The 124030-nt window shown below is 35.3% G+C and overlaps 2 protein-coding genes across 2 annotated transcripts in view; both read right to left on the bottom strand.

Moving 5' to 3' along the window:
- Window positions 1–2692: 2692 nt before the first annotated feature.
- LOC148945884 (cyclin-dependent kinase 10-like) lies at window positions 2693–76543 on the bottom strand. The gene is given in 11 exon segments (XM_089097723.1): window positions 2693–2789; window positions 7953–8068; window positions 19597–19718; window positions 22671–22845; window positions 26997–27146; window positions 32165–32383; window positions 44172–44288; window positions 44291–44329; window positions 54385–54457; window positions 60695–60851; window positions 76467–76543. Coding segments are annotated over 10 exon segments (1161 nt in total). The 5' UTR covers window positions 60815–60851; window positions 76467–76543; the 3' UTR covers window positions 2693–2759.
- Window positions 76544–95789: 19246 nt separating this feature from the next.
- LOC148945882 (protein hobbit-like) overlaps window positions 95790–124030 on the bottom strand; it is a 192442-nt gene continuing 164201 nt past the window's right edge. The window contains 10 exon segments of the mRNA XM_089097541.1: window positions 95790–95903; window positions 104956–105063; window positions 108563–109005; window positions 112337–112578; window positions 114733–114962; window positions 115731–116006; window positions 119807–119981; window positions 120157–120239; window positions 123851–123871; window positions 123902–123993. Coding sequence (XP_088953667.1) covers window positions 95847–95903; window positions 104956–105063; window positions 108563–109005; window positions 112337–112578; window positions 114733–114962; window positions 115731–116006; window positions 119807–119981; window positions 120157–120239; window positions 123851–123871; window positions 123902–123993 — 1727 coding nt within the window. The 3' untranslated portion in view covers window positions 95790–95846.

Genomic DNA, 124030 nt, shown 5'->3' with positions numbered 1-124030 from the left:
TGTCCAAGAATAAACCATGTCACAAACTATAGTTCACAAGTGACCAATGCTTTTCAAACATGGCGAGAAAAGTGTGGGTGACGCGAGCTCCAGATTCGACAACTGCAAACCAAAACCACCTCAAGAACCGACGGCAGCGAGTGCTGATTTCAGACAAGGTTGCAGTTGAAATTGTCATTGATAAGATGAACGTATACAACATTACCAACGAGATTTTGTCCGGGTAAAAGGTTTAAAATATACAAGTTCCGAGGGCCTTGACCAACGACCAAAGGAGAGGCGAGTTTCTGCTGACAAAGGACTTCTGAAACACATTAAGGAACCTAGGTTTTTGAATCCCAAAATCAAGGGAGCGGGGCTTAACTTACTTGGCTTGATTCTTGTGTCAACTTGGCACCAGCGTCAACAGAGCAAGTCCCATCTTTTTCCAGTAGACCTGATCTTGAGCTGCCACGGGTGTATCTTCAGTTCTTATTCTTGTCGTTTAAGAATTGGATCACCCATTCTTGAACGATCACGTAGTCGTTTCCACCCAAGAGCCAGGGGGATGGAACAATAGAAGATCCGATAGGGGTTTCTTTTGACATTAATTAATTAATTTATTTATTTATGACCCGTCATACACAAAAATTGCAAAAGACGTAGTAAAAGGAGAGAACAAAAAAAAAAAAAAAAAAAAAAAAAAATCCTACAGTCACACTGAATTTGCTACTACTTTGAATCAGCCTGTTTTGACATGAAACTTCTCACAATTTCACACTTTAAGCTTGAAGGCACGTGACCGGGTTTCCCGCAGTTTGACCATTTGATTTGCCTTGTACATGGTGAAAGTGGAGTTGAGGCATGTGACTCTCCGCACTTGAAATACTTCTCGTCATTTCCGCAGATCTTCGCTATATGCCCAAACTGTTGACATCGGTAGCACTTTTTAGGCGTAAATACATATCTCTCGAGACGGAAGTGGTCAAAGTCTATTCTGAATCATGCTTTTATTGCATAGTCTAGTTCGCTTTCGCTTTGAAAGTGCAGTTTAAATGCCGAGCTGTTTCCTATGCGGCGCACTTCGGAAGACTTTGGGTTAGCAGATTGAATATCTTCTTCGTTTACACTTTGTGGTATTCTTTTCACTATAGCCATGAAGGACCGCATTTTCACCTCAGAAGAAGGCGGGTCCTTGCTTTGAGGTTCCAAGGGAAAAGCTAGAGATTGAGCTAGCTTTTCGGCGCTCACCTTGTCTGTTAATCTTATTTTCCACCGTTTTGGTAAAGTGCTTATTTCAGTCACTTTGGACCCAACACCGACACGGAAAATTGAGTCCTTGGGGTCGCGGGGACCCATAGCTTTAGGGGGGGGGGGGTTTGACGAGGACAGAATAGTGACTTTTCACCTGATATTGAATCAGTCCTCAACTGGACTGGAGAGGCTGGCGGGGCTCCGAAATTTGAATCAAGCAATAGTCCTAGCTGACTCTTGATCTTTTAGAGCCGGTGGGAAACGTCGGCTCTCGATTTCATCGGGTTTAACGGAACGTCGGTGGGATCAGTAATCACAAACATTGGCTCCAGTAAAACTTTTCAAACCTGTCAGCAATTTCTATAAGGCCGGTCTCTTTATTTACATTGTGCTTGCAACGAACATTCACTTTAAGCGCTTCATGAAGCCTGTTACAAGCTCCCTTCAGAGCCGTTTTACTAAAAAAATCACACTTTACGTCACAGGCATGCTTCAAATTTTCCTTGCATCTCTGTAAGTACTTCAGCACTGGATCAACTATCATTTTATGCATTTCCTTGCATACGAACATTCCGATCCGATAAACTGCAATACGTCACTGACAGATTTGTATTTCACTCTCATCGAATTCATTTAATCAACTGGGTCACTGAATTCATTGAGAGGATTATACTCCGCCATGCCAATTTTTGTTACAAAATGAAATCTAATTTTAGATGTTTTCACATTCAGAACTAAACAAAGACATTGGGGGAGGTGGCTTTGTGTACGATGCACAGCTTGCAGGGAGAATGGAGTCTGCATCGTACGGGAGAGGTTGGCGTTACTGATAAAATAGTACCAGCTAAGTCCCTCTATCTTTCGGAGTCCTTTGCTTTCGCAAAGGACTCAAAGTCCTCAAGTCATGGTGGTCGTTGGTCAAGTTTCTGTCCCATATGGTAAGGACAGCCTAGAGACGCATTAAAAAGAGGAAGGCGAAGCGATATTTTTATAATAGCTTGATACAAAATTGCAAACTTGTATAAAGTCCTCAAGGCCGTACCCAAGATTTTTTTTTCGGAGGGGGTTTTACTCAGATTTTTTTCGCGGGGGGGGGGGGGGGTTACACAAAAAACCCTCAAAAACGCATAAAAAATTTGTTTATTCCCATTTTTGTTACGTTTTTACGAGTCAAACAAACATTTCTGGGAGAGGGGGGGGGTTCAAAACCCCCTAACCTCCCCTCTGGGTACGGCCTTGAAAGTCCTTTTAAATTTTAGAATCTTTTTCGATGTTGGAAGTAGTCCCATAAACCTGAAGTCTAAAAGTTATAGTGAAAACATTCGAGCGATGTTTTCAAGGTTCAACTATAAGTCTTTTTATAGTCTTCCCCATTTCGGTAGAAAAGAAGTGCTAGTTGCTAGAAATTGCTTAGTTAACGTATATCAAGATGTGTTGAATAGACCTAAAAAAACCCTGATTTTGTATACCACAACTTGTATTAACAGTAAAAAAGAATTAATGCACAAAACAGATGAATATAGATATTACTCCAGCTTCCTCTTCCGCAAGTTTGTCTAAAAAAAGAAAAATAATTTAGTATACCTGTTAAAAAAAAAAAAAAAAAAAAAAAAAAAAAAAAAAAAAAAACCGCGACAAAATAAGTGGTAAAAATTGCAACCCCTATTAAGCTATATTTTATTTATAAAACATATCTTATTTGTAGAACTATATTTCTTTTTATAAAACGAAACCAAATTCCAATTTGAAATAAAAAGGAAAAAACACCGTGACACGATAAGTGGTAAAAATGGCAACACCTATTAAGCTATATTTTATTTAAAAAATATATTTTATTTATAAATCTATAATTTATTTGTCAAATAAAATAAATTAATATACCTATTTGAAAGATAAAAAAAACAAACAACGTGACACAATAAGTGGTAAAATTGGCAATACATATTAAGCTACATTTTATCTATAAAATACATGTTATTTCGAAATCTATACCTTATTTATAAAATAAAATAAGTTAATATACATATTTGAAAAAAAAACATCGTGAGACAACAAGTCGTAAAGATGACAACACCTATTAAACTATATTTTGACAGCAGTCAACTGTCACTTGGCTTGCCAGATTTTACATTTTGCCAGATTTTGAAAAATGTTTTAGCATGGGTGAATCACTAAAAAAAAAAATAAAAATCATTGATTCATTCATGGATGAATCTTCGGCTTACTTCTATTTTGGTTCGGAGTCAAGCCAGTTCCATCATTTTTATTGGGGGGGGGGGCAAGAGGGGTCTCCACCCAGAGAGTCAAGGGGCATGGGCTACATAATAATTCTTTCTCCAAATTATTGGTGGGGGGGGGCTACCCCCCTTGCCTTCCCGAAACGACGCCACTGTTTAGATTCTCAGCAATTGGGTTTGTATTTGGTTTGATCATATTAAACATAAATATAACAGACACTAATGTAGATGAATAAACAAATCTTAAAACGATCAAAAATTAAATGGAGTATTTAAGTCAAACCTAAAGCGAAAAAAATTACTATGAACAAGAGTTCGGCTACTGTCCAATCCCACTTCCACAACTGTGAGAGTTCTAAAGCCTGTTGCTTCATTTGCACTTTAATGAAAACAAAATATACCTTATTTTTTTTTATTTACAACAGAAAAAAAATACATTGAAATAAAATTTTGAATCGCTGAGATTTTAAAGAGTTAACATCATTATATGTTAAACATTCAGTTTATTTTCATTAAAACAAATAAAATGCAATCTAATTTAATAACACCGGACAAATACTTGACACTTACATCGGATTACATTTCGGTAGATCCTACAATCATTCTAACAGCGACTACTCCATATAGCCTTATTATTTACCAAGGCCGTATCCAGGGGGGGGGGGGCGGTTACTCGGTTTGACCCCCCCCCCCCGAAATTTTTGACCGAGTCGGAAATTAGTCTGAAAAAACATGTAAAGACAAAACCTTACCAGAAAAAAAATATTCTCCCACACTAAATCCTATTGCATTTTGTGGGTAAACGGTGCTTATCAGCTTACGCAATTAGGTAACCGTAGGTGACCCCATGTTCACCTGACCTTGCATAGTAAATTAGGGTTAGTATGCGCTATTATCCTATTGCATTTTGTGGCATACAAAAATCTTATTGCAATTTTGTGGGTAAAAGGTTGTGATCAGCTTACACAATTAGGTAACCCCATGTTCGCCTTATTATGCAAGGTCAGACCTAGCAAAGTAAATTAGGATTAATGGGGGCTCGGGGTAAATGTTATAAGAGTGTAAGATTGTGAGTTCAGTTCAATTTAGGATTTGGATATGAGAAGAGCGATTTTTAACATGACGAGCAAGTGTTACATTCCTTCATTTTTCCTGCCCAAGCAGGCCTAGGATGTTTCTGATATTGGTGTTAGCGGGGTGCTTGCGGAGCATTCATCTACACTTCCGGATATGAAAGGTACTGGAGCCATCGTTGAAGCTTCTGAATCACGGACCCTGGAACCAACCACGACGCAACACGCACCAACCCAGTCTCTGTCGTTGTTTGCAAATGACATCGGTCGTTTAGTCAACAAATCATCCAGTCTCGATACAAATTCTAAACTTCGTTTGCTGAAAAGCCCTTGGACTCCAGATATCTTCTACATTTTTTAAGTATCCGAAAAACGGAAGCTGAAGTTTCAGTTAACTTGGCTCGCTCGTTTCAATTGGTTGTCCTACTCTCCGTCTGAGGACGCTGCTTTTTGCAGATTTTGCGTTCTGTTCTCGTCAGAGACAGCTGGCAAAGGCTGCCACCAGCGCTTGGGGAATCTAGTCACCAAACCATTCAGGAACTGGAAGGATGCGATAGAGTGCTTCACAGCTCACCAACAAGCAGAGTTTCATAGAAACTGCCTCGTATCGGCTGAAAACTTCATTTCTGTCTCGGAGAAAAAGCAGGACAATATCGCGCACCAACTAGACGCGGCAAGGAAAACGCAGGTTCAAGAAAATCGCCAGAAGTTGCAACCAATTGTTGAGACGATGATATTTTGTTGGCGGCAACAGCTTGCCCTTCGTGGTACTAACGATTCCGGCCCCATTTTGGTCTCGGATCCAGAACCTTCCCACAATGAAGGCAACTTCCGAGCACTACTGCGGCTGAGGGCGAGACACGGTGACGATGTTCTGAAGAACCTTCTTCTTTCTGCGGCTTGAAATGCCACATATCTTTCTTCCATCATCCAGAATGGTATTATGCTCCATGCTTGTCGATCCATGCTTTTCGGTGCTTGCCGATGAAACAGCGGACGTTTCAAATCTGCCTGTTTGCGTCTGCTACACATTCAAAGGGAACCTACATGAGGACTTCCTTGGTTTTGCCCCAGTTTCTGATTTGACTGGGCAGAGTCTGGCTTCATCAATCCTGCGATTTCTCGAAAGCCTTCTTAATCTGAACAAGATGGTTGGTCAGGGATATGACGGTGCGGCAGCGATGAGTGGGCATCTTAGGGGTGTCCAGGGTGTTATACGTCAAAAGTATCCGAAGACACTTTACATCTATTGTAGTGCGCACAGTCTCAACATGGTCATCTCTTCTGTATGCTCTATTCTGGCGTTTAAGCATTTCTTCGGTGTCTTGTCACAAGTCTGCATTTTTTACCATACTTCCCCACTCAGGACACATAATTTAAAAGAGACGATCAATGAAATACTACCGGATTCGAGGAAACATACTTTAACCGGACTCTGCGAAACAAGATGGGTGGAGCGCCACGATTCAGTCGTGCGTTTTCTTGAGCTGTACCGACCAATCCTGCGATCCCTGGAAGCTCTTGAAGAGAAAGGAAATGCACAAAATTCTACAAAAGCGGCGCAATCGCTGGACATGATGAACCAGTCGTAATTTGGGGCTTGTCTCCATGTGGTCAAAGAGCTTATCTACATTACGCTTTTTTTGTTCAAGACTTTTAAGTCAGTTTACTATGATTTGGCATCTGTATCCAGTCACGTTAAATCTATTTCATCAAAAACAAAGGAAATGCAGGGAAATGCTGTTACTGCTTTCACGTCTATTTCCGACGAAACTAAGCGTTTTGCCAGCAACTTAGGACTGGAGATGACACGTCCAAGGACGAGAGGTGGCCGGATTATGCAAGCAGACGATCCAGACCTTCTCAACTACTATAAACCTCGCTCTTTATTCCTTTCCTGGACCACTTCACTTCCGAGCTGAAACAACGATTTGTGCTTCACCAGAAACTGCTGTCAAATCTCAGGGTCCTTTCTCCTACCAAAACTGTCTCTGTCAATCTGAAGGCATTCAATTTGGAGTCATTGGTTGAGTTATATGGCGATATACTTCCAGAGTCAGGCTGTCTGAAGCAAGAAATTGAGCTATGGCGCATCAAGTTGGAGAATGTTCCGGTATCAAAGAGGCCTACTTGTGCTGTGTCTTCGCTTCAGGCATGCGACGCCACCTTTTTTCCAAATGTTTTTCGTCTTCTGGCTGTTCTTGCGACGTTACCTGTTAGCACTGCTACTCCGGAAAGAAGTTTCTCAACGCTCAGAAGGCTCAAAACCTGGTTGAGAAATTCAACAGGAGAAGAACGATTGAGTGGCCTAGCCCTCCTTGCAGTCCATAGGGACGTTGACATCTGCCCAGACACGGTCATCGAAATTTTTGCAGAGAAGATATTCGCCCTTACTTTTAGCTAAAAAAATAAAATAAAAAATATATAGACTACTTCTACTATTTGGCTTCTTTTTGCGTTCTGTTTTTGTGTTTTTGCTGTCTCAAAAAAAAAGAAGCTTGTAGTATTTAACTGTATGTAAATACTTGTCTTGTTTTTACGTTTCTAAAAAAAAAAAAAAAAAAAAAAAAAAAAAAAAAAAAAAAAAACCTTAAAGATACGAAAGTATGCCTAGTGGACGCGTCCTCGTTCGCAAGGGGCGGACTAACGGTCTCGAGCTAACGTAATGTTGGTCGAGGATGTTAGACAAAGTCCACGGAAAAAAATCGGGTACCCCCCCCCCCCCCAAACAAAAATCCTGGATACGGCCCTGTTATTTACCCCAGGCTTTTGACATGGATACGACTTTTTCACTAACTAACAGCTTGCTGAAAGAGCTCCTAAACATCATGAACATCTCCCCTTTCACCGAATTAATACTAAAAGGCACAATACTTGTCGAGTTTAGTAGAAATTTATTAGAATAGTGAAAAATAAGCTTCACCAAAAAGAAGCATGCCTTTCTTTAAAAATCCAGGGCTCAAATAAATACATGTCTAAACCTTAAAGTACACAAGATATTTAAATCGAAACAGTTTTTGCCACCTGAATCTATCTTAGGATTGTTCGTACCAGAGAACAACGATTTTCAAACAGGTTTTTCTTGGGTATTTCCAAATTATCGACTCTTTAAAGCAGTGTTATATTTTAGTCAGTGTTGTCACGTTGGACGGGGAGAATAACTGAACAAACCTATTTAGTTAAATTTTATACCCTGATTAGGCCAAAATATTCAAACATTAACGATAAACACACCTTCAGAGTAAAGCTATACCTTCAGGGTAAAGCTAATCCTCTAAGCCAAAAGATAAAATCGGATTTAATATTTACTGTCCTTGATTCCTATGGAGTAGGGCGTATCAAGTAGGTCCAAAAGATTAAAGATATTCCATATAAACAGAAAATGGTTTGCTTATATGCTGGGACTTACTAGCTCTCTAAGGTCAGAAAATGCCTCCAAAAGATCTGTTACAGTGGATGATTCGCCATTTCCATTTTTCAAATTTCGATGCTGAGGAAAAGTTGGCATCAAATGAGGATCAACAGCTGAAATAGATAAAAATTAATCAAAAATAAGAAAATGAATGCTTATCAAAGGCTCAGAGAGATAGAAAATCATAAAAAGGAACAGTATGAAAGGTCAGGTAGAAAGAGTAAAATTGGTTGACCTAGAGTGTAGAAACAGAGAGTGAGAGACAAAGAGGGAGGGAGTTGGAGAATAAGTGAGGCAGATCATTTTTATTTTTCAAAAAAAGACTGCAGCTTCATGAATATTTTTCGCAAAATGTGGAACTAAGAATCTGAGCAAACGGAGAAAATAATTTTTGAAGGGGGCGCCGGATTTCCCAGCATTAGTTAAAAAAGAATCAGTAATTAAATAAGAAAAACAAGTTTTTCAACTAAAAGTAAAGAGCAACATTAAAACATACAAAATAACGAAAATTATTACGAATATGAGGGGGTTCGCCCCCTCGTCAATACCTCACTCTAATTCTAATTCATGGGCGCCGGCAAAGGGGAGCAGGGGGGCCATGCCCCCCCCCCTGGAAATTTGGCATTATAAAGTAATTATAAGGAAACCAAAGGAAAAGGAGCAGAATAGGGAAGAAACATGAAAAAATGTGTGTTGCCCCGTCGTTGGCTGCCTGCCAATAGATTTTGACCCTTGATAAGAAATAAATAAGTTCTAATTTGTGACTGAGTGACCCGTTTCCAGTTTTCCACAAACATTTTTTCTATATGATTTGGTTGGAGTAACATTCTACATAGCAATGAATGGTAAGTAGATAACGATCCTTGTCAATAACGAAAGTGTAAGAACCTAACTATTGATAACATTCAATCAAAGATTCAGCTTTTTATGATGATCCTTAATATTAATTTGCTTATTAGTAGATAGTGCAGAAATTAGTAAGCAAGAGATTTTATTTAATAAATAGACACGCATGAGAAAAAACTTAAAAAGGGGCGATTTCGGCAGGCTCGTTCTCCCAAAATTTACTTATATTGCAAGAGCACTATTTAGCTAATTTATGAAGCTATTACAATCAGAAATGCTTTTCCTGTATCGAATACTCTAAAATTCTTTATTTCCCCCCTGAACCAATACGTTTTTTGTGTTTTATTATCATTTTTTTCCAGGAGTGATTGTATTCATCTAGTTGTCACTTTGAAAAAGATTTAATTTTTTAAACTTTTGAAGCAGAAAGATGTCAAATATATTGGTGTTTGGTATTCTAACAATATTGAATTATTTTTTTTTTTATTTTCTCAATTTTCGTTTTAATGTTTTACCTTACTAATTACTTTGATAATGGGTAATTTTCATAAACAATTGAGTCTAAAGGCATTAGATATTTTGATGTTTGATAACCAAGTTCAAAACTGTCGATATCAGAGGCAACGCCATACGGCTCCAATGTTTTATTATTATTTACTTTTTTCCCAGAGGCACTTCATATGAAAGGGGTCGTCGTAAAAGCTTCAAAGGGGGCTCATTCGATTGGAAATCGAGAGTTCTAGTGCCCTTTTTAATAGTCGAAAATGATTGGAGGACGACTAGCTCCCCCCACGCCCCTTATTTCCCCACACACATCCAATAAAAATGGTGAGATGGCCATTTCGTTCAGCGTAGTTGATTTCCAGATAGAAAATATATTTTTGAGGAGGATACTCCCCCACAACCCTCAGTGCAAGGGTTTTAAGTTATGCCCTGAGGGCATATAAGGTTTTTATAGAAGGCGTTGTCGTAGAAACTTCAAAACAGGCTCATTCGATTGGAAATTAAAGAGCTAGTGCCCTTTCTAATAGTCGAAAGTGATTGGAGTGTAACTAGCCCCTCCCCCCCCACGCCAATCATTCCCCCAAACATATCCAATCAAAATTTTCAGATAGCCATTTTGTTCAGCTTTTTTGATTTCCGTATAGAAAATATGTTTTTCAGGAGGACACTCCCCCAAAATCTTCAGTCAAAGGGTTTTAATTTATGCCTTGGGGACATATAATGTTTTTATAGAAGGCGTTGTCGTAGAAACTTCAAAAAAGGCTCATTCGATTGGAAATTAAAGGGCTAGTGTCCTTTTTAATAGTCGAAACTGATTGGAGGGCAACTATCCCCCCCACGCCCATCATTCCCCCAAACACATCCAATCAAAATTTTGAGATAGCCATTTTGTTCAGCGTAGTTCATTTCCAGATAGAAAATATATTTTTGAGGAGAATACTTCCCCACAACCCTCAGGGCAAGGGTTTTAAGTTATGCCCTGGGGGCATATAGGGTTGTTATAGAAGGTGTTGTCGTAGAAACTTCAAAACATGTTCATTCGATTGGAAATTAAAGGGCTAGTGCCCTTTTTAATAGTATAAAGTGATAGGAGGGCAACGATCCCCCCCACACCCACAAGTTCCCCAAACAAAGCTACTCAACCTTTTTTGATCGGTCGTTTTTTATGCTAATCTTATTTCCAAATAGAAAATATATTTTTGAGGATGATAATCCCCAAAAACCAAAGGGAAATCGTTTAGATGCTATGCCCTGGGGGAATATAAGGTTTTTATAGAAGGCGTCGTCGTAGAAACTTCAAAACAGGCTCATTCGATTTGAAATTAAAGAGCGAATACTCTTTTTAATAGTCGAAACTGATTGGTGTGTAAATAGCCCCCTCCCTCCCCTCAGCCCATACGTTCCCCCGCCACATTCCAAAAAAATTTTCAGATCTCCAGTTTGTTCCTCGATGTTTATTTACAGATAGAAAATATATTTTTGAGGAAGACACTCCCCTACAATCCTCAGGGCAAGGGTTTTAAGTTATGCCCTGGGGGCATATAAGGTTTTTATAGAAGGCGTTGTCATAGAAACTTAAAAACAGGCTCATTCGATTCGAAATTAAAGGCCTAGTGCCCTTTTTAATAGTCGAAAATGATTGGAGGGCAACTGGCCCCCTCCCCACGCCAATCATTCCCCCCAACACATCCAATCAAAATTTTGAGATAGCCATTTTGTTCAGCGTAGTTGATTTCCAGATGGAAAATATATTTTTGAGGAGAATACTTCCCCACAACCCTCAGGGCAAGGGTTTTAAGTTATGCCCTGGGGGCATATAAGGTTTTTATAGAAGGCGTTGTCGTTGAAACTTCAAAATATGCTCATTTGACTGGAAATTAAAGGGCTAGTGCACTTTTTAATAGTCGAAAATGATTGGAGTGTAACTAGCCCCCTTCCCCCCCACGCCCATCATTTCCCCAAACACATCCAATCAAAATTTTCAGATAGCCATTTTGTTCAGCGTAGTTATATACCCTGGGGGCATATAAGGTTTTTATAGAAGTCGTTGTCGTAGAAACTTCAAAACAGGCTCAATTTATTGGAAATTAAAGGGCTAGTGCCCTTTTTAATAGTCGAAAGTGATTAGAGTCCAACTAACCCCCCCCCCACGCCCATCATTTTCCCAAACACATCCAATAAAAATTTTGAGATATCCATTTTGTTCAGCGTAGTTGATTTCCAGATAGAAATTATGTTTTTGAGGAGGCCACTTCCCCAGAACCCTAAGGGCAAGGGATGTAAGGTAAGCCCTGGGGGCATATAAGGTTTTTATAAAAAGCGTTGTCGTAGAAACTTCAAAAAGGCTCATTCGATTGGAAATTCAAAGGGACACTGCCCTTTTTAATAGTCGAAAGTGATTAGAGGGCAACTGCCCCCCCCCACGCCTATCATTCCCCCAAACACATCCAATCAAAATTTTGAGATAGCCATTTTGTTCAGCGTAGTTGATTTTCAGATAGAAAACATATATTTGAGGAGGACAATCCCCCACAGCCCTCAGGGCAAGGGTTTTAACTTATGCCCTGGGGGCATATAAGGTTTTTATAGAAAGCATTGTCATAGAAACTTCAAAAAAGGCTCATTCGATTGGAAATTCAAAGGGATAGTGCCCTTTTCAATAGTCAAAAGTGATTGGAGTGCAACTAGCCCCCCCCCCTGCGCCCATCATTCCCCCAAACACATCCAATCACAACTTTTAGATAGCTATTTTTGTTCAACGCAGTTGATTTTCGGATTTCAAATGATTTTTAGAGGGGGACAATGACCCAAAACCATCAGGGCACGTGTTTTAAGATAACCCCTTGGGGCAATTAAGGTTTTTATAGAATGCGTTGTCGTAGAAACTTCAAAACAGGCACATTCAATTGGAAATTCAAAGGGCTAGTGAATTTTTTAATAGTGGAAAGTGATTGTAGGGCAATTAGCCCCCCCCCACGCCCATGAGTCCCCCCAAAAAATCCAATCCAAATTTTGTGTTAGCTATTTTGTTGGGCGTCGTAGATTTCCAGATAGAAAATATGTTTTGAAGAGGACAATCCCCCACAACCCTTAAGGAAAGGGTTTTAAGTTATGCCCTGGGGGCATATAAGGTTTTTATGGAAGTCGTTGTCGTAGAAACTTCAAAAAAGGCTCATTCGATTGGAAATTCAGAAGGCTTGTGCCCTTTTTAATAGTCAAAAGTGATTTGAGGACAGCTAACCCCCCTCTCACGCCCAACATTTCTCCAAACGTATCCAATAAAAATTTTAAGACAGCAATTTTATTAAACGTTGTTTTAATTTCTGGAAATTACGTCTTTGAGGATTTCAACTCCCCCAAAGCCCTCAGGGCAAAGGTTGTAATTTAAGGATTCTCCGAATCCTTCATATTATTTCTTATGGAAGGGATGCTCGTATAAACTTTAGAGAAGGCTCATTTGATTGAAAATTGAAAGTTCTAGATCCGTTTTTAAAGTCAAGAATAATCGGACAGTAAGCACCCCTCCCCCCATGCCATAAAAACTTGAATCACATGCCATAAAAACTTGCAATCAAAACGAAAAAAAATTAATTACAAAAAACTTTCTGTAAAAGAAGTTTTTAAAATAAAAGTAAAGTCCATTATAAACTTAAGCTCAGTAGATACAAATGAGTGCTAAAATTCAAACTCAAAACGACCAAAAATTACTATTAATGAATAAATGAAAACCCAAAACGAACAGAAATTAAATAAACAATCATAGCAAAAAACATACAAAAAGTAATAATATAAATGAATAAATAGATCTTAAAGCGAGTAATGCTTAGATTGAATATGAAAATCAAGCTTAAAACAAAAAAATATTTTGCTATTGAAGCATAAATGAAACTTAAAACGAACAGAAATTAAATAAACAATCAATGCGAACAAACATTCAATATATATTAATGTAAATGAATAGATAAATCTTAAAACGAGTGAAACTTAAATTGAATATGCAAATCAAGTTCGAATCGAATAAAAATAACTACAAGCAAGAGTTTGGGTATCGTCTCACTGCAGAAGCCTAAAACCTACTGCGTCATTGGCACTTTACTGATAACGAATTATATTACAAATGTTTTCGTTTGTACTTAATATTGAAAATAAATATTAAAATTACAGTAAAATTTTGAACTGATGACCTTTTAACAATTAATATCATTATGCATCTAATATTCAGTTTAATTTATTAGTTCTTTTCAAGACTGGTTAAGACAAATATAGTTTCACTACAAGCAAAATTTGGATACAGCCCCCTTCTTTAACTGTAAAAACCTAAAGCCTTCTGCGTCATTGGTGCTTCACCGAAAACGAATTACTCGTATATTGCAAATTTATTGTTTTCCAGTTCTTACAGCATTGAAAATGAAAATAAAAATTACAGTGAAAAAAAATCTTGAACTGATCGATCTTTGAATAATTAATATCATTGTAGATCTAATTCTCAACTTTATTTTGTTTATACTTCCCAAGACCGTTTAATATTCATATAGTTTTGCCTTTTTTTTAACTATTCCCTTTTTTCTAACTAATCGTGTTATTTTGTTATGAAAACATTCTATGGCTTCTAGGCATTTTAATTTGAGCAGAAAACTGCACCTCAAACTTTGTGGAACATGCATTTTCTTGCATATAACACCAAAATATATTAAAATGTCAAGTTTCGGAGTGTTCCACAACTCGCAAGCAAGTGCCATTGGTATTTTTGAATCCACATGGTCAATTTAGCGGGTGGAGGGTAGGCTAATTCTCGTAGCAGCCCCATTCAGTCGTGGTATGGTTCACATTTTCAACACCTGGCGTCTAGACTATCATACAATCTACCAAGAATACAACTACCCCAAATCAGTATCAATAAATAAATGAAACCTAAAACGAACAAAAATTAAAATAAATATTAGAGTTAAACTCAAAACGAGCATAAATTAATATGAGTAGGGTTCAAAACCCCTATGCTTTCTAAAAGCCAGAATATAATTTGTACTTTACTGAAAAAAAATTCAAATGAGTTTACTGAAAAAAAATGTCACTTTGTCAATTTAATATACATATGCCGATATTTATTCCCTAAAATCTTAATTAATTCTTGATTTCTTAAAGTTACAAAAGTGAAAATATTTCAAAGAATTGTTTTCAGTAAAGCCCAAATGACGCAGTAGGTTTTAGGCTTCTGCAGTGAGACGATACCCAAACTCTTGTTTGTAGTTATTTTATTCGATTCAAACTTGATTTGTATATTCAATTTAAGTTTCACTCGTTCTAAGATTTATTTATTCATTTACATTAATATCTATTGTGTGTTTATTCACAATTATTGTTTATTTAATTTCTGTTCGTTTTAAGTTTCATTTAAACTTTAATAGCAAAATATTTTTTTTCGTTTTAAGCTTGCTTTTAATATTCAATCCAAGCATTACTCGCTTTAAGGTTTATTTATTATTTTATATTATTAATTGTTGTATGTTTTTTGCGATGAATTTATATTTAATATCTGTTCGCTTTGGTTTTCATTTATTCTTTATTAGTAATTTCTGGTCGTTTTGATTTTTAATTTGAACATGTATTTTTATATACTTAGCTTAAGTTTAAAATGGCCTTTACTTTTCTTTGAAAAACTTATTTTTATGAAAGTTTTTTTTAATTAATTGTTAAAAAATATCCGTTCAACGCTTTGGCATTGCTCAGCAGAACGGATTGCTGGGAGTTTATATCTTCGTTTTTGTAAGTAATCTATTGTTTTTCGTATTTTCTTGTAACTAATTACTTTTTTTCATTTTTATATACTTTTACTTTAATTGACATGTTTTTTCCATTACCTTTAGAACAATGTTTGTCTGTAAGCTTCATTAAATAAAAAAAAAACAATATTTTTCAAATGAAAGTAAGGACTAAGGAGCAACAATGAAACTTAAAAAGAGCAGAAATTATTACGTATATTGGGGGATTGCCCCCCTCCTCAACACCTCGCTCTTCACGGTACAGTTTACCGGCCCTTTAAAAAAAGTTACTTATCGTTCTAATCAAACGACCCTTGTACTTGATGAGTTGTATTTAAATAATCAGAAAAAAATTTAAACTTTAGGGTAAAGAACGAGGTGCTGAGGAGGAGGCAACTCCCCTATATACGTTATAATTTCTGTTCGTTTGAAGTTTTAATATTGCTCCTTACTTTCAGTTGAAAAAACTTTTTTTCATTTAATCTCTGATAGTTTTTAAATAAAGTCAGGATACCCGGCTCCTCCTCCACCGAAAAATTCCCCTTCCCATAGAAATATCCTCTGGGCAATTCAATTCTGGGGAAAATTTACCCCGCACAATTACCCTTCACATCTCACGACTGAAATTGAAGCGGTAAAGAAAAAGCAAGACATATAAAGAAATTTCGTACAGGAATTCTGGCAAATTCACCCAGTGTAAAATTTCTCCTGAAAATTTCATCCTCTAAATATGACGTAGATAATTTCGGAGACCACACTGCCTTTCCATGACGATAAATAAAAGTTCAAATAGGGATAAAATCCTTTTAATAGACAGTGATGATGATAACAGTGATAGATATTCGCAAAAATACCAGATATTTCGGTCACATATACAGTGACCGTCATCAGTAGTAAAACTCCTGATGACGGTCACTGCTGATGACGGTCACTGCACATGTGACCGAAATATCCGGTATTTTTGTGAATTTCTATCACTGTTATCATCATCACTGTCTATTAAAAGGATTTTGTTCCTATTTGAACTTTTATTTAATTTCACCTCTGGAAACTTCCTCTCCATGGAAAATTCTCCCCGTGCAAAATCATTCCAGCAGAAAAATCGTCCTCCCTTCCCCACTATGCTGAAGAAAATAGCTATCTAAAAATTTTAATCGGGCAATTTTGTGAAAAAAGTGGCGTGGGAGGGGGCCTAGTTGCCCTCCAATTTTTTTGGTCACTTAAAAAGGGTGCTATAACTTTTCATTTCCTTTATAATCAGCCCTCTATTGATGTTTTAGGCCAACTGGATCGATACGATCACCCATGAAAAAAAAACAACAAAAAGAAACAAATAAACACGCAACCGTGATCTTTCTTCTGGCAAAAATTACAAAATTCCACATTTTTGCTGATATGAGCTTGAAACCTCTACAGTAGGGTTCTTTAATACGCTGAATCCGATGATTTGATTTACAGTAAAATTTTATGACATCAAGGGGGTCTTTCTCCCTTTTTCGAAAATCAGACAAATTTTCTCAAGCTCGTAGCTTTGGATGGGTAAAAATAAATTTAATGAAACTTAAATATTTGGAATCAGCATAATATTCCAATTCTTTTGACATATCTATTGGTATAAAAATTCGTTTTGAGAGTTTCGGTTACTATTGACCCGGGTCGCTCCTTACTTACAGTTCGCTACCACGAACTGTTTGATTAGCACTCAAAATCCAAACAGAGGTCATTGAAATATTGGTCGTTTTTTCTGCGTTACCAAAAGTATTTTATTCATAAAACTTTACAGTTTCATGAAATGTAAGTAAACAAATAACAGAAGGCTTTTCAACTAAAGTAAGGAGCAAGTTTAAAACTTAAAACAAATATAAACAGCTCTGTATATAAGGGGGACTGCCCCCTTCTCAACACCTTGCTGCCCCCTTCTTAGATATTTTAGGGGAACTGCCTAAGAAGGGGACTGCCCCCTTCTTAGGTTTTTTAGTGCTTTGAAAAATCTTATTTTTACAATTGCAAAATTTCTTTAAAATTTGAAAAAGCCAAACTTCACAGTAAAGAGTAACGAGGAGACAGCCCCCTTCGTATAAAGAGTAATCTGTTCAAACAGGTTTCAAATTTGTTTCTGGCTTTCATTTGAAACGCTCTTTTTTTTTATTTAATTTCTGATTATTTTCCAAATCATACCCAGGCCTAACCAGGATATAATTTGAGGTACCGGTCCCTTAAATCCCTAGTTAATTGCTTTTTAAATATGCAATTCAATAATTGTACGTTCATTAGTACCGTCCTACGTTTAAATTTTCAATATCAATTTTGGATAAAATTTGAATAAAAAATTGGCGATGAATAGTAATTCTGGTAAAAAGTCCCTGTTAATATTATTACTAAGGAATTTCTGTTGGATGAAAAGGAGTATTATTGTTTGTATTATTGATGGAAATTCTGTGAGACGTTTGATCTTCTACATAACTGAAGCCATCACAACTTCTACGATAGGATTTCTTATCGATAAATACATTACATACATTTGTTAGAATACATTAAAGTACTTCATATAAATAGAACAAGAAAATAACACCATTTAAAATATCAGCAGTATTTGCCACCCCAAAGAAATTTCCTGGCGGAGCTGATGATAACCTGCCTTTCATTTTCCATCTCTGTGCTGGTAGATATGGGAATGTAACGTTTTAGCTGAATAGAGAAATATTTTAATTAATTCCTATTCCCCCTACCTCTTTCAACATTTATCTGAAGCCTCATGATGAGTAAGCAGTTTTTTCATTAAAATGTACTTATTTAGGAATCTACTCTCCCTCCACCTAAACAATGACTCCCCCCCCTCATTATAGCTGATACGCAATTACAAATCCCCAAACGTATTACAAATAAAGTGAGTCAACTTGGTTGAATCCTGTACTGCCACCATGGCATTACTTCTTTTGCAACTGGGAAGTCTAAAATATAGTTATTGATACTTTTAAATCAATTAGCTTCTCAGAATTCTAAATTGATTAAAAATTCATCCTCTTCGGGGTAAAGTCGTAATTTGGTGCCCTAAAAGAGCAAGGAAACAAGACTTTCCCCTGACCCAGTTTATATGATCACTTAAAAAAGAGCTTTAAATTCATGTTTGAATGAGCAATTATTTTGGACCTTCGGTTTGATAGAATCACCCCTGTGAAAAACAAAACAAATAAGCATGCATCGATGATGTTTCTCCTGAAAAAAAGCGAAATTCCACATTTTGAAAATCAGAGCTTGAAACCTCTATGGTAAGGTTCTCTGATATGATGCATCTAATAAAGGGATTTTCAATAAGATCGCTTGCTTTTTGGGGGGTGTCCCCCCTTTTTTTTTTAAATCAGGTAAATTTTGGCAGAATTTTGGTTTTGGGCGGGTAACAATAAACTGAAAGAATTTTATATATTTAGAGGCAGCATAAAAAGCCAGTTCTGTGGGTGTAGCAATTGTCCTGAGAATTCCATTTTTGTTTTGGTGAATATTCCTCCAAGTCACTTTTTACTTCCAGTTTTTTTTATCACAAACTATTTGATAAGATTCTCTTGTGACGAAATTTTTCTATACCTGTTCATTTTATTTAGTTGAATAGAACACTAAAAAGAAAGAGGCTTAATTTAGTAGCTGGACACTAAGATTAAATTTTGTTTTTATTTCGTTATTCTATTTTTTTAATGTCTGAATATATAAGGGATTTAAGTTCGAGGGAGGGAGAATTGTATTGTTATGAAAGAGGTACATTTTACATGGCCGTTATAAAATCAAAACGTGGTATCTATGCAGGCAGGATGATTTTTGAGCATCTCTACTCCTTCTTTAAACTATTCTAAGGTATAGAAATTGCATAAATACAAGTCTACATCTGTTATAACCTACGTAAGCAATAAATCTTTCCGTAATTTTGGTTTGAGTTTGATTTTCTTTTAAGATTAAATGCATAATAATTACATATACTCTTGATTAAATAAATTAATCCCTTTGCCGGGAATCCTTGTCGTTTAAAATTTGCTGTATTTTGTTTCATTTTTCATGCAATTTAATTTCTCTTCTTATTTGAGTTTTTTATTAAACGCATTTAAAAATAAAAATATTCCTACAAAAAAAAATAAATCCTGAAATATATTCCTTGTCACCTAACCACCACTGATATTTTGGCGTTTGCCCCCCCCCCCCCGTAAAATTTTCTGCCGGCGCGCTTGTTCTAAATAAACGACCTTCGTGATTCAGGGGTCATTCTTAAAGAATTGGAACAAAATTTGAGCTTTAGCGTAAAGAGCGAGGTATTGACGAGGGGGCGAACCCCCTCATATACGTAATAACTTGTTTATTATTTATCATTTCTCAGAGTCAAGTCTTACAGATGTTCTGGCCTCATTTTAAAGAGGGCTAAACCCATGTTTATTTGATATACAACAAATTTCAAGGCCTCCCACGCTCATTCTAACTCTTAAATGTTAGCCCTTTATACTGTGGAGGTTTAAGATTAAATCCAATTAATGCTAATTAAAGTAACTTACGCAATGGCTCTTCTTTGAAGTAAGTGCTTTGCAGACATTCACTGGCGGTGGCTCTCTTCTTTGGGTCGTACATGAACAAAAAATTTAGAAGACGCAAACCAGCGTTCGATAAAGACGAAAATCTATAAATATGGAACACCTTTGAATCATGGCCCCTCATTCAAACGTCAGAGGCTGAGGTAAAATAAAGGACATTGTATCGTGAGGGATGGGCAGAAATTTAAAAATTTGGCAGCCTGATATACTTTTTTTAGACGCGCTGGACAATTGATCTTTGCGAAATATGAGCTAAATTATCACAATTCTGACAGTATCGTAAGAAACATTGAAGTGAAGGATCTGGTTTTCTTCAGAATATGTTTATTGTGAAAAAATTAAACAAATTTCATAGAATCTAATGGTAGAAGTAGCAAAAAAATACATGAAAAGGAGGGAAGTAACCTTTCCATCTCTATTTTTGATTTTAGAACATTTTTTACTCGATCATTATGTTAGTAGGTTCTCTGATCCTGATACTGGGTGTGGGGTTTTGATTTCTCGAGGTTTTCTTTTTCCTAAGAAAACAAAAGATATTTCCATTTTTGCTGAAAGTTCCCTGGAGTATTAGTTTTAATTAAATAAGAGAATATACTATCACAAACACTTGATTTTGGGATACTTACTGTGGCCAAAATTCCGTTTATACTCTAACTTTTAAATAATTTAAATTCTCACGAGTAATTAATAACATTAATGTGGTACTGTTTGGTTATAGCGTGATATCAAAGTAACATATGATAATATGAAAATCGTTTAAAATTTAAAATCAAAACATTACCAAGCAACTCCATGTGTAGAGAAATCACGTTTTGCAGTTTTATCTGTTAAATAAATCTTCGTTACTTGGTTCGACGGACATAGCAAATAATCAAAGAAAAACAAAGCTATTATTTTTAATGAAAGTAAAGAGCAGCATTAAAACATAAAATGGTACTTGTATGATATAGCCCCGACCACTCAAGGTGTTCATCCATTGACACATTGTAAAACCGGTCTTTTTCGTTAGTTTCTTTCAGTTTAGCGTGAGACAAGACAAGGAGAAGTGACGGAGTAAATGGGAAATATATATTTTGGACTATATATTTGCACATTAGGGGGTGGGGGTAAAGTATTCGGAGAGTGTGAAGTTAGAAAACAATTCTTACTTTATAATATGCGGAATAACTGTACCTAACACACTAGACCTCTAACACACAAGACAAAGAGAAGTGACGGAGTAAATGGGAAATATATAATTAGGACTATATATTTGCACATTAGGGGGTGGGGGTAAAGTATTCGGAGAGTGTGAAGTTAGAAAACAATTCTTACTTTATAATATGCGGAATAACTGTACCTAACACACTAGAAATGCGGACCCTCTATAATTACCCCCCCCCCACTAATGTGCAAATATATAGCCCAAATTTGTTTCTAAAGTATTATATTTTTATCCTACTGAGGTATATTTCATTAGGATTGAGCGTCAGAAAAACATATTACCCGTAAAATGAAAAGGAATTTGCCCATCTATGAGGGAAACTACTCTCCCCCTCATCAGAGTTGATTCATCTAAGAGTTCCTTGATTTGTGGAGAGTAATGCATAGTTCTGCACCAACTATTACAGGAAATTAAAGTCAGGAAAGGTCAGTGGACTATTCTGTAAGTGTATGTGTGTGTGTAGAACGGTGTGTGTGGGGGGGGGGGGGGTAACTTTCGTCCCTAGCCTCTCTTTATTTTGAGGAATACAGCTAGACTTGGCTTGTCATACTATTTACTTTCTAAGACCACACTGGCTATACATGACGTATGAAGCTAAGAGAGGAAAGGAAATAATAAATGACAAATAAAACCACCAAAAAAGGGTGAGAAAACGAGGATTTTGTCAGCCAGTGGTAAAATATGAAACCCGCAAATATTTCGACAAGGACCTCCGCCAAGTCGTCCTCAGTGCTAAAAAAAAAAAAAAAAAAAAAAAAAAAAAAAAAAAAAAAAAAAATCCACCAAGAATCTAACCTTTTAGAGTTCACTACACAAGATCGAAACAAACACTCAACAAACAGGGGTGTTTGTTTCTATCTTGTGTAGTGAACTCTAAAAGGTTAGACTTTTTTTTTGCACTGAGGACGACTTGGCGGAGGTCCTTGTCGAAATATTTGCTAGTTTTTCGTCTTCATATTTTACAACTGGCTGACAAAATCCTCGTTTTCTCACCCTTTTTTGGTTTTATTTATCATTTATAATTTCCTTTTCTCTCTTAGCTTCATATGTCATACTATTTACTGTGTAAATGGAGCTCCTCTCTTGTTACGAAAATATTTTAGGTGTAATAAAGACGTTTTATATTCATATTCTTACAGCCACATAAATGGAGGGGGACACGGAGAGGGGCCTTATATTTACAAAATTTTCAAATTTTTACGGCAGGTATATCTGACAATTATAAAGGAGGGTAATCCCTGACCCTTTTTCGCTTGCAGGAGAATATTTGGGCTAATTTAGTTAGATGGATGCTTAGGAAGGGATAGTTCTCCCTTTTATTGCCTATGAATATTGTTTTTAAACGAAAAATGTTTTTTTTTGCAGCATTTGAAAAGAATGGTGGGTTTGAAGGTCGCAAATTGTATCCCATTTTGATAAAAAAATATAAACCTGAATGGGCTCTTTTATCAAAGTATCGAATGTAAATAAATAAAACTTAAGTTTGAAAATCAGGCTTTTAAGGGGGAGAGTAGCAACCCACCTATTTAGAAGGACCCTGAATATGATATACAAAATGAAAACAAACTGAATAAAAAAAGTTATATTCAATTGAACCAAAAAAAATTGAACAAGTATTATTTTATAGATAAGAGCTTCTCCGCCACTCCATCTATGCTTCCCAGAGAACGATTCTTGCTAGCGTGTTGTCATGCCAAAGCACTTCTAAATATTTTCAAAATAACCAATGCCATGGCATTCCCTGCCCACATTTATTTGATATTCTTGGATTTTCCGTGTCTTACACAGAAGCAGCTGAATAAAATTGTTTATAAAGGAAAGAAATAAATCATACTTAGGCTTGAGATTATTATATGGTTGAGACTTCAAGGTAATATTCTCCAACATCGGCAGGTTATCAAATTCTGGCCAGATAGCGGCATTTGGTGTTCCTAATAAGTCTATTATAAGCTCTATTTGGTTAAGTTCAGATCGACCAGGTAGCAAAGGCTTGTGAAGCAGCAGTTCCCCTGAAAGACGGTAGAAACTAAAAAAAGGGCAATGTTTATATTCCGATTCTTCAAACTTCCATCACGACACATTCACTCTACTTTACATTACATATCTTCGTGCTTCATACTTTTAACAATAGAGGCTGTCAGAAAGGGCCGCCTCACCACGGTTTAATTATTGTTCTTTGGGTGAATTGTTTCTTGTTTATGATTTTTTCCACTTTTTCTTCATACATTATTTATTTTTTTATGTATGCGGGTACTAAAAGATTAATATTATTATGATGCCACAATTATTTAGTAATATGAGTTAATATAATAAGATTCTTATTACCAAATAAAGAAAAAATAAAGTCCTGCTTGGGATTATTAGCGTTCCATAACGAGGGAAAACAGACAACTTTTCACTCCATTTTAACGTCAGATTATTACAGGGCTGTGAAGTTGAAATCGTGGAGTCGGAGTTTTAGTAAATTGTTGCTGAATGGAGTCGGAGTAACAAAAATAATGAAAGACTCTTTGGAGTCTTTGATTCAGAGTTATGGAAACACGTAAAGGCTGGGGTCAATCCAAATACTCTTAAATACTTCTAAAAATTGGCAATAAGAAACAAAATTAATAATTTAGGGTAATTAAAATGAATATAATTTTTTTAAACTAAAAAATGCATTTAAGGAGAAACTTGTAGGTTGGGATGGAGGGGGAGCGTGCGTAGCTGTGTCGATCTTAGGCAGCTTGGTGCTGCGGTGAGTTGTTAGTAGTAGTAGTAGTATAAATTGAATTTCATCAGCAAATTAGCCGGGATTTTGGAGTCAGAGTTGTTTCATCTTGAAAGAAGACGTTAGTAGTCGGAGCAATTATGTTTAAAATTTCAGTCGGAGTCATTGGAGTTGGTGGTAAAGTGGACCAACTCCACAGCCCTGGATTATTATAGCTAATATATTTACACTCTAGGAGCTTGTAATAAGGCAAATAGCCAAATCTCGGACGCAGCCAAATTTCAGACACGAATATAATCCCTTTGGAATCTAAATAAAATTGGTTAAACGGTGGTGTCAATAAAAATCAAGTAAAAATCAGATAATTTAGCGCATGATTGGCTGCTAAATTATGTGTTAAGAATATTAAATTAAAGACTGGTTTCATTCACTAAATCTTTAGAGTAAAAATAATGCCTTTACAGTGAATAGTAGAGGGTATAGCAATGAGGAGTCTGGAAATCATTTCTCCTATATTGAAAGTAATTTTGAATGCTTACCAGAGCCAAGCCTGATTTCAAATCAATGATTAAACTCAAAGATTAGTAGACAGGCTGCTATTATTTCAAATAGGTGCCGTTGCGAGACAGCAAATTTCCAGAACACTAATATAAACTAATATAAAAAGGAGAAAGCAATTCTCCTTCCTGGCAGGTTAGAATGGCAAGGTGTGCATGACGAAATTCTTGTTGGAGGATTTTTTTTTTTATCAGCACTACAGAGTAACGAAAATCCCGGAAGGGGGAGGTTTGACCGGAAACAAATTGCAAGAGAAACGTTTCTTTGACTACCCGGCACTCGGCAAGCTCCTATATATATAGATTCTCACTGTCGCTTGTCTTCTAAACACGGACAATTTGAGCCTTTTCTTGATGCCATGACACCCAAATGGATCTTAAATTAGAAGTGGTGCCTTTGTGAAATTAAATTTTTTTTTTATTGGACCTTTAACTTTTGCATCAGCTTGTCTTTTGTCATTATGAAAGACAAAAACTTCTTTTTCTTCCAACGATTTATCTTGTCCAGGTTTTTGATTTTCAAAGGTATGGAAGGCATTGACGACCACCTTTATGTCTCTTAATTGTTCGAGTGGTGTGACAAAAACTTCTTCTTTTACATTGGCTTGTCTTTTGTCATTATGAAAGACGTATCGCATAACCTTTTGTTTCTTTTAATTGTTCAGGTGGTGGGACAAAAACTTCTTTTTCTTCCAACGATTTATCCTGATCTTTGTCTTGATCTTTCTTGATGATCATTCTTGATGATCTTTCTTGATCTTTCTTGATCTTTGTCTTGATGATTATCTCTTACTAGGTTGCTAGCTACCGCTGCAACCCTAATTGCTACCTAACGCTGCAACCCTAATTCAGATTAGTCTTGTCAAGTTTGATGGTCCAGGTTTTTCATTTTTAGTAATCTTTACAAGATAATTACACACAGAAAAAGCGTATAGCTTTTTCTTAGTTGGAATAGTAAAGACGACCCACCGACGAATCAGGCAGTGAAATTAGTGGAATATGGCACCATAGCCCAGAGAAGCAGCTTTTCAAAATACGCTTGCGTTGTATTATCTTATCAAATCCTTGTTGTTCAAGCCAAGGGACTTTAAGTTTTCATTATGAGGGATCGGCCAAGGCGGTTCCTATGGTGTACTTTGGGTTTTGATCCGACACCACTTTAAGGCATTTGGACCATTTTGTGCTATTCTCGGAAGCATTTGTCTTTTATTAGGTTTTAGCTATTGCTGGAACCACGAATTGACCAACTCCATCGGCTGTGAAATGCCATTCTTATAGAATCTTCTATCAGGTAATGAAGTGGATTAAAACTGCGTCGGAACTCGACCCCAAAGATTGGGGTTGGCGATTACGTGGTGGACGCCTCACTCCGATCATGACAGACATCGGACCTGCTCCGCCTCATCTGCTAAATGTGATTCGTTGCAGCTGCACGCGTTCCAACTGTGACAGTTCACGCTGTAGTTGCCGAAAAATGGATTGTCTTGTACACTTGCTTGCAAAGAATGCCAATAAAGATGTTGTTGTTGATAACAATGAAGAAGACGATGTTTAGTACAAATCAATGATCTTCTCATTTTTAGTTCAATCAAAACCGTAATTATCTTTTGCTTTGATTACCGAAGTTACCTGATTTTTTTCATTGTTTTCATTTAGTTTTGTCTTATGTTTCTACTATATAGTCGAAGTAAATCTGCCCATGTACTCCGAAGGCCCGATGCATTGTATTCCCTGCGGTGAAAACACTGCAGAAAAGCAAGATACGAATCTAATACCAGGTTTTTTGAAACCATCGAATCAAAAAACCTTGGGTGCAACATTTTGACCAGCCATATCGCAAAACTCCAGGATACTGTTTCCCCCTCTCCCGCCCCCCCTAAAGGGAAAATAGAACCAAATCCCGCGATAAAACAGCATAACTTTCTTTTTTCGTTTCCCCACGCAGAAAAAGAGCAGACGTGAAGTTCAAGCGCACAATAAATCTGCCCCTAAATTTTTACAATTCCCCCCCCCCCCCCTTTCCCCTGTTTTTTACCCTCTTCAGCCCAGGGGATTTTTGAGGACTTTGATATGTTGTACATAATTTTTTCTCTACAAGACAGTGTAAAACTCTTTTACACTGCAATTTTGTCCCAGAGTTTCGTAGATTTACTGGACTAAGAATATTTGTCGTATAGTTGAATTCAAGACTTGTTTAACTTTTTAGCGTAGGCCTACGTGCATCTTTTTTACGTTTTCAAAAGCTTCCACGTATATTGCTCTTATACATAAATCAAAGTCTTTAGCAGCTAAATTATATAAAAGTTAATATGTAAAAGTTCAATTTAACTATATTCGTATCCTCTCAATCTTTGGAATAAATTTTAATTCAATGAAAATTTTCCCGTTAAACGTCATTTGAGGACTTATAAAATTCTTCGCGCTTTTCAACTTTACTAGAACTGACAGCATTATTAGAAAATCATAATATCTATGGGAACGAATTTAGCACGCCTATAGGACACAACACGAAATCAAACAGTTCGTGGTAACGAACTGTAAGTAAGGAGCAACCCGGCTCAATGGTAACCGAAACTCTAGAAAGCGGGTTTTTGATAGCAATAGATACACCAAAAGCATCAGATTTGAATGCCGAATTCAAATATATTTGCATTCCTCACCTCACTCCTCAACGCCTCGCTCTTTACGCTTATGTTTGACTTTCCCACAATTCTTATTCTATTAAAAAATAAAAAAATTTAGCGGAAATCGCGATGTGTTGCGGCGGGTGAAACCCCTTTCATGTACGAACTATTTTCTGTTTGTTTTATGTTTTAACGTCGTTCCTTACTTTCAGTTAAAAAAAAACTTGTTTTTTTATTTAATTTTTAAGAGGAAAGGAATGGGTCCTTACCCAATATGCATCCTGCAGCCCACATGTCAATACCTGTAGTATGAGTTTTAGATTGAAAAAGCAACTCGGGAGCTCTGTACCACAATGTCACAACATTTGGAGTCATTGGGCACTCTGGTGCGTTAATTTTTCGTGCCAAACCAAAGTCAGCTAAAAAATAAAAAAAATATTTGGTTAGTTATAAATTACAGAAAACAAACAACTGTAAATTTGGAGGTTGTACTAGAAAGCAAAAAACGGACTACTTGAACAAAAAAAAAAAGAAAAAGTCTCTTTTTACTGCCTTAATATCACACTGGAGAACCAATTAAGTTAAAAAAAAAGCTGGTGTTGCGTGGCTTTCATTCCAAACATCCACTTAAGGATAATGTAATAATACTTACAAAAATACAAAAATACGCGTACTTACAGGCGTACTTACAAAAATACGCCACAAACGTAAACCAGTAAAATTAAAGCGTACTTTGCACCATGGAAAAATAAAAAAATAATTTCCCTTTTCCTCCTTTCATTTCTAAACTTAAGAATTTATATTTAAAATCGAAATCCTCTGATAAAAAGTACGTTCAAATGAATAATTAGATAGGAAAATTTTCAAATAAATAAAAAAAGACAAAAAAAGAAAAAAAATTAATAACAGGGAGCAGACACCAAACCCCAGATTTAACTATGACAAATTAATACGCAAGTCATAGGTTAAAGACAGCAAACTCAATTGTAAATATAGAGAACTTAGTATTAGTGCAAAGCAAACCATTTTCCTTATTCCCAAAGGGCTAATGCCCCACATTAGTCAATTCCCCGCCCCCTTCGACCTTGCCTCCCTCGTTCTGCTTCAGTAAAATCACCCTTCTTCCCCCAATAAAACAGTATATCGAAATATACATAAGGACTTTCGTCCTCTATACAGTAAGCATGTTAAATACATGAGATCCCCCCCCCCCTTCCTCGTTATTCACCTTAGGACTGTTTAATGTTTAACTTGCAAATGTAGTTTTTTTTTCATTAAATTGTGTTTTGTAGGTTTATACATGCAAGGATTACTTACATATATTCCATTAAGAGTGCAACGACAGAGAATGTGGACAGAGTGGTTTCAGATGGGTGGCATTCAGACAGAGCGGCTTCAGATGAATTAACATAAGATGAAACGAGTTTTTGCTCACTATTTTGACCTTAGGTGGGTTGGTACTGCGACGATTTTCTAGTAACATCAAATGAAACCTTTTCTTAAGGGTTCATTACGAGAAGTTATTTTCAATAGGAATCAAAACTAATAACATATCAGTTCCTTCACAATGTTTTAAATTTGGTCTTCTGACTGGAACAACCAAGCTTCTATTTATTAAGCGAACATTAAAAGCTTAACTTTGTCTATCTAATTCAAAAAACATATAAAAAAAGAGCAAGATGACGCTTCCTACAAAACTGGAGGTCTTTATTCCATATGCAGTAACCACATACCCAAGAAGTAACCTTACAATATTGACTAACCTTATAACAAAACAAAAAATTGCAAGAAGAGAGAAACGAGGACAATAATAGCCAGTGAAAAACAGAAGAAAAATTATGCAAATAAAAGTTCAAAGGACAATACAAAAACCAAGCCCCAAAATAAACATTATTTTGAAACTATTTATGAAACTACTTATGATCAACCATCCTCGGTGCAGAATGATAAAAAAAAAATGCAGATAAAGTCCAAAGGACAATATAGAAATTAAACCTGAAAATAAATACTATTTTGAAACTATTCAAACTTATTGAAAATATTATAGAAACTTGGTAATGTCCGAGATTTTTTTTGGAAAAAAAAACATTTCTAGGAATCCAATTCAGGTTGTCACCTGAACCGGGTGACAACTACAATAGGCTGAGGCTTAACAATTTCTGAGAAATTTTCCAAGAAGAAAAAAACGAAACTTTTAAGTAAAAAAAAAAAAAAGAAAAAAAAAAAAAAAAAAAAGAAAAACGCTGTTTGTCGTTTAAGCCTGGAACCTGATAATTTCTTTTGTTATACCATAGTATTATTAAATTGTATGGTACTGATTTGGACCAACAAGAAATACTGTTCTTGGGCTATATAAGGCTTAAGTTGCGCTAATGCAAGGTTAAATACTGTTCTTGGGCTATATCAATATTTGACCTGCCGTGCATGTGGTTGAGCGGATAGTTCTAAGGAACAGGATTTGTCTTTAAAAAAAAAAAACTTGTAAAAGAAGGTAAATACCTAAATATTTCCGTCGTCCTATCCCTTTTTTCAAAGAAAAGGTCCCGTGGAAAGTCTAAAAATGTCAAAAAGAAGGGCTAAATCTCGGCAAGTGGAAACACTAGCTTTGTTAAAATACACTTCCAAACGTTTTGATGTTGCTTTTATGTAGCGATAGACCAAGCGAAAGTAAAGTGGGCAGTTTTAAGGACTGGAATTTGTCTCAATCGTATATAGTCATAAGGTATATAGTATATAGGCTCTGTATATAGTCATAAGGTTATAAGGGCTATAAAGAGTTTATAAGGATCTATAAAGGGTCTATAAGGATAACACCCATTGAAAAATAGAAGAAAAAACTATGCAATTATTTCGGTTGAGACCTATAGAAACCAAGTTAATGCTTCTATAATTGTCACACTTACTCTTATCAGCTTCATAAATAGGGGTTTAATTGATTTTTCCAAAAATCGCGAGGTACTTTCCCTTTTTCAAAAATAAATTTTCATATTCTTCAGTAATTTATTCACAAATTTGCAACCTCTGTATTTAAAAGACTCATTTACCACACTATCAGCATCTGAGGCCTTATTATTAAACCTCAGCCTTTTGTATTTCTCACCCGGTTCAGGTGAGAAAATTGAATTTGATTCCTGTAAAAAAAATTATAAATTTATTTGGGAAAAACCCAAATCGAGTTCCTAAAACTTTTGGTTTGCTTCCTAAAAATCCTAGGAAATTGCTGAATATTTGCTTATTCTGGTTTAAACCTGCTTTCGCTAAGCAGCCGAATCGGGTTCCAATAACGTTTTTTAGCTTCCTAAGAAAAACCTTGGAAGTTGCTAAGTATTATATTATTTTTTTTTGCTTCCTACAAAAATCTCAGATATTACTAAAAGTTAGCTTATTATGATTACAACCAAATTGGGTGAGCACCGTTCCAAGAAATAGTTTTAGACGTCCTACAAAAAATTTTGGAAATTGTTAAATATCAGATTTTGTTGTATGAAAACCCGAATAAGTAGGAATTACAAATAAAAGCTTCTCAAAACACAAAACTTCAATCTGTAAACCCTGATTTGGTTTGCTATAAAATCCCTTTATTTTGGTTTATCAGAATGATTCAAGAAACATGGAATGATTCGAAGGAAAACACATGAACAGTATTAGAGTATGCATGCATTAGATTAACGACACTTCTTGACTACAAAGGTCCTTGCTTCAGCCCTAGAGTTTGTTGATGCAGCTGGGGTTCAGTATTACCAGGACGAGGTCAAAACCATGGTGCCACCAAAGGACGAACAGTTATAATTCCAAGTCTCTGTAAAGATTTGAATATGAATATTTTACTTCTAATTGTGACATCAAAATGATGGCCGAGCGCCGTCATTCATGGGGCCAGGCAGTAAAAATGATATCCTTCTTATCATTCACCACACAATAATTTGAACTACTACCATGTACATTAATATTAGGGCCCCTTAAACACTGTGCCGTGGTAACAATTTTTAAATTATGAATGATTATTTTTATACTCTAACTGTCGTATTCAGTTCTCATTCATTTGATATATCAAAGAATCATTGCAATAAACAATATAACCAACATATAAACGTTGCCAGGAAATTGGGGAGAGGGAGATTTGGCAAGTTATACCACAACTTTGTTCTTACCAAGATTTGACTGTGAATATTTATCATTTTTATATTCTTATTACATTTCAATTTAGTGCACAACTAGCGGCAAAAAAAAAAAAAAAAAACAATAAGAGAAAAAAGTATATAGATCACCCGGGCTGTAGCCAGGATTTTTTTTTAAGGGGGAGGGGGGGGGGGGGGTGCAAAATAAAAATTAAATACACACCAAAATTTGTACATGTGCATTTTTGTTATGCTTTTACGAGTGAGACAAAAAATTACGGGGGGAGGGGACCACTCCCCCTACCTCCCTCCCTTAGATACGCTCCTGCACATCACTGCTTCCAAATCGAAAAGTGATTTTCCTTGTTGCTCCAAATGGCGGACTGTATTACTTCTATGTAGGGTTTTCAGCTATGGTAATTAAGATTCGAAGGTGGGCGAGAACGGGATTGTTAAGTGTAAAATTTAATAAGTATAAATTTTACTAATGAGGGTTTATATGGGTACCAATCACAGCACCAGCCTAGATGGGTCTACAGCAAAAATATATTATTTTAGCAGCAAAGCCTGTCGGATGGCAGGCATAAAAAGAAATGGTTCATACTTGTGCGAGGGTCGGAGGAAACTGATTGATTGGAGGAATCTGAGTTTTTGTTTTGATCCTACACTGTTTCCGAGGGGTTTCAGGCTATTTTTCAAAGTTATATATATATATTAATTTTCGTATCCAGTTACTTTTGTGGTTTGATGAAGATAGCTACAAATTGTAAATGTTAAGTAATTGTATATTATGTATTTTAGGTTAGTCTATTTTATTTTTATATATATTTTTTAGTTTTAGTTTTTCTTTTTTTTTTCTACGCTGAAGATGCATGGCAAAATATTTGTTCGATTTTTTTTTTCGTTTTCATTTACTGGCCATAGACCCGTTTGTCGCCTTTATATTCATTTCTTTGTGTAATTTTCGTAATAAACTTTTACCATTACGACAAATAAAAATAATAATTACCATTCCCGAATTAGCTTTAAATGCCGATTCTTCCTCACTTGACAGGATTTTTTTTAAAACGTCTTTTAAATTTTCAGTTAGAATGGACTAGAGTTCGTTCTGTAATAGGTTGCTTTTGACGCCGCAACCATGATAACACCTTATAACGTCTTCTTCTTTCCAAGTGGGCAATTACCCCTTGTCAGTATCCACGATACAATATACAGTCAAACAACGACATTACTAACTTCCTCAAACACACGGTTAGCAAACAAAAGGGATTATTATGGATTGTTATGGATTATTATGTACACATAAAAGAGGATAATACCTATTTTTAGGATTCCAGTATCCGTCAGAAGTAAATTCGAAACCTTCAAATCGCGATGAACAATATATCGCTTGTGCATATAGTCTAAACCCATAAAAAGTTGTTGCATAATACATTTGATTTCCGACTCTGAAAACGCTGAATTCACGTTATCTAAAAGAGATGCCAAATCCTGCTCGCAGTATTCCATGCACAGGAATATGCTAGTAAGAGACGAGCCTATAAAAAGAACACTTCTGAAAATAGGATAATAAAATAAATAAGAAATAAGCAATCTTATATAATGGTAAACATAGTTATATTTAACATTATTTATATGTTTAATTATAATCATATATAACTAGTACCGGGAGACCGGCGGCTTCACCGCCGATCCCCGGCACGCTTCTATATATGGATTCTCATTGTCGCTTGTCTTCTAACCTCAGAGAATTTGCTGTCTTTTCATACTGCGGTCTTTTCAAAGATATTTGTTTATTAAATTAAGCCTATTTTTTACAACGATATTCTACTAAGCATCAAACTTTGGATTTTATTTTTTAAGGTTTATGAATTGTTGTAATCCCCTGTTAAAATATATACAAATATTTTGGCAATTAGCAGTTATTTGCTCTTTACGCAATTTAACTTCTTTTCGTACTGTGACTGTTCAAAGATATTTCGTCGCCTGAAAGCGGTTTTGCCGAGAATAACAATTTTTAGCCAAACCGAATTACAAACACCATCTTGTGTAAAAAAAAATCTCCTTTCGAAGGGTCTAATTGATATTACTGTAAGAGGTCTCTAACTACCTGTATTTTGCAGTTCTCCTTTGCCAAATCGTATTTTTTTTGATTTCTTTAAAGCGGTTTTACCGAATAAGATTCGGGATTATAGCATGGTCCGTTTTGTCGAAAGTTGCTGATTTGCTGAACGCGACCTTGGAGAAGAAGAAGACGATCTTTCTTATCTTGATGAACAAGATATAATTATGAGGCCCAAGAGATTGAAAATGTCGATTTCCCCAGATATTTTTGAAACAGACAGGTAAGAATTAGATATTTTGAGACAGAAGTATGTATAGCAGCATTAATTGGAGTTTGCTTCCACAGTTCTAAAGGAGGTGCTAATGAAGGTTCATGGGCAGAAAACAGTCTAGAAAACTAATCTGTTTCCTACTTGGGGAGCTAGTCCTGATTCAGCTGGCAAACCTCTTCCTGAATGGATGTCAATATTGCATTCATGTGTCTTCCTAACTCTGATGAACACCCCAGATAGGCACTGTGATCCTAAATGTATTAAACCTTGGCAGGGGTTAATGACTTCTTTTTTATGCTGGTTTACCACAGGAAACTGTTATTGCAAGTGGCTCCCTAAAAATAAGATTGAATATAAAATAGAACTTATTGTTTTTTCATGCTTTCAGTTAAAGAAAACTTTGGGGAGCCACTTGCAATAACAATTTCCTGTGGTAAACCAGTATAAAAAGAAGTCACAAACCCCTATCATGGTTTAATGCATTTTGGATCACAGTGCCTATCTGGGGTGTTCATCAGAGTTAGGAAGACACATGAATCCAATATTGACATGAACATCCCATTTAGGAAGATGTTTGCCAGCTGAATCAGGACTAGCTCCCCAAGTAGGAAACACATTAGTGTTCTAGGCTGGCAGAAAAAGCTGGGTCAAAGATTTCAGTCAAGGAAACAGATGAGGTGGTTGCTCTTTGACCTGTCTGTGTGTAGGCTAATGAAAGGGTGCGGAACTAGTTTGTGTCATTAAAATCATTCTTAGAAAATGTTCCAGTAACATGGGTGAACATAAAGCTTTCTTTTTTAGGCCCGAAGATTTGTCTTCAGATGAAGATTCTGACCCGACCTATTTCCCGCAAGTGGAAAGTGATCCAGAATCTCCACCCAGTAAGGGATCTTCATCAGAAGTCGAAAGTACTGCACTCTGCGAAGATGCTGGCCAATTCAGCTCTCCTACTACTCGGACAAGTAATAGAACAGAAAGTGAACCAGAGGCTACCAGAGAAATTAGTGAAACAGCTTCTGCTAGCATGTCTCCAACCACAGAAGGAAATGATGGTACAGAAACGAGAAATAATGCATCCAAAAAAGTCAGAAAGAGGTTAGATAACAAGGAAAAGTGGGTAAAAAATCAGATAAAGAATGCAGTAAACTCTGGAAATGTTTATCTGAACCCTGTTACCAAAAAAGTACATGGAAAGGAGAAGGAAGTGAAACCCTTTAATTGCCGTCATTCGTGTCCTTTCAGATGTTTTGAACATTTTGAACATTTTGTTTTGAGACTGATCGTCAAATTGTGTTTAAAAACTTTTGGGCATTGTCAAAAGATTCCAAAAGGATGTACTATGTGAAAACAACAAAACCTTTACCTAAAAAAAGGAACAAAAAAAGAGAGACTCGGCGGAAGCATACATTCCACTATTACCTGTCAGTTCGTAAGAAAACTGTGGAGGTCTGCAAATGATTTTTTTTGCTACCCTAGACATCGATGATAAGCGGATACATTATGCCCATAAGTTATTAAGTGGTCAAGTACCTCCTGTTAGTGTACCACAGAATCCTTCGAATAAAAGTAAAGAAGAGGATCTCGCATACATAAGAAAGCACATTGAAAGCTTCCCAACCATTGAATCTCATTACTGTCATGCCAAAACCAACAGAAAGTTCCTCGACCCTTCACTCAATATAAGCAAAATGCATTCATTGTATGAAAGTAAGTGTGCGGAAGATGGTAAGTTGCCTCTCAAGGAACACATGTACAGAAAAGTTTTCAATTGTGAATTTAATCTTGCATTTCATGTGCCTAAAACTGACCGATGCGATAATTGTGAAGAAAAAAAGGTGGCTGAACAAAATGGTACTGAATTATCTGAGGAGGTCAAAACCTCTCAAGCAAAACATTTGAAAGGAAAACTAGAAAGCAAAAAAGAAAGAGATAAGGACAGGGCATTGGATGACCCTGTATAGTGTTTTGATATTGACAACGTTTTTTCTTTGCCAAAGGGGGATGTCTATCCTTTTTTTACAAAAGGAAGATCACTTGCTTTAACTTAACTGCTATTCTTACCTTTCGCAGACAGACAGGATAGCTAATCAAGAAAGTTTATTGTTGTTTGTGGTCAGAATGCCTTGCTGGTAGAAGTGAAAATGATATTACCAGTGGTCTTCGTGCTATCCTTGATAAGGTTTTTACTACCTATCCTGACATCATAAAGTTGGTTACATGGTCAGATTCATGTGTGCCTCCAAATCGTAATCAAATAATGGGCTACATGATGCAAGACATTCTGAAGAAGCGTTCACACGTCCAGAGTATAACGATGAAGTATTCTGAGCCTGGTCGCTCCACGATTCGGGAGGTCAATGCTGTTCACAGCTTCATTGAGAGGTCTTTGAAGCACAAGGAAGTCTTTTCGCTTCTAGACTTGACAAATAAAAACATTTGATTGTTCGGCCCCGAGGCCCGTTTGTCATTATTCAAATGACCAAGCAGCAGTTTTTTCATTACGCCAAAACGTCCAAATGCTATAAGTATAGCTTAGTGTCATTTTCAAAGGTGAAGTTACTACAGTTTAAGCAAGGACTATGCAAAAGGGTGTTCTACAAAACTTCGTTTGCGGATACTACTCCTTCTGTAGCGCTGATTGCACCAGAGGCTAGAACAAGGAGGCCATTGCCCAATGTGTCAGCAGGGAATGTTGTGGAAAGGTTGCTGCCTCCTTTACTTTCTAGCACAGTAGCTGAGTTGCCAACAGCAAAAATAAAAGACGTAGAATCGCTTTACCGTTTCATGCCAGCACTAGATGTGATATTCGTGAAAAGTCTTATTAGAAGTTGTAACAGAGCTGAGGTACCTAGTACTTCAGCTGAAATCACAGCGTGTCCCGAAGCAGCCTCTGCCGTTAATGCTCCGAAGGTTAAAACCAGAAATTCCAAGAAGCTTGTTGCTAAGTGAGACCTCCCATTGATCTTTTGTTACATTTTATTGTAAAACACCCAGTCAATTGTCGAAATTAAAATTTGTCTATCAGATGAAATATGTTTTGCCGAAAGTCGCATTTCCAATTCATGCTGAGCCGATTCTGTTTTGCCATATCTTACCTATGTTCCGAAATTTTCAGGCGGTTTTGCCGAAACTGATGTTCATTCCGTTTTATTTCAGGAAAGGCTCACCTTAAACCAATAAAAATAAGCACAACGATATAAGCGATTTTTCTTCTTAATTTTGAAACAAAAATCAACGCTCTAGCTATTGCCGATTCTGAGATACAAATGCCAAAATTTTCAAACTCGTTTTTCTCCCGTTTTCGGAAAAACAGATTTGGCAAAACCGCTTTCAGGCAACGATTTGATTGTTAAAGGAAGTCTAATTTCTAACAACGATTTTTACTAAGCTTCAACCGTTGGTTTTCTTTTTTAAGGTTTTTGAATTGTTATAATCTCTTGTTAAAATATATACAAATATTTTTGAAATTACATGTTTTTGCTCTTAACGCAATTTAATGTCTTTTCATAGTGCAGTCTGTTCAAAGATATTTGATTATTAAAGCAAGTCCGATTTCTAATAACGATACGTACTAAGCTTCAAACTTTTGGTTTTCTTTTTTAACGTTTCTGAATTGTTGTAATCACTTTTCAAAATAGAGAATCAACATTTGTAATAATTGCAAATTTTCTTTTTTTGGGCCTTCCTACTGACATTATATAACTGGTTGCGTTCAAATAGGTGTTTATTCGTCAGCTGTGTCTTTTCAAAGATATTTGACTATTAAAGGAAGTCCAATTTATAAAAACGATTTCTACTAAGCTTCAAACTTTTGCTTTTTTTTTTAAGGTTTTTAAATTGTCGTAATCCCTTCTTAAAATACATACAAATAATTTTGCAATTACCAATTTTTTTGTTCTTTACGCAATTTAATGTCTTTTAACAAATATTTGATTATTGGAGCTAGCCCGATTTCTAACACCGATATGTACTTAGCTTGAAACTTTTTGTTTTCTTTTTTAAGATTTTTGAATTTTTGTAATCTCTTATTAAAATATCGATTCATTATTTGTAATAATTGCACATTTTCATTTTTTGGCCTTCCTACTGGCATTATATGACTAGTTGCGTAGCGAATGGATATGACTAGTTGCGATCACGTAGCGAGTGGATTTTCAAACAGTTCGTGATGACGAACTGTAAGTAAAGAGCGACCCGGCTCAATGGTAACCGAAACTGTAAAAAACGGAATTTTTATACAAATAGATACATCAAAGGAATCAGATTTTAATGATGATTTCAAATATACAAGTTTCATCAAGTTTAGTCCTACCCATCAAAAGTAACGCACCTGAGAAAATTTGGCTGATTTTCGAAAAAAGGAGGAAAGACCCCCTAAATGCTATAGAACCTGAATGAAAATCACACCATCATATTCAGCTTATCAGAGAACCCTACTGTAGAGGTTTCAAGCTCCCATCTACAAAAATGTGGAATTTTGCATTTTTTGCCAGAAGAAAGATCACGGGTGCGTGTTTATTTGTTTTTTTGTTTGTGTTTTTTTTTTCCCCAGGGATGATCGTATCGACCCAGTTGTCCTAGAATATCGTGGGAGGGCTCATTGGAATGAAATCTAAAATTTCTAGTGCCCTTTTTAAGTGAACAAAAAAAATGGAGGGCAACTAGGCCCCCTCCCACGCTCATTTTTTTCCCAAAGTCACCTGATCAAAATTTTGAGATAGCCATTTTGTTCAGCATGTTCGAAAATATAATAAGTATGTCTTTTAGGATGACTTAATCCCCCGAAGTTCCCGTGGGGAGGGCTGAAAGTTATGAACTTTACCTAATGTTAACATATAGTATTGGTTATCGGGAAGTATACAGACGTTTTCAGGGGAGATTTTTCCTGGTAGTGGGAGGGGGGGTCGGGGGTTATGTGGGAGGATCTTTCCATGCAGGAAGTTTTCATGGGAGAAGGTAAATTTCTATGAACGAGACGCCGGACTTCCCAGCATTATTTAAAAAAAGATCAGAAATTTAATATAAAAAAACGAGCACAACTGCAACAGCAGCAATATCGAAACTTTAAACGAACAGAAAATATTACATATATGATTGGGTTCACCCCGTAGTCAATACCTCGCTCTTTAAGCCAAAGATTTTTTAGTACTTTCATAAGAGCTATATATATATATATATATATATATATATATATTTATTTATGCCCGCTTACAATGGAGAAATGGAAAAAAAAAGCGGAGTACAAAATGAAAAGAAAGAAGAAAAACATGTTCAACACTAAAAATTAAATACAGGTATTTCATTCACAGAAACAGTTGAGTCAGCGGTGAGTCGTAGAGTTTACTGAGGGATCGTCTTGAGGCTCTCCGTTCTAGATCAATCACCTTGGTTGATGGATCAATGATTCCATATATGGATGAGATCTCCGTGTTATAAAATCTTAGTGGAAGTCCCAGCAAAAATTTTGCAAATCTGAAGTACGTGGTTTGTATTTTTCGACGCTTGGTGAGGGACAACATTTCCCACAAGGGTGATATATACCAGATGGCAGGAGAGACGACGGCGTTGAATAGTTTTGACTTAATAAATCGATTAAATTACCACTTGCATTTGACAGCTTTTCCATATGCTGAGCGGATAGATTTACAGACTGATTCAGCCAACAAGCCTCTAGTTGACCTAGGCGTCTGGCCATACGTGATACCAAGGTAATTTAGGGACTGGGACTGCTGGATTCTGATACCGTCAAGGACAAGATTGGAATTGGTCGAGTTGGTGCCGCTAAAAACGATAAATTCGGTTTTCTCTGTGTTGAATCGTAGTCCTATTCTTCTGTATAGGGTCACTAAAAGACGAAGATTCTCTTGTAGACCCCTCAGCGTGCTGCTTAGGAGCAACAAGTCATCTGCATAAGAAATGAAACTTAGATCCAAGCCCTCCATAAAGAAGGTCCCACGAACGAATCTAGTTACAGAGTAAATCGCAGAATTAAAGATGATAGGGCTTAGAGCAGACCCTTGCCGAACTCCTTTGAAGAGCCGAATGGGTTCAGAAAGCTTTTGCTTGCGGTGACCGGCAATTGTTTCCCATCCCAAAGCTAGACGAATATGCGTGTGGGAGTACCAGTCATGGAGAACAAGGACAATGCGGGGGTCGACTCCTGAATCTAAGGGGTACCACAGTGCCTGCGATTGGACGACAGAATCGAACGCAGCGGAAATGTCGACACTGCAGGCAAAGAGTGGCTTTTTAACTAAAGATGTAGACCTCATTATTCTTCTTAGTAGCCGATGGGCGTGTCCACAGCCCAACCCATTTCTGAATCCAAGTTGTTTGTCTCCCATTAGAGCATGTGACGTGATATGGGGCAACAGTACCTTCTCAAATACTTTGCTGGTAACCGATGAAACTGTGATTGGTCTGTAGCTTTTACAAAGCAAGGGATCTTGATTCTTTTTCAGAATATTGGATGTGCGGCAACCATGAAAGTTGGCAGGTGTGAGTCCCTGCTCGATACTCATTTGGAATAGTAAGGCTAAGTACTCATGTAGACGTTCTGTGCCGTGCTGTAAGTGCCTCGGAGTGATCCCATCGAGCCCTGGAGCCTTGTTCTTTTTCAATTTTCTCATAATTATCTCAATATGCCATTTGGAAACAATGACATCAGTGTGGCGGAGTTTTGCGCTCATTAATTGCCTATCTAACTCAGATTTATATACGGAGTCCAGCTCGTTGGGTGGTGGCGCAAACACGTCCTTGTAATGGTTTAACCAACTTTCATCGGGAATGGGACTTTGCACATCAGCGTCGGCCCTTTTAGATTGGAATCGCTTCCATAAGATGTTTGGGTCACTCCTGCAATCACAAGACAACTTCTCCACTTGCTCAACTTGCATATTCTCGACAGTGCGTTTGAATTCTTTTTTGGCATGTCGAAAGCACTGAAAAACTACTCCAGAGCGGGGTTTGTCGCAGTCCTTTCACAATTCGTACCAGAACTTGGATCTCTTCTTGGCAAACTTGACATTTGGGTTATCCCATCCCTTTTTACGAGTGTTGGGGTACACTTTTGCCACTGGAACAGCGGCAGATTTCGCAAGCTTCATCGAATGAACAATTTCGGAGCAAAAGATGTTCAGGGCTAGTCTGTCTCCATTTTGGCCATGAGTAAGCAGGTGGAACGGTACTTTGATTTTAGCAAGAGTTGAGTCAAGAATATCTTTGTACAAGGACTGATCTATCCTTTGCCATTCACTCTTGATAAACCATGATCGCCCGGGGCACCGCTTGTAGGTGGAAAATGGTACCATTAAGCTAATCCCAAGGTGATCGCTACAATTGTGGTCCGAGTCAACAATGGCTTTTTATTCTAATTAACGGCCTTTGTGATTAAGCGGTCATTTTTAAAGAATTGGAACAAAATTCGAACTTTCTCTTAAAGAGCAAGGTATTGACTAGGGGGCGAACCCCCTAATAAACGTATTAAAAATATATGAATATAGAAGTTCGTTACGTAAGTTAATTCGTAAGTTACGTATATTTATTACTAATAAAAACTGGAACAGCGGCAGATTCCGCAAGCTTCATCGAATGAACAATTTCGGAGCAAAAGATGTTCAGGGCTAGTCTGTCTTCATTTTGGCCATGAGTAAGCAGGTGGAACGGTACTTTGATTTTAGCAAGAGTTGAGTCAAGAATATCTTCGTACAAGGACTGATCTATCCTTTGCCATTCACTCTTGATAAAACATTATCGCCCGGGGCACCGCTTGTAGGTGGAAAATGGTACCATTAAGCTAATCCCAAGGTGATCGCTACAATTGTGTTCCGAGTCAACAATGGCTTTTTATTCTAATTAACGGCCTTTGTGATTAAGTGGTCATTTTTAAAGAATTGGAACAAAATTCGAACTTTCTCTTAAAGAGCAAGGTATTGACTAGGGGGCGAACCCCCTAATAAACGTATTAAAAATATATGAATATAGAAGTTCGTTACGTAAGTTAATTCGTAAGTTACGTATATTTATTACTAATAAAAACTGGAACAGCGGCAGATTCCGCAAGCTTCATCGAATGAACAATTTCGGAGCAAAAGATGTTCAGGGCTAGTCTGTCTTCATTTTGGCCATGAGTAAGCAGGTGGAACGGTACTTTGATTTTAGCAAGAGTTGAGTCAAGAATATCTTTGTACAAGGACTGATCTATCCTTTGCCATTCACTCTTGATAAACCATGATCGCCCGGGGCACCGCTTGTAGGTGGAAAATGGTACCATTAAGCTAATCCCAAGGTGATCGCTACAATTGTGTTCCGAGTCAACAATGGCTTTTTATTCTAATTAACGGCCTTTGTGATTAAGTGGTCATTTTTAAAGAATTGGAACAAAATTCGAACTTTCGCTTAAAGAGCAAGGTATTGACTAGGGGGCGAACCCCCTAATAAACGTATTAAAAATATATGAATATAGAAGGTCGTTACGTAAGTTAATTCGTAAGTTACGTATATTTATTACTAATAAAAACTGGAACAGCGGCAGATTCCGCAAGCTTCATCGAATGAACAATTTCGGAGCAAAAGATGTTCAGGGCTAGTCTGTCTTCATTTTGGCCATGAGTAAGCATGTGGAACGGTACTTTGATTTTAGCAAGAGTTGAGTCAAGAATATCTTCGTACTGATCTATCCTTTGCCATTCACTCTTGATAAACCATGATCGCCCGGGGCACCGCTTGTAGGTGGAAAATGGTACCATTAAGCTAATCCCAAGGTGATCGCTACAATTGTGTTCCGAGTCAACAATGGCTTTTTATTCTAATTAACGGCCTTTGTGATTAAGTGGTCATTTTTAAAGAATTGGAACAAAATTCGAACTTTCTCTTAAAGAGCAAGGTATTGACTAGGGGCGAACCCCCTAATAAACGTATTAAAAATATATGAATATAGAAGTTCGTTACGTAAGTTAATTCGTAAGTTACGTATATTTATTACTAATAAAAACGTTCGTAAATAAAATTAAACAAGTTTCGAGAAAGCCATTTAACTAAATAAAAGTAAATTAATATTAAAATTTTGTTTTATTTATTAATGTACGGTGAGCCAAGATCAAAACCTGCATTTATTCAAAAACGTTCAAAAATTAAATAAAAAAAAACAAGTTTTTTAAACTGAAAGTAAGGAGCGACATTAAAAGTTAAAACGAACAGAATTTATTCCGTATATGAAAGGGACTGTCCCCTCCTCAACGCCTCGCTCTTTACGCTAAAGTTTGACTATTTCTCACAACTTTATTTTTTTAAACAATAAAAAACTTTAGCGTATAGAGCGATGCGTTGAGGAGGGGACAGCCCCTTTTATATACGGAATAATTTCTGTTCGTTTTAAGTTTTAATGTCGCTCCTTACTTTCAGTTTAAAAAACTTGTTTTTTTTATTTAATATCTAACAAAAAACAAACTAATTTCAAAATTTTCAGGTACCGTATTTTTCTATTTTGAATTAAAACATTAAAATTATTGCTCAGGCACCGTAAATATTTTTGCAGTTTATATAATAACCTTAGCGATCCTGAACTGAACTTAAAATTTTTTTCAACTTTTTTCATGTCTTAAAAAGACATTGGTAATACTTATAAGAAAAGAAATTCGGTAATGATGTTTTTCTAACAGCGATTTCTACTAAGCTTCCAAGATTCGGTTTTCATTTTAAGGTTTTTGAATTGTTGTAATCCCTTGTTAAAATATAAACAAATATTTTTGCAATTACCAGTTTTATGCTCTTTGCGAAATTTAATGTCTTTTCATACTACGGTCTATTCAAAGATATTTGACTATTACCGCAAGTCCGATTTCTAACAACGATTTCTACTAAGATTCAAACTTTTGTTATCTTTTTTAAGGTTTTTTAATTGTTGTAATCCCTTGTCAAAGTATGTGCATATATTTTTGCAATTACCAGTTTTTCGCTGTTTAAGCAATTTAATTTAAATTTCTCCATGCATGAAAATCTTCAACTTTTCTTCTTAAGTGTGACAACTTTGACAACGGCATTGCCATACTGATGTATATAAAAATGATGTCACTCACATAATTTTTTCTTCTTCTAAAATTAAGGCTCTTTTCTTAATTTTTTTTCTTCTAAAACTAAGAAATTTCACAAACTTCTGACCTATCTAGATCGTTTTTTTTAGGCCAAAACATCCCAGGATGCCAATGTTTCCGAAAAAATATAAAGCCGTTCAGCAAGAATTTTTTTTTGAAATAGTTGAGTGTCTATTTATTTTTAAATATAGCGTAATTATTATATATAAATGTAATATTTTTAATATATATTTAGTGTGATAAAATTATTTTTCAAAAATGGAAAAAAAAGTTTCATTTAAATTTTTCTGGCAAATTTTTGCGTTTTCAGCAAACATCAGAGAAATAAACTTTTGTCATAGCTCCTCTTCTTCATTTTTGTTACAAGTGAGTGTGTTCTTCATTATTTCTGAGTTTTCTAATTGTCTTTCGTCCTAGAAAGTATAGTGCCCTTCTGTTGTGCTCCGTCATTTTTATTGTTAAAACATGCTTGGAACCAACTCCATCTACACTAGTTACAATGTAATAGTTGCACAGTGATCTTTTTTTTATGGTGCTCTGTTATTTCCTTTTTGTAATAAGACAGGTGTTCAATAAATAATAATAATTATATAGAGATAAAAGTTTTATAAAGATAAACAATTTATCTTTTAAATGTAATTAACTTTCAAAAGATAATTTATCTTTTAACAAAAAAATAAAGATAATATATACATGGTATGTAGATGCAGATGAGTTAGACACTTATAGGGGAGGGGAGGAGGAGAAAATTTTTCCGAAGGGAAGAGTGAGCTCAGGCTTTGAAAAGTGGGTTTTTGAGAACTTTTCACCGATTTTTTTTCCTGGAGAGTTCTTTGCTTTCTCTGGTGACTATTAGCAGTCCATAGAACAAAATAAAATAGTATAAAAATGACACTTACCGACAGCGACTTCATGAAGCCTAACTATATACTGGTGTCGACATGACAGCAAAATATTGATTTCTCTAATGCCACTCACAGGCATGCCATCTCTTCCTCTATCCATCCTCATTTTCTCAGTGCAACTATTTGACCATTTTGTGTGTCCTTTGCTCGATCTACGCGTAAATAATCAAATACGTAATCACCTGGGCAACTAAGGGGGGGGGAGACAGAGAGTTCCTTATATACTGTCACATATTCCTAAACGTTATGTGGTGTACAATTTGAGTCAGAACTTAAATTTAAACAAAAGTGAAAGACAAAAGTAAAGGATGTAAGAAAGTTTATGACAAAAGGAATTACTAAAAAAGAAATAAAGACATTAAAAAAAAGACTTTTGGGCGGGTTCATTTAAGAAAAGTGCGTCTTATTTCAAATATTTCTTTTCTACAGTCATTTTCCCGCCTGGGGATCATAGACCAGGGACCAAAGTCAAGCATGTACTCAGGAATTTCCATAGAAAGGGGAAAATGGTACAATATGCCTTCGGAGGGCCAATAATGAAAACGTCACTGATAATTTCAACAAGATATGAGGAGAAATTCAAGAAAATTTAGGATTTCAGAAAGCTCGGCCTCGAATCTCTTCCCCCGTGTACGTCCCTGGTCAGAGTCACTATAAAAAATTAGACAATTATGTACCAAAATTGGATCTTTTATTTATTTATAGAACTATTATTGAAAAAGTAAAAGAAACAAAAGTAAAAGTAGGCTTAAAATGCTAATCATTATCACTTTGGAAAATAGATTTTAGAACACATCAGCCACTACCCGGGGCGTCGTGGGGGGGGGGCACGAGAGGGGGGGCAGTTGCCCCCCCCCATAATTTGAAGAAAAAAAAATATTATACCACCCTGGTCTTTTGACTATCTGGATATGGACCCCCCTTCCCCCCCCCCATAAAATGCTGGAGATTCGCCCCTGGACACTACTAACTTCCTCCTAAAAGCATTATAATACATGATATTTTTCCATTTTGCATTTTGGTTTCTTGCTAGACTCTTAAAAACATCTGGTGAGCCTACCCCCCCCCCCCCCGACCCTTAAACTTTTGTTTTATGTAGTATTCCTATTTTTTCTTCGGTAAAAAAAGCTATGGTTTCAAGCAGATAATTCTTATTTCTAGTTTTAGATATTAATGAATGCCTATCACTTTGCAGTCCTGCTATACTCAGATGACACTTGCTGAGTGACGATTATTAGTATACCTGCCTATCACTCTCTGAACTACAGAAAAGGGCTAAATTATATTTTTCCAACTTTTTGGGAAGATTATAAATCTAATGATTAATGTACTTTCTAATATTATAGAAAAATGGTGTTTTTCCAATTTTGTGATTGTGATTGATAATCTGTTTTTGAATGTTAGCTGCGACTTGTCGCGAGTGTTAGTGAACGACGTTTCCGATCACTGTGCTATTGTGATCCGTGCAGCTATTAGTTGTTGTCGTCAAGGAGATGGTATGACTGAAGTTAAACAGGCTATAATTGATAAGAAAGCTATATATGAATATAGGACTAAGCTTACGAATGAGTCATTTGAATGCCTTGAGGGTACTGATTGTGTTAATGATAAATTTGGTAAATGGTATGATAAACTGATTCAGATGTTATATGAAAGTCTAGAGTTCAAACAAAAGCGTACACGTTATGATGTTACAAAGAAACCATGGATATTGAAAGCGCTACTTAAATCGATGGATAAAAGGCAAGAGCTCTATGAAAGGTCTACTAAAACTGGATCTCAATCAGATAAAGATATTTACAAAAGTTATAATAGAAATCTTAACACCCTTCTAAGACAGGCTAAAAAGCTCTACTTTGAAAATAGATTTAAAGAAGAAGAGGGCAACCCTGCAAAAACGTGGCGAATCATCAAGTCGGTAGTGAACCCTCGTGCTGCCGCGACTATCCCTGACATTCCTGATGCTCAATCGGATAATCAAGCTGCTAATAAAATGTGTGCACATTTTACAGATATTGGTGAGAGCGTATCTGATAGTATTGTACAGTCACCAAGTGATGGCTCATATAATGATTTTCTCGATGAGGCAGCTGAAGTCTCTATATTCTTAAGACCAGTAACTCTTGCAGAGCTTGAGACGACGGCGAAGTCAATGAAGAATTCAGCAGCTGGGTCCGATTATTTCAGTGTTAGAATTCTTCGTTCAGTTTTCTCTATTATTTCAGGTCATTTGTTGTATTTGATTAACTCATGTTTTAAGAGTGGAGTTTACCCGGATTGTTTGAAAAGTGCTCATGTGATACCCCTGTTTAAGAGTGGTGATAAGAATGATATGAATAATTACAGACCAATATCAATGCTCCCAATAATATCGCGTCTGTTTGAAAAACTGATTTATGTAAGAATGGTGGATTTTTTAAATAAAAATTCTTAATTTCACCCTACTCAATTCGGATTTCGTCATGGGATGTCAACAGAGCAAGCTTTGCTTTTTTTAACAACATTTGTCAATGATTCGTTGGATGTGGGGTTGAAAGTTGCGTCTATATTTCTGGACATTATGAAGGCATTCGACTCTGTTGACCATAGTGTATTATTATCAAAATTAGAGCATGCCGGTATTCGTGGTAATTTTCATAGTTTGATTTTGTCTTTTTTGAGTGGAAGGAAACAATGTGTTGGAGTTGGAAGTGTTCATTCTGATTATATGAATGTGAGATGTGGAGTACCACAGAGTTCTATGTTTGGACCCTTGTTGTTTTTCATCGACATCAATGATTTGAATGCATGTCTTAAAAGAATATTTAGTCATGTGGGACCTGCAGCTAGAAGGTCAAAGATGATATTGCCTAGCTTCGCTGATGACACACAGTATTCTGTGGCAGCTGTGACTGAGGCAGATTTATTTCTGCTTTTAAATACAGGAATGAGTTGTATTGAAAGATGGATGCGTGTAAATAAATTATGTTTGAATCATAGTAAAAGTAAATTTATTCTATATGGAAGAAGTGCTAATTATTATCCTTGGATCCATGGTATTCAACTAGAACGTGGATATCTCCAGAGACATAGTTATGTCCAATATCTTGGTGTCCAAGTTGACGAGTGTCTTATGTTTAAACCTCATATTGAATCTGTGTACAGGAATTCCCAGGAATGTTGGAATGCTGCGGAAACTGAAACATTTTTTCCCTCCTAAAATTTTAAGAATATTGTATTTCTCGCAGGTTCATCCGTATTTGTTATATTGTGTAAGCGTTTGGTCAGCAACATTTATTACTTATCTACTGCCGCTGAGGGTTCTACAAAATAAAGCTGCTCATGTTTTATCTGGAATGCGAGGTTCTGATTTGTTTTGAACGCAATGCGGCGGTATTAAGATTCTGCCAATGTTCGGCCTAGTTTAGTTTTATACGGCATTATTCATGTTTAAAAGTTTCAACAGCCCGATACCTGCATGTTTCTCGACTGGATTTACTGAAGCTCAACACAAGTATGAGACAAGAAATGCCCATTCAATACGAACCCCGTTCTCTGTAACAACAAGGTCTACATTTCCTATCCGTTTTTCTGGCCCGGCTGTCTGGAACAAACTTCCCGAGGAGGTAAAAAACAAGACAGATCTGGATGAATTTCGAAATTCCCTCGGAATAAGCTGCTTTTCTCAATATGTAAGATTTTAGTGGTTGTGTGTAGAGAATGATTGGTCGAATGTTGTTGGTGAGATGATTGTTTGGGTTTTGAATGGATGAGTGATTTTTTTCCTTTTTTTATTTATTTATTCTCCTTTCGTTTTGTGAATGTTGTGAGTTGTGTTGGGTTGTTTGCGTGGATGATTCTCAAGTTCCCACTTTTTGTTGGAGGGGTGGGAGAGGGAGGCAAGAGAAGATATTTATTTGTTTATGGGTTGGACCCTTTTTGGGTTATATTAGGGTCCGAGGAAATAAAAGATAATAAAAGAAAATATTATATATATTTTTTTAAGTGTTTTTCTTTTTTTCGGGTTTTTGTCCGGCATGTAGTAATGCATTGGATTGTGTTTTTAAATGAGATGTTTGTTTATTTATTTATTGTAACCCGTTTGTAAATAAAAAAAAAATAAATAAAAAAAATAGAGCCATACACGCTCCTTCTTCAGCCCACTATGTTCAGAATTTTACTTTTTATCTCCCTTCTAAGAAGTTCCTTGAATATTTATAGGAATATTTTTATAAACTCTTCTCACAGAATTTGAAGACCTACAGCTTTTCATTTGACCCCAAGTGGACTACCAAAATATGACGATTTTTGGTCTGTAGTGTAATAATATTTTCAGGTATGAGTGAGGTTATAGAGGGAGCAAGTCAAGAGGCGATAGAACTGAGATTGGTTGTACAAGATGTCATCTCTTGGTGATAGGAGTACATCACTAAGTGTGTGTCGTACTTATATATCATCAAGTACTTTTAGTACTTGTGCATCACCAAGTACTTTTGCATAACCAAACACGTTTAGTACTTGTGCATCACCAAGTACTTTCGCATAACCAAACACGTGCAGTACTTGTGCATCACCAAGTGCTTGCGCATAACCAAATACGTGCAGTATTTGTGCATCAATAAGTACTTGTGCATCATTAAGTACTTTTAGTACTTGTGCATAACCAAATACGTGCAGTATTTGTGCATCACCAAGTACACTTAGTGCTTGCGCATAACCAAATACGTGCAGTACTTGTACATCACCAAGTGCTTGTAGTACTTGTGCATCACCCACTAGTTGTAGTACTTGTGTGCCACTAAGTGCTTGTGCATAACCAAATACGTGCAGTTCTTGTGCATCACCAAGTACTTGTAGTACATGTTCATCATCAAGTACTTTTAGTACTTGTGTATAACCAAATACGTGCAGTACTTGTGCTTCACCAAGTACTTTTAGTACTTCTTCATAAAAAAATACGTGCAGTACTTGTGCATCACCATTTACTTGTAGTACTTGTGCGTCACCCAGTACTTGTAGTACTTTTGCATAACCAAATACGTGCAGTACTTGTGCATCACAAAGTACTTGTAGTACTTGTGCTTCACCAAGTACATGTGCATAGCCAAATACGTGTAGTACTTGTGCATCACCCAGTACTTGTGCACCACCAAGTACTTGTATTACTTGTACATCACCAAATGTTATTAGGAGTGAATCACAAGTAACTTGTAAACCAAATTGGCCAGCCATCACAAAAAAAAAAACAAAAAGAAAGAGAAGAAAAGCGAAAATGGGGTTAGAGAGACTCTTGAAATCAATAATTTTGATATTCAGGTTTGGCTTTTAACAGAGATACGGGTGAATTTAATTTAAGCGACTTTTATTTTGGTTCCCTTAGATGAAAAGCTGATAGTTTATTCATACCTAAGATAAATCCTGTGTCACTTTCACAATCACAGGGGTGACAACTTGCCCCAACACCTCAGATTAAAAGGGTCTAGCGCAAAAGAAGTTCTAATTAAAATTAAAAAAAATCCTAAACACAAATTTGGAAAATAAAACACAAAAAGAAGGCAACAATTTATGGAATAAAAATTTTATGAACATGTCATAGATGCAAGTTAAATAGAAACGGTTATTTTAGCCGCATATGCAAACATTTATTCAAACCCGCCAAATGCCAACACGAGGATTGGCTGGTATGAAAGGTTTGGAGATGTCCCGGTGTTGTGAGATGGTTTGGGGTCTCCGTTGCCTGAGGCCAAAATAGTTTCTATGATTTAAATAAAATGAAAATTGGAAATTTAAATGTAACATCGTTAAAAAACAACTATCACATTGAAGTTTTAACTGAAGAATTCAGACATGTTGAAGTGGACTTGTTAGGTCTTTCTTAAAGTCAAATCCTAGGGATAGGTAACATGAAAATAGATTATGTAGAATGTATTTACTCATGCAAGAAGGATGGGGTACATAGGCACGGAGAAGGTCTCATGAGGAATAAGGGAGCTTCTAAGTCTTGTTTAGATTGGGAAGGTATTAATAGTAGAATCCTAGTTGCTCATTTAAAAAAAAAAAACAAGGTATCAGTCATAGGTAAAAACCAAGGTATCAGCCATAGTAGTCATCAGTCCAAGGTAAAAACCAAGGTATCATTCATAGTAGTCATCAGTCCAAGGTAAAAATCAAGGTATCAGTCATAGTAGTCATCAGTCCAAGGTAAAAACCAAGGTATCAGTCATAGTAGTGTGTTCTCGTAGAACCGACTCACGGAGATATGAGTAGCGAGTCAAATGAATTTTCTTACAGCTACAGGATCTCAGGTAGAAATATGGTATTTTTATTTGGGATTTTTAATATCCAGGTTGGTAAAAATAGGGACAGATGGTATCCTAGCTAAGGTAAATTTGGTGTAGCAAAAGAAAAAAAGTATCGGTTATAGACTGCTGCAACTTTGTAGGTACAACAATATAGTTGTAACCAATACAGTAGGCCTATTTGATCACAAAATAACCCACAAGTTAACATGGTACTCAGTTTACGGTACAACAACTTGCAAACAGAATAATTACAGGGTCGATATAAGATACCAGAGCATAAAGGAGTGCTGATAGTGATTTCAAAAGTAAAGATTACCATTTAGTACTGTCTAGGGTTAATTTGAAGCCGAAATTTAGGAAGGGTAATTACCTTCCGAGAAGTTATAACGTTGAGAGACTCCAAAATAAGAACTTGAGAGAGACTTTCCAGGAATAGTAAAGACTAAACTAAAGAGTATAAAATTGGACAATGTAGAAGATTAAACTATTATAGAAGAAATAAACTATTTAGAAGAAATTAAATTGTTTAGAAGAAATTAAACTATTCGAACTTTTTAATGTAAGCAAAATTCATGGCTGGAGGGTCGGTTTGTAACTTCCGGGGCAGTTCTTTTGAGGGGAACGCATGGCAGAGGCGTGGATTCACGCCTCTGAGTATCCCATATCTCTGAAACTCCCCGTAATAAGATTATTGTTTCAAACTGAGCATTTCCTATTGTTTCTATGTTATTTTCCGACAGTTTTTCGCAAATCCAGCACATTTTAATGTCCAATTCATCTCTGTCTGCCTCTTGACCAATTAAGAATTAAAATATTATCAAGGTTAGACAGGCATTGTATAAAAACATCTGCGTGTCAGACTTTGAAATCTTTCCAGAATATAGCTTTTTAGCTTTGTTAGGAAAATAGTTCGTGAAGTAGCAGATGGTGTCTTAGGGAGAAGAGTTAGAAATTCAGCTAGGAATATTAATTAAAATGCTTTAAGTTTAGTAGAGAAGAGGAGGGGCTAGTACAAGAAGTATTTGAGTACATCATATGGAAATAAGAGCAATGTAAGGAAGGTAGAGAAAGCATTAAAATATGAATTAAGGAGGTATAAAGTGGAGGCCATTTACAAAATTGCTGAAGATTAGTAAAATATCGTATCGCCATGTAACAAAACTGAGAGGAATAGCCAATCTCAACTTCTCACAATTAAAGATAGGTGCGGCGCCACAATTAGTGATAAGAAAAAAATTAAACAACGATGGGGAGAACATTTTGAGAATATGCTAAGCCGTGACAAAGTTACAAGAAATGATGTAGAAAAGAATAAAAGATCGTAACGCTTTAGAAGTGAAGAAAGATTGATTTTACGAGGATGAATTAGAGACAGTACTAAAAGGATTAAAAAATAATATAGCACCAGATGATGATAGTGGGGTAAATAGTTCTTTAAATGTGTTTGTTGTGAAATAAGAGATAATTACTGAAGAGTACGATTATTAATTTTGAAAATGCGAAAGCAATTAGCGATTTTAAGAAAACTTTAATTAAACATCGCGATAAGAAAGGTGATAAGAGTGATAATGATAGTTACAGAGGCATTAACCCCGTTTTTGTAGGAAGAAAATTATTTAGTATGATGATACATTTTTCAATTTAGAGATGCTTTAGATACAGTTTTAAGAGAAGAAAGATGTGATTATAAGAAGGGGAGAAGTTGGGTCGACCAAATTTTTTCTCTTATATTAATCGTCGAATCCCTTTAGTCTTCAGTTTTATAGATTATGAGCAAGGTTTTCATTCAGCCGATAGAAGAGGTGTAGTAAATGTTCTACCCTTGTACGGTATACCAGATAGAAACAGTAAAGCCACTAGTACTATGTACGAGAATACCATTGCTGCGGTTAAGGCAGAAAAAGATATTAGTAGCTGGTTTCGTACTGAATCAATAGTTAAGCAGGGTTAAATTCTACCCCCATTTATATAGATCATGATGATGGATTTTGTCTTAAGAAACACAGAAAAGACCATGGGAGAGTATGGAATCAAATGGGAAAGTAAAACTTCCCAAAATTTCGATCATGCCGATGATTTGAGCATCCTAGATGAAAATATTAGCAGAATGAATGATTTTTGGAGGCTTTGACGGCTCAGGGCGCAAGAATACGCTTGGAAATTAATGTTAAAAAGATTAAGTTGCTCAGACTGGGAATAAGTGAGGGTAAAGAGGTGATTTCGGGTAACGAGAAGATCGACCAAGTGGAAAGCTTCACTTATCTCGGTAGTATTTTTAGTGTGGATGCAACGAAAATATTAAAATTAGAATAGCCAAGGCCCAGGGTGTTTTTCACAGTTGAAATAAGTTTGAAAGAATAGGATGATAAATCCGCGAAACAAGACTAGAATACTGGAAGCTACAGTGATATCCGTGGTCAAGTATGGGTCTGAAACGTTGGCGCTCCGAAAGACGGAAGAGGATGTTTCTCAGAGGAACTGACTACGGATTGTTTGGGGTACCCGTCTGACTATCTGTTTTCCAAAAAATAACCTGTACAAAAAATGCGGTTCTATCCCGCTTTCTAAGGCTATAATGAGAGAATGATGGAGATGGTTAGGACACACTCTGCGGATGAACGATGACACATTACCAAAGATCATCATTTTCGGCGAACCATGTAGGGGCAACTGAAAAGCAGGTCTTCCTTAAATTGGGTGTACGGAACAAATATACGTTCAAATAGGGATATGTCCATTTATTTAGACAGTGAAAACAGGTACAAAAGTCTAGATATTTTGATCACATATACAGCGATCGTCATCAGTAGAAATACTAAAGTATTCAAATAATTTATTTGTTCATCATAGAAAGGCAGTGTGGTCTGGGAAAAGGATACCTGTACCTGGTTTAAGGTATTACGTCGAAAATACGTCGTATATATGTGGATATATATATATATATATATATATATATATATATATATATATATATATATATATATATATATATATATGAGACCAATCAAGTATACAACTATAAATTCAACATTTCTTTTGCAATTAAAAGACAGAAAAGGCTTTGCCACCTTCATTGGAAATTCATTTTACCTTTAGGCAAGATTAAAGCAGAAAATTTATATCTTAAGACTTTGAATGAACCCTGTTTATTGAACTCTCTCAGAAAAAAAATATTTAGTGAATGAACCAGAAGTTACTATTCTGTTTTGTATTAATATATTAGTTTGAATTTTAATATTTTAGTATTTTTACTGATGACGATGGCTGTATATGTGATCGAAAAATCTAGACTTTATACCTGTTTTCACTGTCTAAATAAATGAAATTGTCCTCATTTGAACGTTTATTTGTTCGTTATGGAAAGGCAGTATCGTTTGGGGGAAAAAAATACCTAGTTTAAGGTATTACGTCAAAAATAGGTGAAAGGAGATCGTAAGAAAGGATTTAAAGGAAATTGGAACTTCTTGAGAGGGTGTAAAGAGGGAGTCTATGAGTATACTGGGGTGGAGGAAGAGCGTGCGTAGTTGTGTTGGCCTTAAGCGGCTTGGTACTGCAGCGAGTTGTTAGGGAGTAGTAGTATGTTCATGCACTGGACATTATCATCAGAATACACTGTAAAAAGAAAAAAAAACTGAAGTCTGATACTGTCGAAAAAAGGTACAATCCTCTTCAGAATATATCCAAGAATTATATGATAATCATATCAGAAGGATAAAAAAAAATATGATATTTCATCAAAAATTCTACCTAATTCTTGTTTATTTTGTGTTAAGATGCCTTAAGACTTGATACAGCTGAAAAGCCCGATTTCCAACTCGGTTTAATTTTATTTTGTCACTGTTGTCACTACTGTTTCAGGGCATTTACTTTTCTCATTTACGTGTCTGGACGGAAAAAAAAGATTCAAACACAACTAAGAGACTCACAAACAATGCCATAGGTTCCTTCTCCGATTCGGTTCAATTTTTCAAACTCTGATACGCGTCGACATTTCCCATACTGGAAAGAACAAACAATTCATGAAACAATTTCAAAAATCAAGCATGAGGAAACAATTGATAAAAGAAAATATTTTTTTTTTAACAAACGCCTTTTACAAACACAAAAAATCTTCCAGTCTCCCATGATCCCAACCTAGCACGCAAATAACCAGGCAGGGTCATCTACAAGTGAATCTAAAATGGCGTCCCCGTTCCTTTCTAGCACAATTTTGAGTTATAAGGCCTAAAACTCTTCCAAATTTCAACCAGTCACAAAATTTTTTTCGTTTAAATTGATTTAGACTCGTAATTTGTAAGTAGATATTTATGCTTCTGTTTACATCTCAAATAAACAATTGAAAGACTGAATTCACAGAACTTCCAAATTATTTGGTTTCAGTGAAATTTTTCCGCATCTAGTTTTTTCTATATCTGTAATCACCTTTTTAAGCTTTAAATTATTGATTCAGTTAAGCTTTTTTTAACTGAAAAGAAAAAATTACCGATTGTCAGTTTAATATACATATGGTTCTAATGATATTTATTCCTTAAAGTTTTGATGAAAAGAAAAAAACAAATTACCGATTGTCAGTTTAATATACATATGGTTCTACTGATATTTATTCCTTAAAGTTTTGATGATTTTTCGTTTATTAAAGAAAAAAGTGAAAACATTTAAAATGTATTTGGTTTCCAGTAAAGTGCAAGTTATGTTCTGGCATTGAGAAAGCAAGGAGGCTATCAGCCCCACTCTTGTTAATTTTTGCTCGTTCTAAGTTTGAATCGGTTATTTATTGTAGTTTCTTTTCGTTTTTGGTTTCCTTTATTTGTTGATGGTATTTGTGGTAGTTTTACGATTGGAAGATTATTTGAATTTATTTATGCTCCTTTTTGGCTTATTGGAGCTCTTTACTTTTTTTTGAAAAACTTATTTTAAGGAAAATGTTTTAAAATTAATTCCTGTCCGTTTTTTATTGACGTAAACTTTTTCGTGGAAAAAAAATAATATTTTATATTTTTTCAGTTTTTCTATAAGTTTTCATAGTTTGCCTTCCTATTTGTATGTTGGAGAAATTTTTTCAATAGCTTTTAATATGGACACCAATAGTAAAGTTTAACTTAATTTTATACCTCCTCCATGCTGACCTGAAAAGTAAAACTAAATATTATTCCCAAAACATTCTATCTATGCTCTTTGACAACCTGGGTACATATACACTTTTTTTTATTCATTTAAGTTATAAGAGTAGAAGTAGTAATAGTAGTAGCCCCGAAAGTTTCAATTTAATAACCCCAGTAATTCAAGAGATATTGCTGAGGTGTCTTATTGGCAACCATATACACAGTGCCTTTTGATTTAGTTTTAAAGCATAGTGGGTCCATTGCACAATTGTAGGGGATCGACATACTCAATATCCCTAGAGATATAGTTGCTGGACTGTTTTACTATGCTTAACAAAATGGTTGTGTGAAAATTTTGACTGGATGTCTTTGGAAAGTGAATGGGCTTAGGAGAAGGGCTGCTTTCCCTCCAATCTCTTTTTACTCTTAAAAGGAGCATTAGAACTTTTAACTGTAAATCGAATTAGCTCCTTTAAAAGTTTCAATAAAACTTTTAGCTATTATAGAACACAGCTGCCTATGATATTGCTTAAATGCACTTTTGAAATCCTGCATGCATATAGTTTTTTCATTTAATTGGAATTCCCCCTAAACGTCCCCCAAAAAGTTTTACCTCAATACCCTGAGACTCATGAGTTACAGTAAACGTAGTGGTAATATTAACAGCATACACATAGTGCCTTAAAGTTAGTTAAAAATCTGTCAAACTTACCCTTAAAGGTCTAACTTAATAATGTAAGCCGTTCTTGAGATACTGCTTTGTCACCTTTTAGAAAATCCACACGCTCAGAGTTTGCTTTGATTAATTTCAACATCCACCTAAATATTCCTTAAAAGCCTCAACTTAATACCCTTAGCTTGCATTGTAGCAGCAGTAGCAGTATGCGCATAGCCCCTTTGGTTTCTCAACATCCCCTTCAACACATGCTGAAAGTTTCAACTTAATACAATCAACGGTTCCTGAAGCATTTCTCATGATCTCTTGACAACCTCTGTAGGCAGAGTGTGTTTCGATTTAGTTCCATACAGTCTCAATACATTCCGAAACTTTCGCCTTAATACCCTTAGATTTAATAGCAGCAAGTAGTAGTAGTTAGGGCCCGACCGATATATCGGCCGATCGATACTATTAGGCCGACATGAGGGTCAGTGTCATTATCGGATATCAGGAAAGAAATATCAGTTATCGGCCGACATATATTTTTTTATGTGTAACTTGGCCAGAAGATGGCACCAGATTTCCTCAGGTAATTTTGATTGTCCAGTCATTGGGGGCGGAGCCACCAGCAAATTATGACCAAGGTGGAGAGAGCAACAGAGATGAGTCAAAGTATATGTGCTGTCGACACTTGTCAATACATACCTGGTGCAGTAATGTTCCAAAAAAAAAGGTGGCTTCAAGGAAGTAGATCTTCTACCAAAACCACTAAAAAGAATAGAATAAACCATATCGGACCCAATATCGATGTCGGACCCAAATAATCCATATTGGTCGGGCCCTAGCACTATTAGAAGTAGAATTAATAGTAGTAGCCTTAGCTTTAGTGGTAGCAGTAGAAGCAGTAATAATAGTAGCAGTAGTAGTAATATGAGTAGAAACAGTGGCATTACGATGTAAATATTTCCTTTTGGTTAGTTCAACATCCCCCACAACAAGCCCTGCTAGTTTCAACTTCTCACAATAAACTGTTCCTACGATAGTGCTGTTATGCCCTTTTGACAACCTGTATACAGACGGCGTGTTGTAATTCAGTTCGCTTTCCCCGATCAAAATTCCTTGAAAATTTCATCTTCAGACCAATAGGCATAGTTGTAATAGTAGCCACAGTAGCCGTATTAGTATTACTACTAGTAGTATTGATTGTAATAGCAATAGTTCTAATAGCAGCAGTAGTACTAACGTATTGCCTTTTGGTAAGTTGAACATCCCTCTCATCAAGTACTGAAAGTTTCAACTTAGTGCAACTAGTTATTGCTAAGACATTGCTAATATGAACTTTTGATAACCTGTTTGTTCATATACTTCTCGAAATTTTCATCCCAATGTTCTTAGCCTTACAAGTAGTTTCAATAGAAGTAGTGTGCACAAATTGCCTTTTGGTCAGATGATCTTCCCCTTTAAGCATTCTCTGAAGTACTCCTCTGACAATGTACAGTACATGTAAATAGTGTGTTTCGATTTACTTCAAATTTCCCCTCAATATTATAAATGGAGTAGTGTGGTAGCTTCAGTAAAGGTGGTAGTTGTAGTAGTAGTGGTAGCATGCAAACATTGCCTTTTTGATCTTCTCTTTTGTCATTTCCTGAAAGTTCCAAATTAATATACTATTATTCCTGAGTTATACCCTTTTGACAATCTACATACACATAAAATGTTTTGATTTAGTTCAACACTCTACTTACCATTCTCTGAAAGGCCCACGTGAATGCCCTTTGTCTTTGTGGAAAGTAAAGTTCAAAATACATACCTTTCTCAATAACACATACTATATGTAAACAATGAACAGATTGCCCTGAGGACAAAAGGGAGGTTGACATCCTCAATGACATAATTTCGGTATCTTTCAACTATGCTGAACAAAATGGCTATCTCAAAATTTTTATCTAATACATTTAGGGAAATGATGGGCGTAGGGAGAGGGCTGGTTGCCCTCAAATCACTTTTTAATTTTAAAAAGGGCACTAGCCCTTTCAATCTGCAATCGAATGAGCTCCTTTCAAAGTTTCTACGAAAACTCCTTCCAAATGAAGTGCCCTGGTCTAAAAAAAATATAAGCCATTATACCTATACTTAGGCAGCTTTACTTTCTTGCTCTTTACTTAGGCAGCGCTATTGCACTGCATATGATTCAACGTCTCATTATAAACTACCTTCTTAGAGAGTTATTAAACAAAAAAACAAGTTTTTTTAACTGAAAGTAAGGAGCGACATTAAAACTTAAAACGAACAGAAATTATTCCGTATATGAAAGGGGCTGTCCTCTCCTCAACGTCTCGCACTTTACTCTAAAGTTTTTTATTGTTTAAAAAAAATAGAGTTGTGAGAAAGTCAAACATTAGCGTAGAGAGCGAAGCGTTGAGGAAGGGGCATCCCCTTTCATATACGGAATAATTTCTGTTCGTTTTAATTTTTAACGTTGCTCCTTACTTTCAGTTAATAAAATTTTTTTTAAATTTAATTTTTGAACGTTTTTGAATTAATGCAGGTTTTGATTTTGGCTCACCGTACATGAATAATTAAAACAAAATTTGCATATTAGTTTTAATTTTATTTGGGTAAATGGCTTTCTCGAAACTTGTTGAATTTTATTTACGAACGTTTTTATTAGTAATAAATATACGTAACTTACGAATTAACTTACATATCGAACTTCTATATTCATGTATTTTTAATACGTATATTAGGGGGTTCGCCCCCTAGTCAATACCTCGCTCTTTAAGCTAAATTTCGAATTTTGTTCCAATTCTTTAAAAATGACCCCTTAATCACAAAGGCCGTTAATTAGAATAAATTGCTCTTATGAAAGTACTAAAAAATCTTTGGCTTAAAGAGCGAGGTATTGACTAGGGGGTGAGCCCAATCATATAGCTAATATTTTCTGTTCTTTTTAGGTTTTGATGTTGCTCCTCACTTTCAGTTTAAAAATTTGTTTTTCTATTTTTAATTCCGGATTTTTTTTAAATAATGCTCAGGAGTCTGGTGCCCCCTTCATAGCAATGTCCCTTTCCCCATGATATCTTTCGCCATGAAAGTATCCTCCCATGTGATCCCTGACCCATGCCCACCCCCCACTACCAGAAAAAATTCCCCCTGAAAACGTCTGTATGCTTCCCAATAACCAATGCTATATGCTAACATTGGGTAAAGTTCATAACTTCCAGCCATTCCCCCGGGGGATTCGGGGGATTAAGTCATCCTAAAAGACATAGTTATCACATTTTCGACCATACTAAACAAAATGGCTATCTCAAAATTTTGATCGGGTGACTTCGGGAAAAAATGAGCGTGAGAGGGGGCCTAGTTGCCCTCCATTTTTTTTGGTCACTTAAAAAGGGCACTAGAACTTTTAATTTCCGTTCCAATGAGCCCTCCCACGATATTCTAGGACCACTGGGTCGATACGATCACCCCTGGGAAAAAAACAAAACAAAAAACAAATAAACACGCATCCATGATCTTTCTTCTGGCAAAAAATGGAAAATTCCACATTTTTGTAGATAGGAGCATGAAACCACTACAGTACGGTTCTCTGATACGCTGAATATGATGGTGTGATTTTCTTTAAGGTTCTATAAATTTTAGGGGGTCTTTTCCCCTTTTTTCAAAAATAAGCCAAATTTTCTCAGGCGCATAACTTTTGATGGGTAAAATTAAACTTGATAAAACTTATATATTTGAAATCAAAATTAAAATCTGATTATTTTGATGTATCTATTGGTATCAAAATTCTGTTTTTTGGACTTTCGGTTACCATTGAGCCGGGTCGCTCCTTACTTACAGTTCGTTACCAGGAACTGTTTGTTTGGGCAAACGTAAACAAAATTTTAATCATCTGTATAGTCCTCTTATGACTCAGATTTGGTAAACCCAGGTCACCTTTAAGAACCAAACTACTGGAATTATTAAGTAAGCCTACTACTTTTTTAAAATGCATAAACAGCAGATACTCCAATTATTTCATCATAACAGTCCCCCACAATTCAAAAACCATAATGGGCAACTGCAACTGGTAGGACTTAAGTCATCAAAAGAAACTTTCATGACTAAAGTCCTATATAAATACATAAAAGTGCCACACTTTTACACTTTTTTTTAACACATTATCACAGTTTCTAGAAGAACCGTCTCATATAAAAATAATCAACAAAATGCTTCCACTTTTGTCTTCGTTTTGGTTGTATGTTTATTTTCCTGCTATTTTGTGCATATTTGAATTTGAAGATCCTTCAAAAAGAATCCCACCCAGTGTCTTTTTTTCACAAACTCCAACTGTTTAATTGTTTCAACATTCAGATATTAATAGAATCTCAATTTTTTGGAGTATTTATTATAATGAAACACTATAGTCATAGAGTTATTTATTATGCAATAATTAATTGAAAATATAAATTGCTACAGAATTAAAAAACTTACCAGATGCTTCTCCGGAATTTCCATTGCTTCGCCGGTCAAGAATGATGTAAGTAAACCCTTCTTTGGTTCCGGTATGAAATTAGAGGCAGCATTTTCCAAGTCTTTTTTTGTCTCTGTCATCTGGATTGTTTGTATTTCTTCTAAAAACGATTTAATGCTACGGAAAAAGTAATATAATGCATAAGATCTTACATAGAAGCACTTTATCTAAGATTGTGCATAAGGTCTTCACCTAAGTTGTCTTAGAAGAATAAGAGCAAAATACATTCAAACCATGGTAGGTTCAGGGATAAGGAATTATACATAGGCAGACCAAAACAAGGTAAGAATATATATTTTCAGAAGGGATATTTTATTTCCACCAAAGTGAAAATTACTATGAACACTGCCAAGGGCAATTTCTCCTAGTTGAAAAAAAAAATTCTGCAAAACGGAAAAACTTATCTATAACTTAAGCAAGAAGACATTAGCTTATATAAATCAAACCTAAAACGAGCATAAGTTAGTAAACATGAATAAATGAAACCTAAGACAAACAAATTTCAATCAACAAAGGCACACTTTAACAAACTAACATTGTCACAGTTAAAAGTGAAGTGGCTGCCCAGCCCCACCATTCCAAAAAAGAATTCACTTTGTGCTTTACTGTAAACAAAGTCAATTTTTTAAGTATTTGATTGTTTATTATAACATCATAAAATTTAAAACTACTCAGACTTCTCACAATTAATAAATCCAATTTGGTTTTTGTAAATATTTCCTGCTTTTAAAACCAAACCTTTCAGATGTACAGAGAATCAACTAGCTTAATAAAATTACAATCTAAGCTAGGTATTTGCTTTTCAGTAAAAGTGAAAATGATATGTTCCTTTTTATTTATTTGTTGGTTTTTGGGGGGGGGGGGGGGGGGGGGTGGTGGAGGGACACTACTGGAAACAACATTATTAAGTGTGATAAGATATTCCAATGTAAAATATCTATGACAATTAGTTTTCTTTTACACACCTTTAATTACTTCAATTTAAAATGACTGTTACAATTATCACAGTTTTGCTCACAGTTTTCAGTTCAGAAATATATTTATTTTAAATAGACAAAATATCAATTTTAGAGGGAGCTGTTCAGTGGCATTGTTAGGGAGCAAGGGGGCACACTTGTCCCTGTGTCGATGATCTGTTGGGACAGTATTTAGCTAAATGGGCTTTCCTTTTCCTAACCATGAGGCATTTGAAACATGCCAAGAGGATCTCTCAGTGCAGGAATCCACCCAGTCATGCATTAGCAGTTTTAGTGCTCTCCTATTATTTTAAAACATACATTACTCATAGCAAAGTTGCCAAAGTGGCAATTCTGGCATCATTTCAACACTTTTCCACATACAAAAGTTAATTTTGAATTCAAATTTTATTAGAATTTTGTTAAATACTCTTGAAATGTATAATTTTTAAAAGCAAAGGCAAAATATTACAATAAATTTTCTATACGGTATTTTAAAAGTTGTTGAGCGACTTGAATGAAATAAACATGAAGCCTAAAATTGGGCATGAGGAGGTTTGTTGTTTTTAAACAACCATCTCCATCAATTTTCCAAACTGACAGATAGTGAATTTTCAAGAGTTTAATTTTTTTTTTTTTTGCTGGTTGACAACAGTTTCAGAATCACATTTACAGCCAAATGAGGGTTTGAGAAAATGTTTATATGAAGTCTTAAAAACGGGCAATAGTTTTAAAAATACCATACACTCAGGTCTGGCTAAAAATCTCAGAACTGTCTTTGCAATTGCCTAGAGACCAATTTCAATGCTTAACAATACTTAATACTTAACCCAAACTGAGAAATAAAACTTATTTTCTATGTTAAATAATACCCCTCTTCATATAATCTTTAGTAGAGCCTATTAAACTAGAATCAGGCAGAGAATGGGATACAAATGCACCTTCCAAGGACCTGATTTGGATTAAATTTGATGTGTAGATGAAATTAATTTTGCCAGAAATTAAGTTACAATTAGTTGAGAAAGTAAAATTTTTAGTCAGTATTTTTTCCCTATCTTGGAATGTTGATGACAAAGGTGAATTGGATTTTCAGGTATATCATAAAGATACTTTTATGTTTTATCTCCTTCCCTATCTGCAGCAACAGCTTTACATGGTAATACGTAAAAATAATTGTTCTAAGAGAATAAAACCATTAGAAATCGGCCCACCACCTAAATATAAGTCTGGAAATATTTTTCCATTTCGTAAATCTACTATTTTCACCTGAAGATATCTTTTGAGCTCAGGCCTCACCTACTTTCCTCTTTGTCAATTAACATTGTATAAAAAGGGTTCTGATTCAAATTAGGCTTACAAATTTAATTTAGGCTAATGATTCAACTCAAACCATGGAAACTATTTAGCAAAGGTCTAAATTACAAAAGAAATAAACTGAAAATCTATGTCAAACTTAAAATTGTGATCAATCTACACAAAGGTTATGTTTCACTGAATCTTTAAGGCTTTACAAGTAAGAAAAGGTTGAGATTGCTGCTTAGTGACACTATGTTGGCTGAAAATCCGTTCCTGGAAGTGTTATTCAAGTGTTAAGCAAGTGTTAAGTGTTATGGAAGTGTTAAGCAAGAGTTCTTTGAGTATGCATAATGCATTTGTTCTAGTATTTTACTGATTGAAAAAGAAAACGCATGTTAGGGGTGCAAGTGAGGGGGGCCCTTTTTGTCTTTCCTTTTAAGTGCAGATGTTCATTTCTTAAGTTGGATATGTTTTAGATTTTCTCTAATGATATACTGTTTGTAGTGCTTCAATTATGTTAAAGCATTGAAGGTAAAAATTGTACCATTTTAATAGGTATTAGAGGTATTGGGTGTCACCAAGAAATTTTCTCGTGGATGAATGGGGGTCAGTTGCTATAGTGAGTTTTGTTTGTACCAAAATATTAATAACAATGGCATCTATGATTGGAGGGTATAGAACACAGGGTTTATCCAAATAATTACATTGAACAAAATGGCTATCTCAAAATGTTGGTTGGATGTGTTTGGGGTAAAATGGGTGTGAGAGGGGGATTAGTTGCCCTTCAATCACTATTGACTATTAAATAGGGCACTAGCCCTTTGAATTTCCAATCGAATGAGCCTTTTTTGAAGTTTTTATGACAATGGCTTTTATTTATATGCCCCCAGGGCATAACTTACAACCCTTATCCTGGGGGCTGTGGTGGAGTTTCCTCCTCAAAAACATAATTTCTATATGGAAATCAACTATGCTGAACAAAATGGTTATCTCAAAATTTGTATTGGATGTGTTTGGGTAAATGGTGGGCTTGGAAGGGGTGTTAGGTGCCTTTAAATTACTTTTGACTATTAAAAAGGGCACTAGCTGTTCTAATTTCCAATCGAATGAGCCCTTTTCGAAGTTTCTACAACAACTCCTTCAATACGAAGTGCCCTGGTATGGAAAAAAATAAATAAATAAGTAATACATTGTGGCAACACTGTTCTTTACTTCGGCAGCGCTATTGCGCTGCCTATGATTTATTATTTTTTTTTCCCAGAGGCACTTCATTTCTAAGGGGTCGTTGTAAAAACTTCAAAAAGAGCTAATTCAACTGGAAATTTAAATAGCTAGTGCCCTTTTTAATAGTCGAAAGTGATTGGAAGGCAACTAACACGCCTTCCACGCCCACCAATTCCCCAACCACATCCAATCAAAATTTTGAGATAGCCATTTTGTTCAATGTAGTTGAAAGTACTGGAAAAACATCTTTGAGTATGACACCCCGCCCCTTAAGGTCTTCAGGGCAAGGGTTAAAAATTATGCCCTGGGGGCATATATGGTTCTTATGGAGGGAATGCTTGAATAAACTTCAGAGAGGGCTCATTTGATTGAAAATTGAAAGTTTTAGTTCACTTTGTAAGCGTCAAAAGATATTGGAGGGTAACCATCCCCCCCACACCCTTTTTTCCCAAATGCATCTAAAAAAAATTTTGAGATAGCTATTTTGTTAAAATAGTTCGAATATTTAAATATTAAAGTCAAATATTTATAACATACTACAAGAAAAGACAAATATTTTAGAGTTGATGAATTTTTAAAGACTGAAGGTCTAGAAGGGAAAAATTGCTGTGGAATATTCACAGATGGTGCAAGAGCAATGACTGGCAAAAACATTGGTTATAAATCTTTTTTCAAGCTATTCATTATAACCATATGACTTTTACTCACTGCCTTGTTCACCAAGAGGCCCTTGCGGAAAAAAAAATGGCACCATAATCGAACAATGTGCTTCAGAATGCTGTTAAGATCATAAATTGTACTAAGAGCCATGCCCTTAACAGTCACTTATTTTCAAATCATTGTGAGGATATGGATTCTGTCTATACAACTTTATTATTACGTGCACAAGTAAGATGGTTGTCAAGAGGTTAAAGTTTAAGAAGATTATCAAACAGTTTGTGATAATGAACTGTAAGTAGGGAGCGATTGTTACCAATAGATAGATCAAAAGAATCAGATTTTTATGCTGATTTCAAATATATAGATTTCATAAAGTTTAGCCTTACCCATCAAAAGTTACGCGCCTGAGAAAATTTGCCTTATTTTCGAAAAAAGGGGAAAAAACCCCCTAAAAGTCATAAAACCTTAATGTAAATCACAAAATCAGTTTCAGCGTTTCAGAGAACCATACTGAAGAAGTTTCAAGCTCCTATCTTTAAAAATGTGGAATTTTGTAATTTTTTCAAGAAGAAAGATCATGGATGTGTGTCTATTAGTTATTTTTTTTCAGGGGTGATTTTATTGACTCAGTGGCTCTAGAATATCACGGGAGACCTCATTTGGACGGAAATTAAAAGTTCTTGTGCCCTTTTCAAGTGATAAAAAATGGAGGGCAACTAGGCCCCCTTCACGCTCATTTTTTCCCCTAAGTCATCGATCAAAATTTTGAGATAGCCATTTTATTCAGCATGGTCGAAAAATATAATAACTAGGTCTTAGAGGATGACTTAATCCACCACAGTCCCCAGGGGAAGGGCTGCAAGTTATGAGCTTTGCCCATTGTTTACCAATTTTGCTACAACTGTTACAGCCCAATGTTAAAACTGAAAACCAATTTTATTACAAATATTTTTTTTGTACTTAATATTGAAAATAAACATCAAATGATACTAAAATTTTGAGCAGAAGAGCTTTCAGGAATTAATATCATTATACATCAAATATTCAGTTTAATTTATTAGTTCTTTCGAAAGTTGTTGAAGACGAATATAGTTTCACTACAAACAAGAGTTTGGATACTGCCTCCTTCCTTAACTGTAAATAAAAGCCTACTGCGTCATTGGCACTTCACTGAAATTGAATTATATTACAAATATTTTATTTTCCAGTTCTTACAGCATTGAAAATAAAAATACAATTACAGTAAAATAAATTCTTGAACTGATGGATCTTTCAACAATTAATATCATTTAAAACAACAATTCATACACCTTTCAAACAACAATTTGATGCTGTTTATACTTTCCAAGACTGTTCAAGACGTATATAGTTTCAGTAAAGCGCCAATGACCCAGTAGGTTTTACACTTTTACAATGAGAGAAGGAGGCGATACCCAAACTCTTGTTTGTAGTGATTTTTGTTCATTTCAAGCTTTATTTGCATATTCAATTCAAGTTTCACTCGTTTTAAGATTTATTTATTTATTTACATTAATATCTATTGTATGTTGGTTTGCATTGATTGTTTATTTAATTTCTGTTTGTTTTAAGTTTCATTTATACTTTAATAGCAAAAACATTTTTTTCGTTTTAAGCTTGATTTTCATATTTAATCTAAAGATTACTTGCTTTAAGACCTATTTATTCATTTAGCCTATATTATTACTTGTTGTATGTTTTTTCCTATGATTGTTTATTTAATTTCTGTTCGTTTTGGGTTTCATTTATTCTTTAATAGTAATTTCTGGTCGTTTTGAGTTTAAATTTTAACAGGTATTTGTATCTGCTGAGCTTAAGTTGTGACTTGCCTTTATTTATCTTTAAATAGCTTATTTTCCGGAAAGTTTTTTTTTAACTTAATTTTTGTTTGTTTTTTATTGCAAAAAGTTTCAAGTTTTTAAAAATTCCTTATTTCAAAATCAAACTTAAAAAAAAAATCAAATCTTCATCAAAGTGTCAAAACTGGTATCAAAGTGAGAATATTAAAGTGAAAATAGTTTGCCCCCTTTGAAGTTTATACGAAGACCCCAGCACGTCTGTGGGGAAAAAAATAAATGGAGGGGGGGGGGGGGGCTAGCTGCCTTTCGATCACTTTTTACTCTGAAAAAGTGAATTACAACTTTAAATTTCCAATCAAATGAGCCCTCTATAAAGTTTATACAAGCGTCCCTTCCATAACAACCATATATGCCCCCAGGGCATAACTTACAACGCCTACCCTCGACCCCTGGGGGGGGGGGGGGCTGCGTCGACACCGAAGTTTTTGTTCTCTGAACTTTGAACTATTTTCAACAAAATGTCCTTATCAAAATTTTTATCTGATGCATTTAGGGCGTGTAGGGGGGGGGGGGGCAAGTTCCCCTCCAATCACTTTTGACTCTTATAAAGTGAACAAGAACTTTCAATTTTCAATCAAATGAACTCTCTCCGAAGTTTATACAAGAATTCCTTCGATAAAGACGATATATGCCCCCAGAGCATTACTTACAACTCCTGCCTTTGGTCCAAGGGGGGTTAGGTTGACACAGAAGTTTTTTTTATCTGACCTTTGATTTATTTTTAATGAAATGGCTATTTCAAAATTTTTATCAGATAGGATTGGGGGAAAAGGGTGGGGGAGGGGGTGGGGGGAACAGGGCAAGTTGCCCTCGGATATCTTTTGATTCTAAAGAGTGAACTAGAACTTTCAATTTCCAATCAAATGAGCCCTCTCTGAAGTTTATACAAGCAACTCTTTCATAAGAACCATACATGCCCCCAGGACAACACTGACAATGCCTAGCTCCTGGGTCCTGGGGGGTTGTGTTGACACCGGAGTTTTCATTATCTAATTTTCGAACAATAAAAAAAAAACACTGGCTTTGCAGCAGATGGGTTTGGGGGAAAAGGGCATGGGAGGGGGGGGGGCTCGTTGCCCTTAAATCTCTTGACTTTTAAAAAGTGAACCCAAACTTTCCATTTTCAATCAAATGAGCCCTCTATGAAGTTTATACGAGCATCCATTTCATAAGAACCACACATGCCCTTAGGGCATAACTTTGAACGCCTTCTCCCGAGCCCTAGGGGGTTATGGGTTGTAAGTTATGCCCTGGGGGCATATAAGTGTTTTCTTTATAGAAAGCGTTGTCATAGAAAATTCGAAAAGGAATCATTCAACTGGAAATTGAAACTGGATTTTTTAATAGTTGAAAGTGATTGGAGGGCAAGTAAACCCCCTCTAACGCCCACCATTTCCCCAAACACATCCAATCAAAATTTGAGATAACTATTTTGTTCAACGTAGTTGAAAGTTCTGGAAATTATGTCTATGAGGATGACAACCCCCTCACGCCCTCAGGGCAAGGGTTGTAAGTTATACCCTGGATCACATAAGGTTTTTATAGAAAGCTTTGTCTTAGAAACTTCAAAAGTGGTCATTCGATTGGAAATTAAAAGGGCTAGTGCCATTTTTAATAGTCAGAAGTGATTGGAGGGCAACAAACCCTCTGTTATGCCCACCTTTTCCCCAAACAGACCCTGATCAATTGTTGATCTATTAGGTTAGAGGCCGGCTTGGACTTCCAAAATGACCAGTAAAAAAATGGGTCGTATGCACCTGAGTACGACTCCAATGAGCATTTATGCTGCGTGGCTGGTATGACTTACTGGGTGGTAGTTGTTACAGACAGCTTTAGAGACTTTCTTATGCAGGGGAATTATCGTGGCTTTGCACCAGGGTGAGAGGATGTGAAATTTTTCCAAAGTAGCTGTGGAAATTTGGTGGTAAAGGTCAAGGAGTGGTTTGCAGTTTACTTTCATCAGTTCGGGCTGGATTCCATTGGGGCCGGCAGCTTTGTTTGTTCTCAAGTCTCTGATAGCTGCTTCTATTTCAGAGTGAACTTATATGCCCTGGGGGCAAATAAGTTTTTTCTTTATAGAAAGCGTTGTCATAGAAAATTAGAAAAGGAATCATTCAACTGGAAATTGAAACTGGATTTTTTAATAGTTGAAAGAATCGGAGGGCAAGTAAACCCTCTCTAACGCCCACCATTTCCCCAAACACATCCAATCAAAATTTGAGATAACTATTTTGTTCAACGTAGTTGAAAGTTCTGGAAATTATGTCTTTAAGGATGACAACCCCCTCACGCCCTCAGGGCAAGGGTTGTAAGTTATACCCTGGGTCATATAAGGTTTTTATAGAAAGCTTTGTCATAGAAACTTCAAAATTGGTCATTCCATTGGAAATAAAAAGGTGCCCTTTATGATAGTGAGAAGTGATTGGAGGGAAACAAACCCCCCTCTTATGCCCACCTTTCCCCCACACAGACCCAATCAAAATTTTGAGTTAGTTATTTATTCAAAGTAGTTGAAAGGTCTGGAAATTATATCTTTGAGGATGACACTCCTCCCAAAGCCCTCAGGATAAGGGTTGTAAGTTACCCCCTGGGGGCATATAAGGTTTTTATAGATAGTGATGTTGTAGAAACTTCAAAAAAGGCTCATTCGAATGGAAATTACAAGGGCTTGTGCCCTTTTTCATAATCAAAAGTGATTGAAGGACAACTAACTCCCTTCTAACACCCACCATTTCTCCAATGACTTCCAATCAAAATTTTCAGATATCCATTTTGTTTGACGTAGTTTTAAAGTCCAGAAATCGTATTTTTGACGATGACACTCCCCCCACAGCCCTCAGGGCAAGGGTTGTAAGTTATGGCCTGGGGCATATAAGTTTTTTCTTTATAGAAAGCGTTGTCATAGAAAATTCGAAAAGGAATCATTCAACTGGAAATTGAAACTAGATTTTTTAAAAGTTGAAAGTGATTGGAGGGCAATTAAACCCTATCTAAAAGCCCCACCATTTCCCCAAACACATCCAATCAAAATTTTGAGATAGCCATTTTGTTGAACATAGTTGAGAGGTCTGGAAATTATGCCTTTGAGGATAACAACCCCCTCACAGCCCTCAGGGCAAGGGTTGTAAGTTATGCCCTGGGGCATATAAGGTTTTTATTGAAAGTGCTATCGTAGAAACTTCAAAAAGGCTAATTCGATTGGAAATTCCAAGGGCTAGTGCCATTTTTAATAGTTGAAAGGGATTGGAAGGCAACTAACTCCCCTCTCATGCCCACATTTTCCCCAAACACATCCAATCAAAATTTTTAGAAAGCCATTCTGTTCAACATAGTTAAGTTTTAGAAATTAGGTCCTTGAGGATCATAAACCCCTCAGAGCCCCCAGGATAAGGGTTGTAAGTTACCCCCTGGGGACATATAAGGTTTTTATAGATAGTGATGTTGTAGAAACTTCAAAAAAGGCTCATTTGAATGGAAATTAGAAGGGCTTGTGCCCTTTTTCATAGTCAAAAGTGATTGAAGGATAACTAACTCCCCTCTAACACCCACCATTTCCCCAAAGACTTCCAATCACAATTTTCAGATATCCATTTTGTTCAACATAGTTTTAAAGTCCAGAAATTGTATTTTTGAGGATGACAATCCCCCCACAGCCCTCAGGGCATGGATTGTAAGTTATGCCCTGGGGGCATATAAGTTTTTTCTTTATAGAAAGCATTGTCATAGAAAATTCAAAAAGGAATCATTTAACTGGAAATTGAAACTGGATTTTTTAATAGTTGAAAGTGATTGGAGAGCAAGTAAACCCCTTCTAACGCCCACCATTTCCCCAAACACATCCAATCAAAATTTGAGATAACTATTTTGTTCAACATAGTTGAAAGTTCTGGAAATTATGTCTTTGAGGATGACAACCCCCTCACAGCCCTCAGGGCAAGGGTTGTAAGTTATACCCTGGGGCATATAAGGTTTTTATAGAAGGCATTGTCAAAGAAACTTCAAAAGGGCTCATTTGATTGGAAATTGAAAGTGTTAGTGCCCTTTTTAATTGTCAGAAGTGACTGGAGGGCAGCTAACCCCTCTCTTATGCCCATCATTTTGCCAAACAGACCCAATCAAAATTTTGAGATAGAAATTTTCTTCAGCGTAGTTGGAAGTTCTGGAAATTATGGGTTTGAGGATGACAACCCCCTCACAGCCCTCAGGGCAAGAGTTGTAAATTATGCCCTCGGGGCATATAAAGTTTTTATTGAAAGTGTTGTCATAGAAACTTCAAAAGGGCTGATTCAATTGGAAACTGAAAAGGCTAGTGCCTTTTTTAATAGATGAAAGTGATTGAAGAGCAACTAACACCCTTCTCACACCCACCATTTCCCCAAACACATCCAATCAAAATTTTGAGATAGTTGTTTTGTTTAACGTAGTTGAAAGTTCTGGAAATTATGTCAACAAGGATGACAACCCCCTCACAGCCCCCAGGGCAAGGGTTGTAATTTATGCCCCGGGGGCATATAAAATGTTTATAGAAAGTGTTGTTGTAGAAACTCAAAAAGGGATTTTCAATTGGAAATTGAAAGGGCTAATGCCCTTTTTAATTGTTGAAAGCAATTGGAAGGCTTGATATATTTATAGTAAAGATTGATGTGGGTAAAATATATTATTATTTTTTTTTTTTAGACCAGGGCACTTTGTATTGAAGGAGCTGTTAAAGGAACTTCAAAAAGGGCTCATTCAATAGAAAATAAATATGACTAATGCCCTTTTTAATAGTCAGAAGTGATTGGAGGGTAACTAGTCCCCCTGCCACACCCATAGTCCCCCTGCCAGTCCCCCACCCTCCCATTTACCATTATGTTTAAAAACTAAATGTTGCCTTAAGATTAAATCAAAATTCACTGTGTTAATGCTAATTCCCAATAAAGCATCTCAGCAGTATCCCAAGAACAACTGAGGGTATTATGTTCAAACTTCCGGGGCTACTTCTGCTCTTAAAAAATAACTAAATCAAAATAGCGTAAGTGTATCCAAGCTATCAATTAAAGTAAACAGATTTTTTTTGCAAATGGTATCAAGTTTTCTATTTCAGGTCAACTAGAGGAGGTATGAAACTAAATTAAACACTACTTTTGTGTCCAGGTTTTTAAAAGGGTGTATGTTGATAAAAATTGCTGAAAATTTTTCCCTGAAACGACTATGTCAATATAAAACAAACAGAAATTAATAAAAAAAAACTTTTCCCCAAAATAAGTTTTTCAAAGAAAAATAAAGAACTCCATTTAACCAAAAATAAAATCAAATAATCTACCAAGCCTGAAACTACCACAAATCAGCATCAATAAATAAATAAATCCCAAAACAAACAGAAATTACAATAAATAACCAAGTCAAACTCACAAGAGGAGAAATTAACATGAGTAGGGCTCAAAACTCATATGCCTTCCCAAGGCCAGAACATAATTTGCACTTTAATAAAAAAAATACAAATGAATGTAATTTGTCAGTTTAATATACATATACTGATATTTAGTAATCAAAATGTTAATATTATTTGATTTATTAAAGTTATGAAAGTAAAAACATTAATATTTTTTCAGTAAAGTGCAAATTATGTTCTGGCCTTGGGAAGGCATAGGGCTTTTCAGACCTACTGATGTTAATTTCTGCTCGCTTTAAGTTTGACTTGGTTGTTTATTTCTGTTCATTTTGGGCTTCATTTATTTATTGGTGCTGATTTGTGGTAGTTTCACGCTTGGTAGATTATTGGGTTTGATTTTTGCTCATTTTTGGTTAAATGGAGTTCTTTATTTTTCTTTGAAAAACTTATTTTGTGGAAAAAGTTTTTTAATTAATAAATAATAAAACATTGGAGCCACACGCCCTTTATTATAGGCAATGGTCTAGTGTTGCCTTTGATACCAGACAAATACATTAAAGTGATTAGTGCTATGTACAAGAATAACACTGCTGTGGTTAAGGTAGGAAATGAGGTTAGCAGCTGGTCTTGTATTAAATCAAGAGTTTAGCAGGGTTGTGTTCTATCCCCTCTTATATGGATTATTTTCATGGACTTTGTCTTGAGGAGCAGAGGAAAGGAAATGAAAGACCATGGAATCAAATGGGGAGGAAAAAGTCTCCTAGACTTACAATATGCTGATGATTTAAGCATCCTAGATTAAAGTGTGAGCAAAATGAATGAACTTTTAGAGGTTTTGTAAGTTCAGGGTGCTAGAATAGGTTTAAAAATTAATGTTAAGAATACTAAGTCACTAGGGCTAGGGATAAGTGAAGATGAAAAGGTGATATTGGGTAATGAAAAGATTGATCAGGTGGGCAGCTTCACTTACCTTGGTAGTATTATTAGTAGAGATGGTGGGAGCAGTGAAGATGTTAAAAGTAGAATAGCCAAGGCTCTGGGTGTTTTTTTTTAACAGTAAAAAAAAAGTTTGGAAAAATAGGAAGATAAATCTACAAACCAAGATTAGAATATTAGAAGCTACAGTGGTGACAGTGGTCAAATATGGCTCTGAAGCATGGGTGCTTTGAAAATCCAATGAAGATTTGCTAGATGTTTTCCAGAGAAATTAATTAAGGATTGTTCTGGGTACCCGGCTGACTGACTGTATTTCAAACAATAGGCTGCATGAGAAATGTTGTTCAATACCACTCTCTAGGGCTATAATGAAAGAAAGGTTGAGGTGGCTAGGGCCCATTGTGCAGATGAAGAATGATGGATTGCCAAAGATTGTTCTTTTTGGCCAACTTTCTAGGGCTAAAGGGAAAGCAGGTTGTCCTTGTCTGGGGTGGGAGGACATCATAAAGAAAGATTTAAAGGAAACGGGAACTTTGTGGGAGGGTGTAAAAAGGGAAGCTTTGAATAGATTAGGATAGAGGAGGAGGTTGTGTAGCTGTGTTAGCCTCAGGCGGCTTGGTGCTGTGGTGAGTTGTTAGTAGTAGTAGTAGTGTTAGAAATTAAATTAGAAAAAAAAGTTTTCAACTGAAAACCTTTCAACATCAAAACTGAAAACAAACAGAAACTATTACATATATGATTAGTTTTTCTCCTTAGTCAATACCTCACTCTTTATGCTAAAGTTTTTTTTGTACTTTCATAAGAGCTATTTATTCTAATTAATAGCCTTTGTGATTAAGGGGCCATTCTTAAAGAATTGGAAAAAAAATTGAACTTTAGCATAAAGGGTGATGTATTGACTAGAGGGCAAACCTCCTAATATACATAATAAAAATATACAAATATAAAAGTTTGTTACATAAGTTAATTTGTAAGTTATGTATATTTATAACTAATAAAAATGTTTGTAAATAAAATTAAAATGCAAATATTTTTTTAATTATTTATGTACAGTGAGCCAAAATCAAAACCTGCATTAATTCAAAAACATTCAGAAATTAAATAAAAAACAAGTTTTTCTTAACTGAAAGTAAGGAGCAATATTAAAAACTTAAAACAAACAGAAATTTATCTGTATATGAAAGGGGCTGTCCCTCCTCAATGGCTTGCTCTTTATGCTAAAGTTTAACTCTTTCTCACAAACTCTATTTTTTAAAACAATAAAACAACTTTAGTGTAAAGAGCAAGGCCTTTAGGAGGGGACAGCCCCTTTCATATGCAGAGTAATTCCTGTTTGTTTTAAGTTTTAATATCACTCCTTACTTTCAGTTAAAAAACTTTTTTTTTATTTAATGTTATTAAAAGAGGGAATTCAAATATTCTTAATCAAACAAAAATGTGAACTTGCTGCTTTTCTTCAACACAACTTATGGCTATTGAATCTGTGTTGTTTGTGAGATATCTTTGCAAAATTAAACAATCTCAACTTGTCTTTTCAAGGAAAAAATTGCAATATATTTTGCTTATAATGATAAAATTGAATGTTTTATTAAAAAGATTAAAATTTGGAAAGAGAGCATAGAAGAAAAAAATCATTCAAAATATTTTCCAGTGTTGAGAATTTTATAATCAAGAGAAAACATTGTAAAACTTTTACTGCAAAAATTACTGTAGATCACTTAAAAGTGGTAGACCTAGTTCTGTACACATTTTATATCAAATATTAACTTCAAAAGGGTAGTTTGGATTCAAAATCTGTTTTGTATGGACTTAATTGAGATTGATCACATGCCACTTAAAGCTCAATGTGAATTTGCTGACCTTTTGAGTGATTCAACCTTAACACTACAATTTCCAAGAAAGCCCTTGACTGAATTCTGGATCAGAACTAGAACTGAATTTCCCACAATCCCAGATGTTCTTCTGTGAATTCAACAGTTTTTTTGTTATTCATATTATTGACTTATGAATAAAGTAAACATACCACTCAATGCCTTTTTTATGCTCTTTCCAAATATATTAATAATTTTTGTTGGAAATGAATCTTACCCCCACCCCTATATATACCAATTCACAGTATATATTTGTACATTAGGGGGTGGGGAAAAGTTTAAACTTACCTCTCATTTACATTAGAACCAAAATTTACCCCCCCCCCCATTTTCTGACAAAAATGATTATTATATTTGGAAAGAAGGTAGGCCTATGTTTACTTTATTCATAATTCAATAATATGCATAAAAAAAAAAAAAAATAAGTGTATATATTTGTAAATTAGGGGGGGGGGAGGATTTTAAATTTACCTCTCATTTACATCAGAAATAAAATTTATCCCTACCCCCCTAATGTGCAAATAAATAACCTGAATTGGTATATAGAGCATGGGGGCAAAAATCATTTCTGACTAAAATGATTATTATATTTGGAAGGAGCATAAAAAAAGGCATTGAGTGGTATGTTTACTTTATTTATAAGTCAATAATATGAACAATGAAAAATTTACCATTTCATTTTCCTAACCTAACCCTTTTCCATGATAGTAGCTAAAGTAGAATTTTACCCACTTTACTTCTGCCTTATTTGAGCAGAAATCTATTTTGCAAGATTTCACTTTTAGACTATAACAAATAAAATGTTAAAGGTTATTTTGGTAAATATATACCAAATCATATTATTGAGTTAGGAATAAAGTGAATACACAATTTGTTGCCTTTTTTTATGCTGATTACAAATATAATAATCATTTCTATCATAAATGAATTTTAGCCCCCCCCCCCCCCTATATATGCCCATTCAGGGTTGGCCTATATATTTCTACATTAGGGGGGTGGGGGTAAAGTTTAAACTAACCTCCCATTTACATCAGAAAAATTTGCCCCCCCCCCAATGTAGAAATATATCCCCTGAATTGGCATATATAGGGGGGGGGGCTGAAATTCATATCTGATAGAAATGATTAGGCTATTGTATTTGTAATCAGCATAAAAAAGGCATCAAATGGTATATTCACTTTATTCCTAACTCAATAATATGATTTGGTATATATATACTGTTATTTCCTCATGGAAGAAGAAAGGGAGGAAATAGGTGCTTCAAATATCTTCCAAGGCAATCATTAAGGGCTTGGGTACAATCCTGAGAGATTTATTCACCTGACTCAACTGCTTTCTGCAATAGCAAGTAACCGCTAAACTAGGGTTCTACCCTGATTTATATATTACATCACAGAATTAGCCTACAAAGAAGAATAATAATTAGCCTATGCTGATAAGAAAATAGAAGTAGGCCTTGAATCTGATTGTTTCCTAGATAAAACCCTTTGTGGAGCATGTTAGAATCTTGGAAAACCTGCAAATCAATTTTCACATACCCAGTTACCGATTAGCTAGCCTAGAACAAGACTTCGAAGTAATTATGAGATAATTAAAGGCAAAATTTGAGGCAACAAAAGTGTGATTACTTTTTAAATAAATTGCTTTAGGCCAACTATCAAGTTTGTAGCTCCAAAAGCGGACTTTTTGACCGATAAAATGTGTGATTTTGCAACAAAATCTACCGAATGAAATCGTTTCTTTTTTAAAAAAATCAGTTTCTTGGATGTACTTAGATACTTGCACTTACCCTGGGTTCCCACTTTTGTGATTATTCCCATGCAAACACGAAAATTCAGCTAGATATGCGAATACCGCAGCTGTGCTTGAATTTTTGTTAGGCTAATACCATTGTGATTTTCCAAAATATCGTACAAGCTCATGAATCTCAACTTCTCAGGTAATTCTGATGGATAAATCGCATCAAATCAATAGGTTGTGCAATATAAAAATGGATATTGAAAAAAAAATCCAGTTAGGAATTATAGAAAATTATGCTCTAAATCAGATAAAAACCATAAGAATAGGTTGCTTGTAATGAAAGTAATGGAATAAAGTCTCAGAAGAAGTGTCGGAATTAAAGGTAAGATTTTTTAGGCCAATTTAAATGGCGGAGCCTAACTCTCGGCTGCTACATAGACGATTATTCGCATGCAAACACGATTATTCTGCCAGATATGCGAATATCTTAGCTATGTGCGAATTTTGGTTAAAATCCATCTAATTTTCCAAAATATTGTACAAGTTTATGAATCTTATGAACCTGAAAAAATTCATAAAACCCTCTCTGAAAAATTTTGATGAACAGGTTTCATCAGATCAGTAGACTGGACAAAATCAAAATGGATATTGAAAAATTCATTTGTCAGAATAGAAAACTACACTTTAAAACTAATAAAGGCCATAAGAATAGTCTCAGAAAGGCCATAAGTCTCAGAAGAATTCGGAGTTGAAGATAATATTAATAGGTTAATTTAGATGGCTAGGTCTAATTTCAAAATTGAAGGCTAGTTTTTTTCGTTTTGTGCAGTATAAACTGGGTTCTGCCCAAAACGACCTTCATTGAGCTTGCGCTATGGGCTCGCATCAACACGGGGCAAGTTGATTCTAACGGTGCTACTTTTGAGCAGTCAATTTGTTTCTAAGTTAAAACAGAAGTCAGCAAGAAAAAGAAAATAGAATATACCATTCGATTTCTCACTTACAGCTATCTTTAAATGTCATCGTTACTGACATTTTAATGCATCCCAGTCTCTTACCGTAACATGACAAGATACAGGCCTTGTTGTAAGCTATTTTAAAAGATGAATTAATATAATGTTATGTAAAATCCGACGCAAATAAATTGTCTAACGTAATCCTTTATAATAATTATAAAATTTTCCACAAAATGAGTTTTTCAAAAAAGTAAAGAGCTCCATTAAACCAAAAATGAGGAAATATAGAATCAAATAATCTACCAAGCATAAAACTACCTCAAATCAGCTTCAATAAATAAATGAAACACAAAACGAATAGAAATTACAATAAACAACCGGGTCAAACTTAAAACGAACAGGAATTAACATTGGTAGGGCTCAAAACCCCTATACTGTCTAAAAGCCAGAACTTAATTTGCACTTTACTGAAAAAATACGAAAGCCAGAGCATATCTGGATTTCTTTCCTTTTCTTTTCTCATATATATTCTGGATTTTTTTCTAAAAGCCAGACCATAATTTGCACTCTACTAAAAAAAAATACAAACGAATGGGCATTGTCAGTTTAATGGGCATACATATACATATGCTGATATTTATTCCTTAAAATCTGAATTAATTTTTGATTCATCAAAGTTACAAAAGTGAAAACACGAAAAAAATCAGTTAAGTGCAAATTGTGTTCTAGCTTTCGGAAAGCATAAGGGTTTTGAACCCTATTGAAAAAAACTTTTTTTTAGTGTTTTCACTTTTATAACCTTAATAAATCAAAAATTAATTAAGATTTTATAGAATAAATAATACCATATCTATTTTAAACTGACAGTGTACATTCATATGTATTTTTCAGTAAAGTGCAAATTAGTTGCTGGCAAATTAGTTGTCCAGGTCCAAGATATCGGTAATCAGAGTAGTTTGTATTCTCAGTTCCCCCTCAGATCACTCTTAGCTACGAGTAGACTTCAGTTTTACCATTATTTGATTCCAATCAGCAGAAGATTAATAGCCAGTTAGCTTTGTTTAGCAGCTGTATCTACAGCTGTTACTTTGCTACAATTTTCCAGGTGGGGGTCTGTTCAATTTTCTAAAAGATATTTAACCACAACAATTGCATTTGAATTCACAGCGCAATGTAGAGATGTATTATTGTCAGAATTTTTTTTCTGGTGTGGTTATTTTCTCTTCGTCCAGAAGAGGCTCCCAGTTGTCCGATATTTTTTCCCTTGTTGCTGGCTCTGGAATAAAGTCATTGACTTTTACTTCTTCCGTCGCTTCTTCTGGTTTCGTAACGGCAAAATGAGTTGACACTTTTTAGGGCTGATTCTTGTTCCAGGTCGAGCTATCTTTTCAGTTATTCTTTCCTGTTCAGGAAGAAGAAAAGAGGTTGAATCGGCCCATACTTCTAAAGTTGCTGCCATTCTTTACTTTTTGTGTTTTTGCTTTGCTGTAAGAATTAATCTTTTTGGTTCGCTTTTTTGATCCATTTGATTCCTTGGTCACTTGATGCCTTGCTCCTTCCTTGGTTCTTGATTCATCCATCTTCTCTTCTATAAAACCATTCAGAGTTTCTGCTGAACTACCTGATGAATTGGATAACCTTTTTTCTTCTTTACAGGGGTTTTCTTCTGTTTCGGTCTGAGCAGCCTTTTATTGAAGCTGTTCTTTTTCTTGTGTGGTTATTTTCTCTTCGTCCAGGAGCTCCTCCCAGTTGTCTGGTATTTTTTCCTTTGTTGCAGGCTCTTGAGTAAAGTCATTGACTTTTACTTCTTCCGTCACCTCTTCTGGTTCTGTAACGACAAAAGGGGTTGACTCTTTTTCTTTTTTAGGACTCTTGTGCCAGGTCGAGCCGTCTTTTCAGTTATTCTTTTCTGTTCAGGAAGAAGAAAATATGTTGAATCGGCCCATGCTTCTAAAGTTGCTGCCATTCTTTGCTTTTTGTGTTTTTGCTTTGCTGTAAGAACTAATCTGTTGGGTTTACGCTCTTTTGATCCATTTGATTCCTTGGTCACTTGGTCCCTTGCTCCTTCCTTGGTTCTTGATTCATCCACCTTCTCTTCTATAAAATCATTCTGAGTTTCTGCTGAACTCCCTGATGAATTGGATGACCTTTTTTCTTCTTTACAGGGGTTTTCCTCTGTTTCGGTCTGAGCCGTATTGTCTTGACGCTGTTCTTTTTCTTGTGTGGTTATTTTCTCTTTGTCCAGAAGCTCCTTGTCCCCAGTCTAACCTCATAGGAAATGAGGTTAGCAGCTGTTTTTGTATTAAATCAGGAATTAAGCAGGGTTGTGTTCTATCCCCCTTTATATGTATTATTTTGATGGAGTTTGTTTTAAGGAGCACAGGAAAGGCAATGGGAGACCATAGAATCAAATGGGGAGGAAAAAGTCTCCTGGACTTGGATTATGGTGATGATTTAAGCATCCTAGATGAAAGTGTGAGCAAAATGAATGAAGTTTTAGAGGTTTTGCGAGTTCAGGGCTCTAGAATTGGTTTTAAAAATTAATGTTAGGAAGACTAAGTCACTAAGGCTAGGAATAAGTGAAGATGAAAAGGTGACGTTGGGTAATGAAAAGATTGATCCGGTTGGCAGCTTTACTTACCTTGGTAGTATTATTAGTAAAGATGGTGGGAGCAGTGAAAATGTTAAAAATAGAATAGCCAAGGCTCAAGGTGCTTTTTCACAGTTAAAAAAAGTATGGAAGAATAGGAAGATAAGTGTGCAAACCAAGATTAGAATATTAGAAGCTACAGTGATGACAGAGGTCAAATATGGGTCTGAAGCATGGACGCTCCCAAAAGCGGATGAAGATTTGCTAGATGTTTTCCAGAGAAATTGCTTAAGGATTGTTCTGGGTACCCGGCTGACTGACCGTATTTCAAACAATAGGCTATACGAAAAATGTGGTTCAATACCGCTCTCTAGGGCTATAATGAAAGAAAGGTTGATGTGGCTAGGGCACGTTGTGCGGATGAAGAATGACAGATTGCCGAAGATTGTTCTTTTCGGCCAACCATCTAGGGCTAACGGAAAGCAGGTCGTCCCCATCTGGGGTGGGAGGACGTCATAAAGTAAGATTTAAAGGAAATGGGAACTTCGTGGGCGGGTTTAAAAAAGGAGGCTTTGAATAGATTGGGGTGGAGGAGCGTGCGTAGCTGTGTTGGCCTCAGGCGGCTTGGTGCTGCGGTGAGTTGTTAGTAGTAGTAGTAGTAGTAGTTTTCCTCTGTTGCTGGCTTTGGAGTAAAGTAATTGACTCTTATTTCTTCCGTCACCTCTTCTGGTTTTATAACGGCGAAAGGGGTTGACTCTTTTTCTTTTTTAGGCCTGATAACAGCACCATTTGACACTAGAAACTGACAAATATCGAATGCGCCTTGTCGGGCGGCATAATGTAAAGGGAAGAAAATCTAAAACATTTACAGTTGCCCTGTTTGAAACTAGTAGCTGGCAAATATCTAGTCTACTTCCTTCAGCAGCATAATGTAAAGCTGTTTTCTGGAAATTATCCTTCAAATTAGGGTGTACTATATTTTCACCGCATCTTTTTGATTCCACCTTATCTATTTGATTAGTAAATACAGCCATGCATAAATTGCATAGCATGTTTTCATTTGCATCCGTTTGATCTTGGCCTACTTTGTTTCGATCCAAGGGCTCAACTTTATTTTGCCTTTAACCTGAACCTTCTTCTTTATCTTTATTTTGTTGCATCTTTCCCACTTCTTTTTCCAAGTCATCTATGGTTGAACTCAATTCGGCTATTTGAAAACAAAAGCTGGATAAAATTTAGTCTATATCACGTATTCCAATTTAGCTTTGGCATCTTTTCAATTTGTCTGCAAGTGGGTTTGTCTGTCGTATAAAATCCATTAATTGAGACCACTAGACAAAGTCCATGGAGGGTAAACCTGTTCTTTTTAATTATTTTGGTATTATCCCTCTCCCTCACCCCCCCCCCCCCCCCCCATAAACAATAATTCTAGATACGGCCTTGATTGGAGAACACATCTCAATCGGGTCCTATCCTCTTGAACAATAGTACTGATCGGACACCTTTGCTATTTCTAAATGACAGCATTGATTGGACATCAATTGCGGTGTTCTACAAGGCCATCCAACACCCTCCCCTCCGACGAGCTAGTTTTTTCTTGTACTTTTTGCCAAGCCAGTGCGAAAAAAAAAACAAAAAAAAAAACGATATGGTAGGATCACCAACAAGAGTAGACACCCCACGGTTTACGAAAAGCTTTATATGACGGTGTACGTCCATTTAAAATACTTTTCTGAGGAATTTTACAACTGAAAACCAATCTGCTGATTCCTTTAAAAGTAAGCTCAACAGACACGATTATAGAGATAAAACCTTGGTAAATGATCGACTAGTTGAATAACAGTCCCTGAGTTTTTAACAGTCAGGTGTCAAAAAGTTATACATAGTTAACTCCACAGTTATAAATAGTTGGTTGAACATTCCTAAAACTGTTATCAGAGGCAACGCTGTAGCGGTGCCTATAGTAAAGGCCATACGGCTCCAATGTTTTATTATTTATTATTTATTTATTTTTTTCCCAGAGGCACTTCATATGGAAGGGGTCGTCGTATAAACTTCAAAGGGGGCTCATTCGATTGGAAATTGAGAGTTCTAGTGCCCTTTTTAAAAGTCGAAAAGGATTGGAGGGCACCTAGCCCCCCCCCCCCCACGCCCATCAATCCCCCAAACACATCCAATCAAAATTTTGAGATAGCCATTTTGTTCAGCATAGTTGATTTCCAGATAGAAAATATATTTTTGAGGAGGATACTCAGGGAACAACCTCAGGGAAAGGGTTTTAAGTTATGCCCTGGGGGCATATAAGGTTTTTATAGAAGGCGTTGTCGTAGAAACTTCAAAACAGGATCATTCGATTGGATACGAAAGAGCTAGTGCCCTTTTTAGTAGTCGAAAGAGATTGGAGTGTAAATAGACCCCATCCCCCCCACGCCCATTATTTCCCCAAACACATCTAATCAAAATTTTCAGATAGCCATTCTGTTCAGCGTAGTTGAATTCCAGATAGAAAATATATTTTTGAGGAGGAAACTCCCCCACAAGCCTCAGGGTTTTAAGTTATGCCCTGGGGGCATATAAGGTTTTTATAGAAGGCGTTGTCATAGAAACTTCAAAACAGGCTCATTCGATTGGAAATTAAAGGGCTAGTGCCGTTTTTAACAGTAGAAAATGATTGGAGGGCAACTAGCCCCCCCCACGTCCATCATTCCCCCAAACACATCCAATCAAAATTTTGAGATAGCCCGTTTGTTCAGCGTAGTTGATTTCCAGATAGAAAATATATTTTTGGTGAGGATACTCCCCTACAACCCTCAGGGCAAGGTTTTTAAGTTATGCCCTGGGGGCATATAAGGTTTTATAGAAGGAGTTATCGTAGAAACTTCAAAACATGCTCATTCGATTGGACATGCCCACGCCCATCATTTCCCCAAACACATCCAATCAAAATTTTGAGATAGCCATTTTGTTCAGCGTAGTTGATTTCCAGATAGAAAATATATTTTTGAGGAGGACACTCCCCCACAACCCTCAGGGCAAGGTTTTTAAGTTATGCCCTGGGGACATATAAGGTTTTTATAGAAGGCGTTGTCATAGAAACTTCAAAACAGGCTCATTCGATTGGAAATTAAAGGGCTAGTGCCCTTTTAAATAGTCAAAAGTGATTGGAATGCAACTAGCCCCCCCCCCAAATCCATCATTTCCCCAAACACATCCAATCAAAATTTTGAGATAGCTATTTTGTTCCGCGTAGTTGATTTCCAGATAGAAAATATGTTTTTGAGGAGGACACTCCCCCAGAACCGTCAGGGCAAGGGTTTTAAGATATGCCCTGGGGGCATATAAGGTTTTTATAGAAGGCGTTGTCGTAGAAACTTCAAAAAAGGCTCATTTGATTGGAAATTCAAAGGGATAGTGCCCTTTTTAATAGTCGAAAGTGTTTGGAGGGCAAAAGGCCCCCCCCCCACGCCCATCATTCCCCAAAACACATCCAATCAAAATTTTGAGCTAGCCATTTTGTTCAGCGTAGTTCATTTTCACATAGAAAACATATTTTCGAGGAGGACAATCCCCCACAACCCTCAGGGCAAGGGTTTTAAGTTATGCCCTGGGGCATATAAGGTTTTTATATAAGACGGTGTCGTAGAAACTTCAAAAATGGCTCATTAGATTGGAAATTCCGAGGGCTAGTGCTCTTTGTAATAGTCGAAAGTGATTTGAGGGCAACTAACCCCCCTCTCACGCCCACCTTTTCCCCAAACACATCCAATCAAAATCTTAAGACAGCCATTTTATTAAACGTAGTTCTAAGTTCTGGAAATTCGGTCTTTGAGGATTACAACTCCCCCAAAGCCCTCAGGGCAAGGGTTATAATTTAAGGATTCTCCAAATCCTTCATATTATTTCTTATGGAAGGGATGCTCGTATAAACTTTAGAGAGGGCTCATTTGATTGAAAATTGAAAGTTCTTGTTCATTTTTTGAGAGTCAAAGGAGATTGAAGGGCAACTAGCCCCTCTCCCTCCTCCACGCCCTAAATGCATCAGATAAAAATTTTGAGATAGACATTTTGTTAAATAGTTCAAAGTTCTGATAACAAAAAACTCTGGTGTCAAAACAGCCCACCAGGGCCCAGCGGTAGGTTTTGTAAGTTATGCCCTGAGGCATAACCTATTAAAGGGGGTTTATAACTTATGGGAAGGGGTTTTGTGTGGGAAGAACACATAGGAAATCTATTATAATTATCCAATTATAAGGTTAAAATACATACTCTGTGATAGATGCAAAATTGTTTTGGCACACAAATTCCTATTAAGGTCAATTCCAAACAGTCGTGATCCCTTTGTGTCAGTAAGTGAAATGGTCTAAACCCCCTTATTGGAGCTGTTTTTTCAATCCATTCATTGTTGTCAATCGCTGTCTACAGGTTATGCAAGCTGTCTATTGTTAATATATAAGGTTTTTATCAAAGAGGTAATCGTATAGACTTTGAAAAAAGCCTCATTCCATTTAAATTGAAAGTTCTAGATCCGTTTTTTAAAGTAAAGCATAATCTGACAGTAAGAACCCCCCCCATGCCCAAAAAACTTGAAACTTTTTGCAATAAAAAACGAACAAAAATTAATTAAAAAAAAACTTTCCGAAAAATAAGTTTTTCAAAGAAAAGTAAAGGCTATTTTAATCTAGAGCTCAGGAGATACAAATACCTGTTAAAATTCAAACTCAAAACCACCAGAAATTACTATTAAAGAATAAATGAAACCCAAAATGAACAGAAATTAAATAAACAATCATAGCAAAAAACATACAACAAGTAATAATATAAATGAATAGATATATCTTAACGCGAGTAATGCTTCGATTTAATAAGAAAATCAAGCTTAAAAAAAAAACAAATATTTTGCTACTAAAGCATAAATGAAAGTTAAACCAAACATAAATTAAGTAAAAAACCAATACTAACAAACAAGGAATATAGATTAATTTAAATGAATAAATAAATCCTAAAACGAGTAAAACATAAATTGAACGCACAAGTCAAGTTCGAATATAATAAAAATAACTACAAACAAGAGTTTTAGTATCGCCTCACTGCAGAAGCCTAAAACCTACTGCGTCATTGTCGCTTTACTGAAAACGAATTATGTTACAAATGTTTTCTTTTGTACTTAATATTGAAAATAAATATTAAAATTACAGTAAAATTTCTAACTGATGAGCTTTTAGCAATTTATATCATTATGCATCAAATATTCAGTTTAATTTATCAGTTCTTTTCAAGATTGGTCAAGACACATATAGTTTCACTACAAGCAAAATTTGGATACTGCCCACTTCTTTAACTGTAAAAACCTAAAGCCTTCTGCGTCATTGGTGCTTCACTGAAAACGAATTACTCGTATATTAAAAATTTATTATTTTCCAGTTCTTACAGCATTAAAAATGAAAATAAAAATTACAGTGAAAAAAAAATCTTGAACTAATGGATCTTTCAACAATTAATATCATTATATATCTAATATTCAATTTGATTTTGTTTATACTTTCCAAAACTGTTCAAGACTCATATACTTTTGCCATTTTTTTTAACTTTTTGTAACTAATCGTGTTAGTTTGTTATGAAAACATTCTATGGCTTCTAGGTATTTCTATTTGAGCGGAAAACTGCACCTCAAACTTTGTGGAACATGCATTTTCTTGCCTGAAACACCAAAATATAATAAAATGTCAAGTTTCGGAGTGTTCCACCACTCTCAAGCAAGTGCCATTGGTTTTTTTTTCAATCCGCATGGTCAATTTAGGGGGTGAAGGGTAGGCAAATTTTCGTAGCAGCCCCATTCCGTCGTGGTATGGTTCAAATTTTCAACACCTGGCGTCCGGACTATCATATAATCTACCAAGCATACAACTACCCCAAATCAGTATCAATAAACAAATGAAACCCAAAACGAACAAAAATTAAAATAAATATTAGATTCAAACTCAAAACGAGCATAAATTAATGTGAGTTGGGTTCAAAACCCCTATGCTTTCTAAAAGCCAGAATATAATTTGTACTTTACTGAAAAAAAAATTCAAATGAGTTTACTGAAAAAAAATGTGCATTGTCAATTTAATATACATATGCTGATATTTATTCCCTAAAATCTTAATTAATTTTTGATTTCTTAAAGTTACAAAAGTGAAAATATTTCAAAAGAATTGTTTTTAGTAAAGCGCCAATGACGCAGTAGGTTTTAGGCTTCTGTAATGAGTCGATACCCAAACTCTTGTTTGTAGTTATTTTTATTCGATTCAAACTTGATTTGTATATTCAATTTAAGTTTCACTCGTTTTAAGATTTATTTATTCATTTACATTAATATATATTGTATGTTTGTTCGCATTGATTGTTAATTTAATTTCGGTTCGTTTTAAGTTTCATTTATACTTCAATAGCTAAATATTTGTTTTCGTCTTAAGCTTGATTTTCATATTCAATCTAAGCATTACTCGCTTTAAGATATATTTGTTCATTTATACTATTACTTGTTGTATGTTTTTTGCTATTACTGTTTATTTAATTTCCGTTTGCTTTGGGTTTCATTCGTTCTTTAATTTTAATTTCTGATAGTTTAGAGTTGGAATTTTAACATGGATTACTATCTGCCGAGTCCAAGTTTAAAATTGCCTTTACTTTTCTTTGAAAAACTTATTTTTCGGAAAGTTTTTTGAATTAATACTAGGAAAGGGGGAAAATAAAAGAGGTAATGGGGCATTGTAAACCTCAGGAATAAGGTTTTCAACCATGGATATTATGATAGTACCCATTCATTCCATTCCATAAATGTCACCCAAAGTACACATTTCCGGTGCCATATGTTACTTTATGATGATGCTATCAAGTCAAATTTAAAAAGAAATTAGATATAAACACTAGCTTATAAATCAGCCCTTAAAAAGTTCTCTGTGATGTTCAAGTCTAGCCAGCAAATGCCGCAAAAATTTGTTTCAGACAGTGGCGTCATTTCATTCTGAACTAAGGGGGGGATAAGTATCCTCTATAGGGCCCCTTAATTGGTCGGCTCACAGCTGTTGAAGAGCAATAATTCTTTATAGTGGTTAACATAGGTCTCTCCCAAAATCGACTAATAATAGTAAGAAACATCTTAAAAGTGTTTAATGAACACAGAGAGAGCTTAAGTTGGAAAGTAATTCACGGTTTTGTTGTAACACTGAGAATCGACAAGATATCATTTTTCTAAAAATAATTTTCTAGCCATAAGTTTTATATACTTTAATTTTACACAACAATTTTACATATTTAAATGTATTTTTTAACCATAGCATTTAAGTTAAACAATTTCATAAGAGCCTTTTCACTAAATATTAACGTCAGATCACCAAGTCTTTCATCGCCTACTGTTGATCTTAAATAGGTTTTAATCAGGCTTAGTGTAGTATACACTATTGATATAGCTTTCAAGACAATCGTGAAGTTCAAAGAAATCTTTTGGTGCATTAGCTAATGAGTGTACATCTTCTCACAGGGTCCATTTGAGAGGCCAATAGAGTTGTATCAATGTAAGTTTCTTTGTAATGCAATGCTGCACTAGCTAGTATTGAAAAGTACGGGGAGCATTCACGAAGCGCCTTTCAAACTTGGAGCACAAAATCACATAAACAGGAATTCCCTGCTGTGCCCGCTTTGGTCTTTTACATGAAGAATCAGAATTCTGAGAATTTTGCAAAAGGTCCTCAATGAGACTGCACTCACAATAAAATTATTTTGCTTTACGAAAGATTTCATCAAAACCATCGTCAGTTGGCTTGTCTATAATTCTATCTCGCGTGCCTAAATAAAACTAGGTCTAACTCTGCAGCTGCTCAGAAAGAATTCGTGGCGCAAATTTTTTTTTTTTCGGCTAGATGGAGCATAAAAATTAATTCAAATGCTTTACGTATGGCTACGAGGCCGTGGGCCCGAGCTGCATATTCCCTGTCGCTAGATGTTTTGGTAATTGATAAAACAGCCAAAATACAGTTGTATCTATTCAGTACTTTGTTCACTGATTTATTGCAGTATGCCCATCTTGTAGTAGATGATTTCTCCAACAGAACAACAGTTACGCCAGTGGCTTTCCGAACATTAACAAATAGCTGGTAAGTTGTACTGCTATTCTTGATTAAACAGTACTGCTCTTGAAGAGAAGGTAACAAAGAAGCCATTCATCTCAAGTTCTGAATGGAATCATCCAACACAAGGTTGAATCTATGAGGATGGCAGTTAATGTGAATCGCATGCGGTGCAATTGATATAATACGGGCTTGCCCACCTGAAAATTGGTCGCTCATGACGCTTCACTGGTATTTTTAAAGAATAATGTAAAAAACAACAAATTTTAAACTCCCTCTAGATGTTCAACAGTAAATTCCCCTCCCCCATCGCAAATTTTCTTCGAGCTGACACCAATTGATAGGTTTGTGTTTTTCTTTTAATGCTCTTGTGTAGCTCTTTCTTGTGTAGCTGTTGTTCTTGTGTAGCTCTTATTTGTTAATGCTCTTATTTGTTAATGCTCTTGTGTAGCTCTTTCTTGTGTAGCTGTTGTTCTTGAGTAGCTCTTATTTGTTAATGCTCTTATTTGTTAATGCTCTTGTGTAGCTCTTTCTTGTGTAGCTGTTGTTCTTGTGTAGCTCTTATTTGTTAATGTTCTTATTTGTTAATGCTCTTGTGTAGCTCTTTCTTGTGTAGCTGTTGTTCTTGTGTAGCTCTTATTTGTTAAATTTGTCATGTTGTCTCAATCTTTTTAAAGTTGGTTCAAGCTAAGCCCCCATCCCCGCTGAAAAAGCCTTTCGGTTGTGGAGTCGCAATATTTTGTGTTTGATTGTTGTTAAAATTTTTTTTAACTGTCTTATTAACAAATCTTTTTCTTTTTGATATTCTCGCTTTGTTATGTTCTTTGGTGTGTGAGATTAAGAATCGTTCTTCAAGATCTTTATAAATTCTTTGAATTGTCCTTTTATATAATATATTTTTCTTGTCTTTCTTATCTTTCCTGAAATCTAAAAAAATCACTGGTCGGAAATTCCAACTTTGATTTTTTTTTTAAATTCAAGAAGCTAAATTTCAAGACAATTTGAGAAACAAAATTCATGAAATAATTATTTTCAATGAAATCAAAGTTCAAATTCAACATGTTGACTGGAGGCAAAGAAGAAAAAGCACAAGGAACTTTCAAAATCCCATACAGTCTGGCTTCTATTAATAATAATACGTCCATGGCTACTAGGAACGCAAAAAGTCCGCAATTGTACAGAATAGTGTTTTATTTACCAAGTACAGAAACAGGGAAGATCTGAGTCCCACACGACTGGGGAAAGAGTCAGAACAGATTCACAACAATCCCAAAGAAATATAGAGTACATAATGCGTCTATATGTAGGGGGTCACTGCTCCATCCTAATTATAATTTATAATTTTATTACAGATCCTGGATCAATTACTTTACTGTAATGAAAGTTTGTCACCGTGGCTGTAACAACAATGCAATAAAAATATGTCGCGATATATGAAAAGGGTAATTAAATAAATATGTATGGGAATGGAGCCCAAAATTTATTGTTGTGAAGTACAGCTATATTAGAAACGGATTTGTTTTAATTGAAAACACTTTTTTACATAATTAATTTTCCCGCTTCAAATAAAATTGACAGAGATTGTGACGATCGTTTAGGCCCCCCCCCTAAACGACGCCTCTGGTTTCAGACGTCATTTTCCGATATTCTTTGTGTTGTTTTGATTGCTGTTGTGTTAGTATCCAGACCGAATCAAGAGAACAGACTGAATTGAATGGTATGTTTATTTCAGAGCTATCTCATCAGGTCCTATATTCCAAATTAACCAAATTACGAGCAGACAAATATAATTGTGGGTAATTTGGTGGTAGTGGCCAATGTTACAAATGTTTTTTATCTGTTTTTTATCTTTGATAATTGATAGTTTTTAAGATATAGTAGGTGAAATATAGCTACACAGGTAGTAACTATTCAGAGCTATACAAAGGATAGTATTGTTGTTTAGTCTAGATATAGCTAGATGGCTTCCAAGATTTTTTGTTTTCATGGAGCTTAGAGTTTCCTGTCTTACTAGTTTCCCATTCTCATGGCCAACATCTATCTGCCAACTAAACTACTATACGTGATGATATTCCACATATTCAGCATGTAATCCTGCAAGGGCTTTCCTGTGCCCTAATGAAATTCCATTCCCACAGTGACAGCTCTGGGAAGCTTGAATGGACAGTCTTTAGGAACAATGAACTCCTACTGCCAACTAATGGGTGGTGATAGGAGCAGCAGAATCCCAAGGGTGGGGAGGGGTGTGTTACCTTAAAGTTTTTGACCAATTAGTAAATTTTTCGTCGAATTGTTATTTATTTTCGTCCATTTCCAATTTTAGAGATTTAGCGTGTTGATCTGGTTCTTGTTAATAGCCAAATTCGGTAGATCTTGTAGTTCCATCAAGTTGTGATTTTAACAGTATGCATTCGTCATACACACCCCTTCCCTCCATAGAATAAGCAGTAATGACGCCAATGCTTCTTAGGAAGTATAGGGAGTTGTTGTTGATTTTATGCCCTTTATAAGAGATCAACCTCTAGGAGGGATGAAATTTTAGTAGGCTTTGCTAAAAGGACTTTTACTACGAATCTCATAGGAAAACTTCCTAAACAAACAACTCAGCTGCATGTTGTAGCAGACCATTATGATGGACTATTTGAAGACATTGAGGGTTGTGAAGTTGTTTCTTTGAAAGACAGTAGTGATTGCCACGAACAGCGTGGAAACAGGCCGGGAAAATCCTTTTCAATTCGACCGAATATGGTTCTCGACAGCTGGAATAGAACTCTATCATGCTTGATATCCAAAGTAAAGCAAAGCTTATAGAATGCACATTTGACCATTGGACCAGTACTGACTGCAAAGTCCCTGCTTTTCCAGCGTACCTTTCAGGAGGATTTGTAGATAGAACCGAAGTAGTTCAGCTGCTTCCGGGTAACTAGACTGTAAACTGCGAGAGATTGGCCAATGAACTGAGCAGCATACATGAAGAAGCGGATATCCGTGTCGACCTTCACGTGGGTTTCTGTGCCAGGACGGGGTGCACGGATACAATCGTGGAAGCAAATGACACAGACATTGTGATCACCCCTAATGTTTTGGTTCGTTTGCAGGACAAAGTCATTTCGATCACTGAAATTGTAAATTTATCATCTCTAGTGAATTCAACTGCGTTTTTGCACTGTTTCACCGGGTGTGATACTGTGAGGTTCATTTTCTCCAAAGGAAGGAAGACGATCCTTAGAGCAGCTGTGCCGTGGTTACCTAGAAAAACTGCTCTTACTGAACAGATTTTGGAACAAATCGACTAAGTAGTTGAGCTTGAGGAAGATATTATGAACCTGAATTCCGAGATATTGATCGCCTCATAAAGAAAATCAGAGGAATTTTCGTGTTTGAATGACTTCTGCGTTCACTTGTTCCCTCACCGGAAAACGCTGAAGAGCCTGCCTCCAGCCAACGACTCCTTTGGTTTACATGTGAAAAGGTGCATTATGCTGCAGGCCCTTATGCCCCGTCCCTCGTACATTTCTCCACTTGATTTTGAATGGGAGATGAAGGACAGAGGCATAGTTTCCAGTAAATCAATCCTTCTTGCTCGGCCATCCACTATTCAAAAAACTTCAACATATTGCAAGTGTAAATCTTGTGGACAAAAAAGTCCATTTGCAGATAGAGGTTGCGATATTTTGTGCTCTTGTTATGGGAAGTGCTGCGAGACTGAGGCTGATTCAGGCGGGGACTAATTATGCGTGACTTAAAATGGAGGGATACTAGGAAAAAAGCAACTATTATGAATTTGGGAATGTGAGCATTAAATAAATAGTGTTAATTTTGACTTTGTTTAGTTTCTTTAACTGCGTCATTGCTGCCATTTTTTCTAACTAATCATGTTAGTTTGTTATGAGACAAAAAGGGCTCATTCAATTGGAAATTGAGAGGACTAGTGCCTTTTTTATTAGTCGAAAGTAATCAGAGGGCCAAAGCCCCCCCCCCCCTCCCCGCCCATCATTTCTCCAAACACTTCCAATCAAAATTTTGAGATAGCCATTTTGTTCTACGGATATGAAAGGTCTGGAAATTATGTCTTTGGGGATAACAAATTCCCCCAGCCCTGTTATGTCCAAGTTATGTCCTGGGAGCATATAAGGTTTTTATAGAAAGCCTGGTCATATAAACTTCGGAGGGAGCTCATTGGATTGGTAATCAGACGCTCTAATGCTATTTTTAATAGTCAAAGTGACCGGAGGGCAGCTATCCATACACACACACGTCGTATTGCTCCGACATGCATCTAATAGAAATTTTGAGATAGCCATTCGATTCAAAATTGTATAAATATCATATAACAAGGCTTTTGGGGTTGAAACAAACTCCAGAGATTAGGGGCAAGGATTGTAAGTTATGCCCGGGAAGTATTTAAGGTCTTTATGGAAGGGATGGTTGTTTAACTTTATGAGAGATTCATTTGATTGAAAATTGTAAGTTCGAGGTCCGTTTTAAGCGTCAAAAGTGAGGACAGTATTTGATCCCCCCCCCCCTCTTATACAACCCCTCCTTTCACCCAACGCATCTGATTGAAATTTTGAGATAGCGATTTTTTTCAAAATAATCCTAAGAACATATAATAATGTCTCTAGGGATGACACCCCCCCCCAGCACCCGGGAGATAGGGTTGTAAGTTATTTTATGAGGGCATATAAAGGTTTTCATTAAATGGGCGGTCGTATAAACATCAGATGGGAATTGTTTGATTTGAAATTGGAAGTTATAGTGACCTTTTTAAGAGTCAAAGTGATTTGAGAGCAAACAACCACTCCTCCACGCTCAGCATTTGCCTTAACACCCCCAATCAAAATTTGGAAGTAACAATTTTATCATCGCAGTTGAAGGTTTCGGAAATTATGTCTGTGAGGAAGACACCCCCCCCCCCTACAGCTCTCAGGGAAAAGGTTGTAAGTTATTCCCTTGGGGCATGAAGGTTCTTATCAAAAGGGTGGTCGTATATGCTTTGGAGGGGACTCATTGGTAATTACAAGTTCTAGTGCCCTTTTTAAGAATCAACGTGATCAGAGCACAGCTATCCTCCCCCCACACACAAGTACGTCATGTTTTTCTGAGATGTATCCAATAGATATTTTGAGACAATTCTTTTATTCAAAATAGTTTAAATATCATACAACAAGGCTCTTGAGGTTGATACAAACTACCAGAGCCATAGGGCGAGGGTTGTCAAGTACCCCTCTTTTTGCTAAATGCATTCGACTGAAAATATGCGACGGCAATTTTGTTTAAAATAGTCCAAAGAACATATAACAATGCTTCCAGGGTTGACCCCCCCCCCCAGTGCGCTGAGGCAAGGGCTTTAAGATATGCCCGGGGGGAATATAAGGTATTTATGGAATGGGTGGTCGTATTAAATTCAGATGGGTCTCATTTGATTTTCAATTGGAAGTTATAGTGTCATTTTTAAGAGTCAAAAGTGCTTTGAGAGAACCCCCCCCCCCCCCACGCACATCATTTCCAATAGCAAATATCCAAATAAAGTTTTGAGACATCAATTTTGTCAGCATTGTTGAAAGGTTCAGTAATTATGCGTAGCAATAGCTGTAGTAGCAGTATGCAAATAACACCCTTTTTTCAACATCCCCTTCAACACACGATGAATTTTTTAACTTAATACCTTGATAACATATATGGGCATAGTGTGTTTCGATTTATTTCGGTACAGTTGCAATATACCCCAAAGTTGTCACCTTGATTCCCCTGGATTTATTAGTAGTATTAGTGGCAGCAATAATAATAACATTAGCAATGGAAGTACAGTTAATGGTAGTAGTCTTAGCTTTAGTAGCAGGAGTAGTAGCAGCAGCAATAGTAGCAGTAGAAGCATTAGTATTATGATGCAAATATTGTATTTTGGTTAGTTCAAAATCCCCCTCAACAATCGTTGTAAGTTTTAATTTCACACATAAAATTGTTCCTAAGATATTGCTGATATGCCCTTTTGACAACCTACATACGGATGACAGGTTGTCATCCGGACAACAGAAATATTCTCTGAAAATTTCAACTTCATACCTTCATAGGTTGTGGATTAGCTAGCCAGGAGACACTGTGTGCATTCATTTAATGGTGCTTCTACGGTTACTGTAACTAACGACACGACATTAAGTTGAAACGTTTGGGGAACGTTAGGAGGAGTTTCAATTAAAAAAAAAAACCTATATGCAAGCAGGTATTAAAAGGGCATATAAGGACATAGGTAGCGATACTCTATCATAGCTAGTAATATCATTGACATTTTAAAGGAGCTAATTTGATTAAAAATTAAAAGTTATAGTGCCCTAATAAGAGTAAAAAATAATTGGAGGGCAATCAGCCCTCCTCTTTAGCTCATAATTTTCTAGACACTTCCAATCAAAATTTTAAGACAGCTATTTTGTTCAGCATAGCTGAATGGTCTAGTAACTATGTCTCTAGGGTTTTTGGGTAGGTCAACCCCCCATAGTTATGTAATTTGCCCATTATGCTTAAAAACAAAATTTTGCTTTAAAATTAAATCAAAACATACTGTTTGTACGCTGGTTGTCAATAAGACATCTCATCAATATACCAAGAACGACTGAGAGTATCAAGTTCAAATTTTCGGGGCTTCTTCTATTACTGCTTCTGCTCTTAAAATTTTATTGAATCAAAAGAATGTAATTGTATCCAGGCTGTGAAAGAGCATAGATATAATTTTTTGGGAATGGTATTAACTTTTATTTATCAGATCAACTAGAATATGTATATGACTAAGAACTCCATTAAACCAAAAATGAACAAAAATAAAATCAAATAATCTACCAAGCATACAACTACCACAAATCAGTATCAATAAATAAATGAAACCCAAAAAGAACAGAAATTAAAATAAATAACAGAATCAAATTCAAAACGAGCAGAAATTAATATGAATCTGGTTCAAAACACCTATACTTTCTAAAAGCAGAATATAATTTGTATTTTACTGAAAAAAACTCTTTTAACTGTTTTCACTTTTATAACTTTAAGAAATAAAAAAAATAATTAAGATTTTAAGGAATAAATATCAGGTTATGTATATTCATTGACAATGCATAATCATTTGAATATGACACCTAGAAACGTGAAGTGTTTGCAGCATAATTATACCACCAAAGTCATTACTAATGATGATAAAAGTAAAAAAAAGTATTAGTGAAAAAGAAGAAAAAGAAACACTGCTGTCATACTATGAAGATAAGAAAGAGCTGCCAACCAGAAAGAGTTGGCAAAAAACCGCCGACAGCTCTTTGCCTAGTGAAAATCCGTTTTCTAGGACGTGGCTCCCTTCAACCGGATGAAACCCGATGAATCCTCTCATTAATGAAAAAAGTACAATATTTCTTCGCGTAGAAAGGAAAATCATAACTACCTTCTCGCTATCTTATCATCATCCTGACAACAAACAATAGATTCAACGAACAGCAATTTTATTAACAGATAAATAAATTAGTAAAAAAAGAAGAAACTTTACTTTGGCTTAGATGACTTGAATATGCCTCTTTTTCCAGATTTGCTATCACCAGGCTGAAAAAAGAGTAGGGATTAAAACCATTTTTTGTGATATTTTATTTTCTTTGTTCCAAAAACAACGATTATGTTCTTAAAGAAAGAATTAAGTCATCTGAAATTACTGAATATCCAGCTTTTGTCTTTTTGCTTTTGAATCCTTTGGTTTTTTACCTCTCACATATAATGGTGTGTACACTACTATTACTACTACTAACAACTCACTACAGCATCAGACTGCCTGATGTCAACACCAGTACGCACGCTCCTCCTCCATCCTAATTGATCATCCAAAGCCCCCTATTTACATCCTCCCAAGAATCCTCTATCTCCCTAAATGGGATGGGACATCCTCCCACCCCATTTGGGGATTTCTTTGAGCCATTGTAGCCAAAAATTAAAAAAAGCATTTTTAAATACGAATTCAAATGTAAAAGAATTCCAGTTTGGCACTGATTTAGGAATGATAACTACAATCCATGTGAAGCTTAAAGGTAAAAGTAATGACGAAAATAAATTTATTAGGATTCTAGAACAACCCTATAATATGATTAAAAATGTCAAAATTAAAAGCCCGCCCTAGAAATTTCCAAGTTGGAAATCCTGTCTAGAAATGTCCAACGGCTAGAACAGTCAAGTCCCTTGATTGAAGTTTGTCAGCCATCCATCATAGAAACTGGAGAAAATCACATTTAAGCACTGAACAACACTGAACAGTATTGATCTTATCAAGTATTTTGCAGTAGGTTGCATCAAGACATGGCTAATTGTAGAAAGAGACAAGTCAAAACAGATAGATACTGTATATATACTTGCTTATAATTGACTTATTCTTCCACTCTTACAACTTTGTAGAACTTTAAGAAAAAGAGCAGCAATAAATGAAAGTCCTGTCGAGAACAAAGGACAATAATAGGAATTATGTCCAATCTTCCCTTGTTTTACAAGTTGCACACTGTAATCAGTAGACAAAAGAACTAGAAGGGAAAAAGTCCCAAGAATTCTCCTGAAAGAGGAAATGAGAAATAGACAGAAGATTTCCTTTCGGAACCTCTAATAAATTTTGAAGCCCCTCGATGCGACGTCCGTAGATCCTTATTTTTTTTCGCGTTTCAACAATAGAAGGGAACATGAGCATATAAAGGACTTGGTTTCTAGGTGACATTTATGCTGATGAAACAGTTGATAAGGGGCGTTTGTTAAAGACAAGCATTTGGATAGCACAGAAACTCGATGATAAGCCATTTATACTGTATTTTTTGTTCTTTTTCAGCAGGCAGGCTGGCGAGGGAAAAATCGCAGATATGATTAGAGGCTCACTTGAAAGTCATTGTTTTCATCTCCCCAATTTTTACGGAAAAGTTTTCCGAAAGAGGTTTTTAATAAGGAAGGACCTACTTATAAGGTGATTCAGAAATATTAATAATTATCCAGTTTACAACTGGCAGTAGAGGTAAAAATACAAAAAAAAAATCTACTACAAAATGCGGAACAAAGGTTTTTAGTACATGAAGGCTGTCGACAAGAAAAGATGGGACAAAATCAAATAGCGTTGTCATAACGAAAAAGAGTACTTTAAAAGCATAGCAAACAGAATTATAGTTGAGTATGGAAAAGATTAAAAGGCACCAGAAAAAAAGTTACCAACAGAAAAACACCTTCAACACCTTTACTATACCTTCAAATAAAATGATAAAAGTTTCTGCTCTATATGATATATACAAACGACACTTTCTAACGTTTGCTTTCTTACGAATCACAGTTCAAAAATCACCACATATAGAAAGTAAAAGCAAAATAAAAGTCCCTAAACCTGAAAGAAAACATGTTAGGGATGATCAAGCTTCAGACTCGCATAGAGCATAAACTTATTTCTTGGAAATCTGAAATCAAAAGTTCTGTATCTCTTCCAGATTTCTAGGAAATAATGCTAGAGGATCTCAATGACAACCTAATGCCATCAAATATCTGTTAAAGGTGCAATGATAGATTTGGTCAAACAAGCAGTTAGGAAAGTTGCTTGAAAGAAGACTACAAATCAATCCATTGCAGAAGTGAAACGTTAAATCTCAGATTAGATTTAATGGCCCTGTTTTCAACTGTTTGCAAGTTTTGATTCATTTTCTATGGCAGCTTTTTAGCAGGAGTGCCACATGTACTTTGTACATTGCCACAAAGCTTGAGCCCCAAATAAAATGATCTTGTGATTCTTATTTATAAGGAATGACGAAGTCGTTCGTTCTTGCTTGTACATCAGATTTTTTTAGTCACAGAAATGGGTCTATAGCAGCTTTTTAGCAGGAGTGCCACATGTACTTTGTACATTGCCACAACGCTTGAACCCCAAATAAAATGTTCTTGTGATTCTTTATGTTTAAAGTCACAGAAATGGGTCTATAGCAGCTTTTTAGCAGGAGTGCCACATGTACTTTGTACATTGCCACAACGCTTGAACCCCAAATACTATGTTCTTGTGATTCTTTATGTTTCTAGTCACAGATATGGGTCTATAGCAGCTTTTTAGCAGGAGTGCCACATGTACTTTGTACATTGCCACAATGCTTGAGCCCCAAATAAAATGCTCTTGTGATTCTTATTTATAAGGAATGACGAAGTCGTTCGTTCTTACTTGTACAACAGATTTTTTTAGTCACAGAAATGGGTCTATAGCAGCTTTTTAGCAGGAGTGCCACATGTACTTTGTACATTGCCACAACGCTTGAACCCCAAATAAAATGTTCTTGTGAGTATTATTTATCAGGAATGACGAAGTCGTTCGTTCTGCCTTGTAAAACAGATTTTTTTAGTCACAGAAATGGGTCTATAGCAGCTTTTCAGCAGGAGTGCCACATGCACTTTTTACACTGCCACAACGCTTGAAACCCAAATAAAACGTTCTTGGGATTCTTATTTATGAGTAATGACGAACTCGTTCGTTCTTTCTTGTACATCAGATGTTTTTAGTCACAGAAATGGGTCTATAGCAGCTTTTTAGCAAGAGTGCCACATGTACTTTGTACATTTCCACAAAGCTCGAGACCCAAATAAAATGCTCTTGTGATTCTATTTATAAGTAATGACGAAGTCGTTCGTTCTTGCTTGTACAACAGATTTTTTTAGTCACAGAAATGGGTCTATAGCAGCTTTTTAGCAGGAGTGCCACATGTACTTTTTACATTGCCACAACGCTTGAATCCCAAATAAAATGCTCTTGTGATTCTTATTTATAAGGAATGACGAACTCGTTCTTTATGGCTTGTAAAACAGATGTTTTTAGTAACATAAATGGGTCTAGTGAAGATTTATAGAAGGAGTGACACATGCACTATTTACATTGACACGACTCTAGAGCACCAAACAAACTGATGAATGGAGTCTTATTTATGATGAATGACGAACGCGTGCGTTCTGGCTTGTAAAACAGATTTTTTAGTCACATAAATGGGTCTATAGCAGCTTTTTAGCAGGAGTGCCACATGTACTTTGTACATTGCCACAAAGCTTGAGCCCCAAATAAAATGTTCTTGTGATTCTTATTTATAAGGAATGACGAAGTCGTTCGTTATTGATTGTACATCAGATGTTTATAGTCACAGACATGGGTCTATAGCAGCTGTTTAGCAGGAGTGCCACATGTACTTTTTACATTGCCACAACGCTCGAGTCCCAAATACAACGATCTTTTGATTCTTATTTATGAGGAATGACGAACTCGTTTGTTCTGTCTTGTACATCAGATTTTTTTAGTCACATAAATGGGTCTATAGCAGCTTTTTAGCAGGAGTGCCACATGCACTATGTACACTGCCACAATGCTAGAAACCCAAATAAAATGCTATTTGGATTCTTATTTATGAGGAATGACGAAGTCGTTCTTTCTTGCGTGTACATCAGATATTTCTAGTCACAGAAATGGGTCTGTTAATATCAATATCAACACTCAGGTAATTCCTTGTCAATGTGGCAATTGAGAGTCAATGTTGGGTCGAATGTCACAATTGCTATTTGACCACACGAGAAGAATCGGCTTTGTTACATTTTCAAACAAGGTACAGATAACGAGAAAAAGAAATATGACGCTGAGTACGGAGGATTTGCTATAGCTCAGTAAAGTTTATAGAACTAAAGTTGAAGATTTACAAAGAACTTTGAATCAAAATACTAGGATGATGTCGGCCATGGGTATGCACTCAAATTTGCTTGAAGATAGTACACAATAAATATGACAATTGTAGAGCAAGAACAAAAAAAATCTTCAAATGTCACTTCGTAATTTATAGCTAGTAATCAGTTTTCATTCTAGCCCTGATTTTTATTGTTTCTACTTTCTTCTGCATAGCATGTTAATGTTTAAGGCAGGAAAATGGAAACTGAAGGAAAAAAAATCAATGATTACTAGTTCATGCTTAAGCTAGAAATGATACACATAAGCGAGAGCATAGCTCTCAATGAAACAGCTATCTCTTAATAAAAAAGTAAAAACGTCAATTATCTTGGAAGCTGAATTTCTTTTTAAATTGTCAGGTATCTAGTTGTTTTTCACAGAATAGTAGGAGGAATAGTAAAGCACAGGAATGCTTGCAAGGGAAATAATTATATTTGCCCATAAGAAAAATTTTGCCCGATTGCCTATAAGGAGAAATTAAAACACATTTAAATAAAAAAAAAATTCATATTCCAACGATTTTTATGATGTGAAAATAAAGCTCTTCAAATCCATGTCCCTTGAAAAATTTCTATACCCCTTTCCGGAAGATGGCTTTGGCACCCTTGAACTCTGTCATCAAGATATTATAGGACGAATGCCATCTATCATATAATTTCAACTCTATATGTTTTGAACGATCTAGGATAGTTGGCGCATCGGTTTCGCTAATTGAAAATATTTTTTATCCTTTTAATTCTGTCACTACTTCTGTAATTCCTGATGCCTTGTCTAATCATTTGATAATTATGTCTGATTTTTAGATTAGTTTCCAGAATTAGTAAAATCCAAACAAGGGGTAAAAAATTTTTGATAAAAAAATACAAAATTTAAAACAAGATCCAAAACGAAACGATAAATAAATTCTGTTATATTGTTAATGAAAAGATTAATTGTTTTTGTCCGTACATTTATTAGGAAAGTAAGAAGCTGGATCCTAAGATGAACCATGAACCATGAACCATAAACCATGTATGAACCAATGAACCATGATTGAGATTTATTAATGGGAAAAATCATTTATATAAAGTTAGAATTATACACCCTGCTGAAATATAATATATGACACCGTTAAAAAGTACAATATTTTCAGGTGATGATCATGAACGGCTTTATGAATTTTTACGTAAGCCAAGTGTGAAAGGTTATACTTTATTTAACGCAACTTAACCAATTAGGTTAGAAAATTCCATGCGCACTAGGAAATACCCGCTTCAACCCTGTGCGTTCATTAGAAAAATCTCGAAAGCAACGGAGAAATTCACTTTCCCGTCACAATTAAAAAAAAAGAAGAAAAAAGATAGAAGAAAAGAGAACAGAAGAAAAGAACAAAGAAGGAAAAAATATAACGAGACAAATAACTAAAAACAGAAGGAAAAAAGATAGAGACAAATAACTAAAGAACATGAATAATCAACTTAACAATATTTTACATTATACAAGCAGATCCTAGGAACGCAATAGCAAGTGAGATTCAAATTGATTTAACACAATTTTAACAGGGAAAATTTAAGCCATCGTATAAGGTATTCAGTTCAATTCAATTTATTTATAACCTGTCAAAACAAAAAAAGGGCGCAGATCCACTAAATGACGGAGTACATAAGGGGGAAAAGAGAAAAGAGAAGAAAATTTAAACACTGACCAAAAATAATTTGTTAAGAATCATAAAAAAAAAAATTGTAATTCTCAAAGCCTTGGTGTAGATTCTTTTCTTACTTTGTTTTATAGTTCTTATATGCTTTTGTCTCTTACAGAAAATAGATAAACGAGACAAAAGTAAAATATATAAATAACCAACTTAACACTATATTCTATTTAAAAAATAGAGCCTTACAGGAATGGCTACTGGCTTAAACTCTAATACAGTGTTTTAAAACAAAATCTTCCACAGCAACAAACAGATCAGACAATGAATTTTTTTTTTCATTAGATATGAATTACTTGTAGGTACTGGACAAAACTAAAATTCCAGGTACATTAAAAATAAAATCCTTATATAGAGCTATTTTATTTTCAGTACTTAATAATTTCTAAAAGGGCAAAATATACAGTATTTGAGGCAATGCAACGACCACAAAATTCTTTGATCGCGAGGATTTATTCGAATTCCTTTTTGAAGAAAATAAAGCTCCATATGCAGAAAGCATTCTCTTTTCTATTCGTTTTACAATAAGTGATGGTGCAAATTGCATAGTATTGCCAATTGGCAAACCCAAATAAACAACCAACTGACTCGGGATGTATGACCACTTGTGACTAGATGAAATCTTGGGTTGGACGGAGCTAATCCAACTACATAAAAGAAATTCACATATTGACTAGCTAAAATTAAAACCAATTCCATAATATTCTTTTCCTAATATTCTTAAATATGAAACTACAGAAAGTAAAGCACTCCAACTAGTGACACGACTATAGCCTTGAGTATACAACTAGAAGTCACTCCGGATAGTAAAGAGGAAATGCCACCCTTTAATGGATCTGATACAAGGAAAACTCTCTATTCTATTCCTACTTTTACTGAAACACACCCCCGACTTAATTTACCAGTCAAATACAAACTTAGACTGTATTGTAAATTTCATTCAAAGATCAATAAATCAATTTTCTCTCCCTTTATCAAGAATCCCTAAATAAACATTTCATTAGGTTTACACTCTCCTTCTGTTAAAAATTGTTTTTGGGTCAACATGCAGTCGCATTTTGTAGAGAGGTCACTTAAAAGGAAAATCCTGCTTAATTTACCGTTAGTGTTCCAGTAAAATATCCAACTTTCCATTCATCTTTTTCTCTGGAACTTATTGGAAAGACAAGCAGCGGGGAAGCACGAGTATTGATTTTAATTTTTTTTAAGAAGGAGTTTATTCATAAACAATAAATATATCAAAACCTAAAGCGGAGCTTGTTTAGTTAAATAATCAGATCACTAGCCCTAAATATTAATAAACTTATGAAAGGTGACGATTTTCGACAACCAAAAACAAAATAAAACGACATAAAAAACCCTTCGGGACCTCCCATCATCAATCCATCAAACCAAAAAAAAATCTTATAAATAAAGAAACCAGATAAATTTTCACTTTACCTTTTCATAAACGCGAAATCAATGGTCTTTCACCAACCTTCGGAACTAACTGGGGTTTCATGCAATGTTCCATTGCAAAGTGCCAACTATTGGAGCCACAATTTAGACATTTCTGTCTGATAGCAGTGACTATGTTCCGATGACATGGAGTCATCCGTATCACACCGAGCAAGTTGCGAGATGTTGGCTGATAGGTAGCCAACAACGTAAATCCTTAGCGGGCTGTTGATCATCTTTTCCAGTCCCTGTCAATTTGAGCAGAAAAGCTTGAAAGCTTTGGTAGATCCACATTTGTGACTTAACTAAGCTAAATATTTGACAAAGCTCGCTCTACTAATCGCTTGTGGTACTCTTTTTACAAAAAAACTGGGCATTTTCCATCTTAGTGGTAATGTTATTTTGGTTCATTGCTTCTGCAAGCTTAAATGCAGTGTATTTTGGCTGGACTAAAATCTTCCTATCTAACTATCTTCCATTCATTGTTATTGCGTTTCAGAAGAAAAGAGACATCGAGTTAATGTTACCAGGGTATACCTTTGATATGAACCCTTTCCAAGACAGTGGGGACGTTAGCTCAGGTAGCATATCCTCGACAATCACCAAATAAAGCAGTTGAGATGGCTGATTCATATGTGGACAGACGGTGAGAGGATCTTTGGAAATAGTACCGGATAAGACACTAAACTAACGCGAAATTTCTGTTATTTGCTTGACACACTGTTGGGAAGCCTTTTTGTTTTGTGTGCTAAAGCGACTAGCGCGAAATTAAATTAACGTCCAATTTAACATCACACATCACAAAAAAGAAAACGAGTTGTTCTCTTTGGCACAAATGCCGAAAATTTTAGTTATTTCCCTCACGTTGTCTGAGTCAGGTGTCGTTATTTTGATAAACAAATTCATAAACAAAAATTTGCAAGAGAAATCAGCTTCTCGCAGTAAGAATATCAGTATGATCAAACAATTTAACCCCTCGCTTAATAAAGCTGTCAATTTTATTCCCCGTGTGCATTGAGCGCATCATGAATCAACACAGCCTTGTGTACGAGTGACCGTTTCCGATGTCACCCCAGTTCGACATTCTAATTAAACCCAGTAAGAGAAAACGAAAGAGGCGCTGAGAGTTTTGCACTTAATTTTGATAAATATGGACAACGCTTGTAATTTTGAATAGCAAGAGGGGAAAGTTCCAACTAGCAATGAAAGTGCGAGTCTCCGCTTAGCTAATTCCGATTGCTTAAGAGAATTTCTCCCGACAGGTACACCGGTGCTTCTGACTGTCCCTCTTCTGTTTGACTGATCAAAACTTCCGGTAACATCAGAAAAAAGAACAGAATTGGTAGCTCTGTAAAAACTGGCTGGACAACATAGAGCCGCAAAAATGCAGCTTGCTGCACGTGCTATATTGACAGATGGTACAAGTCTCACCTGATGCTAATGATCCTTGGGAATAACCTTTACAAAAGATCAAGATTTTTAACTTCCTGGAGGTAATGGTAACTAGCTTATGCTACTAAATTAAAATTCAAAGGTAAAATTTCCATATGAGGTATAAATCACCATCAATTATATGTTTAGTCACATCAAAAAATAAGACAGAATAAACCTCCTGAATCAATTGTCTAATCAAGATGGCTCAATGTTTTTAATCAATTTTGGGAAGTAGGCTGCTCAAATTTCCGATACAAAAATTGAAATAGAGCATAAAAAGGAAAAAAAATGAGGTTATGAATAAAAAGAGGATTGATGAGAAGCCAAAAAGTAAGAAAAGACCTTACAACAAGTTGTGATCCAAATAGAAGTCTCGCTTTGTCTTCCTCTTGCTGTAATTTTTGTTCTTCCTCAGCAGTTGTTCGTCGACGAACCCTCAACTTCTGCTTCAATACCTAAAGAAATGACCTTAAAGTAATAAATGCAAACAAAAACTCTATTGAACAACAGCAATCAGAAGTTATAAAGTAATTACAGCTGATAGCTTAATTTTCCAAAACAAAAAACTATATCCACCAAAATCGTCAAAAATTCGGCAACATCGGTTGACGCAACAACATTTTGTTTTGTTTTATTTCTCAGTTGTTCGCTAGTATCCGTCGATGGTAGTTCTAGTTTTTTGGATGTTGTGCAAATCGCGGATATTGGCGAATGATTCGTTTTATGGTTGTTAGGTATTTGGTTTTAATTCTTATAATTTTTGGCTTTTATTGAATTTTATTGATCTTTATATGTTTTTGTTTTTTCATTGGTTTTTGTTTTTTTCATATTGACTTTCCGCGTTAGTTTTGTTGTTTCTTTCTTCGGCATTTTCATTGAATACACTATTTTGTTCACACTGAAGAATAGAGGCCGTTGTCCTCTCGAAATATTCGCTTTGTGTGTTTTGTCAGTATTTTCGTTTGCCTTAGAAAACCCCATTTTTGATCGTTTTCTTTCTTTATAACATCGGTTCCAGAGGTTGAATTCTTGAAGTCCAAAAAAACGCTATTTTAAATATAGCCTAGCATCCTAGAGCGTGTTTCAGTGTTAATTTTTCAACTAATCGTGGGTTCCATAGTGTATGCTAACACAATTTGAATAGACAAGAATAAGAACCACCTACACACTAACGTATACGTTAAAACAGAACATAAGTCAGTTAAAAATAATATGACCTCAGGAGTTTATTCCTTTCCTAGACCACTTCATATCGGAGCTGAAACAACGCTTTGAACTCCACAATAATCTGTTGTATAATCAAAGAATTATTTAACAAAAAAAAAAGATCAAAAAAAAAATTAAAGGGTGTTACAAAAAAAAAAACGAAGCAAAAAAAAGAGCAGAAAAATAAAAAAGTTTATTTTGTCTGTAGTTCAGGTTGCACAGGTTTCTTTCAAATATAGAGGTAAAGCAGCGAACCGGGAAAAAGGCAGGGGAAGGCCTGAGGAGAGCGAAATATGGGTGGGGAGTGTTTTTTCGGACAAATGTGTTCCGTGCGAGGGTATGAAACACCATATTGCTCCTGAAACACCGAGGACAAGGAATCGTAATTATTGGTATGTAACCACAGTACTTTATAGCACGCCGCTAGTAACTTTAACTATCTCATAGCTTATTTTTTTTGGCGTCTTCAATTCTAGACGGCTGACCTACGAAATATTTGTTTGGAGAGGGATGGATCAAAATGAAATATGTATATCTTTAGGCCACTATATTTAAGGTTTTTTTGGGTGGTTGAATAAATTCTTTCCAGCTATTTAAAAGGTACAGTAAAACTTATCAATACCAAAATTATCAAATTTAAATTTTCATGGATAAAATAACATGATTATTAGCTGTGCCAATTTTTTAAAAACACTTCTGGAGTTTCTTTTTAAATGGTAACTGCAGTAGCTGCAACAAAATAAAGAACGAACAATAGCTTATGGTAACCGAAAGTTAAAAAAACAACATATTTTGAAGAATCTAATACAAAGATTATATACAAGAGACATTGGTTGGGGGGAGGGGATTGGCTATAAATTTGCACCATAGGAAAATTATGCACGAATTCTCGCTTTTGATTTAAGAGTGGGGAGCGAGGCTCCAACTTGAAAAATCCATTTTTAAAAATTCTTAACAAAAAAAATAATGCTATTATTATGCAATTTACCCCATTTCATAGAGGGGTAGCTCACACTTCGGAACCCCCCCCCCCCCCAAAGATACACATAATTCAAAATCCTAGGTATTGAATGATCATTTCGTTCGAACCTCATTTTACATTTAAGATGCTGATGAAAAAAAGCTCCTTTATCTCGAAAAACACTAAAAAGTAAAAAAAAATTTTATTTTCCCCCAGCCAGGAGAAATTACAGATTTCAAAACTGAAAATAAACATACGAGGCATTCATTGAATATTTAAAATTATATCATGATTTCCTTACACTTTTGTTTTTAGTCTTTAAATTTCAATTGTTCAGAATAGAGGGGAAAGAACAAGGTGTTTTTTACTTTTAATTACAATTGAAGATAAAAGTCTTTTCAGTTTTTTTTCCTCCCAACGTCAATATGATGAATACAATATCTGTAAACCAGTTTTCATGTTCTTTGAGTAGTTTGAGAAATTCGAGAATTTTGAGATTGGTTTTAGGAGATTGTTTGAATGAAAATCCATCGCGCATTGCTGCAATCTAAAACAAAAGAAAATTCAAAGATCCCCCTCCCCCAAAAAAAAACAACAAATTTCTAGCATAAAATTCACGCTTTTGGAAAACTACCTCTCGCCTATAACGGCGAGAATCCTACCCTCGAAAAATCCTCCCTCCCCCCGTATTAATAAACCTCATGTTTTGAAAGTTAAAAGCACTTGTAAAAGTATTCCCCCCAAAATAACCAACTCCCTCACGCGAAAAATTGTCCCTGACAATTTCCCCAATTGGGCAATCAAGTCTATAAATAGAAAAACACGATAATGCATCGATTTTTCTCAAACGTCATGCTTTTCACAATAGAGTTAATCTCAGACTGAATAAAGTTGTCCTTTACCCTACATTTATTTTGATTTCATATACAAAGTGTGTGGAAATATGTTATGCCTAATACCTTTGCAAGAGTGTTCTCATCAACTTCGTAAAGTTTCTTCAATTAAATTGAAAGTTTCTTCGTTTCTTCGATTCGATTTAAAGTTCGATTGAACAGTGTAGTAATACATAGAGGACAGAAAGAACGACAGACGAACAGACATATATTCAATTTTACATATATATATATATATATATATATATATATATATATATATATATATATATATATATATATATATATATATATATATATACTAGTAGACAAGAGACTGTACAGAATTGTGGGTCGATCTAACTGTCTACATCTATATTAAACAATATTTAAACAGTCAGGACACTTTTAAAATGCAAAATTATAGCTTTTGGCCAGCCAGGTGGGGCAAAACGAAAAGGGGCCATCCCATCCTCAAATGGGATGGGAACATGGTCTAACAAAATTTTCAAAAGATGCGGAAATTTCACGGGAAGGAGCACAGAGAAAATTTCTAAGTACAGTAGGGTGTAGAAGTACATGCGGTTCTGCTGGCGTTATGATGTGAAGAGTAATTAGTATTAAACTGTAATGATATACGAGCTTCGCATTAAATTATTATTATAACTAAATTATCCTTATAATTATAATGAACTGCCGTATTAAGCTGTAATGATATAATGAGCTTAGCATTAAATTATTATTATAATTATTTATTTGTAATAAAATTATAATGAACTTAGTATTAAGCTGTAATGAGAATTATATTATCGAATACGGCATTAACATCAATTATTGGAATAATATGGGATGTCACTATGAAACTCACAATGTCACGATTATATGATGTCAAATTGAAAAATGTCATGAAATTACCTGGTGAACTAGTTCAGACTTGGTGGTATTTCTAACTGAAATGAGAAAGTCAAGCCAAGTCCATGTAACATTATGGTACTCAATAGTTGGTATAAGCAGAGAGAATTCATGAATATCAATGATATTCTTCTCTTTCAATCCTTTATAAGAAACTTTGACAGGAACTTGTGGGATTTTTATATAAGTGAACACCATGTTTTGCTCAGCTCTCTGCTTCATTTTTTCGACATCAGACTCCATGGGGACATAAAAACTGGACCCTTTTTTCCCAGGTGTGGCATGGCTTTTAGAGCTTGACGAACCACTTTTTCCAGCAAGGTGAGAGGATGACCCAGATTTGCTTGTTTTCTGGCTAGAGCCTACTTCCTCGTCATCAGCAGACCGACTCTTTTCCGGGAAGCAGAATAACATCATTTTCATTAAAAACTGACGGGTAAGCGATAAAAAAAGCGGCCAAATTAGTTTTTAAACCAACTTTTGACTGGAGTTTACTATTGAGTAAACGTTCGGTTTTGGAACATTATTATGGAATGCATACAATAAAAAGAAACTTTAATTTTTCTTGTTAGGAATTTATTTCTTATTTTTAATTTGTCTTAGCACTTGTTTTTTCAATTTACCGTTCTTTGTACGTTACTATTATTTTTTATTAAGTTAATGATTTAATTAAAGCTTAAATTAATAATTATTTATTATTTCTTGTGATTTTTGCCAATTTCTGGGTTTTGAATCTAACAAAGTCAGAATTTTATTATAGTCGTTTTGTTTCTTTTTTTCAGGTGGGTGATTAAATTTCGGTAAACGAACTACACGTTTGAATATTATAAATTTATAATAGATTAATTAAATTAATTAGGAGGAATCTCTCTTTTTCAAGGCACATATTCTTCTATTTGTTTTTCTTCTTTTACGTATGTTTTCTTCCTATTCTTATTCCCTACTGCGCATTAGCAAAAATTGGACTAAGTTTTATTACTCTATTACTTTAACTTTTATTAATATTAGTTACTTTATTATTTTATTTATAAACGATAGTGCAAGTTCTTTTCTTCAATTTATAAAATGAACAAGTGCTCAACTAATGTCAATTATTTTTTATAAAACTGATAAAAATATATAGAAAATATCTAAGACAGGATGATGAAAAAAAAAAGAAAAAAAAATTTCCTGTAATTTAAGCATAAGTCTGCGGCTTGAATTGGCTAAGACGAACATCAGCCTTATAAGTGAAACTAAAAAAAAAAAAAACAGATAGGAAGAAAGGAAGGAGAAGGAAAAAAGAATTAAAGGGATGAGGCTTACCCGAGTTTTGTTATGCGGGAGAATTATTTGCTGGCATTCAAGAATGGCGTGTTTTTTTCTTCTTAAAAAAAATCTTCATTATCTAAGTATTACTGTAAGAGTGAAAAGGAAAGGTGCCGTTGTTGTAAAAATGTATATCTCTGCCATACCTTGACAGCCATAAAATTAAAATCCTGAGGAGAAGGGGTTGGCGCAGCAGGGCAGCGGATTTCCCCATGAGGAGGGGTGTGAAGCACAAAAAAGGTGCGTTTCAATACCATAGTTTTTTTCTAGACGAGAGTCCAGTTGCGCAGGGGGGGAGGCGGGGGATACTATTCCTCTGTGCGCTATTATGCAGAAAACTAAATGAAATACTGAAAAATGCACCAGTCTGGGGCGCAATTCTTGATAAAACAAATGTCAAATAGCGTATTTTGAATTGCCATAGTCAACATTTTGCAGGACACATGTTTTATATAAAGGAGGGAATACTGAGGACCTAAGACATACTAAGGAGTTGAGGGTCATCAAATACTTTTAATTTTTTTTATATCTTGGGAAATCTCACATTCACAGAAAATAAGTGGTACAACGTAAATCTAAGAACCAAAATAGGATAAAAAGAAAAGAGAAAATTTAGAACTAAAAATAAAATCAAAATGAAGCAATTAAGAAAAATAATAAAGCAAAACACAAAGGTTTTATTACAAGCACGTATTTAGGATTTTTTTTTTGGGGGGGGGGGGAGCAAATAAAACAAACAAACATTATATGTTATGGAAGTTATCTACCTATTACATTAATAAAGCTAACATTAAGGTTACGAACATAAAAACAAAATAAGCAACGAAAGTTGTCTAAAAATTCCCCATTTTAAGGTTGAAACGAATTAAAGAGATCGGCCATGCACAGAGTTCTAAAGCTTCAAAGAAAATTCTAAACTCCACACCTTTCTTTATTCATTTTGTAATTAATCATTAAACATTTGGGGATTGGCATAAACTTTCAAAAGATGTTGAAACTGTTAAGCCTTTGGATTAATTGAAGTTGGCAGGGCAAAGGCCGATGGAATCCTACTAGGGGGTAGTTTCAAGGGAAAGTGCCCCTCACCCCAGAATATTGGAAGTTGCACTAATCAGAGGGGCGAAAAATAACAACGAAACTTTCAAAAGATGTTGACACTGCTAAGCCTTTGGATTAATTTAAGTTGGTAGGGCACTGGCCGATGGAATTCTTCTAGGGGGTAGTTTCAGGGGAAATTGCCCCTATCCCCAGAATATTGGAAGTTGCACTAATCAGAGGGGCGAAAAATAACAACGAAACCTTCAAAAGATGTTGAAACTGTTAAGCCTTTGGATTAATTGAAGTTGGCAGGGCAAAGGCCGATGGAATTCTACTAGGGGATAGTTTCAGGGGAACGTGCTTGTCACCTCCCAGAATATATGAAGTTGCACTAATCAGAGGGGCGAAAAATAACAAAGAAACTTTCAAAAGATGTTGAAACTGTTAAGCCTTTGGATTAATTGAAGTTGGCAGGGCAAAGGCCGATGGAATCCTACTAGGGGGTAGTTTCAGAGGAACGTGCCCCTATCCCCAGAATATTAGAAGTTGCACTAATCAGAGGGGCAAAAAATAACAACGGAGAAACCCAATTTTCGCAGGTACCCCATCCAAACATTAACTCTGTGTCAGCCATTGGATTGGATATTTTCTACACATTTTGACATGCCAAGAGCTGTATTGCAGTTTACATTTACTGAGCAGAAGAAGTTTAATGAATAAGATGAAGTTATAAATTTTCTTAGGGCTAAAAACAGGCACAAGTGTGAGAATTTAGATGCATTCCCAATGTAAAGGTAAAAATACAACCTATTTAATAGAGCTGCCAGCTTTTTAATTATTTAATCAATGCAGTGACATTCAAATGAACTGTGTTTTTCCTTCATATCAATTTAAGCGTTAGAGAACGGTTTATAGTTTATTAATGATCATATACACACCATTCATGCATATGTCTGGAAATTAAGAAGTAAATAAGATTTTTTTTTCTAATCTGTGCTGAAGCTTAGATTATTTGCGTACTTTTTCAAGATCCATTAGCTATCATCTACTTTATTTATTTCTTAATTTTTCTCTTTCGCTTTTTATTTACATAACGAGCGAAAGCGAAATTACAATATATATTGTGAGTCACAACACCGCTTGTAACATAGTTTTAAACGAGTGAATCGATTTACCTAAGTATTATAAACGAAAAAAAACAAGGATAAAGATCCTCCTGAGCCATTGCTGGCACATACTATGTCAAAATAACATTTCAGATGCCGGGTCTACTTTTTAAATCGAGAAGTAGCAAGCCTGTTGCCCAAATAGAACTGTTGTTGCTGTTTCCCAAACAGAGGTTACTGTTGCTTGTTGCCAAATAGAGCATCAATCCTCTACTACCACAGTGTAACATTATGACTAAGAGTGCGCTAAAAAACTCGAACTCACCGATTGTCATTGGTTCAATATTGATTTCAAAATGTTCCTTAATATGAATCCCTCCAACTGGGGCCCGATCACGAGAAAACACTCGGAGGGCTTTCTGTCGGTCGAAGGGCATTTTGCGATTCAAATCTGTTGGAAAAAGTACCTCCCTGTAGACTTGGTTTGGTAGGAGGTTGGTAACAGATATATATCCCAATTCAATTGTGTGCTCTACGGAATCGTCACTTTTTGAATTATTTGTGTACCTAAAATAAGAGAATCATATGAGTCTATGCTACAATTTGGGTCAGTTAGCATGGCAGAGAGCGCCAATAAAGATGAAAATAGACACACAATTTTCAAATATGCTATCCCTTTATTTTAATTGGAAAATATAAGTGAAAGAAAAGATAATGAAAAGAAAAAAATTGAAACTGGAAAAAAAATGTTTGTCGCACTTCAAATAGAGTAGGCAATCACACATTCGATGGTATCGCATTCTGGAAACGACAGTGACCACTTCAGACCAAAACAATAATATTGCAGTATAGGTAAGAGTGACTCGACAATGTCTCGTACTATGGTACTATTCATGACGATTTAGTCCGAAGTTCGGTTTTGTCAATTACACTATTTATGGCGATTTAGCCAGATGTTGGTTGTATCAATTACACCATCTATGACGATTTGTTAACAAGTTGGTTGTTTAAATTTTACCATGTATGGCAATTTATTCCGAAGTTGGTTACGTCACTTACGCTATTTATAGTGATTTCTTCCAAAGCTTGTTGTGTCACTTAAACCATTTATGGAAATTTTGTCCGATGTTGGTTGTGTCAATTACACCATTTATGTCAATTTAGTCCCAAGTTGGTTGTGTAAATTACACCATTTATGGCAATTTAGTCCGAAGTTGGTTGTGTCAATTACACTATTTATGGTGATTTATTCCGAAGTTGGTTGTGTCACTTACACTATTTATGGCGATTTAGTTCGAAGTTGGTTGTGTCAATTACACCATTTATGGCAATTTAGTCCAAAGTTGGTTGTGTGAATTGCACTATTTATAGCGATTTATTCCGAAGTTGGTTATGTCAATTACATTATTTATGGCGATTTAGTCCGAAGTTGGCTGTGTCAATTACACTATTTATAGCGATTCATTCCGAAGTTGGTTGTGTAAATTATACCATTTATGGCAATTTAGTCCAAAGTTGGTAGCGTCAATTACACCATTTATGGCAATTTAGTTCGAAGTTGGTTGTGGCAATTAAACCATTTATAGCAATTTAGTCCAAAGTTGCTTGTGTGAATTACACTATTTACGCCGATTTAGTCTAAAGTTGGTAGTGTCAATTACACTATTTATGGCGATTTAGTCCCAAGTTGGTTGTGTCAAGAACACTATTTATGGCGATTTAGTTCGAAGTTGGTTGCGTCAATTACACTATTTATGGCGATTTAGTCCGAAGTTGGTCGCGTCAATTACACTATTTATGGCAATTTAGTCCCCTGTAGTAGGAATTTATTGCGGGATGGGGGGGGGGGGACTGAGAATCCAAATTCGGGAGGAATTATTTGATAGAAAACACCAATCTAAAATGTAAAAAAAATGTTCAGTTTCCTGGTTTTTGTCGTATTTTACGCGTAGAAATGCAAATATTGACGCAGATAATGATTGATGACCGAATTTTGCAGAAATGTGTGTTGTTGTTTTTGCATTCTGTTCAAAATAAACCTGGGTCATTTCAGATCTCTGTCAGAGGCTCCAATTTACGAATTTATTTTTTAGGTGTTGTACTTTTCAATACATATTGGGGGCTATTTTTAAAATTATAAAACCCCGCCCCCCCCCAAAAAAAAACATTAAAAATACAAAGGCGTTTTTCAAAATACAGGCGGGGGGTGGGGGGGGGGGGGGAGTATGGATTTAGGAGTCAACTATTCACAGCCATTAAACATGGTTAAACTTGAATGACACTTTACGCCAAGCAAATTTGACAATTCGGTTGGGGCTAAGGAAGAACAGGACGCCCTTGAATATAGTAAGAAGAGGTTATAAGAAAAGGTTGAAAGGAAAAACAAATTTTACAAGAAGATGCAGGATTAAGTTCTAAATAGAGTTGGGTGGAGGAAGACCTTTTTCAGCTTTGCTGCAATGAGTTGGGGGCACTAATAGTTGCAGCATTAAATTATTTTGGACAGTTTTAGCAATTAGTTTGGACATGTTTGCAGCCACCCTAGATCCATACAGTAAATGGTTCATGGATAAGAATCTGCTTTCTAAAAAGTAATTAAAACAATGAAAGCACGCATAAACTAAACATCAATCCAAAATTACGTACTACTAGATATGGACCATTATGGACTGTATCCAAAATTACAGACTACTAGGAAAAGTTAAAACAAAATCCACTTACAGGAAGTTGCTAAGAACCAAATCGGCAATTCCCAGTTGCCCATCAGTTTCAGTAAGTCTCCATTGAGCATGCTTAAAACAAATTTCTTGAGTTCGAACAAGGCTTACGAAACCTCCAGATTGGCGGCTAACTCTTTTTTGATTGGCTGAGAGTTGTGCCTCCTGTACGCAAGATATTAACATGGCTAGTTCCTCATTGACGTTATTAACAATTTCTTTGCATTCTGATTCCTAGAAGCAAAGAAAAACAATTAGTAAAACAAGAATGATCCCAAGCTTAGCTGGGGCAAGAGCGTAGAAAATAACAATCCCAATTACACCGACTATCCTAAGTAGTAAGTTTATTTGTTTTATAGTAATATTAGGCTAAAACCCCCTTCCAATAACAGTACGAGGAATCCCCATGCAACAGAGGTACAGAGTAATATCAAGCAACCTTTTTAAAACTAAAAGAATTATACCTTTCCTTCGAAAATATTCAATTGCATATACTAGTTGTTTTTTTGTCATCTGTTAGGGTTGCTCTGTTGCCCAATTCTTCATTCACCCTACGATTAAATCCATTAAAATTTATTTTCTTACCCCGTATTTGATCGTTATATTAAAAATTTTTTTAAAAAAAAAGCATGAAAAATACAAAAAAAAAAAAAACACAGAGAAACTACAAAAGGTGCTGGAATAAAGACTTACAAAAGAAAATTTAAAAAAAACGCATCAAAAATATATTTATATGTATTTTTTTAAGTTTTTACGGATCAGACAAAATAATGGGATGGGGGGAGGGGGGGGTTCAAAACTGGGAGTCCCCCCTGGACAAAGCTTTGCTGAGAAGAAAAAACTATCCGAGGGTGTGGCAAAATACACCATCTTGATAAAGAACAAAATAAAAAATCCGGATGCAGCTTCTGCATCACAAAACCGTACATCTAAAAAACTTCACCAAATCTATTCATACGACCAGTTCCATTTGACTAAAATTTTTATTTGAATAGTTCTAACCTTTTTCTCAAGAGCTTCAATTTCCTTGACCAGCTTCTCATCAGCCTGATTTTCTAACAGGGCCTTATTGACAAAAAAGGACTCTTTTTCGAGGCGTCTTAACTGGGACAGAAGGAGACTAATTTGATTTTGTAACTGCTGAATTGGCTTTTTTTGATCTTCAATATTAGAAAGCTGCAACTGGAAACGAATCTTTTGTCGCTTCTCCATTAAGGCCTTTCTATGTGGCTCCACGTATAGAATCAAATTATTAATGACGTCCAGAACCATTGCATACTATAAAATATTGAAAATAAAAAAATCATGAAGACAGTACAAAAAAGGGTGACATTTATTTACTTAAGGCAAGTCATAGAGGATATTTCCAGCTGGTGAAAATGAAAATATAATGTAAATATTTCGAAAGAAACCTCCGCTCAACCGTCCTCAGTACCAAAATAGAAAACAAACACACCGTAAAAACAATCACTAAAATAAACAAAAAAGAAACCGTAAAAAAGGAACGCTATCAATGCAACGGTGAAAGGGTAACTGAATAAAATATCTGATATTTCAGACAATGGTAAAGACATGTTTCAGAAAAGGGTAATCTTTGTGACATGGGAAATATCGACACTTTTCAATAGCATCATTCAATCGACATTGTACCGATGAGTTTATATATTTATGGTATCGTATCAGATATCAGTAGCATTTTGTATTCGTATTGTAGTTGTATTTGTATAAAGTATCAGTAGAGAGTAGTATTTGTAGTCAGGAGTATTAGCTAAACTTAAAATCAAAGATAGAAAAAAGCAAAAAAAAATCATAAAGACAGTACAAACAAGTGCGGTATGAATTTAATTAAAGCAAATCATAGCATCTCGGACGTGATCATGTCCCAGGAAAGTGCAACCACTTTGTTTCTATAATAGTTTGTGCATCAGAAGTATCGTTAATATTTGCATCGGTAATATTTGTGCATCGAATATCGATACTTTTCAAGAGTATAACTCAAACGACATAGTTGCGGTAATGGATCAAGTTTCATTAGTATTTGTAGTTGAGGGTATTTGCTAAACTTATTTGGCAAGCTTTGTTAATTTGAAAAGTGATTGAATAAATAGTCATGACGGTCGCGTCCAATTAGGCTTTGACAATTACTTTGTCACTGTTCGATAGTGACATTGTGACGATGGTTCGAGAGTGACATTGCATATTGGCCGCGACCGACTTCTGGACGCGAGTGTGACCACTTTGGAACGAGGCTAAAATCGGTTTTGCTGCATTATTAGTAAAGATAAACGACCACGTTTTGGACAATGGTACAATTTACGGCAATTTAGTTCAAAGTCGATACTAAGTTGTCTGTCATAAGCAGTATTTTAATTCACGAGAAGTGTTAAATATTTTAATTAAATTTTTAATATATAGAATTGGTTAGGTATTTAATAGGATGCGTTCCAGGCGGCGTGCTTTCCATAATTCTCAGCTGTAGTTTCCATAATTTTGTTAATAAAATATTGAATTTTCATCATATTTTGGTATGATTCATTAGGATTAACCTAACTTTACTTCTTGGGTGTGGTCGATGTAATAGGCAAGTACCGAGTAAATAGTCGTGACGGGAGTTTTTAGGCTTTGGCGATGATTTTGTCATTGATCGATAGTGACATTGTGACGATGGTTCGAGAGTGAAATTGCATATTAGACGCGACCGACTTCTGGACGCGAGGGTGACCACTTTGGAACGAGGCTAAAATCGGATTTGCTGCAGTATTAGTAAAGAAAAACGACCACGTTTTGGACAATGGTACAATTTACAGAATTTAGTCCAAATCAGTACTAAATTGTATGTCAGCAGTCGTTCAATTCGTTCAAAATATTGGAGGTGAAAATATTATCAAAACCATTGAAATATATAAATTAGATTAAAAATTTAATACTAAATTGAATGGATAAGATTAAATTAAGTAGATATTAAATGCTAAATTAAAAACCGTAAAGTAACCAAAAATATTAAATGTACAGCTATTATAATAAGCATTGGATGCTATAGTAGTGAGAAGTATATAAATCATTCTTCCATTATTTTTCTTTGTTTGACTAAATATTGGAGAAAGCTTTGTCCAGAAAACAATTGATCCTCAGAGTTCGAGCTGATCATATTTGTACTACAAATAAGACATAAAAATTAAACATACGATACGTTACCGCTTTTTAACAGTCAGATGAATGCGAACCAACTGATTTGAACACATTTTTAACAAACATGAAGAAAATTAGCAGCACAATAACTTTTGGTCTAGGCCTAACATAAAATCGATATTTGTGATACAGAAGACAAAAAACAAAGAAAGGCTAAAATACAAGAAAAGGCGGATGAATTGCTCAAATCAAATTTGTCAAATAAAGGTCTCAACATTTTTTTTTGAAAATTAAAACAAATACGTTATATTCGACGTGTGTCATCCGTGCAGTCGACAGTCGGCGTACAGTCGACGCCTATCATCCGTCGTGTCTATTTATTAAAACCAACAAAATTGGGCGATATAGGCAGGTAAGAAGGAGTTCAATTTGTGGGACCGGAAGGGGTATACATACAAAGAAATAACAAAAAATAGGCAAGTTATATGAAACAATACAAGCATTTTGGAAGAAATAAATTTATTCAGAGGTGGGCATGGAACCGAAAGCCCCACTGCATACTCGACAGTAGCAAGGTCATTTCATTGTTCTTAACTCTGTCATTTTCTTTTCCTGACAGTTTTCATCACACTTTCCTATGTTCCTGTTTTGTCACTTAGGATAGACAATAAGCATCGATCCAAAATAGCTTCTTTTTCCTATGCTATTATTAGAGTGTAACTGGTTATTTTTTTTATTTTTTTTTATTTGAAAACTCTATATGTTTCTTAGTCTTCTTCGCTACAAACTTATGCCTCTGCCGCAGCTTGCATTAGAAAATAACATTGCAATGAGTGGGTTTAAAGGATAATAATTATTCTAAGCTTCATTCGCGAAAGATTTCACTAATACATTTATAACAAAAATAACATTTAGAACTAGATAGATAAAATTTTTACTTCAAACTTACGATTGCAAATACTAAGCAGCATTTTCCGGGTCAAGGACAAGCAGAAGTTTTATGACAATTTATTTGAAGTAAAGAAGAATAAATGCCCAAAACAGGAAATTTGATATGTAATAACATTAAATACAGAACATTATACGATAATAGTATGGGAAAGGAGTGCAAGGGAGTGCATGAGTGTGGCAATACACATCAGATTTTTTGGAGAATGGGAGATCGGGGGGATAAGGGAGGTTTAAAGTGAAAAGATAAGCATAGGGGCATTGGGACAGAGTGGTTATTTTTTTTTTATTGATCCCGCTTTGTTGTATTTTTTATAATACAAATGCCACGTGACAAAAATTTTGGAATTTATAAAAAAATAAAGTACTGTATAACCTCAAAAATGAGCAGCTGCAAAGACTATCGTTAAAACAATTATAAACAATAAAATTGAAAACGAGTGATAAGCTAGACACAACTCAATGTCAAAAACCGGCCTGTATTTGTCAAATTTGTAAAAATATTAAACTTCGCATGACGAATACGACTACCACCTGAAAAATACAGCCGTTTTCATTTTGAAACACACAATTTTTTTTTCAGGGCCTTAAAATATGAATTTGAAAGAAAATGACCCAAAAAATCTGATTTATAAAAAGGTCGGGTAAATTTCAGATTTAGAAGAGAATTTGGAAAAATAATGAAGGAAGGAGGTAAAATAGGAGGTAAAATGTTTTAACAGATAGAAAACCGACAAATTAAAAGCAAGAAATGGTAACCTAAAAATTTTGATCTTTTGAATAAATCCAAATTCAAAATAGTTTAAAAAAGAGGGCTTTGTCCCCCCCCCCCTCGCTAGAAGACCACACAAAAAATGTATGGTATTTTTCGATAGATAAAAGAACTTTGTTAGAAAAAAACATTTTCTTCCGAACTTGACCTTTCCCGGGAAAATTTTCCTAAGATCCCCCCTCCTATACAAAATTTTTTGTGGACATTTTTCTGAGAAAGCCAATTTTACCTGTAGGGAATTTGTGCAAATATTTAAATCATGATGAGTGAGCGTCAGTGAATCGACAGCCCTTTCTCTCTTGGTCCAAATATCGCTAAGGTCATCTAATGGAGGGACAGCCCTTTCTCTCTTGGTCCAAATATCGCTAAGGTCATCTAATGGAGGAGGGGGGATGTAACAATCCCCCTCCTATACAAAATGTTTTGTGGATATTTTTCTGAGAAAGCCGACGTTACCTGAAGGGAATTTGTGCAAATATTCAAATCATGATCAGGGAGAGTGAGTGAATCGACAGCCCTATCTCTTTTGGTCCAAATATTGCTATGGTCATCTAATGTAGGAGGGGGATGTAACAATCCTCTATCATCGACGGATCAAGATTATCATCACCATAACAAACATAGAAGATATCACATTTGCACCTGGAGACGATTCTTTGGAGCTAGAAAAAAACAACTATCAAAACAAATAGAGGTATATCACCAAAAACAAAGACAGTAAATATAACATTAAATTTAAAATAATAGTTTACAGCATTTACAATGTTAAAAATTATGTATAATAACTCATGTTTATAATATTCATTTCAAATGACATTGAAGGACAGGTCCCGGGAGAGTGTTGTTAGTTATCATCTTTCTTTAACCAATTGTATTGCTGTTTCTAAATTTTTTTCATGATTCTGTCCTGTTTTTTTTTTTACTCCAAAATATGAATTTTCTGGGCTTGTGATAGTGATTTTTGAAATATCCATCTTATTTTATATTTCTTGGTTATTAACCTTTTCTTTATGTGATGTAGAGGGAATATTAATCAAATCCTGAAAATAACTATTAATATCCGTTCCTTATCATTACAAATTTTCAAAATATCTATTAACTTGTATCTTTTTACGTAATGCATTAGTGAAATTAACTTATAAGATTTAATTGAACACAGTCTAAACACATGTTATGTTTTTTTTTTTTTTATTTTTTTGTAAAGTTCCATAGTAAAAACAAAGGCGATAAAACTGCACGTATACATCACTTGTTTATTCAGGTCTAGCTTTCTTATTTCTTACTTATTTATCTTTTAAAATTATTTTATCTTTTATTTAATATTTTATTTCATCTTTTTACAATTATTTTACCTACTTATTTTATCTCCTTCATTATGAACCATTTTGATTCTACTTTTTACGTGCAGCTGGTGGTCAAAAACTACAAATAAGGTAGATTAGTCTGAAAGTTGTATAAATAGAGGAATACATAATTCCAGTTGTGTTTAACTTTATGACTAAAAAATTAGCAAATTTTTTTATAGGAGTGAAAGAGACTCAAAAAAAGTAAGCAAATGGTGGACGGCGGAGTAACTACTCATACTTTGTGTTTGATGAGATTTCACTCAAATTCAATCAATGTCTCTGTATATTCAATCGTATACACAGTTGTAGTGTATATATCTTATATAGATATACTTGTGTATATATGTGTGCAAACATGTGTATATCTATGTGTGTTTACATGTGTATATCTTGTATATCTTATAGTTAAACACAATTCTTATAGATTACACACTATGTTATAGTTTGAGTGCTCATAGTCACTGCTCACATTATTGTAAATACATAGTAAATATAAGTATATATAGTAAATACGTAGTTAGTAAATATTAAATGCTAAAATGAATAGTAAATTGCTCAAATTATTAAGGACAGTGAAAATCAAAGTTAAAATGTACACTGGATAAATATTGTTACTTATTTTCACCCAGATTGTCCTTTCCGAGGGGATTCTGCATCGGCCTATCAATGGAACTAATCAAATGGAGCTAGATATAGTAAATATTAAATACTAAAATGAATAGTAAATCGCTCAGATTATTAAGTGCAGTGAAAATCAAAGTTGATTTTTTGAATTGGTTAGGTGGAAACTGACACAACTACAAAAATCTTCAAGATTAGGAAAATCGATAATTTGACTATCAAAGCAAACTATCTTCGATTGCAGTTATGCAGTTTCAGTAGTATTGGGTGCCAAATCAAAAAAAAAGAAGAAAAAAGTGGGTAAATACTGATAAATCAGCAAAAAAAAAAGCTAAAACGCCTGAAACTAAACAGCTTACGAAGGTGGAGCTTTCGTTTGAAGTTTTAATTGTCTTTGCAAACCAACGGATTATGTTTGAAGTTTTCTGGACGAAAAGCGTTGTCAAATTTAACTAATTATTTTTGAATATTATTTCCAAGGTTTAACGTGGCAGCACTGACGAAATTATCGTAATGCCTTAAAAAATTTCATTAATTTGGAACAACTAAAAGAAATATTTAGAAGATCGCGGTTTTCAGGCATGAGTAGTCCAAAGATGGGCTCGAAAGGCAAAAATGGTTTAGTTAAAAATGTTGATTTTCATATTCTTTGTACTTTAAAATATTTTTTTTTGTATCTATGTACATCAAAATGTTTCTCACCATATTTCTTGCCTCTTATACTTTCTAGTGGTTAAGAAGTAAAAATTACGCCAACTCTCAAGGTTATTCTTCAAGGCAAACACAATATTTAGAAAAGGCCCAAAAGCCAAATTATGGCCCAGATAGGTGTTTTCAGATAACATCTCCACCACCCCTACTTCCTAAGTTTGAAAGATCACTGATCAAACTTGGACTTTGCTTTTGAGTTTACTTATAAATTACTTTATCCAGACTAATAGCTTTGGCAACATGATTCCCAGCATTTGGCTGGATTCCAAGTCCAAATTTAAGAAGTCTATCAAGAGATTCGTCTCCTTATCTAAAGTAAAAAAGAAACACACCGTAGTATTAAATAGAACTAAAAAACTAACATGTTTTGTTCTATTATTATTTACTTGATAACAATTCCATACAATATTTCAAGCCTTAAAAATATAAATAAGAGAGGAGGTAGGAGCTTGAAAATAGCTTTCAAAACCTAATTTGGTCTGTAGATTAATTTTGAAAGTTTCGTTTACTATTTAAAAACTTGCAGTTTTAAAAGCCTTAGAATATAAGATATGACTCCAGCATGCATTTCATTTGGAATTTGTTCGCAAATCTTTTTGAAAACCTGCATATAAAAACACATAGATAACTGACAACTCATCAAATCATCAAGCCACATAAAGCCAACGCTACCGCGCAAACTCATCTTCCAAACCTACCTTGTTCTTAACTCCACTCTTTCGTCCCTCCCATGAGGCCTACTTACTTTAAATATTGTCTTATTGCCTCTTTCCGATCCATTCAAGGATGTCCAACCTTTCAACCTCCCTGAATGCCCAAAACGCATGATTTGTGCTACCCACTATCCTTCATCCATTAACAATTACTTAGCAATCTTAATCATTTTTCCACTATAGTCCAAGGCATTGGGATCAAATTGCACTTTCTGTGCAGATTACTGTTTGATATACTATCCTTCAAACGAGTGTGTGGATGGCAGTTATTTAATCCCTCAATTTAATAAGCAGCTAAACAATTCAAGCTAGCAACCAAATTTTTGAAGAACAATTTTAGATTCAAGAGAATAATAATGGATCCCAAAAAGAACTAGAAATGCGACGTCAAGATGAACATGATAATTTTACATTTCATTTTTAATAAGAGAATATAATAATTAATTTTTTTTCTTACAAAACAAAATAACTTACAAAAAATCTTACAGTACTTACAGTACATAAAGTGGTATAAGGAAAGCTATATTAAAAAAGTTCGACCACCCCAAAAAGAGGTACAGATAAATTTGTGAGGGCCGAAGGCATGAGTTGTCGGACTTAGCCATTGAAAGGGGATCACCTGAGGCTTTTGCAGAAGCCGAAGGCCCAATCATCACCCTAAAGAATAAAATGTAACTTATGATAACAAACATGCGAGATCTGGGCCAGCACTGCCGACCATAGCGAGCGAAGGGAAACTAATTTTGATAAAATCCATATTTTTAATGTCTCGTTTTCTTTTTATCTTAAGATTTTTCCGACGTAATAGGATATTATTAAATTCTTTACTCTTTTAACGTTATTTTTATTATATTTGTCTTGATCGTTAATCAAAACTCTTACTTGGATTGGGGTATTATCCGGGTCGTTTTAAGGTCCAACAGTTTAACTCACAAATACACCGACAGAAAGTACAGATCCAACCAAGTCTAGTATGTGCGATAACTCTTTTTCACCAATATGTTCAACACCAAGCCACATAATTGCTGGAAGCCAAATAAAAATTAATCCCTATTTGGATAA

The sequence above is a fragment of the Artemia sp. Qi Xiang Cuo genome, chromosome 12 (genome assembly GCF_049724085.1).
Source record: "Artemia sp. Qi Xiang Cuo chromosome 12, ASM4972408v1, whole genome shotgun sequence".
Classification (NCBI taxonomy): domain Eukaryota; kingdom Metazoa; phylum Arthropoda; class Branchiopoda; order Anostraca; family Artemiidae; genus Artemia; species Artemia sp. Qi Xiang Cuo.
Note: the sequence above shows the minus strand (reverse complement) of the source record. Positions and strands in the feature narration are given on the sequence as shown.